The 106432-nt window shown below is 46.4% G+C and overlaps 5 protein-coding genes and 1 long non-coding RNA gene across 10 annotated transcripts; 3 read left to right on the forward strand and 3 right to left on the reverse strand.

The window, feature by feature from the left end:
- Positions 1 to 1868: 1868 nt before the first annotated feature.
- On the reverse strand, positions 1869 to 12544 carry LOC114601595 (kelch-like protein 31). 2 transcript variants are annotated; one of them, XM_028738887.2, is made up of 3 exons: positions 12402 to 12544; positions 4953 to 6159; positions 1869 to 2603 (listed from the first exon to the last, which is right to left on the reverse strand). In XM_028738887.2, exons 2-3 carry the CDS (start codon positions 6140 to 6142, stop codon positions 1871 to 1873), a joined length of 1923 nt encoding a protein of 640 aa, XP_028594720.2. In that variant the 5' UTR covers positions 6143 to 6159; positions 12402 to 12544; the 3' UTR covers positions 1869 to 1870. The 2 variants fall into 2 exon arrangements, with proteins under 2 accessions (XP_028594720.2, XP_077788082.1); XM_077931956.1 differs by lacking the exon at positions 12402 to 12544 and adding an exon at positions 7859 to 7934.
- Positions 12545 to 17031: 4487 nt separating this feature from the next.
- ELOA (elongin A) lies at positions 17032 to 43069 on the forward strand. The gene is made up of 11 exons (XM_028738886.2): positions 17032 to 17173; positions 23470 to 23526; positions 23967 to 24085; positions 26472 to 27678; positions 30136 to 30250; positions 31645 to 31800; positions 33513 to 33610; positions 36274 to 36454; positions 38311 to 38422; positions 39376 to 39533; positions 39787 to 43069. The coding sequence occupies exons 1-11, from the start codon at positions 17102 to 17104 to the stop codon at positions 39846 to 39848; spliced, it is 2337 nt and encodes a 778-aa protein (XP_028594719.2). The 5' UTR covers positions 17032 to 17101; the 3' UTR covers positions 39849 to 43069.
- Positions 43070 to 44041: 972 nt separating this feature from the next.
- On the forward strand, positions 44042 to 53601 carry PITHD1 (PITH domain containing 1). Its single transcript, XM_028738884.2, has 6 exons — positions 44042 to 44348; positions 46825 to 46868; positions 47436 to 47513; positions 49770 to 49874; positions 51250 to 51358; positions 52730 to 53601. The coding sequence occupies exons 1-6, from the start codon at positions 44151 to 44153 to the stop codon at positions 52829 to 52831; spliced, it is 636 nt and encodes a 211-aa protein (XP_028594717.1). The 5' UTR covers positions 44042 to 44150; the 3' UTR covers positions 52832 to 53601.
- Positions 53294 to 56676, reverse strand: LOC144328446 (uncharacterized). Its single transcript, XR_013393706.1, has 2 exons — positions 55463 to 56676; positions 53294 to 55232 (listed from the first exon to the last, which is right to left on the reverse strand). It is a non-coding gene; the product is annotated as an uncharacterized LOC144328446 (long non-coding RNA).
- On the forward strand, positions 56649 to 81656 carry LYPLA2 (lysophospholipase 2). 4 transcript variants are annotated; one of them, XM_077931957.1, is made up of 11 exons: positions 56721 to 56807; positions 61348 to 61489; positions 66455 to 66560; positions 70248 to 70279; positions 70968 to 71033; positions 73820 to 73867; positions 74716 to 74786; positions 76116 to 76189; positions 77200 to 77301; positions 77523 to 77699; positions 78620 to 81656. In XM_077931957.1, exons 3-11 carry the CDS (start codon positions 66483 to 66485, stop codon positions 78668 to 78670), a joined length of 699 nt encoding a protein of 232 aa, XP_077788083.1. In that variant the 5' UTR covers positions 56721 to 56807; positions 61348 to 61489; positions 66455 to 66482; the 3' UTR covers positions 78671 to 81656. The 4 variants fall into 4 exon arrangements, with proteins under 4 accessions (XP_028594714.1, XP_077788084.1, XP_077788083.1 ...); XM_028738881.2 differs by lacking the exon at positions 61348 to 61489 and having other exon boundaries at positions 56649 to 56807; XM_077931958.1 differs by lacking the exon at positions 61348 to 61489 and having other exon boundaries at positions 56719 to 56740.
- Positions 81657 to 86661: 5005 nt separating this feature from the next.
- On the reverse strand, positions 86662 to 104285 carry GALE (UDP-galactose-4-epimerase). Its single transcript, XM_028738879.2, has 11 exons — positions 104152 to 104285; positions 94657 to 94783; positions 93128 to 93243; positions 92042 to 92155; positions 91365 to 91541; positions 90660 to 90773; positions 90483 to 90549; positions 89509 to 89594; positions 88959 to 89036; positions 87599 to 87713; positions 86662 to 87046 (listed from the first exon to the last, which is right to left on the reverse strand). The coding sequence occupies exons 2-11, from the start codon at positions 94775 to 94777 to the stop codon at positions 86991 to 86993; spliced, it is 1044 nt and encodes a 347-aa protein (XP_028594712.2). The 5' UTR covers positions 94778 to 94783; positions 104152 to 104285; the 3' UTR covers positions 86662 to 86990.
- Between the last annotated feature and the right edge of the window lie 2147 nt (positions 104286 to 106432).

Below are 106432 nucleotides of genomic sequence, written 5' to 3' on the forward strand. Positions count from 1 at the left end.
GGTACCTTGGGTTAAGAACTTAATTTGTTCTGGAGGTCTGTTAACCTGAAACTGTTCTTAACCTGAAGCACCACTTTAGCTAATGGGGCCTCCCACTGCTGTGTGATTTCTGTTCTCATCCTGAAGCAAAGTTCTTAACGGAAGGTAATATTTCTGGGTTAGCGGAGTCTGTAACCTGAAGCGTCTGTAACCCAAGGTACCACTACCTCTTGGTCAAGGTGGGGACAGACAAAAGTGAGCTGGCATGGCAGATTTAATTTTTTTGTGGTAATTGAAGGGGCTGTAGCTGAGTGGTGGAGTACCTAACTAGGGACACAGAATGCCCAAGTTGAGTGGTGAACTCTCCAACTAAATGCATCACAGGGAAATGGCTCTGGATAGACCCCCCCTTTTTTTTTGCAGGACAAATGTTGGCACCAAAATTACACAGTGCAGGAATTTCCACCTATTAAAACCGGAAGTAGCAATGGGAGCTGATCCAGATAAGGACTGCCAAGGGGAGGGATGTTTTCCTTCCCGTTTCTATTGCTACCTGTAGAAATTTTAAAAAGAAATCCACATATTTCCTGTTGTTGCATCCTTACTTAGTAGATACTATTGGGTTAGATGGACCTGGTATAAAACAGCCTCATAATTGGCATGAGGCAGGCCTGTGTGAAAACAGGAAAATCTTGTGCCTTCCTCTGTAATGGTTGCACTTTTTCTTGGGAGGCTTATGCTGCCTTGTACAAAAGGCTGTCACCACAATTGTACAATCCCCTGTGTTTGATTCAGCTCAGTACAAACACTTCCAAGCACACGTGCCCGCTTTGCCCAGGGTGGTGGGGGAAAGTGCTGTCAACCACCCTGCAATTAACTCAGCTTCATTTGCCTCTCATAATTATTCTGTCCCCTAGCAACGTACTTCCTTGAGGCATGGCGTGAAAGAGAAATTATTAATGTAAAAGGTTTGATGAGAAACCCTTTTGTTCTTATGGGTGGTACTCTGGGGATGGGGAGGCTGTAAAACTGTAAGGGCCTGAATGGGCAGTGCCAAAGCTAGGTATGAGAGTGCAGGATTTGCAGCCTAAATCCCTTCCTTGAAAACTTCAAGAGTCATTGGTTAACAGAACACACTTTCAAAGTTCCACACCACATAGACGACACAACACAAATTTGTAAAGTGTACTTCAGATTTTTAATTTAGACCTCAGGGATCCTATATCTCAGTGACGCAGTTCATTCAAAGTAGGCCTTAAGGGTCACACCTTTCTTTTAAAAAACTGGTGGTGATATTTGGGGGTAGAAGCTGGGGGATGGGGAGTTATGTTTCAGTTCAAATGACGTCTTCAGGTTTCACTTGAGGGACCAGAAATTGTGCTTTAAAAGTGTTATGAAAGTAAAACCATGGGAAGGAGGTGCTGTATTCAGCCCTGTTACTTATTTTTCTGTGAGGTAAGCTATAGTACATGGGTAACTAATTGGTGGCCCTCCAGATGCTCTTGCACCCCATTAGCCCCAACAGTCAAGGATGGGGGTTGTCCAATAACACCTGGAGGGCTGCAGGTGAGCCTCCCCTGCTGCAGTAAGACAGGGCTCATTCTCTAAAGCAAGTTTGGGGGACCTTTGGCCTTGGAAGTGTTGCTGAACTACAATTCCCATCAGCCTCAGCAAGCATGGCCAGTGGCCAGGGATGATGAGGTTTGTATTTCTGCAACATTCAGAGGACCAAGAACTGCCCACACCTGCTCTACAGGTAAAATATTTATCTCCTGGAAGCTGGCAAAACCAAGGCTTAAATGAGATTTTTAAAGAAGTATTTCGATGTTCTTGTGAACCCCTTGATCATGCCAGCTGAGGCCAGTTCTGACTGTTTCCTCCATTCTCGCCCTTAAATGCTGACCGTTGCTGAGGCAGCTGAGCTGGCTCTGGAGCCCCTGGTGCTTGAGTGCGGAAGGGCGATGGTGCAGCAGGAGACCCCCACGGTGCCTTCGGAAAGTTCTCCTTCCTCTGTCCATTCGTTCAGGTCCGGATTGTAGGCGTGGATGCTCTTCTGATACTTTTTCCCACTCTCATTCCAACCACCGACAACCAAGATCTGCCCACCGAGGGTGGCCACCCCTGCCATGCTCAAGCCGGTGGGCAGAGGGGCCATGTGGCTCCACTGGTTCGTGGAAGGGTTGTAGCACTCCACAGGGATGACGTCCACCCTCTCCCCCCGGGGACCCAACTGGCTGCCGCCCAGGACGTAGGCGCGGTCTGCTAAGGTGGCAGCGCAGTGCCAGCCTCGGGGGCTGCTCAGCCATGCCCCGTCTCGCCATGAATCTGTGGCGGGGTCATAGCTGCAGACGGTACGGGAGTAGGCGTTGTTGACGTAGCCGCCCGTCACCAGGATCTTGCCATCGATGACCACGCTGGCATGGCAGCAGCGGGGCAAGTCCATGTTGGCTTTGGCATGCCAGGTGTTGGCCGAAGGGATGTAGCATTCAAGAGAGACTAGGGTCCCCTTGGCATTACGTCCCCCGATGGCATAGAGGTTCCCATTGAATGCGCTGAGGCTGAAGTGAGTTCTTCTGTGCGACATGCTGGCCAAGTGCAGCCAGGTGCCGAAACGAGGATCATACCTGCAGAGGGGAAGAGAGTTTGTCATTGTCGCCATTGTGATGGCTATGCTCTGTCTCCATAGTTGGAAGCAGTAATGCCCCTGAATACCAGCTGATGGGAACTGCAGGAGGAGAGAGTGCTCTTGTGCTTGGGGCCTGCTTGTGGGTTTCCCATGGGCATCTGCTTGGCCACTGTGAGAAGAGGATGCTGTATTTAATGGACCATTGGGCTGATCCAGCAGGCTCCACAGGTGTTGCTGTGTTGGCTTCTTATGTGTGGTTGAAGCAGGGGATCTGAGTTTGCCTAGTGAGGCTGTCAGGGTAACAGTTTGCGGTCCCACTCCTCAACTAGCAAACCTGAGACCAGTTAACTTATACATTTATACCTTATACCAGTTATACATTTTCTAAATACAGTCATACCTCGGGTTATAGACACTTCAGGTTGCGTACTGCGCCGAACCCGGAAGTACCAGATGGGTTACTTCTGGGTTTTGGCACACACGCATGCGCAGAAGACCAAATTGTGATCCACGTGTGTGCAGACGCGGCACCGGTTGTGAATGCTGCGGGTTGCGAACGTGCCTCCTGCACGGATCACATTCGCAACCTGAGCATCCACTGTGAATAAATGCAGCAGGGCCATAAGACCACTAAGCCCAGAGTCATAGAGAACATTCCTTTTTTCTAGGTGCCCCTGGGGGGAAAGACCTACTGACTCAAAACACATCTCAAGTTCTTCTGCCTGTTGTGCCCCTTAATTTTTTGGCTCAAACAGATGTCTATTATAATGTCTCTCTCACCCATGAAATAATGTTTTGTGACATGCCTTAGGCTTCTGTCCTCAATAAAAATCAGGGTTAGAAATAAGTACCTTCCCCTGTCCATAGGAACATAATATAAGAAGAGCCTGGCTGCTGAATCAGCCCAAATGCCCATCTAGCTCAGCAGCCTGTTCCCAGTGGCCAACCAGATGCCTATGGAGAAAGAGTGCACTAGCAACTCTCCCCACTTGTGATTCCCAGAAACTGGTCTTCAGAGGCATCTTCCCTCCAATACTGGCGGCAGCATGCAGCCCTAGCACCCAGGGATAGTCTTTTCTTCCACACACCTAGTCCATCTCACCATCCAAACCCTTCCAGCCTTGTTAGCTGTTTGCCCTGAAATTGACCTTTTCATAATAAGAATAAGAATAAGAATAATAATTTATTATTTGTACCCCGCCCATCTGGCTGGGTTTCCCCAGCCATTCTGGGCGGCTTCCAACAAAGATGAAAGATACACTAAAATGTCACATATTAAAAACTTCCCTGAACAGGGCTGCCTTCAGATGTCTTCTGAATGTCAGGTAGATGTTTATCGCTTTGACATCTGATGGGAGGGCGTTCCACAGGGCGGGTGCCACTACCGAGAAGGCCCTCTGCCTTGTTCCCTGTAACTTGGCCTCTCGCAGTGAGGGAACCACCAGAAGGCCCTCGGAGCTGGACTTCAGTGTCCGGGCAGAACGATGGGGGAGGAGACGCTCCTTCAGATATATTGGACCGAGGCCGTTTAGGGCTTTAAAGGTCAGCACCAACACTTTGAATTGTGCTCGGAAACGTACTGGGAGCCAATGTAGGTCTTTCAAGACCGGTGTTATATGGTTTCAGCAGTGAAACACGTCCCGCCCCCCAGCTTTAGAATGCCTTGACTCTTAAAGTATGTAAGACATCTACAGGACTGTCATTAAGAAGCCAACTTAAAATATGGCTTCTTACACAAGCATTTAGAGATCAATACTGATATTCAGATCTATCTGTCTACCTACCTATATGTGATTTTTATTTAGTGATGTTATTTTTAAATTGAGGTTCATTTTCTCTGCCCTGTGAGGCAGTTTATACATCGGGTGTGGAGAACCTCAGCCCCAGGGGCCACGTACAGCCCACTGGATCTCTACTTGGCCCGTGGGACGCTCCCCAGGCCACACCTCTCACCTGCCCCACTTCATTCTGTCTTTGGATTTTTTTTCTGGCTGGAATGTGTCTTTGAGCTTTGACAATGCCTCTTGCTTGCCTAGACAGAGGATAGAGAAGGCTGGGTGTACAGAAACTAGTCTACTGTACAAAGGTAAAATTCACATTTGTTGTTCTGCCTCCTTGTGCCTCTGGCAGGTGACCCCGGTATATCCAGGGCTGGGAAACTGCTGGCCTCTTCAGATGTTGCTGGACTACAGCTCCCAAAACCATTGTCCATGATGGCTGGGGATAATAGGAATTGGAGTTGGGCCATGGATACCCCAACATGGATTTAGAAGATTTCAGGCATGAGGAAGACCCCTGCTTGGGAACCCTATAGACAGTGTCAATCTAGGTGCAACCTCCCCATTACCTGCACAGGTTGTTAACTGCATGCTTTGCCTGGTTCCGGGCATCAGTTTGATCCTCTCCACCAGCCACATAGAGGAATCCATCCATCACCACAACACACTGGTTAAAACATTTGGTGGGCATCTCTGTTAGCTTATTCCAGTTTCCTTCTTGATCTCTGTAGCTTACATCTTTGCTAAGAGCTTTCTCGGCCGAGCACGGGCGGCCCCCAACCATGAGCAACACTTTACGGCTTCCTCGAATCTTGGTCCTTCTGGACTGGAGGTCATTTTGCTGATAAGGTAACAAGTGGTAATTCATAGCGTCTACCAGGAGCTTGTGGCATTCCGGGTTCTGCATCATGCATGGCACAGGCTGGATGTAGTTGATCAAGTCGTGAGCCGGGATCGTGCCAAATCGGACATTGTTCAGGAGGTCGGCGGCGTGTTTGATCCTCTTGGGATCAAACTCGATCCATTTCATGACGATCTGAAAGACCACCACCTCATTGGGGAACTGAAGGTTGTCATCCATCAGCAGCTCGTTGAGCTGATCAAAGGTGAGTTTCATGAACTGTTCAGTGTCGGAGAACTCCAGGAAGCATTCCCGGATGAACTTCCTTGCAGCATCCTTCGCCTGGCTGAGATTGTAGGTGTCTGCCAGGTTGGCGATGTACATCCAGTTTTCCACATTCATCTCCTGGATGAGGAAGTCGGTGCACATGTTGAGCAGAGCATACATCCTCAGGCGGCTGGCTATGGAAATGGTGCTCCCAATGGTGTACAGAGAAAGGTTCAGCTTTCCGGTGTAGGTGTAGGCAATGGCAGTAGCCAAGCCTAAGGAGGAGGCATCTTTGAGGTCCACCTGTTGAAGGTTTGGGTCTTTTTTCAGCAGGCTTCTGAAAAACTCACTGCAGGAAGACATGACCAACTTGTGAACGCTGAAGGATTTTGTTTTTGTGACGATAGTGAGGTCACAGAGGAAACGCTCCTGGTGCATGAGGCTCATCTCCTCCAGGACACTGGTTCCGTGGCTAGGATTTGTGACTTCTGTGGCAGTGCAGAGGAAGCCACCTGAACCATTTTCAAACAAACCGTCCAGTTGCTGATGATGGTCAATGTCAAGAGAAGAGTCCTCTACCATGGTGACATTCGTAGACGTCTCCGCCTTCGACGGCTTGCTCTTCTTTGGGGCTTTCTTCTTGGGTGCCATTGGAGCGGAAGCGTGGCCTGTAAGGTGTATTAAGGAGAACGCTGCTTTGTAAAGGAATAGCATAGGTGACATATATATTGGCCTCCTGCACAAAATGGATGGAGGAATTTGAAAGAGACAAGAGTGGGGAACCTGTGGCCCTCCAGATGTTGCTGAACTACAATTCCTATCAGCCCCAGGATGCATGGCCAATTGCCAGGGGAAATGGGAGCTGAAGTTCAGCAACATCTGGAGGGCTAAAGGTTCCTTATGCCTCTACTATCAACTGCAATTGCATTTAGATGTGGCCCTAATCTAGGAGCCAAATGCATTCTACCCCCCCCCCCCCCGTTTCTCTAAGGCCCTTGGGACTGTCTCGAGGCCACAACCCATTCTTAGCCACACCCTCTCTCCCCAGGCCACACCTCTCACATGCCCTACTTCATACTCTCCTTGGGTATTTTTGCCTAGCTGGAATTCATGGGCATAGCCGGGGGGCGGGCGGGGAGCTCCATGGGTGTAGCCAGCATTTTTGTTGGGGGGGCAGGCCTTTTCTTAAGGGGGGGCAGTACCTCAGTTTGCTATGTATTTTCATTGATTTAGGGGGGGCAGCTGCCCCCCATGGCTATGCCTATGGGGAGGTCCCCCCCAGATCAAATAAAACAATAGAACTACTTAACTTCCTGACTAATCACGTCAGTTCTGCCACCTCCCAACAAAAGTCCTCCCCCCCCCAAAAAAAAATCCTGGCTACGCCCATGCTGGAATTTCTTTGACTTCTGCGAATGCCTCTTACTTACTTGGATGGGGGCTAGAGGAGGGGTTTGTGGATGTATGGATAAACTAGCATATTTTACAAAGCTAAAATTAACATTTATTGCTCTGACCACTTTTGCCTCTGCCCATCCCCCCCAATGGTATTTTATTTGTTGCATTTATATCCCACCGTTCCCTCCAAGGATCTCAAGGTGACATACTTAGTCCTCCCCCCCCCCCTTTTATCCTCACAACAACCCTGTGAGGTCGGTTAGGCTGATAGGCAGTTTCTGACTCAGAGTCACCCAGGGGGCTTCAGGCCGAGGGAGATCAAAACCTGGTAGTCTGACACTCTAACCAAGTGACCCACCAGACTAGCTCTCACTGATTTGTGGCCCCCTGGAAAGTTGCCAGGAAGGGAACATGGTCTTTGGGCTGAACAGGCCGATCCCTGGATCAGACAATACTGAGCTGGTTGGACCAGTGGGTTGACTGGGCAGAAAGCAGCCTCCTGTGTTCCTGTAAAGTAAAGGTAAAGGGACCCCTGACCGTTAGGTCCTGTTGCGGACGACTCTGGGGTTGCGGCGCTCATCTCACTTTATTGGCCGAGGGAGCCTGCATACAGCTTCCGGTCATGTGACCAGCATGACTAAGCTGCTTCTGGCGAACCAGAGCAGCACACGGAAACGCCGTTTACCTTCCCGCCAGAGCGGTACCTATTTATCTACTTGCACTTTGATGTGCTTTCGAACTGCTAGGTTGGCAGGAACAGGGACTGAGCAAAGGGAGCCCACCCCGTCGCAGGGATTTGAACCGCCGACCTTCCAATTGGCAAGCCCTAGGGTCTGTGGTTTAACTCACAGCGCCACCCGTGTCCAGTATTATAATACTATAATAATACTGGGCCAGTATTATTACTGTCCTAGCACTGTTAATGGAAAAATCTGAGGGCTCCCTGGGACAAAAAACAAAGGCACCAACCAGGATTACTTGGAGCAAAACAGCAGCCTGTAGGCTTGGCCTTTATTGATCTGTTGCTACAGGGTGCTCCCCTCACCTGCAGGAGAGAGGAGAGACCCAGAAAAATGGCGTGCAAGGCCTTATAAAGACTTTTGAAATTGCCACCCCCAGAAACATCATACATACATCACAGAAGGGGTGTGACCTAAGACCACCCCTCAGATACATCACACCTACATCACAGAAAAGGCGGTCCAAAATAGAAATTTTAATATTGTTTTTCTCCTGTTCTTGTTTATCTCCTGTCTGGCAGGTTACTTGATTGGATTTCCTGGGTAGCCTGGCCAGTCTTTTGTAATGATAAATACTTAGTTCCTGGGCCAGGTCACAGGCTCACACCCTATTCAAACACAGACATACCCTTAAGACAGGATTTGTGAAGGAAAAGACAATGGGGAGGCTTTTCTATTTTGACCTTGCAGAGAAAAGATTTGGTCAGTTTAGGAATAAAAATGGTTCCAGGTTGGCCTTCCTGTGCTGATCTATGTATGTGCTTGGTTGGTACGCTTATGAACATTACCATATATCTAATAACATAAAATTCCTATCACAGCACAAAGCTGGCAGGGTGGGCCTGAGGCTTTAAAATAGTAGCTTGGCCCAGGTCAATCAAGGGAGCTCATAGCTGTGGTGTGATTTGAACCAGGGAGTTGCTCCCTTACTGCCCAAACTTCCAGTTACTTAGCTACTCCAGCTCTGTACAGTTCTTTTTGCAGAAACCCATTGTGGGAGAATAGAATATACGATTTAGGCTGTTGCGTGTAAGTGAAAGCATAGGCTGTGTCTCTGGGCAAGACAGGCATCTTCCACAACACAGAGAAAAGGTTGGTCTACCCTCCTGTAATAATTCCTTCCATCAAGGCCTGCCACGTGTGGACTTCATGACTTGGGACATGCTGCATGACTGCATTTGATATCTGAACTGAGCGTGCATACAGATTCTCACCCTCCACAGGCAGGACGGCTTATTGCTAATGTTTCTCAGCTGTTTCTGTCCACCTTCCCTTCCCTCCGCTGGGGGGGGGGGGGGGAGGGAAGGAGATCTGAGCTCCTGGGTGACAAACCTGTTTGTTACAGGCCAGAAATAGCCGAAGTGCCTCTCTGTCTTGCATCTCTCAGAGCTGGACATAAAGATCAAATTTCTGGAGGGTTAAGCAATTGGCAATTCTTAGAACAGGATGGGGAGGAAGCAAAGTCCTAGGCTAGGGTTGCCAACTTTTTTACCAGCCTTTGTAGCTGTGCCTTTAATAGGAACTTAATCTGCGGACATTTGTAAGCGTTAAGGATCTAGATGGAGTAGCACACCCTCTGAAAGATCAGGCTTTCAGTCTGACAGTGTTTCTGGACCCAGCCCTGCTGCTGGAGGGCAGGTTGTTGCTGTGGCCACAGAGTGTGCTTTGTGCATTTGTGACTAAGGTGCTAGCTGTGACCCTTCTTGCAGAAGGCAGATTGAGCCACAATTACACATGCTTTGATTACATGTAGGTTGGACCACTGCAACATCCTCTGCTGACTCTGAAAACTGTTGGACAACTATACTCTGCTACTGCCACAGACTCCTTATTGACAGACTCTGTATCTACTTAGTAAAGGTAAAGGTGGCCCTCAGTGTATTTTTTGAAGCCCAGTTCTAAGTACACAGCTTGGGTCTGTGAAGGACTCTTCCCCTTGCTCCCTCCGCAGGACTCTGCTCACCAGTGAAGACTTTCTGAAGAGGCTTTTCTCTGCATCTTACCACCATCTGATGTGCAATTGGAGAGTACACAGAACGGGCTCTGGAAATTCTTCCCTACCTCTTTCCTCCCAGTCTTTAGGAAAATGTCCCAAGCAGACTTATTTAGACATGCTTTCCATGCTGTCTGTTTCCCAAGGTTGCATTTATGATGCTACTGGTTCCCCCTTCCCCACACACTTTTCCTAGTGGGGTTGCTTGTTCCTAAATTGATTTTATTGTTTTGTGGTAGTTGTACTTCGGTCTGGGGACAAAAATGGTGTGCAAAATCTGTAAAGGCAATGCGAGTCCAAAACTGGGATGTGCTAGCGTGCCGCAAGCAGGATCTGAGACTGCAGTGCTAAGGCACTTTCCAGGGAGTAAGCCCCTTGAACTCAATAGGCTGTTTAAAAAAACCAAAACACTTCTGAGAAGATCCATCTACAATTGCACTGTAATGTGTGTTTTGAAAAATATATGGTACAACCTGATATGTACATAGGAAAGCCACCTTATACTGAATCAGACCATTGGTCCATCTAGCTCAACATTATCTATACTGACTGGCAGTGGCTCTCCACAGTTTCAGACAAGGGACACTCTCAGCCCTTGTCAGGGACTGAACCTGGGACCTTCTGCATTGAAAGCAGATGCTCTACCACTGAGCTACATCCCTTCCCCTTCTACTTAAAAGTAAATTGAGTTCAGTGGTATTTACTCCTAGGTAAGTGTGCCAAGGATTCCAGCTTGAGCCATTACATTGGATGCCTCCACTACTCTGTGTCCATTGAGCAGCAATTGGGAGGAATAGGGATGCACTTTTTCCTGACAGGGCCCTGCATTACAGGTGTACATCTGGCCGGTGATGTATAAAACACTGTGGACCAGGTGGTTCCTTGATCTGATCCAGCAGGACTGCTCTTATGTGCTTATATCATAGAACATTAATTACATTCATGGAGATGGTGCAATTGAGCCCTAAGGTATTAGCTATGGCAGCTGAAGAGAACCTCCCCATCTAGATATAGTCTACCTATTAATGAATAACAGCTGCCGGGGTGGGGGCAAATGACAGGTGAGGATTCTTGCTTCCATGTTTTGCTTGTCAGCATTTGTCTGGCCAGTGTAAGAAACTGGAATCTGACCTAGATGGACCCTTGCTCTGATCCAGCAGAGCTCTTATTAGTGTTCTAAAAGGGATCCATATTTTTAGTGGGAGTGAGTGAAGTGTGTGCCTCCAATATAAGCCAAAAAACAAGCTAGATAACAAAAAATTTTGAAACACTGTAATGCAATAACTATTAAAAACAGCAACAGCAGCATCAACTATGTGAAGTTCATTGTAGGCTTATCTATGGGGCTACTAGCTGACATACCATTCACTGCTGCACAAACCATATGGCTTGCCTAAGCATTTGCATGGAGATGGGTGCTGATTCCTGCCTTGGTGGAAATGCTTATATGAGCCATCATTCTCATTTCCCAGGGATTCCCCCTTTCCTTTCCAACTCTCTATTGAAGTTTCTAGCCAAAACAACAGCAAAGCCCAATTGAAAATGTCACTTTCTGAAAGCAAATGCACTTTTGAATTACACTGCAGAATACAGGCTTGGATCCAGACTAACCAAGTGGCACTTTGGTCTCATTTAAATCAATATGAAAAGTTTAAGTCAATGTGATTGGCTTGCAGACTTAAACTGCAATCCTGTGCCCCTTAAGTGGAGAATAAACCCGCTGAACTCAATGAGACTTACTTCTGAGTATAGGAACATGCCGTCAATCTGGATCCAGCACATCCAACTCAATTTGCCAGTGTAAATCCCTATCAATAGCAGAATTATGTGCAAAGTTACTACTTTGTTGACTAAATATCATATACACACAACACACAGTACAAAACCTATTGCACCACAATGTTTGGAATCTGGATCTTTATTCTGTTCATGTTTTAATAAAATAATAATTAGCATTTATCTCCTGCTTTGAGTTTTCAGAACACTGTAGGTACCCGTCTCAGGACATCCTCAACTGTTCTATATCTATATTCCTTCTCCCCCCACCTGCTGCCTTTTTGGACATTACCTTTGTTGACCATTTTTAAGCCGCACCGGCAGATTAGATCCGGGTTAGAATAATATGTTTTATGTGTTGCAGTCCTCCCTCCCTCTGCTTAGAATCCCTCACTCATGGCCACCAACATGTGTTAAATTTATAAAGCGAGAGTGCACACTCAGTATCTCTTAACAGTTAAGGCATAAGTAATCAGTGTCAGGTGATACTGAGCATGCTAAATGATACGTTTACTTAGAACATAAAGAAGTGTCTTGCTAGATCAGGCCAAAGACTACTGAGTCTAGCATTCTTTGCAAGAATCCTAAGAACCAGAAATTGTCCATTACGAGACCTTCCCCTCCAATCTATTTTTTTCTGCCCACCTCTAGCTTAGCTAAAATACTGCTATGGCCATTCTGGGTCATATTTACTTTTTTGGAGTGATGACTTTGTGTCGATAAATAGCCTGAGTTTGTATTTTGTTCCCCCACCCTGAAATCTTGAAAAATTGTAGGTTTTAGGCAACGGAAATCTAAGCCTTCTCCTGTTGTTTTTTCCACATTCCAGTCACTCACACAGCTAATGTTTCTTTCTCTTAAGAAGGACTCGCTTTGTTCCATCTGCACCCAACTTTTTAAGAGCTCAAGTGATCCATAAACTACTCTGCAAATATTAAAGTAGAAATGGGCAAGCTGGTTGGTTCAGGACAGACAGACAGACAGAAGGGCCTTTGCTCCCTACCTTCAAGAGGCTGATCCAGTGGAGGGTATAGCAACCAATGCCTGTACGCTGCACAAGCTAAGAGGCACTCGGGAACCCAGGCAGACGTCCAAAATGTAGCAGCTACCCTGTCCCTCCTCCTCCTTTCCCAATTCAGCCTGGCCAGCTGACGACCCTTATCAACTCACCAGTTGCATCCAGCTTGATGGGAGTGACGCACTACTGCCATACAAGTATGTGGTTAAAAAAAAAAAAGACATGGGTCTCCAAATGAATGTTTGGGCTCCAAGTGGGTCTGAGGTTGAAGACTATTGCATTCAGTGGTCTTAGGCAAGCCACCATTCTCTGTCTTAGCTGCTATTTGTTATGTGGGGGTGATGATTATTATAATTAAAATAATAAATAATAATAATAGATGGATGCCAACCAATAACAACTGACTTATCACCTTTGCTGTGCACACACTAAAGGTAAAGGTAAGGGACTCCTTAAAGCACATAGAAGGTACCCCTGCCCGTACGGGCCAGTCTTGCCAGACTCTAGGGTTGTGCGCTCATCTCACTCTATAGGGCAGGAGCCAGCGCTGTCCGCAGACACTTCTCACGTGGCCAGCGTGAGAAGCTGCATCTGGCGAGCCAGCGCAGCACACGGAACGTCGTTTACCTTCCCGCTGGTAAGCGGTCCCTATTTATCTACTTGCACCCGAAGGTGCTTTCGAACTGCTAGGTTGGCAGGCGCTGGGACCGAATGACGGGAGCGCACCCCGCCGCGGGGATTCAAACCGCCGACCTTTCGATCGGCAAGTCCTAGGTGCTGAGGCTTTAACCCACAGCGCCACCCGCGTCCCTAGTTTAAAGCACATAGCTCCCCCCCCCCAAAAATACTAGGAACTGCAGTTTACCTCTCACAGAACTACAATTCCCAGCACCCCTTAACAAACTACACTTCCCAGGATTCTTTGGAGAAAGTCATGTGGGGTGTGTACATAGCCTTGGTCTGTTGGAAGGATTGATTATGCATGCTTGAACTACATATTCAGCAAAATGACGTGGTGGGAAGAATTCTGGTGCCAGACTTTGGGGAGCCCTTGGCACTGTGCTGCTGCTGCCCTTGAGTACACACATCCACTTAGCAGGGAAGAACGGCCACATGCCTTGGGCAGGTGGGCTGAGTGCTGTTGTACTCATGTCCAGTTTGCAGGCTTTCCACAGACAGTGGGTCAGCCATTGTGAAAACAGGATGCTGGAGTAGTTGAGCCTTTGGCCTGATCCTGCAGGTTCATCTTATGTTCTTAGGCAGCAGTGGCACCGCACATCATCATCTCTTTAAAAAGCAAGAGGCTCATCCTGGGAAAAGAAATAGAGGGCCCTGCTTCTCATAATTTTATCATGAACAAAGTGTCCCACTGGATCAGACCACAGATTCATCACCACATCTTGTGATGGTGAGGTCTGTAAATTAATTTTGCATCATATGAAGAAGTAAGAGGTAAAATCAGGGATAAGGAACCTACCTATAGCCCTCCATATGTTTCAGATTTGTCTGTCTTATAAGGTAAAAAGATAAAGGACCCCTAGACGGTTAAGATGACACCCAGCTCTACCTCTCCTTTACATCAGAACCAGTGAAGGCGGTGAAGGTCCTGTGTGAGTGCCTGGAGGCGGTTGGAGGATGGATGGCGGCTAACAGATTGAGGTTGAATCCTGACAAGACAGAAGTACTGTTTTGGGGGGACAGGGAGCGGGTTGGTGTGGGAGATTCCCTGGTCTTGAATGGGGTAACTGTGCCCCTGAAGGACCAGGTGCACAGCCTGGGAGTCATTTTGGACTCACAGCTGTCCATGGAGGCGCAGGTTAACTCTGTGTCCAGGGCAGCTGTCTACCAGCTCCACCTGGTACGCAGGCTAAGACCCTACCTGCCCGCGAACTGTCTCGCCAGAGTGGTGCATGCTCTAGTTATCTCACGCTTGGACTACTGCAACGCGCTCTACGTGGGGCTACCTTTGAAGGTGACCCGGAAACTGCAATTAATCCAGAATGCGGCAGCTAGACTGGTGACTGGGAGTGGCCGCCGGGACCACATAACACTGGTTCTGAGAGATCTGCTTTGGCTCCCAGTACGTTTCCGAGCACGATTCAAAGTGTTGGTGCTGACCTTTAAAGCCCTAAACGGCCTCGGTCCTGTATACCTGAAGGAGCGTCTCCACCCCCATCGTTCAGCCGGACACTGAGATCCAGCGCCGAGGGCCTTCTGGCGGTTCCCTCATTGCGAGAAGTGAGGCTACAGGGAACCAGACAGAGGGCCTTCTTGGTAGTGGCGCCCGCCCTGTGGAACGCCCTCCCATCAGATGTCAAAAAGATAAATAATTACCTGACATTCAGAAGACATCTTAAGGCAGCCCTGTTCAGGGAAGTTTTTAATATGTAACGCTGTACTGTTTTTAACACTGATTTGGAGCTGCCCAGAGTGGCTGGGGAAACTCAGCCAGATGGGCGGGGTATAAATAATAAATTATTATTATTATAATTATAAGTCCAGTCAAAGGCGACTGGGGTTGCGGTGCTCATTTCACGTTCAGGCTGAGGGAGCCGGCGTTGGACCACAGACAGTTTTCCGGGTCATGTGGCCAGCATGACTAAACCACTTCTGGTACAACAGAACACCGTGATGGAAACCAGAGTGCACGAAAATGCCATTTACCTTCCCGCCTCAGTGGTACCTATTTACAGTATCTACTTGCACTGGCGTGCTTTTGAACTGCTAGGTTGGCAGGAGCTGGGACAGAGCAACGGGAGCTCACTCCAACATGGGGATTCGAACCGCCAACCTTTCGACCAGCAAGCTCAAGAGGCTCAGTGGTTTAGACCACAGCGGCACCTGTGTCCCTAACCTGGTTGGGGTTGATGGAGGGTATTAGGTTGGGGAAAGCTGAAATAAGAGGCAAATCAAGAATGAGGAACCTGTGGCTCTCCCATTATTGGATTCTCCCACCATCAGCCATAGCATACCCTCCAACATTTCTCCAATGAAAATAAGGACACCCCATTTGGGCCATTCCATAATGACAATTTTACTACTTATACCCCACATATCTTACTGGTTTGCCCCAGCACTCTGGACAGCTTCTAACATATAATAATAATAATAACAATAATAATAATAATAATAATAATAATAATAATAATAATAAAACATTAAACATTAAGAAAACTTCCCTATAAAGGATTGCCTTCAGACAGCTTGGGGGTTGGATAACTCCATACCCTCCAACATTTCTCCAGTGAAAATTGGGACATCCTAAGGAAAATCAGGACATTCTGGGATCAAATCAGAAACCGGGATGGCTTCTGTAAATCAGGGACATTCCTGGAAAATAGGGACACTTTGAAGATGACTGACAAGAGTTGGAAGGCCACACATTTCCCCATGCCAAGGATAAGCACTGTTGTTTAAAGAGGAGTAACCAGTCTTGCTCTTTCCTTACAGTGGTACCTCTGGTTACCAACTTAATTTGTTCCAGAGGTCTGTTCTTAAGCTGAAACTGTTCTTATCCTGAGGCGCACTTTCGCTAATGGGGCCTTTTGCTGTGCGCGCGCCAGCGCACAATTTCTGTTCGCATCCTGGGGCAAAGTTCACAACCATGATCAGCTACTTCCGGGTTAGCAGAGCTCGTAACCTGAAGCGTTCGTAACCAGAAGTGTTCATAGCCAGAGGTACCACTGTACTTAAATTCCAGTTTTGGGGTTTGTTGATGCAGACACAGGACCAGCAGTTGATCTGGTTGGGAACTATCCAGGGCTCAGCAGAAGGACTGATCACTGGCCTAGCCCAGCTATGCTGCAGTTTATTGCTGTTTGTGTTGGGGGCCTGGCTGGCTACTTTAGGGGTGGGTGGTAGATCCACTTTTGAATAGGAAATGAGGTCGTCTACTGCTATGCAGTGGAAAAAAAGAGTATGTGTGAGAGTAGGGGTCTGGGTAGGGCCCCATTGGCAGCACTAGGCTGAGAGCTCCCTGAATGGTTCTGGCCCTGCAGAGACAGTTTTGTTTGCTCCTGATGCTTTGGGAGAGGGATCCCCAAGAAGGGATTAGGATGGAGAAAAGGCTGATGTGCAACAAATTCTCAGTTGATAACAGATGGAGATTCCTGGAAGCATTTCCCACAAATTGCAGTGGAAAAAAGACTTTTAAAACAAAACACCACCCCATTAAAAGTATCTTTTATAGTAATTTCCTTATTTGAGCTATTTATCCTGGCGTGTTCATACTATGTGAAAAGGCACGAAAAACCTCAGCGACCGACTCCAGGCTTAGAACATATGAGGAGAGTAGGTTCTTGCCAGCACGCAAGATGGCGGCTGCACCTCAGCAAGGAAACTTCTTGCCCTTCTCCAAGATGAGAGGGTTCCAACCCGTTATCCTTTCAGCTGTTTTTCGAGCTTCGCCCTGATCCGAGATGGCGATTTTTGTCCCTCTCTACCTTTCTCGGTTTCGAAGCAACTTGCCAGCTTCTAAGATGGCGGAGCCGACCTATGGAAGAGAACGGCTTACTGGCCCTTCTTTTGACCACCGTCTTCTTTTTTTGCCCGGAGCAAACATGGCGGCGCGAAAAAAAAGGAAGCGAGGGAGTAAAGGTTCGGAAGGAGGGAAGCCCCGAGTCCTCCTGGGTAGACGGTGAAGCAGCAGCCACTTCCGCCGAGGAGAGGCCTCGCCAGCAGTAAAAATGGCGGAGTCGGTGCTAGAAGTTGTAGGGAAGCTGCAGTCGCGGCTCACGGGCAGTTCGGAGCCCAAGAAGGTAAAGGACCCCCTGAAGGGGAGGGCGAAGCAAAGGTGGCGGGTGGGTCCTCTGGTAGCCGAGTGGTTTGGGGAACTCTGGCTAACTGGATGGACAAAGAGGGGGCCCCGCTTGTAAGGGCCACACAGCAAAGGAGACGAGAACTGGGGAGGGGTCCTTGAGAAGGAGGTGGGGGGCGACTCGGAGGAGGTCGGTGGGATGTGGCGGGGTGGCTCCCTAGTATGGATCCAGGTGATCTGGAGTCAGGGATCCCACCCCCTACTCAAATTATGAATTTGGGGCAGGCTTGGACTTTTTCACACCGGGAAGATGGAAAGACCAGGAGATCCAACGTCTCTTTTTCCGAAGTGGGGTGGCAGTCAGCAGAGCTCCGTTTCCAAGGGCATGTACCTTAACGTGTCTTAAGTTATTCTACGCCTTCCCCCCCTCCCCGCGCCGCCCCACAACACTCTGGTTGAACTCTGAACCGGGGTGGTTGCAATGAGGGCTCCGATCTCAAGCCCCCTTTTCAGTGTGTTCCCTGAACCCCCTTTTCAGTGTGTGCTGATGAATGGTGTGCGGGTTGTCGCTGTGGACCTATGAAAGGGTCGATCTGTCAAATAAAATCATCATATGTGCAGTGTAAAGAAGGAAGCTGGGAGGTTGTTGGGTTTACCCCCACATCGAGCGGGTTGCTGGAGATATCTGAAGCAAGGCAGTCCTCAAAATTTTATAAATCCCTCTGCACAAATGTGGAATCATAACCACCCTTTGATTTTGTAGTTGCAACTACTTTAGGTGTGCTGACCAAAAAGTAGAATATATCCTTATTAATTTTAAACAGTGCTTTTTTCTGGGGGGACTCAGGGGGACGCATATCCCTAAACATTTTGTGAATCTAAGTTTGGCTTCATTGAGGGGCAGTATTTGAATATGAGTAGGAAAACGAGAGTATCCCTAAACATTTTTAAAGAAAAAAGCACTGATTTTAACCATCATGTTTACATGCATCCCCAAAATGGTTAAAGTGTGCAAAGTGGCAACTAAGCTAAGTGATTTTCATTATGTGCTGATTGGGGATGTAAAGTGTGGGGGGGGGGGCAGGCATGGGATATGGTGAGTGGCTCTGAATAATTTAGAGGAAAGGGCTGGATTTCTTTTTCCTGGACTCATAAAAGAGGGTTATTCTGGCAAATCAATATAACTTTGGTGTCTGCTGAATACCTCATCATGTCTTTGCATTGAACTGATTTAAAATAAGGTTACGGAAGAGATCAGATGCATTGCACTCCATGTACTGGAGCACATTAAGTGCTAGAGGGAAGGCACCATATCTCTGGTGCACAGCATCAAACCATGAAGTGAAATCAACTTTGTATCTAGAAGTGCTTCCTGTATTTTATGGGTTTTAGGTTTGCTCAGCAACGTGAGTTGCATTTTTACCTAGAAATTCCTTAAAATCAGATGGCCCTGCTCCTTGGGAATTCTGGGAATTACAGTACTATAGGCTTGGGGTTTCAAACCAGGTCAAAAATGCTTGTTGATTTATATGTAAAATGTTATTTTTTAAAAAGTGCCTGGTTCTTGCAACAATTTATAAAAAAGAAATTCATAGGTGTGAAAAGGAGAGTTCCAAAACCCCCCAGCATAATTCTTATTAATCTGCATGTCCACAAGTATGCTTTTTGTATCATCTGCTCTGTGTATTTGTGAGAGGGGGTGGGAAATGGCATGCACAGCTAGAATCTGGTGTCTGCCCTATAAAATATTGGCTTCTGCTTAAATAAAAATGTGAAGGTCCTAGACCTACTCATTAGGGGGTGGGTGCCGACCGTCCAAAATGGCAACTTATCATAGTGTACCTGTTACCATGTGAGACATCAGGGTGGTCTGTAATATCCAGGCAAATGATAAGAAGTGTGTGCCCTTTCCTGTTTTGTTGACTTTCTGAATGGATGCAGATGTTTGGCCAAGGTCTTGTCATACAGGCAACTAGTTGTGCCATATGGCAGCATGTGTACTGTGATAGCTGATACCACTTGGTAAAAGGACCGTCTGTGTTCACCCTTCATCCTGAAAAATTCTGTGAGCTTTGTCCAGGGCAAAGTCCAGAAACCAGTAATATAAGCTTCTTGGGAAGAAGCTTGGAAAAGCAAAATCAAATAATTTTGCTGCTTTTAGCAAAAACTTGATTTTATTCTTGCAACAGTTTTTCTAGTTAGAGTCTTCATAAATCATCAAGGTGAGAGGACTGCAGTTTAGAAAAAAAGGGACTTACATACTCATGTAGACCAGTGTTGAACAATCTCGGGTCTCCAGACATTACAACTCTCGTCATCCCTGGCTAGCTTAGTCAATGGGCAGGAATGATGGGAGCTTTAGTACAATATCTTGGGACCCAAGTTTGAAGAACACTGTGCTGAACTACATGGTCCTGAGGCTCCCAGGTGGGGATTTTATTGAAATAATTTCTTCTTTGCCTTTTAGCTAATAAGGCTTCCAGAGCAGTTAGAAAAATCAGTAGTAAGTGGTTCACTGCCCTCAGGCTTATGACACATGAGGAAAAAGGGACAGGAGGGCACTCTTTCTCCTTCCTCTCAAATGCTAACACCTCAAGCAGACCCTTGCCTCTCCTCCCCCTGCCCCATGAGGCTTTATGTCTGTTGTCCAGGAGATAGGGATTTTGCATGTTTTATAAAACCCAGGGAAGTGGAAGTGTTGTTGGAATAGAACTCACACCAGCCCTTAGTTGGTGATCAGGGCTGATGGGAGTTGTAGTCCAAAAACATCTGGAAGGCCACCCGTGCTATAAATCCTCTTTTCTATTGCCCTTTTGTTGTTCTGTCATCTGTATCAAATTCCCATCCATACTTTATTCTCGTCCTCTTCTTTTTAAGTAAGCTGTTTGTATGCATTTATTCACTCTACCAGATTTTGTGTAACAGAAACTCTAATTTTGGGCTTAGCATGTATGATTACACAGTTTGTAGTTTTATTTTTGCTTCCAGACAATTTTCAAAGATGTTGATTTCTCTTTTGGGCGAAAGGCTGAAGTGGCAAGGTGGCAAAAAGGACTGAAGACCCCGGAGATGGGTGTTCTTTGGCCAGTCAGGGCTTGTGGGTGCACTGTGGTCAGGGGGAAGGAAACTGGGGTCGGAGGATGGCCCTGTTCCACCTCTGTGTCTGATCCTTTATGAAGCATTTTCTATTTGTTTCCTTACATGTCCCCCCCTTTTTTTCTGTTTTGGAGCCATGCTGTTAGCTGCAGGTCTAAATGCTAGACACCAGACTGACACCAGACATGCTTGACCTGCTGCAGAACACATGCAGCCCTGGCTGCAAATAAAAGTCTGAAAGGAGTTTGATCTCTAACTGAAATTTTGCCATTGAGCTGCTAATCCAGGGTTGGGCAAGTGCATTTGTGTGCGTGGATGGCTCAGAAAATGTTGCTCAGTGGTCTGAGTTGCAGAAGTTCTTTACGGCTTGTGAAACATTTTGCCTGACTCTGGTCTTTTGCTTCCAGACTGGTTTCTGGAAAAGGTAGTGCTCTGGCTTTAGCCAAGGGGCTGTACAGGGGAAGATAGGAACTTGACATATGAAGTCAGACCATTGGTCCATCTAGCTTAGTGTCATCCATACCTATTGGCAGGTGCTCTATGGTTTCAGGCAGGGAGTCTCTCCCCCTTCTACCTGGAGATACTGGGGAATGTTCTGTGTGCAAAGCGGATGCTCTGCCGCTGAGCCACGGCCCTTCCCTTAAACAAAGATAGCGTGCACTAGTGGCAACACCAGTGTTTTCTTTTTTGCTTTGTTAGTTTGGTCTACTTTCTGAAGAGAGGCAGAGGGAGAGAGGTTGAGCAGCTGCAGGAGAGAAAAGGAGCAGATATCTGGCCGCACCGAGAGTAAATAATTTGGCACGGCACATTTTAACTCGTGCAGCTCTTCTTTGGACCATCTATAAACAAAACTGCAATAAAAGAACAAATGACAAGACAATTGGATGGGCTTCCTTTGTAGTTTAGATCCATTTAGTAAGTGAGTTTGTACAATTATCCTGTTAAAATATCTTCGGATTGTAACCAGTGTTGGTCCGACTTGGAGTAGATCCATTGCAAGTAGATCCTTTTGTTTTTAGACTTGGCAGATGGGAAGGAGGTGGGCAGAATTTTTCTCAAACAGTTGTGTAAAACAGGAAATTTGGATAGATGCTGCTTTCTCACCCACAAAAAGGCACTCTGCACTTGGAAGAATTCCCTCTGCTCCACAATTGTTATAAATACAGGAGCCTTGCCTTTGGGGATGGGCTGTAGCTTAGAAGCAGAGCATCTGCCTTGTCTGTAGGACACCCCAGGTTCAATCTCTGCCCCCCAGCAGCCTTAGCTGGGCAAAAATAGCCTGGCTTCAGTTATCCATTCTATGGTAACCTTCAGGTTAGACTACTGCATGGGATTGCCTTCAAAGATTGCATGGAAATTATTAGTGGTTGGTGGGGCATAAATAGAATATATTTGTGGCATTGTATACAGTGTTAGTCTTCCTCAGAGTAGCCCGTTGAGGTTACTGACCTTACTAGGCATCACAGTTTGAGTCATAGAATCATAGAAGTGTAGAGTTAGGAGGGACACCAAGAGTCATCTAGCTTAACCCGCTGCAATGCAGGAGCCACAGCAAAAGCATCCATGATAGATAGTGCTTGATTCGAGATGGTGCAGCCCTCAGTAGGTCTCTTATTTATTTATTTAATTTCCATCTCACCCTTGCTCCCAAAGGAGCCCATGGTGGCAAACAACAAAGCTGCAAAACAACACACGTAAAGATAAGTAAAAAAAGAAACAACCCGTCAGAGACTCCATCAGCAATGCATACTGTCCTTGAGGTTGGCCCAGAAGCTGCAGCTGGTGCAGAAATTGGCAAGTTGACTATCACCACCATGTTTCACTGCTGCTGAAAGAATTGCTCTGGCTGCCAATTTGCCAGCAAGCTTAAGTTCAAGGTACTAGTGTGCAAAGCCCTGTACAGCTTGGGACCAGGGTGCCTAAAAAATAGTCTCGCCCCTTCTACACCCAACCAATCACTGGGTTCTGCAGGAGAGGGCCTCCTGTGGATACTGTCTTATTAGGAGGTCCATTGAGCATGATAGAATTCCTTCCAATACATACTAAGACAGGCACTGACTATGTTGACTTTTTGGCGCCTACTGAAGACATTCTTCTTTCAACAACTCTTTTAAGTGGAGATCTTTATCCCAGCCTATGACCACATTGGAACTGTTTTTATATGCGGATTTAAAAAAAAAAGTTCTATACATATGGAACTGGTCCCCCCCCTTTTTTTGTTTTACAGCTGTAACTCTTTTATTTGATTTTTATTTGTATTAATTTATTGTTGCTACCTTTCCTGGCACCTTGTGGTAGAAGGTGGATTTAATAAATAAATAAGAGCATAGAAAAACATTATTTTTTTTAAAGTTGCCTGTTCTCGTGGCTAATAATTTCAAGGCTGCCAAGACCAGTATCTTTCAGCCACCAGATGCCTGCTTAAACAGGAATGCGCTAAAACTTTTCCTGAAACTTAATAATGCGGGGAGATGGGCATGCCTCACCAGGGAGGGCGTTCCACAAATTGGAGAACCACCACCGAAAAGGCCCTGTCACGAGTCAGTGGCAACCTGGCAGCATCTAATGGTGATACTGCCACCAAGGTCACAACTGCCAATCATCAGCTCTGAGATGGTTTATATTGTGGGAAGGTGCTCTTTTAGGTACCTGGGTCCTCAGCCAGTTAGGGCTTTTTATGCTAGCATAGACATCTTGAATTGGGCCAGGCAGCTCTTGGGCAGGCCGTGCAGTGCATTTGGGACCAGTGGCACATGGTCCTTCCCACTAGCTTAGCTGCTATATTTTGCACTAGCTGCAGCATCCGGACCACCGAAGCAGGTCTAGGGTTGGCAACTCCTTGACTCTGCCAGCTTCTGGTCCTGGCCATGCTGCCTTTGCAGACAAGCCACAGCAGTGGAGGGTTAAAGTCAGAGTGGCACCTGCCTTATGAGATGCTAGGAAGCTTCCAGTAATTCAAACGAGAGGAGAGCTGCAATGGGGCTGCCTTTGGCTGCATCTTCAGGATTCCTTGGTCTGCATTGTTTGCCCACAAAAGGTGTGAGTATTCTTGTTCAGCAGGACTTAATTTCCCTCTGTGTAGCTGCCATCATAGAAGCTGGATGGATTTGCTTTCTTGTGCCCTTCCTGCTTTGCTGCTGCAAAACAGAACTCCCCTTGATTGGCGGACGCATCACTCCCTTTTTGTTTTTGTCTCTGCAGCTGATGAAGAGTTTGAAGCGGCTTTCAGAGTTGCCTATTACGGTTGATATCCTTCTGGTAAGACCTCTTTTGATAACACCACTTCTTATTCCCAGATATGCAGTGCATCACTGAGGGTATGCACCACCTTTAGGATGAAACAGGTGGAAGCCAAAATGAGCTCCGGTGGCTTTTTGTCTGACCCTTTAGCATCAAGGATTATCACAATATTTCAGTAATTTCTCCCAAATTGAGAACCAAGCAAAGGATTCTTTCATATTTTATTTTTAGTGTTTTGTTTTTTTTTGGTTGTGTTTTGATGTTTTTAATTTAACTGTTTTGGGCTCCCTTTTGAGAGTGAAAGGTGGGGTAAAAATAAACGAGCTTTATTTTATGTACTTGGGGGGACTGGACATGTTACCCCCCAGGATGAGACTGGATATACACAGACCTAAAAGAAATACACATTGGCATTCAATGATGGTCAAAACTTGAGGTTTTCTGTATCCCTTCTGCAGGAGACTGGAGTGGGGAAAACTGTGAACGCTTTACGGAAACACGAACAGGTTGGAGAGTTTGCCAAGAATTTGGTGGCAAGGTGGAAAAAGCTAGTGCCAGTCCCACAGGAAGTGGAACGGTAAGCCAGACTTATCCCCTAATTCTGTTTTATACCAGATGACATCTGGGGACTTGTAATTCATCAGCTGAAGTCATTTCATGCCTCAGAATAATTTGAAAGATTCCCACGTTTCTTGCATTGATTGTGGCTGACCAGGTAGGGACCAAGTAAGTAAGCCCAAAGCAGTGTGGGATAGAGTCCAGGAATCCCTGCTGTTTTGGGGTACTTGGTGGTACAGCACATTCTTGGGGTGTAGAGTTTCCTGGCTCTCTCAATCTCTGGCATCTCCAGGTAGCACTGGGAAAGGACCTTCTCTATTGGAAACCCTGGAGAGGTGCTAACTTTGGGTTATAGCCAATGTTAGTCCTACTCAAAGTAGACTCATAGAAATTAATAGGCATGACTAACTTAGGTTTATTAATTTCCATGGGTCTACTGCTTGAATATCACCCATTCTGTGTAGTGACAATATGAACTTGGTACAAGGCAGCTTCCTTTGTTCCATAGCACAGGGGATTCTGGTTCAACTCTGATCTGCTTTGTAAGCATTAGGAAGGTTAGAAGGGGCCTGTTGGATTAGGCCACTCTAGCACAGCATCCTGTTTTTGCGGTGGCCAATCAGATGCCTATGGGAAGACTGCAAGAAGAACCCTTCGACTTTCCAGCAATGTCAGAAGCATACTGCCTTCAATACTGGAGGGTTGTGCATAGCGACCGACAGCTTTATCCTCAATGAATTTGTCTGAATGCTTTTTAAAACCATTCAAGTTGGCCCCCACTACATCTTATGGTGGTGAATTCCATACTTTTAACTTTGTGCTGTGTGAAGAAGTACTTCCTTTTGCCTGTCCTGACTCTTCCAACGTTCGGCTCCTCTGCATGGCCCTGGGTTCTAGAACCGGGAGACTGGGAGAGAGAAATGTCTCTCTGTCCATTTCCCCAACATCATGAATAGTTTGTCCACTCTGGTGTTTCTCTCCCTTTTGATCGTTCATAGAACTCCTTGCAGGCATTGTAGTTAAACATACATGCCACTCTTACAGGAAAGCTTTGGTTTGTTTTAGAGAACTTCAGTGCAAATACGCTTTTAGTTGGAAGGCAAGCTATAATATATTTTTTAATGGATGCCTTCCCTCAGAAGAACAACCCTCCCGTTACTAGTATTTCTGCAGGAATTGGTGATCTGGGCATGTCTCCTGATTAGAAGGACACAGTGGGTTGTATCTCCCCACCAGGAATGCTTGAATGGTCCAATTGTACCCATTCTAGAGGCAGGCAGCAGAATTGTCCACCTTTAAGTGATGCTGCATAGCAGGAAGTGAGGCTAGCTATATGAGACGTACCCAGAGGGATAGTAGGCATCTTCCTCAGAGGCCATGTAATCTGTTGAATCTGCATTGTGTGCAGTCAAATAATCTGTTGTTCCCAGTCTAGATTTGGGTCACAGCAGGAATAGCCCACCTCCAGGAGAGACTGGCTGAGAGTTGGCACGGGCACTTTCATGTAGAGATAGCAGCAGGAAACTTCTTCCATGTGATGGCCCCTTTGGGCTCCTTGGAGTCTTTAATTACTATTTTTATTTTTATCGTGGCTTGTTGACCGCTTTCTCCTAGCAGTAAGAATTACTGGCCTAGCTGCTGCTGCTGCTGGACAAAGAACAGGCATTGGGAACTGCTGGAAACAAAGGCAAAGTTGACTGACCTCCCCTCCCTTATGCTCAAGGAGGGCAGTGACTAAGTGTGTGAGAGTGAGACTGTAACTGTAACTCAGACCCCAGAGAGTTGCACCATCTGTGTTGCCTTTTCCTGTGCATTGTATGTGATCATGGAACCTGGGTGCCAATTTTTTTGGCTCTTTTGAATGATGACTGTAGAACACCAGTTTAAGCAAACATGTTCACTTGCATTTTGTCTTCTTCTGCATTATCTCAAATGACATAGTCTGTACTTGGACTGTTGGCATGTGAGAAAGTAAATAAGGGACTGTCAAGGTGAAGAAAGAGATACGTTGTGCTTCTTGAGTGCAGGGGTATTTCATAGACACATGTGGAAATGTGCAAGCTCCACCTTCAGCCATAAGGACTAGAAACTTGGCCTCAAAAAATATCCAGCATTCTGCCTATTGTAGAACTGGAATGGGGAGCCTCTGGCATTCCCAATGCTGTTAGACTGCAACTCCCATCACCCTTGGCTATGTTGGCTGGGGCTGATGGGAGTCATACTTTAGCAGTGCTTGGAGGGCTGGAGGTTCCCCACCCTTGTTGCAGAGGCACTGAAGTCAACAGTCTTGGCTGGATTCTTTTTCTACCTCAGTAAAGAGAGGGAGGCCAACCTCAGAAGTAACTGGATGCTTCAATGTCAGGTTTTTCTGATCTACTACTTCTTTCCTTTTCTATTTTGCAAAGGCCTAACCTCGAACCTGTAGAGCGCAGCTATGACCGAAGCATCTCTAGGAAACGGCAAAGGGAACCTTCCCCCAAAGAGGATGAAGAGGTTGACCAGGACTACACAGAGGCGTACCAGCCTTCCTGCAGCCAGTCGTATGAGCCAGACAATGGGGCAAAAAAGCCCAAGAGATATTATGAGCCCGAAAAAGCCCATGAGACGTTGAGCTATGGTGTTCCAGAGGACAGGACGTGGGGCAGAGAGTCCCCGGCTCTCTCCTCCGACCAGGAATGCTCTGACTATGAACATGTGGCCTCGCCTGAGCCTAGTGATAGCCCTCAGGACCTGTACATGGACCTCTGTAGAGCTGAGGACCAGGAAAGGGAGCAGAAGTCCCTTAATCGGAAGTCCAATAAGGGTCATGGCTTTCAGGACAGGCAAGAGGGAAGCCAGAGTAGGAGCTTCAGTGACTCCCAGGAGAAAGCCGGCTTGGGTCGGAGCAAAGAGCACAAGTCTTCTCACAAGGAGAAGCTGCGGCTGGAGGCCAAGGGGGAGGAGAAAGGGCCTGCTTTTAGCCCAGAGAGGCTGCTAAAGGCTTCCTCCAAAGAGCCCCTGCGAGACTCTTCTATGGTGGGGGGCAGCAAGGAGAGGCTGAAGGCCTTGGACGGCACCAAGCGAGAGAAGAAGAGGGAAGGCGGCAGCAGTAGCAAGAAGGAGAAGCCACACGTGGACTTGGAGGAAACGCTGGACAACCACTTGAGGAAGCAAAAGCACCAGGACTCTGAGAGAGTCAAGCCAGAGAAGGTGAAGCTGGGCAGCCTGGAGGCCTTGCCTGGAGATCGGGAGAAGCGCAAGCCGGAGGGCGATCCCTCCAAGAGCAAGGAGAAGAAGGCTTCGGGCAGCTCCAAGAACTTGGAGGGCAAAGCCAGGGCCTCCGAGTCAAACAAGAGACCAGCCAACTTCTCTCCTCCAAACGATGGGGAGGGAGACGCAGAGGATGAGTACGAGAAGCCAAAGATGTCCTTTGAGTCCTACCTGAGTTATGACCAGCCGCAGAAGAAGAAGAAGAAGAACGTGGTGAAGCCCACGGCTCCCATCCCGGAAAAAGACAAAGGGCACGGCAAGCAAAACGGTTCCAAGTCCAGCACCAAGAGCTCTGACACGAGCAGGAAGACACACAAGCAGGCCAGCGAGAAGAAGCAGTCGGGGGCTTCCAAAGCGAAAAAGGTGAGTGCAATGTTTTGGGGGTACATTGCACCTTCTCCCCTTGAGGGATCACTTGCTCATAAGTGCCTTTTCCAATAAGGAAAGGGGAGATGGCAGGTAGAGAGCATCCAGAAAGGCAGCAAAGAGGTGGATCTGCCTCATGGCATGGCAGCTCTGGAGGAAGTTCTCTGGGATGCAAGGGAACTGGAGTAGCATTCTAGGGTGCTGCTGTTCATTTCAACGAGACTTGTGCAGAGACAGTCTCCCAAGGGATTACATACACCCTGACCTTATTAATGAGGAGGAGAGGGGAGACCATTTATCTTGGGGTGGTTCTGCATGTGCTCCATCTGTTTGTGAAATATGGTCTCTCTTATCTTTGTGGTCTAGCGCCTTCTGGGGAGCCCAGGACCTCCATACAGACCCAGGCTTGCACCCCAGAGAGGTCACCGGTGCTGCAAATGCAGCAAAAACAATGTGGGAGGAAGCAGTGCAGTGCAATTACATCTTGAACATTTGCACACTTATCAGAGGCTGTACTTTACTTTATTCTTGATGTTTTACTAAAAGGTGTAGCTCACCTCTTTTTATTTCTATTTAGCTGTGGGAGCGGCCTCAGCTCAGTGGCAGAGTTTCTGCCTTGAACCCAGAAGGTCCCAGATTCAATTCTCAGCACCTCTAAGTAGGGCAGAGAAGGACTCTTGCCTGGGACCCTGGATAGTTGCTGCCAGTCATTGTAGACAATGCCAAGCTAGATAGGCCCATGGTCATTGGTCTGACTCAGTATAAAGCAGCTCCCCAAGTTCCCTATGTCTTCTTGGTGACTCCAGCCTCTGATAAACTTACTAAGAAGCAACTGTTGGAGATTTGATTTCTCCTTTGCAGCATAATTGCAAGTGGTGCAGGGCTTGTGACACCTCTGCTCCTCAATGCCTCAGGGCATCTTGCTCTCTGTTTTGCTCCTGTGAGTTCTGAACTCCCCAAATTCTGAATTAATGAGAAAGAACTCCTCTCTGCTTGGTACCTGATCTAGCTTCAGCACACTGAGGGGCAAGCTAGCTTTAGTAAATCAGAAGGAGGATAGAACTTCTTCATGGAACAGTTCTATGAGAATAAGGAAGACTATCCATGGAATTGGGATCTGCCTTGTCTTCACCCCAGACTTATTCACATGTAATGATGATCCATGGTTAGTGGATAATTGCATGTATGGGGAAGCTTTGGCCCTCCAGATGTTGCTGAATTACAATTCTCAGCAGCCCCAGCAAACATAGCCAATGGCAAGGATGATGAGAGTTGTGGTCCAACAACATCTGGAAGGCCACAGATTCCCCGGCCCGGCCTGCACAGTGCCACCTCCCTCACCCTGAAAATGGCTCATCAACATTGTGTAAAGCTTGCTTAACTTCTGTATTCTTGGGGCCACTATATTCTTCAGGCACTAATCCTCAGAGACCAGAGCAAGCCAACCTGTTGGGCAATGAAATAAAATTGACACTGCCTAACGGTGACAGGTTCAGGTGTATGGAGTGCATGAACTGGCATGGCATGAGGTCATGGGGGCTGGGCAGAGCGCTGCCAAATAAAAATGCCTCCCGTGAGATCCCCTTGAGTGGCAGCACTGGCAGGGAAATACATGTCTGGGTAGGACTTGCTGCATCTTTCCTTTGAAGAAAATTTCAAACAACATTTTACTGAACTTTTATTTTAAAATGCATGCTGCACTGATGCCAATCTCTGTTGCTGGTTTTATTCCGTGTTAGATTTTCTTTTCATACTGTATTTTATGTTTATAATTTTTACTTGTAAACCACCCAGAGGACTGTAGTCATTAGCTGGTATATAAATATTGGAAATAAACAAGCAACTCCCTTTGGCCTCAACTTGAACTGAAAAGAAGACTAAGTGCATGTGATTGTATTTGCTCTCATTTCTAGTGGCGGAAGGGAGGTGATCATAGGTCACTGGTAGTGAATGTGCTTTGCATGCTGGGAATCCCTGGTTCAGTTCCTGGCATCTCCAGTTTAATGGATCGAGTAGTAGGTGATGTAAAGAAAAATACCCCTTATGTCTGAGACTCTGAAGAGCTGCTGATAGGTTAGTATAGACCAAGGGTGGGGAGCCCCAGGGCCAAATCTGGCCGTGGAACCCTCCCTCAGGCCCCAGGCCACACCCTTTACAGGCTGCTGCCAGTCAGTGTAGACAATACTGAGCTAAATGGACCAGTGGTCTGATTCAGTATGGTTGCTTCTATTTGGAGGGCAGAGAGAACTGCCTTTAGGCAACCAGGCAGACAAGTGTTTGTACTCTCCCCACTCCTGCCCACCAGCCATCTTCCTTCAGGACATCTATGGGCCACAAATGACTATGTGTGAGAAGAAAGGCTAGTAAATATTATAGCGGATTAGCAACACTTTCATGAACTTTATTTTGCAGAGCTGCCTTAACTTAAACACTTTATTTTCTCCTCTATTCCAGATGATTATTGACGTGGTGCCAACGCTTCCTGACATCCCCTTGCCCCCAATCCAGGCCAACTACCGCCCTCTTCCTACAATTGAATCGATGCCCCTTCCCCAGCCAAAAAGGAAAGGTAACTTCTGAGCTAAGAACAGGATGGAATCTGCTTGAGAAAATCCTTTCTAAGACTAGTGGGACAGTTCCATTCTTTTAAAACCATCAACAGCGAAACCCCTATTAGAATGTAAAAAGCAGGTGCTGAAAATATCCAATACAGAGATTATTGGAGGAATCTTACCTTCCAAAGGCTCTTGGAATAGAAATGCCCCATAGCTCTTCCCCCAAGGCCTCTAAAGAGCTCAGCATGCAGTCCTCCTGGGGAAGGAGGTTTCACACCTGGGTGCCACTGCTGGAAAGGCACTGCCCTGAGTCACTCTCAAAGGGTGTAGAGAACGGTGTCATGTGAAGATCTTAATGTACAGCAGAGGTGGAGAATGTGTGGCACTCCAGATATTGGATTCCCAGCTCCCATAAACCTTGAACGTTGGCCATGCTGGCTGGGGGTGATGAAGGTTGAGGTCTCACAGCATCTGGAGTGCCACACGTTCCCTACCCTTGATATATTAGGGAAAGGTGCACTCAAGTACCTTGGACCTTAGCCCTCCAATATGCCTGCTGGATTGAGAAATAGACGGACTCAAAATTTAAGTAATCAGGATCTTGTGGAAAAGGTATGCCCCTCTGAACATGCTTGGAGATCAATTCTTGACCTCTGTTTGGCTTTGAAATGCAGACATGGGTTTCACTTCATTGATCCGTGATTCGGTTCATGTGAGGCTTATTTCCACTTCTGTCAATATTTTGCCGTGCAGCATGCTCCTTGTTTTCTGTGTTGCTTTTGGATGCCTGGTATAGAGAACCATCATTCAAAAGCTCTTTGCTTCTCAGTCATGTTAGTCATTATGATATTAGTGGAAGAAGGGCTGGAGCTCGGTGGTAGAGAATCTGCTTTGCATGCAGAAGGTTCTAGATTCAATCTGTGGCATCTTCAGGTAGGGCTTGGAAAAGGCTCTTTTCTGAAATGCTGAAGAGGCACTGCCAATCTAGCACTGAGCTAGATCGGCCAGTGGTTTGTCTAGGTATGAGGCAGCTTTGTATGTTCTTAATACCAACCCCCTGAAATGCAGTCTACTGACATCTAGAACACCACTGGTTTCCCATCCCTGTAATAAATCATGGTGATTGCTATGTGGAATCTCCCAGGTTCACCAGCATACCTGAGTTCCTGATTCAGGAGTTGTCAACTTCCCAGTTGTCAGCTTCCCAACTTTTGGGCCCAGGGCTAGAGAAGGAGTGGTATCTAAGGCGGATCATTGACCTGCTGCAATGAGACAGCAGGTCTTCTTGGGAAGGACTCAGCAAGCCATCTGAGCTTTGCGTTGTATTTACCTAATCTCTGTACTGGATCCTGAGAACTGACAGTGACTTGTTTCTTTGCTTTTATCTCATTTTCCTCCTGTCCCTCAGTACTGTCCTCACCCACAGAGGAAGATGAGGCTGGCTTCACAGGACGCAGGCTGAATTCCAAGATGCAGGTGTACTCAGGCTCAAAGACTGCCTACCTCCCAAAGATGATGTCTCTGTATGAGCAGTGCATCAGGGTACTCAGCAATAATATTGACTGTGAGTATTTGCCAGCTGGGCTCCTTTAACATAAAGGGGTGGGTTTTGCAGGAAGGAGTTTGGGGCCTCTGGATGGCTGAAGAAAACTGCCATTTCTGGTTCCCCATGTTGACTGAGTAGTATTTCTAGTGGGGGAGGGGAGGGCTGCTTAGGCCTTCTCCACAGCTCCTCACCCTTGACTTCCTTCTGCCCCACCTTAATGCAACCATGTTTATTTCCTGGCTCAAATGCTGGAGACCCTCTGTCAGGGTAGGCAATATATACAGCATATATATTTCATTTATTTATCCCAGCTTTCCTGTAAGGAGCTCAATGTAGTGTGCATGGCAACTCCCCCCCTTTATCCTCACAACAACCTTGTGAGGCAGGTTAGGCTGAGAGTAAGTGACTGGCCTGAGGTCACCCAGTGAGCTTCATGGACAAGTGGGGATATGAACCCTGGTCTCCCAGATCTGTTCTGACTCAAACTAAAGCAGTTTCCTGTGCTCCTATTGGCTTGCAGTAGCAGCCACTCTAAATTGTCAATGCCAGGCCTATGTGTCTTTCACTAGAGACATGCAAGGCTACAGGAACGTCCTTATTTGTATTCATAGAATCATGACCAACAGCAACTTTCACTTTATTTATTGGAAGTTCTCTCTGCCTGTTGCTCTGGCTCCCCCCCCCCTCTAATTCAAGATCCTCCTGCTCATTCAGCGATGGGGAACTTGTGGTCCTTCAGATGTTGATGGACTACAATTCCCATCATCCTTGATGCTAGTTGGGAATTGGAGTTGATGACAACACCTGGAGGCCTGTTGGTTCCCCATCCCTGTGCTAAATAGTGGTTTGAAATAGAAGTAGGACGTCTCTCCATGACCTTTTTTTGTTCACTTTCTTTGTTATCCTCCTGCTTTGCCTTCCTCAAACCCTTATATGGTCTATCAAAGCCCCAGTGGGAGAATATTCACACCCCACTCCTGGTAAACACTCCTGATGTGTGTGCCCCTCTACGCCAGTTTCAAGCACCCCTTTCTACATATTTGTCCGTTGCCACCAATGGGCTCTGTGACTGGTTAAGTACAAAGCAGTCTAGGTCTTGCTTCTGCTTACTGCCCCCTCCCCAGCTGGGTAATGGCCTGCAGGGAACATTTGTTATGATCTATTTCTGCCTTTAGGGACGCGGGTGGCGCTGTGGGTAAAAGCCTCAGCGCCTAGGGCTTGCCAATCGAAAGGTCGGCGGTTCGAATCCCCGCGGCGGGGTGCGCTCCCGTTGCTCAGTCCCAGCGCCTGCCAACCTAGCAGTTTGAAAGCACCCCTAAGTGCAAGTAGATAAATAGGTACCGCTTTATAGCGGGAAGGTAAACGGCGTTTCCGTGTGCGGCTCTGGCTCGCCAGAGCAGCGATGTCACGTTGGCCACGTGACCCGGAAGTGTCTCCGGACAGCGCTGGCCCCCGGCCTCTTGAGTGAGATGGGCGCACAACCCTAGAGTCTGTCAAGACTGGCCCGTACGGGCAGGGGTACCTTTACCTTTATTTCTGCCTTTGCCAGCCCTTCAGATGTTTTGGAATACAGCTCCCAGCCAGCACAATAGCTGTGGCATTCTGACACCTCCCTGAGTTTCAGAAGGTGCTACAGTGGCCTGTGCTCTACAGCGAGTCAAATCAGTTGGGTCGTTGACTGCTCTTGGGTGCGTTTTCATAGATCTGATGGGTCGCCTTCTCTCTTACAGCAATCTATGAAGTAGGCGGTGTCCCTTTCTCTGTGCTGGAGCCTGTCTTGGAGAGATGCACCCCGGAGCAACTGTACCGCATTGAAGACTGCAATCACGTGAGTGTTATGAGATGGCGTGGGAGAGTCGGGGGCAAGAAGTGTTTGCATCTGTTGCTGCTGCTGTTCCATCACCGGCTGCGATTAGTGTGTGTTAGTGGAGGCTGGTCCATTAGGGGAAGTGTCACGCTGCCCCGTCAGCCTCTGCCTGCCCTCATCCAGCCCCCACTTGCTTATCTTCTTACTTGCAACCAGTCTAGGGTAGCACTAGCTGTCGGCTTCCTTCTCCGTAGCCTCAGTGTTGCCCTTATAGAGCTCAGCAGGGAGGGAGATGGAGACAAAACAAGAATCACTTGGCTCTGGCTTCACCTACTGTTGTTCTCCCTGCCTTCTGCCCTATTGGTCCCAATGGGCACTAGCTTCCACTTCCTTATTCAGCCGTGCCCCCAGCTGCCAGTGCTTTACTGCCTTCTGCAGTAATGAAAGGCAGCCCCATTTACTTACATTGGGGGCACAAAAGGGTGACTTGAACCTGCCCCTGGTTATCCCATGCATTAGGAAATGCTCCTTCCTCTCTGTGTAGTTTTGCACCCTGGATTCTGTTTCCTGGGATCTGCAACAAATTTTTGCAGCACAGAATGTTCCTGTTCAGGTGCCGGCCAGTAAGTCATGTCCATCTGTAGGATATTCCTTTCTCCTTCAGCCAAACTTGCAGAGTTAGCATTCCATGCCACAGAGCATGCTCAATTCTCACTGGTCATTTTTATGAGGGGGTTCCATCCCTCCCCACCAATATTAGTATATACTAATATTAGTATGATGAGTTCTTCCTTTTATCTGGGTCTTTCTTCCAGTGAGCTCAGGCCAATGTAAGTGGCTCACTTCTCTCCCCCCTACCATTTTGACCTCACAACAATCCAGTGAGGTAGGTTAGACTGATGATCACTCAGTGAGGGATTTAAACCCAGGTCTTCCCAGTCCCCTTCTGACACTCCCCAGCCTTCCCCAACCTGCTGTACTCCAGAAGACTTGGACTTCCAACTCCATCAGTTCTAGCCAGCACAGCTAATGGTCAGGGATTTTTGGAGTTTTAGTCTGGTAACATGTGGGTTACCAGGTTGAAGAAGGCTGCTCACAGCGTTCTTTGCATGGGTTCCCAGCCACCCTCTCAGGAAAGGCAGCCTTGGAGCTGAGAAGGGAGAGCAAATCCTTTCCCATGGGGTAAGGGGGAGAGGAAGTTGGGTCTCCCTCCTTTAGTATCAACGTGCTCCATGGTCAAGATTGATAGGGCAGCTGTTGTATCTTATCTATAAAATGCTTACTCATCTGAAGCTCCCACAGGAAAGCTGACAAAACAAAAACTCTCTTAATTGCAGTTAGCCACAGTCTTGTCTGCTGCTTTTCCAACATGCAAAAATAGTTTGGTTTAAAAGAGTTTAAAAAGGCAAAACTAAGTTTAAAACTAAATTTAAAGGCTTAAAAAACTACTGAGCTATAAATCTAGCTGCCGTTCCTGTCCTCAACTAGAGCCAGAAGGCTGCTCTTAATCATTATGTTGTGTTTGCTCAACATTGGACAAAGTGGTGTCCTAGTTGGACAGGATGCAACTGATTTCACCTGTATGAAAATTATCTGACTTACTCCAAAGACACACCTTCCCTTGCTTTACCAACCTTACTAAGGGTGTAAATCATTAACTACTTAACATTTATGTACAGTATTGAATACAATGAGCCTGATTGCTTTTCAGGAAAAGGATCAGTTGAACTACATCTTTGTTGAATAGTAACATTTTAGTTCAGAACTCATAGCTTTAAAGTTGGGGGACGCTGGCCAGCATTTCTGGCACCGAGATCAAATTCTGATGTGAAACTTGAAGTTCTAGCTGTTTAGGCTTCCTAATTCAGATTTTGAATTACAAAATCGATCAGCCTCTTGGGTTTTTTTCTTTGTTGATGGCTTAAAAAAAAGGCAGCACAGATTTATCAGCGTGCATGTGTGTTTCCTCCTTAAGGCAGCAAGCACTTTGTTCAACGTCATACCAGTTGTGTTTTGATGAGAAACCTTAATACAGCTTTCCCCAATCTGGTGCCCTCCAGAAGTTTTGGAGTGCCACTACCATCATCCCTGACTGCTTGCAGTGCTGGATGGGGCTGGTAGAAATTGCAACCCAAAGCATCAGGAAGGCATTAGTTTGGGGTGGGCTGCTTTCATAGTACTTGTGGATTTTGCTACCTTCCCACAAGGCAGAATCTCTTAGAGCTCAGCTGGATTAGGGTTCCCTAGACTGCGATGGAGCGGATGCTGCGTTTTTCATTGAGAGTCGTGCTCAGTAGAGGCAATTAGGTCTTGGTTAGAGCAGCGCAGGTTGGTCAGCAGCTGTTGCTGCTCTAAATGAGCCTCGGGGGTATAAACAGAGGTGAAAAAAGAGAGAGGTGTCACATGTTTTTGGAGAGCGAAAAAACACACTCAAGAGCCCTTCAATTTATGCTCCGAGGGGGAATGAAATGCAGCCTCCCCAGACAACCAGGAGGCAGGTGGTACAAGTGGTCTCTCAAGAGCAGTGCAGAGAGCTCTGCCTTTAAGAAGCCTGCCTTTAGAAAAGCAGTTCCAAGTGGATGTGTAGAGAATTAATTTAATTCCCCGCGGTGTTTGCCCAATGTTTTACCTTCTGTCTTTCCCATTTGTTGGGCTCAAGCCTTTTCTCTGCTCATGGCTTGCAGGTTTTAATCGAGGACACAGATCAGTTGTGGCACAATCACTGCCTTCGTGACTTCAAGAAGGAGAAGCCAGAGGAGTTCGAGTCGTGGCGGGAGATGTACTTGCGCCTGCACGATGCCCGTGAGCAGCGGCTGCTGATGTTGACCAAAAACATCCAGTCGGCTCATGCCAATAAACCCAAAGGTAGAATGTGAAAGCCTGGGATTTGAGGGGGAAATGCTAGCCATTTGCTTATGAAACTGAAAGGAAGTGTGGATGAGAACGGCCAACTTTTTTAATAATAATAATAATAATAATAATAATAGTCCTGCTCTTTTGACTTCAGCAGTAGCCTAGGTGGACAGAAATTTAGCATCAAGCCTGGAAACAATGAGAAGGAAAATCTGCTTTATTTACTTTCATTTGTAAATAGTTCCCTGTGAAACATATTTAAATGATTTAGCAATTTTAAAAAGTCAACTAGTAAAACCTATATAAAATCATTTCATAGATAAAAAAAATATGATTTAAACAATTTCATATATAAACACAATTTTGAATCCAGTACAGGTACACACTGGGGTAAAAATCTCCACATAAAAGGTTTGTTTAAAAAGGAAAGTATTCAGTATGTGCTGAAAAGAGAGTCGGCACCAGTCTGATGTGTAATGTAGGGTTGCTATATTTCAAAAAGTGAAAATCCAGGCACAGATTTTTTTTACAAAATATCAAAAAATAATGAAGTTATTTTTAAGGAAATTTGCCAAAACCTACACTTCCGACACGGGTTGTCATATGTCCACATTTTCCAGGACATTTAAGCGATTTCTGCCTAGGCACTGTTTACGAGGAAATTCCAGACGTATGGCAGCCCTAATGGGATCTTCACTTATATAACTTCCTTGTGCCTTTGTTAAAGGCATAAGAACAAGGACAAACAAGATATGACCATTTTAGAAGTATTTTTGCGTCTTGAGTCAGAGCTCCTTCAGAGGCATTGCTGTCCATGATAACATGAGTTATCTGAAGGCTTTGGCTCCATTCTAGGAAATGAGAATCTGTCCTGTAGCCCTTTCATAGGTGACTCTCCAAGGTTATTAACTAAAGGTGAAGTGCTCTGGCTCTCTCTTGTATCTTTTTAAAACCAAGAAGCTTCTAATGGAATGGAGTGAAATGTTATTGCCTGCTTACATCTACAAATCAAGGAATGACTACAATAGCCAGCAGAAATGTTGGCAGCACTACCTTGTTCTACAGAGTAGGGTTGCTGCACTCCGTCTGGGATTGGGGCCCCTGTTCCTTTAATCCAGGGGTCTGCAACCTGTGGCCCATGGGGGTCGTTTAACCGGCCCATGAGCCGCCCCCGAACCGAGCTGCTTGCTCGGCGAGTCCCCACGCGCTGCACTAAACCAGCACAGCACGGCGCAGGGGCTTGCTTCCGTGGCGCTGGAAATCACGTCTGCAGACGCAGATGCTGGAACTTGCGAGTGTGCGCGCTCATGTGATCCAGCCCACAGACGGATCTCCACTGGAGTGAATCGGCCCAGGCAAGGTAAACCTTGCCGACCCCTGCTTTAATCTGCCTTCTTTGGAAGGCCGATTTCCAAAGAAATAACTTTTTCCTATCTCCAGTGTTTTAGTGATTGGGGGGAGGAAACTTTGACTGCTGAATATTTCCCAGAGTTGGTTCTTTTAAAGAGGCCGTAGCCATGTCCTAGATGTTAGGTGCCCTCTGTCCTAAAAGACTGTGAATCTAATCATGCATGCTTGAGTTGCTCTTGGTAGTTAGCCGTGAGATGGCTTGTATGTGTATTGCATGTTGTCAGAGGGAAGATGCTATCACTGGGATCATTCTGGAATTCCATGCAGGAAAAGGTGCAGCAGGAGGAAGCTTTCATCAGAGAGGATGCAAGCCACCTGCTTGATGTTGGGAGAAAGCCTTCCCCTGCTCCATGAACGGCTTGAGGCCATGAGCAAGGAGAGGGGGGTGGATATATGGGGTTTCCTTGCAAAGCGCTTTTTGTTTAACCCAATCCTTCTCCATTTGCTCACCCTTTTAGGCAGAGTAGCCAAGATGGCTTTCGTCAATTCAGTGGCCAAGCCGCCCCGGGATGTGCTGAGACGGCAAGCAAAATTTGGGACTGGAGGAGCTGCAGTCCCAGAGAAAATCAAGTGAGTCTGAAACCACATAGTCACTCTTTTTTTGTAATATTGAGGAGGAGAGGACCTGGGGGTGTTAATTTGGTGATCTAATCTGATTCCCGATTTGCACTTTATCAACCAGTGGGTTTCTGGCAGCTCACTTTGACACATTCCAGCATTTTCCCTATACAGTCCAATAAAGTTACAATTCCACATTCGCTGAGATGCCGTTGTGGTTCTCCTTAGCATCTTACTGGGTATGGCGTTGTCTTTTAACCGCATTCTGGGTTCTGATTGCCAAAGAATCACAAGTGGGAAGTGTTGCTGTTGCCCTCAGGTCCTGTTTTAGGGCTTTGGGTTGGCCACTGTGCAAACAGAATGCTGGGCAAGATGACTGCTACTCCCGGATCCAGCAGGGATTCAGGCAAAGTTCCAAGCAGCTTACAAGATGCGTACATTTCATTCCTCTCCTCCATTTTGGCCCATTGTGGCTGTTCTGGTGTTTGCAGAAGCTGATGATTCCTTGAGCCCAGCAGGGCCCAGACCTTGAGCCTAGCAGGGCCCAGAGCAAGCGTCCGTGAGGCTGAAGTGTACAGTTTTGATTGTTTTTTGGTCTGGCAGTTGCTTTCACATAGCAAGTATGATGGCTGGGGCTGAAAGGAGTTGTGTTACAAAACATCTGGGGGGTACTAGGTTGGAGAAGATTGCTCAAGATGGTTCAGATTTAGCAGTGGTGCTATAATATCTTCTCTTCCATTCATTGTTAGTCTGGCGTTGTTTTTTTAATCCTTGCAACCTCCCTGTGAGGGATGTTAGGCTGAGAAAAAGAGAGCTTCCACTCTCCCTGGTTCTAAATTGACACCCTCTCGTCTACATTCTTCCAGCTTAAACTCAGAGTGATTGAAATTGCCTCACTTATTCCAGTGGCAGTGTGATTTCTTGGGTGCACACAGAGCAATCTTGTGTCTTTTCTCTCTGTCTAGGATCAAACCAGTGTACTTCACGCCAGCTAAAAGCAGCACCGTTCACACAGAAGAGGAACAGTCCTACGATGGACCCAGCACTAGCAGCGGCCACTCGGGGCCATCCCTGGGCAGTGCCTCCTCTGCTGGCTATGACTCCAGGAAGCCTCCTGTGAAGAGTAAGTAAGGCCAATGTGGGAATGCAGCTTTCTCTAGGGGTTATGCTCTGCTTGAACTCGTAGCTGTTGGTATACATTGTAATACAGCCTGGGAACAATGCTGGAGCTGTAGGGCATCTTGATTTAAAGGGCTAGAATCATCATTTTGGGGCAGCTGTATTCCACAGGCACTAACTGGAATCCGATCAAGCACATTCTTGCACGAGATGGTCTCAACTTTCCTTTTCTCTCTGTCTTTATTGTGTTGTTTCAGAGATTGCACCTATGATGGCGAAGACGATTAAAGAGTTCAAAAACCGATTTTCTCGGAGATAAAGACACCCATGCCTGAGCGAGAAGGGAATTATTCTCCTCCTCTTTTGATGGAAGCAGTGCTTAATGGGAAAACAGGGAGGGGTTGGGGTGGCTAAGAATCCCCCCAAGCCCAATTTTAAGACCAACAGCACAGTATTGTTCAAAGCAGCCCTCCAGTTCCTTCCTCTGCTCCTACAACCTGGTCTGTTCACCCAGCGTTTTTTAAAATGTGAAGTCTTGGCACTTGCTGAGATAAGAAGGTCCACAAACTGTTGCTCTTCCTTCAGTCTCTTTCTCTGAACTCCAGAATGGAAAGGAATACCTTCTTCCTCTACCTACAGTGTTCTTTTCTCAGTCCCAATATGTATGGATCTTGATCTCTCCTAGCATCCAGTTTGGAGAGTTCTTTTTTGCTGGTACTGTTACGAACAAAGGCCTTTACTTGTGACTGTGGCAGCCACTGCTGCTTCTCAAACCCCATTTGGAATCCCAGAGCCCTAGATCCACCCCATGGTTTTGCCAGCCCTCTATCAAATCATCCCTGGTGCAGCACATTCTTATCCCCTCAATTCTTAAATCCCCATTTTCCCTCTTATCCCTAAAACTCTCATGCCAGATATGTGTTGATTAGGCCTTTCTACATATGGACACAAAACTGTCCCTGCCCCCTGCCATTTCTCCCTTCTCTTCATTTGGCAAAAAACACATGATAAAGCTCTTCCACTTCTTCCTCTTCCTTTTAAACTCATAGGAAAAACAGCACAGGATCTGAGAGGAGGAGCCTCAGGAGGGGAGAGAAAATGGCAGGTTGCAGAAATCTAAATTTAAAGCAGTCTGATGAATTGGAGACTGATCTCTGCTTTTGAAAGCCAAATTTATTTTAAAAAGTGAATAGTGATGTTTAAGGTTTTGTGTCCCTGCTCCTAACACCTCTCTTGGTGGGTTTGGGGGTGTTGTTGTTGTTCTAATACCCACTTCCAGTTTTTGGTCAGACTGTTTTCTGACTTTTTAAAAAAATGATGACAACAACTGGCACTTTAATCAGTTCCCTGCAAGGAACTTTGGGAGAGATGCATGGAGTAGCTTTACAGCCTGTCTTCGTTTTCACATTGAGCTTCTAGATGGGAAGATGATGAAACTTCTTTCGCCCAAGAATCTTGGACGGCACCTAATCTTAGAAGGAGCTCCAGGGCAAAAGATGCAGGTGTTTTGTCTACCTTGAAGCGGCAGCTTGTGCAACTGAGTAGAATCTGGACCTGCATTTTCCCCATGCAAGAGGCCAAGGGAGAAAATCCACTGGGAGTTACATCTTTCTTGTCTGTCTGAGGAGTTTGAGGCAGCTGTACTTTTGGGGGCCTGCTTTTTCAGCAGCTGAAGGGAGCACAGGCTTTAACTATTATTTATGCTGATGGTGATGGGGGTTGTTGGTTGGGCAGGTCTGAATCAGTTTTGGGAGACTTGACGGTGTGTTTTTCTGGTTGCCAAGGCTGCATGAAGTTCGGCTAGGGGGTGTATGAAGGAGCCTAGCCCTTTCCTGATCACGTGAAAGTGGAAGATGGGAATCTCTTTCTTCAGTGGTTTTTCAGCCTCGCTCTTGTAAACTCAGGCCTTGCAAAGATGTTCCACAGTTTGACTGACACTCGGTGGTGTTAACCGAATTGCAGCAGCTGAAGAAGCCCTGCTACCTTTACAAAACCCTGCTGCTAATTTCTCAATGCTTGGGGCTCGATGGGACCTATGAAGTGTGTGCCATGCAAGGTTTGAAAACCTTGATGTTCTCTCTGTTCAAGCTGAAAAAAACACCCCAATGTCCCTCGAAGTTCCAGTTTTATACACGTGCACACATACACACACACACATGAAAATTTTAATGATGATGGTGTTCGAAAACGGGACTCTTGGTCTCTCTCATGCTGTTTGGAGCTGATTAAAGTTCCGCGGAAGCTTTAATGACATCGTGTAGCATTTCAAGGTGTGTTGTGATGTTGAAAAAAAGAAAAGAAAATCATGCTCCTTTTTGCTTTTTGCTGTACTTCATTTTGCTGTATTAATTTAGTTTATTATATAGATAAATCTTCTGCCAACTGTTGTACTTAATGTATTTTCTCCTTGTAATAATTGGGATCGGTGGTATGGATGGGGGGGGGGGGATTGAAGAATTATCAATCACTGAGGAAAGAGCATTTGACCCTGGAAAATAGCCCTTCTGTTAGCCACAAAGAGTAAAGGAAACATGGGTGATTTCCCTGTTCTTACTAACCAAGGAAGCATCTGAGGAATTGTGTATTTGAAATGGTCAGCTGGCTGTAGCCCCTCCCACCTTGCAGTGTGTGATATCATTAGTCTGCAGCAGCCCTGGTGTAGGAGAAAGCTCCATAGTGTACAGCACACAATAAGTTATGGCAGGGGGGCGGTGACTGTGGCAGCCACTGGACCGGAATGATGTGATATCAGGCTTGCTTGACTGAAAAATGGGCAGTTGGGTGGGCTAGTTCTCAGAGATCAGGGTTTGCCCCTTAATTTCTGGTTGTTGCTATTGCCATCTTGTTGGTAGAGATGAGTGTCTAGATGATACTTGCTGCTGCTATCAGCTATGCCATCGGGTGTATCCCACCACTGAAACTGAGCCATCGAGTATATTCCACCCTTTGTGTCTAATCTGAGACTTCAGCTGTCTTATCAGTATTACGGACTAGTTAGGTGGCATTGTCTGATGAAAGTTGCAGTGCAAATACTGTGACGTCTAGCTCAGTGATACTGGAACAAATTTTCTCAAATAGGAAAAGCGGACCCAATGAAGAATGAACTAGCACATTGTCACACCCCTCTATTTTACAGGTGGGCTTTTTCCCCAGCCAGATGCTAGATCAGTTGGCTTAAAAAGCATTTTTTTAAGCTTTTCAGTGCCTGGGTGATACACAAACAATCTCATGCAGAGTAAAATGACTCCAATTCTGATTCTTCTTTGGGCTTCCCACACATTTTAAAATGGGTACAATTTTCAGAGCTATTCTACATGCAAAGGAATTGAATGAAAGTGCCCTTCCTCCCATTTCTTCCTTTTTTTTGCATACTACAAGGAAAAGGTAATGCTGAATTGCATTTGTCTTTTGTTTCCCACAGCTGTAAATAACAGTTTTCTATTTTACTTTTTTGTGGTAACTATATGGAGATGAATATTTTAACTAGATAAGTTATATGAAAGGAAGAAAATTGTGTCTCAATAAAAGCCAAACACTGGACATTTGTGTCTGTCTGTTCTGCGTTGTTTGTTGAGGTGTATGCTTTGCTTGCTGGGACTTGGGAGTCCAACAACATGTGGAAGGCCACAGATCACCCATGCTTGCCACAAGGCAATAATTTCCAAACGTGTCCACAGGGCCATTGTAAATGCCATGAAAGTATGGCGGGTGGACTACTAAGAATAAATGAAATAATTCAAGGATTCTGTGAGTTCAAGATCACAACCTGCATATGTGTCTTGGTTGTGGCATGTGGCAATTCTATTGTGTCTACATGTAAAGCAGAGCTTTCCAAACGGTGTCCACATTAGTGTGTCGTACGAACACTCCTCACTCCTCGAACACTCCTCACTCCTCGCAGAGCTGGAAAGGGATTAATTTAACCTCTGGTTTGCTAGTAAAACTGAATTGCTGTGTTGTGAAATGATGGATGTCTAAAAAGTGTCACCAACATGAAAAGTTTGGAAAGCTCTGGTATAAAGAGTGTGACTTAGTTTCAGGAGACACTGTCTATGACCAAGTAATGGCACATGAATGTCTCTTACACCTCAGTTGCTTACTGACACTTGATATTTGTACGTTTAAGACTCATATTGCTGTTGGGGTTGTAAGATGTTTTGAACTGTTTTTTTATATTGTGTTTTAATGTTGTAACTTGCCCTGGGAGCTTGGGATGAAGAGTGCGTAACTAATAACAATAACATTAATGATAAATGCTCTGGTGGTTAGGGCGTGGTGCTGATCATGCCAAGGTCGCAGGTTCGATCCCCACACGGGCTACCATCATATTTCTTCATTGCAAGGGGTTGGACTAGATTAGTTCAGTTTGTGCGGGGACACTCTATACTTTTTCTAGCTCTATTACAAAACGGGCACCGTGTTTCAAGAGATGCGGAAGGAACCAAGGGAGGCCGGCCTCATCTCTCACAGGGCCGGGAGATGCCTTTGAAGGCGGCAGTGCGCATGCTCTGCCATTGTTGACATCCGGGTTCTTTCCCTCTGCTCAGTGCGTGTGGCTGCGTGTTTGCTGCTATCGCTGCGGGGAACGGGGCGTGCGGGGGGCGTCGCCACGCGCTCGGCCATGTCTCACGGGCACAGTCACGGCGGGGGCAGCTGTTGCCATAGCGGCGACCACGAAGAGCCTCCCGAGCGGCGCGGCCAGGCCTGGGGCCTTTACCTGCGCATCGACCGCGAGCGCCTGGAGTGCCTGAACGAGCGGAGGGAAGGCAGCGGGGCTCTTGTCTTCCGCGCCTGGGAAGACCGCGGGGACCGCCAGAAGGTCTGCCCTCCTTTTTTTGTCTCGCCTCGCGGAGCTGTTGTGGGGAGGAGGAGCTTGTGGACGTTTCGGTGCTGCTGAGCTGCAATTCCTACCAGGCCTCGCCATGGGCTGTGCCAGGGAGTTGTAGCTCGACAACACCTGGAGGGCGTTGGTGCAATGCACCAGCACAGGTTGCAACACTAGACCCCGTGTTGCTGAAGTACAACTCCTGACATCCCTGCATGGGAGCATCCAGGATTTATTTTTGGGGGAGGGGCAGGCTTTAGGTTAGGGGGTCAGAATCGAGTTGTCTTCGACGCAATTGTTCAGTTAGTTAATATTTATTTACTTGATGGGGGACACCTGCTCCTCCCCCTGGCTGTACCCATGCATCCCTATCATTGGCCATCTGGCTGAGTCTGATGAGAGTTGGAGTCCAGCAACATCTGGAGGGCCACAGGGCTCCCCATATCTGGCGTAGATATCGACCCAGCGAAGGTGCTGGTTACGGGGAGGGGCAGAGGGAGGGTCAAGGGTGTGTGTCAAATGCCCAGGCACTCACCCGCCCATTCATTGTTATTGGATGCATGTGGTAACTGCGCAGAAAGGTATTTTTCCACGTACGAATTATAACTCAGTTATGAAGTGGAAACTTTTAAAAAACCCTAAGCATTTTCCAGAGAGGTAACGGTGTTTATTCTGTTGCCGTAGAAACAAGGCTTATCTATTTAAGATATTTGTAAGCTGCCTCTTAGGTAAGCTATCTGAAGGTGGCTTCTTAACAGTATAAATTGAAAACCGGCATGCTTAGAAAACAAAAACTAGAGTTTTACCCGGAAAACCTATCAGGGAAAGTTGCAGCACTCAGGACGAACAGGCGAGTGTGAGGTGACATGATAGAAATTTATAAAATTATGCATCTCATTCAGGAAGTGGATAGGGCGGAAAACCATTTTCTTCCCTCAAAGCATTAGAACTCATGGACACCGAGTGAAGTTGAATGTTGGAAGATTCAGGACAAATAAAGTACTTTTTCATGCAACACATAGTTAATCTCCAGAACTCGCTCCCACAGGAGGTGGTGATGGCCACCAACTTGGATGGCTTTAAAAGAGGATGGGACAAATTTATGGAGATAAGGCTATCAGTAGCTACTAGCCATGATGGCTATGCTCTGCCTCCATGGTGATGCTTCTGTATACCAGTTTCTGGAAACTGCAGGAAGGGAGAGTGCTTTTGTTCTCGGGTCCTACTTGTGGGTTTCCCACAGGCATCTGGTTCTCGACTGTGAGAACAGGATGCTGGACTACATGGGTTATGGGCCTGATCCAGCAGCTCTTCTTATGAGGGTTCACAAATTTAATATGGCAAATAAGATTGACGGGAGTCTGCATGCTTACTATGAAAGTTAACTCCATCAATATAAATATAAATTACTTCAGAAGGCATACAGTATATTTAGGATGGGAACAGTAATGTGAAGCATGATGCTATTTTCCCATTAGAACTTGAACATATGAGACAAAGGGTTGAGGATGTCCAGTGTACTTTTCAGGTCAGAGAGAGATAAGACAGCCCTACTTTTAGAAGCAAAAACTTACTGGTTTCCAGTACTGTCTGTCAATGTACGTAATACATTGACTGTGAAGGGACAGGTCTTGTTACACCACCTGGTCCAGTCAGTTTGTGTATTGACTGGAAAGGGTCAGAGAGGTGGCTGTGCCATCTGGCACTATTGCTTATGTCTCCTGATAGATTCCCAGTGCACACTATGTTATAGGACTGTTTTATAGGTAGTTAAGTTGTACTTGCCTGTATTGGATTTAAAGTGCAAAGAGGTTTGAAAGAAGACAGACTTAGATTTGTATGTGTTTGCCTAGATGTCCAGAATTCTGTGCCTAGAAAATTACTGCATTCTGCAACTGAGATGAATTAAGGCAAATTATATATTTTCTGTCTGTGCACTTAAAATTCAGGTTTTGAAGTCACATAGAATTATCTGGGCAAGAATGGTATGGGCATAGAGAACAGGGTTAGACTGACAGCAGGTGTAGTCTGTGAGTCACAGTGCATTAGTTCTGGGAGGCATAAGAGATGGCCTCATCCCCAGGCTTCGAAATAGCCACCTGCTTGGGGTGGATCATTATTGCCTCCAGGAAATCCAAGAGGGTGGTCTTGCAGAGTGGAAGCAGATTCCTCCTCAATTTTTCAAATAGAAAATGAATAAGTAGCATAACTTTGTGTAGGTTGCTGAAATGTGCGGGCTGATGTAACATATGTGCATTTATTTGCAAGGCTTTCTTTCAGTTTATGTTGCTACTGCCCGGCTTACATGCATCCAGACTTTTCTTCTTAGCTGTGATGGCTAGGAACTTGTTCTTTAAAAATTACAACTTAAAAGTAGCCTCTGGTGTTCTCAAGGTGCCATGCAGGACAACATTTTTATTCACTGGATATAAATTTCCTTATATTAAATGGAGTTTTATGTTTCTTCTAGTTTGTAGAAAGCGATGATGATGAAGAGCTTTTGTTTAATATTCCGTAAGTACCTATTTTGCATGAGTGCATGATTTATTGACATTCACGTCTCTCCATGTTCAGTGCTGTTTTTTCCTCACTCTTGAAATGTAACTTGAAATGCAGAGCATCTGGTTGGCAGTCAAGCTGTAAGAGGTAATTTTGGAAGATGGCTACTATAATTTTATTTTTGTTTCTACCTGATTTTCAGGAAAGACTGGCTTTCAAAGCAGGTTGCAATTAAAAATCCACAAAAAGAGTGATATGTTAGGGATATGTGAAGTGTTTATGGCACTCTCCAGCAGCTGATGCCATAATAGACATTTCAGAGGGGGGTGCAGAAGGAGCTGTGGGTAGACTGGGTGGCAGTATGACTGGTGGTAAAGATGGCAACCCACAGCAGCAGTCTTTCCAATGTTCTGAAGAGTCATCGGACAATGTTGAAGGTGTGACATTTTTACTGCAAGATTTTAATCATATGAGTACAGATTTTGTTACACTTTAGTACACCACCTAGGAATCTTCTGGGTTGTTAAAAAATGCTTTAAATCTACTGTACTTGGAAAACTAGCAATCTGTCTCTTGTTGCAGTTTTACCGGCAATGTGAAACTAAAAGGGATAATTGTGATGGGAGACAATGATGACACACACCCATCAGAAATGAGACTGTAAGTGGGGCTGAAGGCGAAATATTTTGTGGAGGAACTGTTGTGCTGTGCAAATGCCTAATCCTACCAAGACAATAACTGAGTGGTTATTCTTATTTTTTTTTTGCTTTAGCTCTTCTATTATTCTAGTCAATACTGGCCACTGTGTAGCTTGCAGTAAACGGTTAAGTTCAGTAAATTTGAAATTGCCCATGCCCAAATTCTGTGCCCGAAGAACTGTCTTTCTTTACTCTCATAACTTCCAGGTCATCATATAGCAGTGACAGCAGAAGCTACAATTGGCAGAATTTGTCAAGATCTGGCTTCTATACTAATACGTGCTCCTCCCTTGCTTTCCTGCCACTGCTGAATGGTCCCTGTGCCCCAGTCCTACGTAGGAGAAAGTAGGAGAGTGCCTCCCATTCTTCAGCTCCTTCTTTCCTCAGGTGTCTGCTTTGTCCCATTTCCTTCTAACCATCTTGCCACTTGGCTAGCCTTCCTTCCACTCCCACCTCACCTTGGTAGTACATAGTGTACTTAATGTTTCCCTCTTCGCACCTTTGTCGCCTCTGAACAAAATACAGGATGCTAGTTCTTAGGTGGAGCCCATAAAAATAGGGCCATACAAATAAAAGCTTATGATATGACCTGTGGTACCCCCTAGAAATCATACATAGATCCCTCACATTCATCAGGAAGAGTGCATGTTTTAACACTCCTGTGTACAACTGTGAAGACTGAAACTGTAGAATCATGAGAGACGTCTTTAGTATTGCAGTGGGATATTGTTGCTTTGGCTGTGTGCTTTAGGCAAATTGGCATTTGGCTTTGCTGTCATGGCATTTGCAGGTTGGTGCCCTTAGCAGTTGGGTGCAGGAGCTTCGCAAGTAGCTTGCCATTCTGTCATCTGTGGTGGTTTGAGGGCAGAGTCGCAAAGGAACAGGAAGTTGGTGAATTGGGGATGTGGCTGAAGATTCATAAATTGCTAACATTTATTAAATCAGTATTTCCCCTAGGTAGCAATGTTGGTACTACTGATCTACCAGCCCAGTTACTCAGAGATCCATGAGTTGTAGTTCCTTTCTTTTTCAATAGGAGGAGCAGTTTCCTTTTCTAAGCAGTACATTAGGGCTGTACTGTAGTCTTCAACTATTTCAGACCTGGGACTCACCTTCAACTCAATATGCATTTGGGGACGTATCTCTTATTTTTTTTTTTACTACATACAGGTAACTCACATCTATGCTAATTTTAATTACACTATCATAGCTTTGTGTGGGTTGGTAAGGGAAATGATTAAGTAAATGGAGAGCGGAGGAAACCCACTCTCCATTTATTTATTCCCCCCACCTGTGCAAAGCTGCATTTGTGGGCTTACCATGCTTTGGGTAAGCAGTGCAAGGGCCCTGGAAGCATCCCAGAGCCCTTGCACCTCCTTCCCAGAGCCAGATAAGTGAGGCACTGGGCTTTGGGAATGAGGCATGAGGGCTCTGGCAGGGTCCTAGAGTCCTCCCACCTCCTTCCCAAAGGTGGGCAAGTAGTGCTGGAGCTTGCAGGGGGGCTGACTCTGGGGGTTCATGACTTAATTTATTTTTGTGTATATGCATAGCCCTGATATAAGATGAAAGTTACCTGTACTTTCAGGGTAGTATTTCAGCTGTTGTGACCTACCTTAGATCTGTCTGTGACCCAGCAGTGGATCCCAACCCACCAGTGGAGGACCAGTGGAATGGAGCAGGGTATCCATTGTAGTGCCCTCCAGATGTTGACAAACTACAGTTTCCATCATGCCTGATTTTTGGCCATGCTGGTTGTGGCTAATGGGAGTTGTAGCTCAAAAACATATGCAGCTCCAAAACACAATATTAGGCTGCCTTTGCAATAGATAGACTTAAAGCATGTCAATCAATCAATCTTTATTACCGTCCAGAGACCCAACAAATCATTACAAATACACAGTTCATACTTAGAGCATGTCTTAAGCCAGCCTTCTCCAACCTGGTTCCTTCCTGGTGGTGGTGGGTTACAGATCTTGCCCCCCTGACCTTTGGCCATGGTGCATGGGAATGATGGCCATAGCAGTCCCAAACAGTTGGAGGGCACCAGGATGTGAAAAATAACTTGTTTTTGTCTTCTGATTTCTCCGTTTGTGTGGTGCTCCTAGCAGTTGGGCTATGTTTCGCAGTACAAAGCCAAATTACTACAGTGGTTGGGATATGTAAGCAAACTTTGAATTTGTGCAGGATGACCTTTGCTGTTGTCTTGTATTTATTTCAGCTTTAAGAACATTCCTCACATGTCTTTTGGTGATACCGCCAGAGAACCAGATCAGATGTTCAGCCTGAATCGTGACGTTACTGGAGAACTGGAATATCCTACAAAGTGAGTCATTGCTCAACTCTCACAGGGGATGTGCAGAACTCCCTTGTTTTGAAACTGGAAACAAATATTCAACCTGTGCCTCAACACCATCTCTCTTATAGTTCTCCATGTACCAGATGTCAGGACCTTCTCTTTTGAACTATAATCTGTCGTGTTCTTGAGCATAAGGAGCCATGGCAGTTAAATTGGTTAATATTTCTACTGTGCAGACATGCTTGGTGTAAGAAACGGAACATAAAGAGAAGGGCAACTGTTTTATTTCCAGACTGATTCTTAATTATATTTTATTTTCTGGTATAGCTCACAAACAGCATTTTTGCCACTGCTGTCAAAAATGTGGTATGGTGCTTAATTGCTGCTCCTGAAGCGTATGTGTTGGGTGGGAACTAAGCACCACAGCTGGATACATGCAAATTAATAAAGAAGTCAAAGAAGGGAAGTTAACGATACCTAGACTGTAGAGAAGCTTTTTCCTTACCCAGCTTCTTCTTGAGCTTTCTTCTGCAATTGAGGATTAGAGAGTCTTTTGTGACTGGAGAAGACTTGAAATGTAGCAAAAGCTATCCATCATGGGGCTTTGGCCTCCTGTTTGTGTGACACCCATTAACTGTCATCATTTTCTCCCATTTCCTTTTGTGATATTATAATTAGTTATTATTGATGTGATGTTTTGCCATTACAACAGAACAAAGGTGATACGTATTATTTTCTGGAACAAAAAACCACAGGAAATTTAAGGGTGAGGAAAGTTGCAGCCCTGGTTTTGAAGTAATTCAATTTCTGAATTAACTTCCCAAGGTGACATAATCCCCCATGTGCCCCAGAAGAGGAAAGGCAGGAAGAAGAATATAGTAGGTTGGTTGTGTTGCTGAACAGACAAAACTGGAATTTCAGAGAGTTGGAAGCCTTCTAAACGGGGCGGGGGGTACTATGACGCATAAATAGGCACAACGGTCTCTAAATGTGATCGGTAGTGTAGTCACTGAAAAATCCCAACGATCAAGAAGTGAATTGAGTGGCTTTAAGGGGCAGAATCTGATAGAGGAGTATTTCAGTAAGGGATCAGGCATTGGTAGGTCTCTCCCAGAAAAGAAAGATAGCACCAGTGACAAGTGTGCCCTGATTGGTTTGCTGAAACAGCCAAAAATGCTCTAACTGCTGCTGCAATCCAGGAAGTTAAGGTGACCCCTTTCTCCCTTCAGGCTTTGCCAGTTCCTGAGCTTGTGTCTCAGTCTGGAGTTGGTAGAGACAGTGACCCCAAAAAACTGTTTTTCTATCCCTATGTGATTATTACTCCAGAGACCAGAATGCAATCTCTTGCGTGTGTGTAATGAGAATTGTATATTCAGAATACCAAATTTCTTTTTTGTTTCAGAATTGCTCGCTTCTCAAATGTTTATCATCTGTCCATCCACATCTCCAAGAACTTTGGTGCTGAGACAACGAAGATCTTTTACATAGGCCTGAGGGGAGAATGGACAGAAGTAAGGAGCCAAGATGACAAATGGAAAAAGTGTGCAGTTATGAGGAAAGAGGGCCATGCAGAGCTTCTTAAATTTGTATAAATTATCAATAGAGATAGAAAAACAAGACAGCCCTAGCCCACGTGCTTCTAGATCAGTACACAATAAAAAAGGAAAAAGAGATGTGGGGTGGGGGGCAGGGAAGGGAAGGGAAGGGAAGGGAAGCAAACAAAGATAGATCTTGTGCCAGCAGGAAGGCCACCAAGGATACTGTTACTTATTTATAAAATTTCTATACCGTCCTTCATCACTGGAGAGTTTATAATAGCAGGATACAAGTCAAATTACATACAATTCTGTATGTAATTCTGTCTGGGCAGAGGCTCCAGGGTGGGTGCAAAATCAATGTGACAACCTTGGATTTTGTATATTTGAATGACTTCTAGCTGTTGTCTGCTGTTGTTAGTGGCTAGTGGAAAAGAGCATATGAAAGTCTGTGCTTAAGGTACATCCATAGTAAAACATTAACAAGGTTTAAATGCAACTATTGCATTCTAGTAGGTGCCCACCACTTATGGTTCTTAGTGCTATTTGCTGTGGTAATGATGAGTATGACGTATACCCAAGCCATGCAGATGAGTCCACAAAAGCTGCTATCCCGTTGAGCTTGCTTGACTTCCTGAAGGTTACTTGTTACTTTTAGCACGTTGTATAAGGGAGCCACCCTTCTGTTAAAAAAAGAAGAAGAAGAAGCTTTCCTGCCTTGTCACATCTTGATGCATCTTATGTCTCACAGATGACTCAATGAGTGGCTGTTTGCAGAGATGCCACTTTTATATACTTGCCACTTGATTGCTACAAATCTGGCCCCAGGCTCTCTGTGCAGGATGTGTTTCAGTTATGTGGAAGATCTGTCCTAGGATCTAAAGCAGAGATTCCTTAGATGGGCAGCTTGTCTTCAATCCCACCTCTGGGTTGCTCCAAATTAGGGTATGATTGTAAACAAAGCAGTTGTAGCTGTTTTGCTGGTTTTCCCTAGCGCAGAGCTCTGCCAGGTTAAAGCAGCCACTGACTTGTCTTGACAATCCTGCCATTTTTCACTGCACACAGCATACCTGAATGATGATAAGGCATGCTAGACTTTGAGGGGACAAGACATGAAAAGAGTCATCACTGCATCCCCAAAGGGGTAGGTTAGCATCATCTTAAAACTCATCAAAGCATGCACAGGTCACTCAAGGAATCTTTGCGTAGTGAGTATTCTAGGGAAAACGTATGGTGGAAGAGAAGGTCCTGCTAAATGGAAATTGTATCAAAGGACTGCTCTGGCTTTCGCCAATTCTCAACTTTACTGCGTTGCATCTTAGCAAGTCTTTTGTCTTTCCTGTACAGCCTCATCAACATGAAGTGACCATCTGCAACTATGAAGCAGCAGCGAACCCAGCTGACCACAAAATTGATCAGTTCACACCGGAGACGCACTTCATTTCCTAAGTGGTTTGTGCACCACCAGACTGCTGTGGAGGCTTGGAAGACTGTCAAACACTTGAGGCTATAAGGAGCATTGTAGTGTTCATTCTTTTGTGGGTGTGGGTGTGGCTGCTTTGGTAAAGCAGGGCACTAAATGCTGGCAATTAGGTACCAATTATTATACCATTGCTAAGGACAATCATGGCTTGAGATCTTACAAATATTGAAGGAGTAGGTTTTGGAAATATTGGCCTTTGCCTGCCTGTAACACGGTTGTCTCAACTATGTTGTATCTGTCAGGGCAGAAGTTGTTTTTTTCAGTCAGTGATCTTCCTGTTCAGTTGCTGCTTCTGCTGGCAATACATAAAGGTGTGAGGCTGGTGGAAGACTTGGTCTGGGAGTGTTGTATCATCTGAGATTCTGTTCTGCCTCTTGAATGTACTTTATACAGGGGGATAAGTTATTGGTGTTCTATTTTTTTTTTAAAATATTTTTTATTGAGTTTCTTTTCTTAGGGTCATAGACACAAGATCGAAGCAAGAAAATACTAGAAACAAAAACAAAGAAAAATGATAAAAAGATTATTACAATCCAACTTTCAACAGTTTTTCCAATATTCCAAATGGACTTCCCCACATCCTCACGACTCTGCGTTCTTTGCAATAAAAGTTTCAGCAATTTGTTACCTTGTTTCTTAACTTACTGTATCTTTCAGTTATTATGTTTCTAATTCACAATATTATATCCCAACTTTGTACATTTAAAGTTAACATAATAAAATTGTTTCATATTTACCACCTCTTTTTTCTTGTCTTAATTTTCAGTTTACCTAATCAAGTTGCTAAAAGCAAAAATTTCCTAATCGTGCGTATTTCTTAACATTCGTACAACTTATAATGTTTTTGCAAATAGTCCTTAAATTTTTTCCAGTCCTCTTCCATTGTTTCCTCCCCCAAATCTCGGATTCTGCCAGTCATTTCAGCCAAAGTTATTGGTGTTCTAGATGAGCTCTTGGCTAATTTCAAAAGTTAATGTGACTTGTACATGGCAGTATTCATTTGGTTGTGCTCCAGAGAGTGCACCAAAGTACTGCATGCTTCTCCATGAATATCATCCAGTAAGCTGCTTGCCAAAATGCAACAGTTTCAACTGTGCATCTAAAACCTGAAGAGGGGTGTCTCTCTCCTGGGCTTAACTTTCTAACCAATGTGGCTTAATTTTTTCTAATAAACATGGCAAAGAACGTGTATGTCCCTTGCTTATATCATTTTTTATTTTTTTTACTCTCCAAGCAGGAAATCTGCCCTTAGTGCCTGACACAATTGACTGGTACAAAATAAATGTGGAGGAGTACAAAGAGCACAAGAAGAGCCCTGCTGGATCAGATTAAAGGCCTGGCTAGTCCAGTTTTTGGTTCTCACAGTGGCCAACCAGATGCCTCTCGGAAGTCCACAGGCAGGGCAATGGGGAAATAAAATAGTACGGAAGGGTGAGATTTATGGCCCGCTGTCAGCATTAGAGTTTTGTTGACAACAGTAGATTTTTAAAAAATCTTTCCCCCCTGCAATGCAGGAATCTCAGCTAAAGCATCCATGACAGATGGCCATCCAACCTCTGCTTTAAAACCTCCCTATCATCACAACATTTATATTCCACCTTTCTTTCAAGGAGCTCGAGGTGGTGTATGTGGTTTTCCCTCTCTCCAGGAGGCTAGGCCAAGAGAAAATGTGTAGTTCAAGATCAGTGATCTTCATGGATGATTGGGAATTTGAACCCTGATCTCCTTAGTCCTAGTCCAACATGCTAGTAGCCAGTTCTTAACTAAGGCTCAGCCTTAAACCCTTATAACAGATTATTCTCCATTGAACAGCAGGACTAAAGAGCACAATCCTGTGCATGTTTCCTGGCAAATGTCACTTTACATGTGCCAAAGTAATAAACCCTTTGTTGCCGCTGGGTATAAACAACAGCCAATCCAGTTTCCTGTACATTTTCAAAATATGTGTGCATTCAATGTCCACTTTATAGGCTAAAGATGTCAGCCCTTTTCCTGTTACACCTTAACATTTGATGAAGGGAGGGAAGAGGAGTATTTGTTTCATTGGTAGTGGTGGTTGTGAGCAAGTCCATTTGTTGGCATCCGTCTCAAGACAATGGAATGTGCCTCTGAGAGTAAAGTCAGACCATGGGACGCAAGCCTGCGCAGTGTGTATGAAGGTCCCAGGATGCCAAGACAACAAGAACTCGCTTTTGGTCTCACTGATGTGGTCCAATGGAAAGCAGAGCAGTACGTTTGGCACCAGCTTGGCTGCAGGAGATGCTGGAAGGGAAGGACGTGTACAAGGCACTATCCTGCCACCTTAGGGACTCCACTCGTGATTTGTGTAGGGTTTACTCCTTAGCCTTTTCTTCTCCCGAAGATATGCTGCAAGGTAACAGAGGTTTAGGATCAGTGTTTTCCTTCTAGATGGGCTACCTTCCCAGGTTAATGAACCCCATCTACCCCTCACTTTCCTCTACTGCGCACGTAGAAACTGTCTTATTGTCCGTTGGACCCACTTTTGACCTCATCCGCTCAATCCACTGTAGCCTGTCTTCACATGCAGAGGAAGTCCCTAACTCAACAAGGGTTTGAGACCCATGGGCTACCCTCACCTGGTTTAGCCAGTCAGTGGAAGCAGTTCCCAGGGTGCGGCCACTGTTGCATGCTGACAGCTTCTAGCAGCTATGAGAGCTAAGTGCAGGGTGGGGACCAAAGGTGGACAAACTACCCACCACCCACTACCAATTAGCCTTTTTCATCTCAGCACATAAATGAAAATAAGTAATCTTGTTACTGTTGAACAATTGTGTCAGAAGTCCTTGCCGATTCCCCATCCCCTCTCCTCTTCTTCCTAAATGTTTAAACCAATTCATAAACCAAGAACTTATAAATTGACCACTAATAATGAAACACGTTGTAGATATTTTTCCACGTTTATTATGCTATTTTTGTGATATACAAATGACATGAGAAAACTTGGCATACTTGTTTGTATAACATTATTCTTGTTTATAAAACCCAATTAAAAGAAGTAGTCATTGCCGATCTACGGTTGCACCAGCAGATCCTAATCTATCTTTCGTGGGCATACCCATTGCGAATAGGTGTGGGATGTTAAATTCACAGGAAAGGATCGCCCTCTAACCTGGTATGCTCAGTATGGTCACCTGGTCAGACTTTCAAAATCAAGTCAGGCAAAATTTATCCTGCTAACTCGATACAGTTAGCAGGCACGTGCTACCATTAAGTACAGTATGTGTGACGTTATTATGACTAACGGCTGATACCAAGAGCGCAAAAATAATTAGCAACGCCAACGCTGCTGTTCACCATAATAATTATGAATTGGCCATGGCATCAAATGCTATAATCCCCATTACCAAGACCCACCCAAAAAAAGAGCTGCTATTTCAAATATAGTGGTACCTCGGGTTAAGTACTTAATTCGTTCCGGAGGTCCGTTCTTAACCTGAAACTGTTCTTAATCTGAAGCACCACTTTAGCTAATGGGGCCTCCTGCTGCTGCTGCGCCGCTGGAGCGCGATTTCTGTTCTCATCCTGAAGCAAAGTTCTTAACCCGAGGTACTATTTCTGGGTTAGCAGAGTCTGTAACCTGAAGCGTATGTAACCCGAGGTACCACTGTAATAACAGCAAAAAGCCATATGAAAATACTGAGCCATTTAATTTATGACACCGGCACGAAGAACCCCGCGGGTCGTTACTTCAGCCAACCAAGATGGCCGCGCCCCTCGAGGCTCCTCTTCCGGACTCAGTTCTTTCCAGCGGGATAGAGCGGCGCGCGACACTTCCGGCGGGGCCGAGGCTTGGGCGGACCCGCCCACCTCGCGCGCGCTGGCGGCGGCGGCGGCGGAAGTTCCGGAGCCGTCTGGTGAGCTCGAGAACTGACTGAATCCTCTTCAGTTGGAAGCCGGGTAGAAAGAGACAAGAGGAAGGAGGTGAGCGGGAGGGGGGGAGGGGAGCAATTAGAACCGGGGCCGTCCTCGAGGGGAGGGTCTCTTCGCCAAGGGGGCTTCTGTATGGGGAGAGGAGGAGGGTGGGCCGGTGTCTGCGTGAGCGGCGGGCTGTTGGTAGAAGTGGGGGGGGGGCGCGCGAAGGGGCCCAGGTCTGTGAGGTAAAGGGTTGGGGGAGGGCGCGGAGGGGGCGTGGGCTGGAGGGAGGCAGAGGGTGGGGCGGGCTGGAGGGAGGGTGTGGCCAGGAGGTGATACTCGCGAGGAGGGAAGGGGAGCTGAGAAAGTGGAAGAGGCTTTGAGGTACTGGATTTTTTGGGGGGGTGTCCAGGGGTTGCAGATGGGAAGAGGTCAGTGATGGAGGGTTAGGAGCACGAGGAGGTGCTAACATGGCCCAGATGCAATGGAAGAGATGAGAGAAAAATATGCACCTGCCAGGACTCCTTGTCATTCTGAGAGTTGTGTGTGTGTTTTTTTAAAGGTGTCCTGGCAGGTGCATATTTTTTCTCATCTCTTCCCAGTTTACATTTACATTTTCCTTTGATGTACAGGAGCTGCCCACCCTTCTCTTCCTTGGCATGGGCTCATCCTAAGAGGACAGGGGATGAGGAGGGGGAATGAGTGTGGGCAGGAAGAGGCAAGCAGTCGTGGGTAGAATGTGTGTGTGCAGATGAATGGGGGGGGGGAGGAATCTGGGTGGGACGCTAATAAGAATAAGGATAAGAACCAAAGCTGTGCCAAATCATAGGAGAGAAGTTAATTGCATGCTGCAGTATCTCATGCAAACTGTATTTTTATTGTGAGCAGTGACCTGAGTACCTTTAACTGCTTACAACCTTGCAAATAATAGATGATATTCACTCAGTTTCTATCTTCTACCTTATTCCGAGAACAAAAGTGGACAACACATTCATTATTAAAAGCATATATTGTCTTTTTTCCATTGCATAATAATGTCCAAAGTGAATTTTATCATAATAAAACAGTATGAAATAATAATAAACTAAGCAGCATAAAAACATAACGTTGATAACTAAAATAATATGATTCACCTGAACTCAAAGGCTTGTTGAAACAAAATAGCCATTACTACAATGTTGTATTGTGTAATAACTGTAGATTACATTGGAACTTTTGCCATCACACATCAATAGAAAATGGGTGTCTCTCATGGACTGGGTTCTTTAATATTTAAAGCGGGAGAGAGACATACATTCGTTAAGAAGGAATAATAACTTCGTTAGTTGTAAGTTGACCACAAGTTTGAATGTCTTAAACCTTAGTTAACCTACAGACTGATCTAACCATGTTTCCTTGGCATTCCAAGATTGCCTAAGATTGCAGTCAGCATGCCAGAAGTTTTAATTTGACACAAAAACTCAGTTTGTGAAAAACACATCGGAGTGATTTGTAAGTTAATTGATTCAGCAAGGCCAGAGTTTCCTGAGCAAGTTATAATGGAATCAAGCTGATGAGTTGTGGTTTTGGCTGAAGATGCACAGCACAGTGTTCTTCATTACAGTACACACAAGTCACATTGCTAGATCTGACTAGGAGCCCACTAATCATGCTGTCTTCAGCCAACTAAATGCTTCAAGATAGAACATGAAAGCAAGAGCCTTATCCTTTTGCCTTTCCAATTATCTGGTGCTCAGTTATACTCTCTTTAAACATGGAGGCTTTGCTGAACTTTTGTGGCTAAAAGTTTCTGTTAATCTTATCCTTCCATGCGTTTGTCTGATCCTTTTTAAAAACCATCTCAGTTGGCTATCAATCACTACTTCTGGCAGTAGCAAATCCTATCAGTTTATTTCATGTTGTGTTAAGTACTCAGGTCCATTTGCAAAGGTTGAAAGCACCACAGCAATAAATAGAATGTGTGGGAAAGGTTTGAAGGGAAGAGGATTTATTCTTAATACGTATAGTCCCTTTCCCCATACATCTCAGGCATGTAAAATGCTCCACATTGTAGCATGGAGGTTTGATAAACCATTTCCAGCTTGTTGGGCTATGTGTCCTATAAGAAATGAAGTATCTTTTTTACTATAGCATAGGAATTGATATCAGGGAAAGAACAACATATTTGTGTGAAATAGTGCTTAAAGAGTTGGCTTCTCTTTCCAAGCAACCATCTACTTATGACATCCTGTTCAGGAGGCACTAGGGAGAGACTTCTTTGAACCAGTAAACAACAATTACAAGTAGTTGTTAGGTCTTCTAGAAAAAAATCCAGAAGCAGTGTCATACCACCTTTATTAGGGCCACCTCAAACACTACCAAGTAGTGAGCAACCTTTCAAATTGTTTGAAACTCACTCTTTTGTAGTGTTTTAGTTGGTCCTAATAAAAGTTTTATGCTACTGTTGCTTTTGGACTCACTCATGTCATGTATTTTGGGAGCATGTTGGGACTGATTTTGTTAGCAATGTACTTCGCTCTGAGAGTGCTGTTATTACTGAACAAGCATTATTATTAATATTGCATGACTTCTCTTTGTTACTAGAGAATGAGCAGAGAACACAAATGAAATTCCATTTGCCATTTGAATAGCTTGTTTCTCTTGCCCCATCACTCAGATAAGGACAAGGAATGTTCATTTCCCCCAATCCATTCTCCTAAAGAAGTGCTGGTCATAAGAGCATAGAATTGTCTTGCAGAAAGTCTCTTTCGTCCGGCTTTCTTTTCCAGCTGTGGCTAGCCAGATGCCTCTAAATGAAAATCATGAGCAGGGTATGATGAGAGCCATCCCCTGTTGTTTGTCCACAGCAGCTGATATTCTGTAGTATGCTACCTCTGAACATGGATATTCCAACTGTTCCAGGGTTATTGGCCAGTAGCTTTATCCTCCTGAGAATATCCCTTTTGAGACAGAGCAACTGGTAACCTAGTATTCTAATAGTAGGTGCACCACAGTTTTCTATATATGTAATGGCTGTTTTATTTTCAGTCTCTTTCCTTGGGATTCTTCTATCCTGTCTGAAAATTGCTTTATCTTCTACTGCTACCTCATTGTTTCCCACAGCTCCATATAATTTATGAATAGGTGAAATAACGCCATTCTCAATTCAGAACTGAGGGAGTTTAGTTTGCTTCCCACCACTGTGAAAACTGACAATTTATTTCTAATGTCTGTTTCCTGTTTTTTAACCAGAATGCTAAGGTTTTTTTTCTTAGCAGCCCTTGATAAAAAGTTTTGTCAAAAGCTTTTGAGATGTTGTTGTATTCTTGAATTTTCTGAAATCTTTTGACAAAATTATATGTCTGGCAGGTCTCATGTTTAATGCTCAAGGAATTTTCAAAAAAATGGCTAGAACTATCCTTGAAAAAGCTGTGCTGAATCTTCCTCAGCTGATTCTTCCTCTCTATATGTTCAACAATTCTAGCCCTTAATAAGGTTTTCTATCAGTAGCAGGGACAGCAGTTAGCCTAATTAATCTGTAGTCCCTTAAAAATAAATGGTGTTACGCTGGCTGTGTTCCAATAAGGAAGCTGATTTCCATGATGCTGTAAGTGTGTGCTAAGTGGTGAGTTCTCTTAAATTCAAGCAAAATTGTCATTGTTCTTGAAAACTACCTAGCTTATTCAGATTTAGCATGGTTTAGCATGAGGTTCTGTAAAATGTTTTCCCCTCTCCTCAGTCCTTATATTTGACAGACTTTCACATCTGTTCCTCAACTAGGAATGGATGGGCCCTACATGCAGGTATGCTTTCCTTTTTTAAAAAAAGGAGGCAAGCCTAAGTAATGTATTGTGTAAAATGGGGGGGGGGGGATTAGATTACAGTACCAGTGTTAATTTCAAGGTGAGTACCTTGTATAGAGGTGAAAATGTATGCAAGGTACTAAGATGCCAGTGTCTGATTCTAATTTTTAAATGCACAGATGACCAGGTTTACTATCTGACACATTTCTTTTACACTCCTTCATATAAATAAGGCCATGGCATGCATTTGGGGGAGGAAGGGATTATGATTTCTTAACAGTTAGGGATTGTATTTCTCATGGCTTTTTTCACATGAGCCAGGGTGCCTTGAATGAGGGAATCCTGCTATTTTCTGCACCAACCTTTTCAACATCTTGTGCTCAGAGATCATATATACTAGGGATAGGAAATCTGTGACACTCTAGGTGTTACTGGAGTTAAACAACCTATGCTATGTGCATAGCAATTTAAATATTTTGGTCACCGCCCAACATAGAATTAGGCACCTTTAAGTTCTTTGCTTTTTGGTGGATTTATGTACACATGGTCCTTGCACAGGTTTGTGGCCCTGATCTTTGCCTTTATGGAATTCTAACCTTGAATACTGTACTGTGTAGTCACTTTTTTTGGTAGGCTTTAAAATGATGGTATGGAATAAACAAGCTTGGTATGTCCTCATCTCACTCAATTTGTGGGCAGGTTACAGGACTTCCGGGGAGAGGAATGGCGGTTTGGCTGCCTCTCTGTTAGCTCCTGCTTACAGAAGATAATTACGGTATGTAGTAATTGATAATAGACAGATAGTCTGACTATTAATCATTATGCAGATAAGGGTGATCTGGGAGTTGACCTCAAATGCTTTGATAGAGACTGTTTTTATATGCCTGGTGGCTTGGACGGGAGTTATAACGAGCTGGGAAACTGACGAGTTGCCATCGTGCCCAAACTCCACGTAATCAATTTTCACAGGTAAGAAAGACCCACACCCTCTCTTTTTAAAACACTTCTGGGACAAGGAAAACTGTAACAAAAATTCCCTCCATCAGCTGGTGAAAATCTACAATCTGAAAATCTGTAAGTAACACCTTCCGTCATTAAGGAAAACAGAAAGGAAAACGGATTGTTGTCTAAGGCAGAGTGTCTGCGGCAGAGCAAAATTTCAGATTTATGGTTGACAATAATGATTAAATGGACAAGGGGAACCTCTGTGTGAAAAATCTTTAACCCTTTTTCTCTTTTCCTACCACTAAACAACTGAAAAAACTGAAAGTAAAGTGGCCATTGCCAGCTGTGGGTTAGAAGTTAATATGAGATGAGACACGTTGCAGCTGTAATTTTAAGGTGGAAATATTAAGCTAGACTGAGTTCTAATAATATCCAGAACATCAAAAGCGTCCATTATGGTAAAGGCACTTTTGGATCTTCCAGTGACTGTTGGTGTAGTTCAACAGTTGATGACTGAATAATTTCAAATGATCGGATCAGAGATTAATGGAGAAAATGGAGAAGGGGAATACTCAGAGGCTTCAGACTAAATTGATGAAAAGTTGGGAGGACTGGATCATGAAATAGTTAAGCAGATGGTGATGCTGAAGTGGAAATGACTTCCATTCCTTGATTTGGATGAGAAGGAGAAAATAAAAGTGAGGTTACAGGGAACCCGACAGAGGGCCTTCTCGGTAGTGGCGCCCTTCAGATGTGAAGGAAATAAGCGGCTATCTTAAGTTTTCAATATTTAATGCTGTATTGTTTTTAACACTTGATTGGAAGCTGCCCAGAGTGGCTGGGGAAACTCAGCCAGATGGGCGAAGTATAAATTATTATTATTATTCAAAATTATCTGGATATGGTATTGATGAAGTTGAGGGGCGAAAAAAACTTTGAGAAAACTTCAGTCCTAGCCTTGCTTCAGTTCTAGTAGAGAGAAAGTATTCTGCATACAGTCTGAAGTGAATTAAGAAAATTATGCTGCTAAAGTTATGGTATTCTCTGTGGAAAAAGACTGGAAAAAATGAAAATGGGCATGGGCAGAAGAATTTACTATCACTCAATATGGAGTAATGGTGATGGGAATTAATGGGGGTAATGGCAAAAGAAAAAATATGGTTGACATTTATCAATAGCAATAACAATTAGAGAACCAATCTTGGAGTTTTCATGAGAAAAAGAGGCACCTTTGACAAAAAAGAAATATTGTTTAACAGAAAGTGGAGAAGATGGATGTTAGCGTGGACTGAATGTTTGAAATAATCCTTTTTCCCTTTTTTATGTAACCTGCGGGTGAAAAATCAGAAGTTTTCTTTTTGTATCTTTCTCTAATGTTTCTTCTTTTGTCTCCCCCACCCTTCTCTCTTCTTATTGTTCCTTTCTCTTTTTGTTTCTCTCTTTTGTTTTTCTTCTTTCTTTGGAGTCTTATGTCTGGGGCCTTTATTAAGGTCCAGAGATTGTATACTTATGGGAGTGGTAGATGGTGGATGGAGAACCCTGGGTGAGAGATAGGGAAATGTCTGTCTCCCAGGGTGCTTAGTTGTCCTCTGTGGGTGGTAAGGGCTAAGAAGAGAGAACTCTGTAGTCTAAATACTTGATTTGTATTTTTTGTAGAAGCTATTTTATTGTATTTTGTATTATTATTATTATTATTATTATTATTATTATTATTATTATTATTGTTGTTGTTGTTGTTGTTATTAATTTCCTTCAAGGAAAAAATTGTGGGCAGGTTACTGTTCAAGCATTCATGTGCAGAATGCAGTGGATCAGTCTGTGTCTGGACTCTTGGCAAATGGCCTTATCTGAACCATTCAACTTGATTGCAGGAATAGCTCAAGATGGCATTTTCAGTGGGGAGGTAAAAAACTGATGGACCTATGAAAGATCAGCTTCATCCAGATAAGAAATAAGGTGCAGGAAATATAGCAATGCGAAGAAGACTTGCTTCCTATGTATTGTTGATATCTAGCTTGGTGAGGATGCTCAGGACTTGAATCAGGGTGTGAATGATTTGAGGGTCATCTGGTCCACCTTTCTCTCTCATCCTCCCTTCACAAAGATAACTGTGGACCCCTCTCCATACCGCCCTGTCCACACCACACTGTGACATAATCAAATAACAGTTGTTTGATGAGGGGGGGAAACAAGCAGAGCTAGCTGCTTCATGTTATTCAAGCAACTGGTACCCTATTGCAATAGAGATGGAAGACCGCTTGAGCTGGACCTCTAAAGATTCTGTGCTTTAATAGCCAAAATCCTTCAAGTGGGATACATTTATTGTTGTTGTTGTTGTTGTTGTTGTTGTTGTTGTTATTTGAATTTATATCCCTCCCAGGGTGGCAAACAGATCTACAGTTTAAAAAACAAAACCCTTCTAAAACAGTTAAAACCTTCTAAGAGCAGTTACAGTTTAAGCATTCTAAAAGTTACAGTTAAAACCATTCATTCATTCCAGTGATCTCAGGGTTGCCAAGAGCAGTGTTCATGCCACCAAATGCCTGGGTAAACAAGGAATGTTCTAGTATTCCTCCTGAAAATTAATAATGATGGAGACAGATGTACCTCACTAGGGAGAGCATTCCACAAACAGGGGACCACCACTAAATATGTCCTGCCATGGGCCAGTGTCTGCTGAGCTGCCATTGGGTGGGTGGGTGGGTATGGGTGTTTGGTGTTGTTGATGGGGAACATCTCTGTTGTTTGTGTTAATTTCAGGAAAGCAAGGGATGGGCTCACAACAAAGACAAGGGAGCATGGGCTAAGAAACTGGAGTGTGGCTGATAAGTGCAGTAATTAGTGATTGTCCTGACCTTTTGGAATTCTCATTCCAGCTTCCTTCCTAATCTTTTTTGGGCAAGTTTCTTTGCATAGCTACAGTCACAGGAGGCTAGAAACTTGGTGTTTATTTTAAATAGAAGATCAGATTCTGGATTGTATTCTTAGCCTCTGCTCTAAGCTTTTGTGGGTAACCATAGCATTCAACTTGCTGTTGCTTTTGGCTGTAACACTGATGTGGGCTTTTAGGTGATCTGGTGGCAATTGAGTTATACAGTGGTACCTCGGGTTAAGTACTTAATTCGTTCCGGAGGTCCATTCTTAACCTGAAACTGTTCATAACCTGAAGCACCACTTTAGCTAATGGGGCCTCCTGCTGCTGCTGCGCTGCCGGAGCACGATTTCTGTTCTCATCCTGAAGCAAAGTTGTTAACCTGAAGCACTATTTCTGGGTTAGTGGAGTCTGTAACCTGAAGTGTATGTAACCTAAAGCTTATGTAACCTGAGGTACCACTGTAGTATGATGATTTGCACTGCGTGATTAGGTTAATAATAGGCTTCCAGATGTACTGGCAGTGTGGCAATGGCTTGATACCTTCCTTGCTTTTGTGGTCATAGTTACACCCAAGTGGGCAGCCATCGGGCATAGCTCTTGTTTTTCATGGTTTTGGCTGCATCAGTACATCTCCAGTAGCAGCCGAGGCAGCACAGACTCTTGAATCTTTATGCCCCTGCACTGTTATCAGTGGTTATATAAATAGCCTTGTCCTTTACTGGTGGCATTGAAGTAACAAAAACTACTTTTAAACCTTCAGCTTTTTGGTTGCAGGAGGGGTTTGCTGGGATGAGAAATCCCAGGCTTAATATCAGGGTCTTTATGCTGCAGTTTTGTAAAAGCCACTGACTCCCACTCTCTCCTTAAGCTGTGCCTCCCAAGGCCTTTGGCAGGATGTTACAGGGAACCCTTATCAAACCATATCACTGAATATAACAGATAAGCAGCATTTGAAAAACAAGTCTTGGTTGCTTTGAAAACCCTCAGAGTTGGGAAATACAGAGTGGGAGCTCAGCTACCATGTGGTAGCCAATTCTTAGCCTGTTCGAAATGTGTTCACACACACATATACATATTATTTTGTGCCTACGGTATATTCCTCTAGTTGCATCCTGGTTTTGAATTTTGCCTTTTATGAATGTAGCACTTCTTATTCTTATATTTCTACATTAAACGGGTTCATACTTAATTTGTGGAAAAGTACCTTGTGATTAAATACTAGGGGACAAACCCTCATGGTTGTTTCAGTATAGGATAGGATTTTGTTGACTAGATAATCTGTTACAGACCTCAACTCTATAATTCATTGACGTGGGTCTCCTAGAGGACAACTATAAAAGGGTACAGAAATGTTTTCAGAGGTATTAATAATCTGAATCCTCGCATGTGTCCTTCAGAGGAATGTTTGTAGGTCACATTTCAGGCAGCTCTTTGTGTTTCACATTTTATATTAAATAATGGTCTAAAGAAGAGATCCATGGCCTGAGATAGGTTGGAGTTTAAAGTATTCAAGGCTTTTAAACGTTGTGTATGTTAGTCTTTTTGCACCTGGCCTGTATGCAACCTTCTTTTTGTTAGTTCATATCTACCGGAAACTTCCCCAGATGAACTTTTTAAGCAAATGTAAAGTCTCCTTGGAAACCAGACTGGATTTTTGCTTTGCCTAGAGATGGAATATTCTCTTTGCCACTGTCAACTGCTGGAACTAGCTGATCCAGGTTTTCCAGGTGGATATTCCACCTTGAGAGCTAGTTGTTTGTGGCTTTTGGTCTTGGGTGCTGGTCTGAAGCCCAAGGTTTCTGGGTTGCAACCTTTGCTCTGAAAATCTTGGTTTTCATTTTTAATCCAGGAGCAAGCTTCTAGCTCTTATGTAAGACAGGGAAAGAGATGAAACCTGATGGGCTTCAGAATGAGAACTTGTACATCATGCACACATTTGAAGAGAGGCTTTCACACCCCTTTTGATTCTGTACCCTGCCTGGTTATAAAAGTGACCTAGCTCTTCGCATAGTTGTAAGGTCCAACAAGATTAAGCATTGCAGAGCGGCTCTTAAATTAAAAGTGCTATGCATATAATAAATGTGTATGTGTTTCTCTATCTCTGTGTCTTTCAGGCGTGAGCTGTGAAACCTCTATTGGTGTATGTGCGGTAACAACATGTCTGTCCCCCTCCTCGCCGATGCCGTGACCATTTCAGGGGCAGAGCGGGAGACTGCAGCGGTAAGGGCTTTCTCTGTCTCTCTCCTTGGCTTGCCATCTGTCGGGATCCAGAAAGATTAGGGGAATTAACTGGATTTCTTTCCTCCACCCCCCTCCTCTTGGTTGCTGCTAATGTCAAGGGGCTGCCCTCCCTTTAACTCAGAAGCTGTTTGAGAGAAAGGGGTGGTGGGGGTGGTGGCAGAGGAATTGTGCAGAGAGAAACTTTGGTGAGGGGAGGGTTGCGGGAAGAGATCAGCATGATTTCGTTCCTTTCCAGTAAACAGCACAATGTTGTTTGTGTAGGACCTGCGCAAAACACCACCGCTGCCTCTGGCAGGTAATTAGCCCAGCTGTATCAAATTGTGTTGGCCTCGACGCTACTACTCTTGCACTAACAAGGAAATAATAGCCAATGCTTGCTTTCTACCACCCCCTTAATGCAAATGGGGGGCTGCTGTGGTCAACCATCATGGCCAGGCGCTTCTGCAGAAATGACACTGACACCCACCAGGCTCCCGAGCTCCTATAATCCTCGCCCTTGTTGCTGGCTCTGCCTGCATTTGCACCATCAGATGTACCTTGCAGTTTTATTTCCTGCCTATCTGTGTGAACCATGCCCTCCCCTTCACAAAGATCTAAATTCTGCAAGGAGAACACATTACATAAATCAAACACATTTTGCCTAGATCAGCTTATTTGTATATAATTCTTTTTCCGTATTTGGTCTCCTCAGTGCTGTGAGAGTAGAGAGATGAGTGGTCTCCAGGGGCTTGGCTGTGAGTGATCAGGAGGCAAGGAGACACCGGGAGTGCTCCCTTCTGACCACTGGCTAGTTCTGCCAACCCCCAGAACACTTTTTTTTTTAAAAAAAGTTTGTTTTCTGCATTCCTGAGGACTAGTAACTGAGCTTTTCCGAACATATGTGCCCAACAGACAAAAGATGCTAAATTTTGCCACATTCTGGCCAACAGAAATTATTGCATTCTGGAATTCAGCAAATATTACTTTGTAAAGCCCATCTTCTTGTTCTATTAAGCAAATGACTCTTGATTAATTTGCAGGTGTAATTGTGGCTCTGTTTCCTTTTTAAAGGGCAGAGAGAAAGGTTGATGGGATATGAAGATTTGGAGTAGGGTGTTAAATGTTTCAGAACTGTGGGAAGGAGTGAGATTAAATTCTCAAAGAGCCAACTCCCCTTTGCACCCAAGTTCCGTGGGGTGGGGTGGGGGGTTAAATCTGTGAAACAACCCTCGGATTGTCAAGAACTCTGTGGGATTGAGAGTTTCGTTGTAATGTCTGCTGATTGAGATGGGGTAGGCAGAGGTGTTTGTAGAATTTGTAGCCGTTTTGGTGAGGGTTAGACATAAGAGAGAAGAATGGATGTTTTAAATGAAAGATGGAACTAGGACAGTAATAGGTTTTCTGGCATAACCATTTGGAACCACAGGAAGGGAAAGGAAACTGTACAATTTCCTCTCCCAAAGACCACAGTGATAATGGCTAGGAACTTCCTCTTCCGCTAGAAATGAAAGCCATGTTTTTCAGAGCTCATAAGCAGCCAAACCATATATCAAGATCTGCAACAGAAGCAAAGCTTTACAAGTCTCTAGCTTTCCATTGGGTAAATCCTGTGAAGACATTCACGAGAAGTTAGTTTGCACTAACCTCTCTGCGAGGGTCTCTGGTGGTCTGACACATGAGGAGTGGATGTGAATACTCAGGTGTAAATATTCGGAGTATGCCTCCTCAGTTAACTTGGCTTGTGAACAGTCTTGGCTTGTGAACAGAGATTGAAGCTGCTCAGGAGACATGACTGAGGTAACTGATGGTGCGAACAGGCCTGTCTGCCCGCAAGTGGATCTGTCACTGCCAAAATACTGCTGGGTTTAGCAGTGTGGTAACCTGCTGCAGAGATGTAGCCATGGAGCTGGTTGATGGAAGCTTTTTAACCCTCTCACCTGGACTGGAATTGCTAACTTCCCTGACCTTTCTAATGAACAACTCTGTTTTTCTTCAAGAAGGCTGGAACTTGTGGTTGCCAACAGAAATGGGGAAGCAAAGCACACCCAGCTCTGCTAGGGGGTGTTTGGTTTCCTCTATCTGGGCTGCTGGTCAAGAATAACATTGATAACAGAGGGGTGCAAGAAGCTGTGCACCAGCATTTCTGTGTGAATTTTCGAAAGGCCAGATTCCGTTGCATGGAGAGCCTGCCTTTTAAATAGGACCTTTAGATCACTGTGATTCTCAGTGCTAAGATAAATAGCCCTGTTCTTCAGCAAGAAATGCTGAATTCTTAAACCTGTATAATTTTTTGCAAATTTGTGCAATATTTCTTTATTATACATAATTTACTGCACAACTTCTACTGTTTCCATTCTCAGCAAATAAATATACCGTATTTTTCCATGTACAAGACTAGGTCCCCCCCCAAATGTCAAAAATTAGGGGGCATCTTATATACAGATAAATCTCTTCCCACCCCCCATTTTCTTAAATATGCGTCCCAAAAATAGGGGGCTTCTTATACATGACGGCATCTTACAGATGGAAAAATACGGTATTATGCAGAGGGGGCAGAGGAGTTATGCAAGGCTCAGAAGCCTCAACCACTAGAAACCAGACTGGGTCACCTCTATGGTTTTTGAGACTTTGCCGATCATACCCACTTGGCCTCAAAGCCATAAAGGCTAGAAACATCATCTTTGTGAAAATGGAGATTCTCAGGAAACCAGATATTGTGATCCTGCGAAAGCTTCTCCTTTCTTTGAGGTGAAATATTAAATGCTTGAAATAGGCAAGGTTTAGGAGAGGAGGTGGTAGCAGCCTGTCGGATTAATTCACAGAAAGCAGTAACCTTGACCCAGAAGTTATTGGGGGTGGGGCATATTTTTTAAACAACATTTATATAATGGTTACTCAAACAAAAGACTTCTAAGTGGTTTACAAACAATCTATAATATTCCTTTAAAACTACCAGCAAAAGCAAACATTTAAAAAGTTACATCAAAAAGTTCAAAATACAAAAGAAGATAAGTAAATTTAAAAACACAAATTGCAACTACATGCCTGAGTAGGCTTGAAGAAATGAACAAATTTTTAGCAGGCACTGAAAGTATTACAGTAGGTGCCTTCTACTGTAAGTGGGCAGGGAAGTCCAAAGTTCTGCCACACTAAAGGATGGATTTCTCACAAGTGTGGAATGCATGTTTTGTGGCATTTGTAGAGTGCTGGTTCTGGAGATCTAAGCAGTCAAGTGGGCATGTATGGGGTGAGCTTATCACAGTGCCTAGGTTTAGGAATCCTAGATGATGGTTTAGGAATCCTAGGTTCCTAGATTCCTAGGTTTAGGAATGCTAGATGATGGGCCTCTCTGCATGGCTCAGCTTACGTCTTGTGTTTGCCTCTGTCTTCCAGGTGCAGATGTGTACATGATGTGTTAGCAGTCCCTTTTCAGTGACCTGGGGTGTGGTTGAGGCATCTTCTCTTATTACAGCTGGGGCACACACATGGTGATGTGTAGGCTCTTCGTTCCCAGCCTCTCCTCCTCCCTTTAGGTTGGGTCCTTCCTGCTTTTCCCCTTTAGCATAATTCACTGCTGCACTTTTTTTTGGCAACTAATTGGTCTCACAGGATGCTCCTGATGTGCTTTGGTAGCACTTTTGCACTTGTTGTGCTGCCTAATGTGTTATTTTCTGCTTGATTTCACAGGTCATTTTTTTACATGGGCTTGGAGACACAGGGTGAGTGTTTGGGTTGTGTTAGTAACTGAGGCAAGAAGGGAAGGGGGAAACCTTCTTTGTTCCAGCAGCCTGGACCCAAAAGAGCTCCTGTTTCTAGTTGGGAAATGTTGAATGTTAATATTCTAGCCAGCGGCAGGATTGGAATGAGGAGATGTTGGGACAAAAGCAATAATTTATCAATCCAGAACACATTTTCACATAGGAAAATGCCTTCTACCAAATCAGATTATTGGTTTATCTAGCTCAGTATGTCTACACAAGCCTCCAACCTGGTGCCTTCCAAAAACCTTGGACTGCTGCTCCCATCAGCCCATTCCAGCATGGCCATTGGTCAGGGATGATGGACATTATAGTCCAAGACATCTGAAAGGCACCAGGCTGGGGAATGCTGGTCTGCGTGGACTGACTGCTGAGCTCTCCTGGTGGGATTCTGCACCAGGTGGAGGAGGCCTTACCGACTTTACTGGATTGCAGTTACTCATACAGGGTATTTAAATTTACTTGAGTCTTTATGCATAAATGCTTCTTACCACAGTTGGCAGCTATGAAAATGTCCCACCATAGCTTTCCAGTAGAATGGCTTTTGGCGGGGGAGACAGGCAGTGGAAAATGCTTGCTTCTCCATTTTAGTTTGTCTGCTGTGCAGTGCAAGTTCTGATCTATGTTCTTTCTGCCTTCCCTACTTCAGGCACAGCTGGGCTGAGGCCCTGTCCTCCATCCGGCTTCCTTATGTGAAATACATCTGCCCTCACGCGTAAGTGTTGCCTCTGCCCTGGGTTACAATTAAGGCTCGCATATGTTTCAGGAAACAGGCCTCTGCTTGGGGTGTGTGTTCCCCTTATCAGTCTGGTTTCCCTTACAAACTCAGAAAATACACTCACCATCCCCAGCCTAGTGCCCTTCAGTCATTCTGGACTGCAGCTCCCATTAGCCCCAGCCAGCACAATCTCATCATCCCTCACCAATGGCCATGGTAACTGGGCTAATGGGAACCAAAGTCCAACAATGGGGAGGAGGTGCGGAACACAGGTTCCCTTAAGGCCTGTGTGTGGTTTTAATCCTAGCTAAACTGGAAACATTCTCTTCACCCATGGAATCTAGTTTGCAGGCATTCTGACAGCTTTGCTCTCATGTAATTTGGTACCTTGTAGGTTGAGAGGCAGGATAAGGTTGTTGCCTTACGGCATTTTTGTGAGCTTCTCTGGGCTTCTGGTTGGTTACTGTAGGGAGCAGCGTGCTAGAGTAGGTAGCCCTTTGATCTGATCCAGCAGAGCTCCTCTTATGTGCATCATTGCACCAGTGCCAGAGACTTCGCTTCCTTAAGCACAATACAATATATATTCCATTAGTGGAATTGGGCTGTGATGTTTTTCCTGCCTGCGTCCACTTTTCCCTTTTTAAAATAGAAATATATGTATGTGCTAAGGCAGAATCTCAGCTGCATCCCAGTTCTCTTTCTTTTTGGATCAAGCCAGCTCTGGCTGTCTCAAAGTGAGAATAGCACTTAACCTATAGCTTTTTAGGGACTATGGCTTAAGTTTTTGCTGCCCGCTTAAGATTCTGCCCTTGCAAAAAAACACACACAAAAAAACCCATCCCCACCAATCATTGTGTTATCCCTGATATTCTAATCTTTTTCAATCAATTTTTTTGAAGATTTTAAAGTGTAAAATACTACAATTGCACGAACATCACAACAAAAAACAATAATTTGGTGTTTATGGTAAAACAGCCATATTAAATATTACAGATTGAGGTTAGTACATTAATATCATAGTGGTGACCCAATCTGAAAAATAGACATCAACATGATGTTGACTTTTGACCAAACCAGGTTGAACACCTGGAGGTCAGTTAGTGCAAACTTCTTGACCGACCAACATTAACAGAAGCCACCATTTCTCCACGAGGATGTCAGCCTTAATCATCTGATATTCCAATCTGAGGAACATAAGATGATCCTGCTGGATCAAGCCAATGATGCATCTGATCCAGCATCCTGTTCTCACAATGGCCAAACTGTTGTCTCTGGGGAGCCTGCAAGCGCTCTTCCCTCCTGCACTTTCCAGCAACTGGTACTCAAAAACATTACTGCCTCTATGACAGTGGCTGGAAGGAGCTCAGTAGAGCTTGCTAGCCAACCCAGCACTCTGCCTGAACTCCCTAAGCTCCAGCTCCCTATAACATGCATGGATTATCCAGTGCCAGCCATTCAGGGTATTCTACACCACACAGCAGAGGTGCTTATTTCAAAAAGCCTTCAGTAAATTAGCCCAAGATCTTTGAGGCACAAAGCACACTGCCTCTTCACCTCAGCCCTTAGCACGAGTTTGCTTGCTTTGGACAAACATAGTATCTGCCAAGCACATACTAAGAGGGGCTCACAAATAATTTTGCCCTTGTTACAAAACTTGAGAGTCTGTTTGACCTGGTTTTCCCTTCACCAAGTCCCCACCCCCAGCAGCTCCCAGGTGGAACATGGACAGATAATCATACCCCACAACTGGACCATCGTGCCCCCCCCTTACACTGGGAAATCTTTAGGTTTGCCACAAACAGCATGTTGACAAGCAAGGTGGGGATGCATCAGCTGGGGTGGGGCTAAAGTGGTGGGTCTGGGTGCCATACAAGATGATAAACAGGCATCAGTTTCCCTTCCTAGGCACCTCTTTGAACCTGGACTTGCAGTGGTAATGGCAGGATGAGTAAAATAGGCTCCAAAAGAGCTGATGTTTGCCTTCACCTACATTCTTTCTGTCAAAACACTGGGAAGAGCCACGCAGTTCTGCCTTCAGCCTGCAATATCTCCCCCCACCCCCACCCCGCTTACCTTGCAAAGCAGCCGTGTCTGTTTTTGCGACGCCACCTGGGTCAGATTTAAGACAAAATGGAGCGACTTGCAGACTGCTCCTACTTTAGTCCGGCTCTTTTGTTGGTAGCAACAGGCAGACACGCCAAGCCCTGTGCCCACTGTGGTGAGTGCAGGCTCGTGAGCCTTTCAGCCCAAAGGAGATAGCTGCTGCTTCCTCAGCAACTCTAGCCAAAGCACCTAGCTCATGCTCAAGTCAGTCCCCAAATGTCCAGGTCCCAGGGTGGGCTGCTTGGCAACCACACCAAACGCTGCCTGATCCAGGAGGGACTGTGTGTATTTCTTAGAAAGGAAGTAAGAGCAAGCAGAGCAGGCTGTGTGTGTGTGCGCATATGTAAGGATCTTTGTCACCTGCTTCTTTGCAAAGCTAACCCTACCTGGGCAGACCCTGAGGTTGGGTACTTGGGGGAAAACAGCTAGCAGTTCTGTAGCTGGAACTCAGTTGCGTTTATCTCATACCTTTTGGAGTCACATTGTACAAGTTGAGGATTTGATAGAATGTGCAGCCTTTGCAGGTTTTTGCAAACTCCGCTATGTCTGGATGAGTTGAGGTTTCTTAGGTTTGTGAGGAGCCTCATGTCCTGTTGTCTCTTGCTACTGGAGCATAATTGCCTGCTTCTCTCTCTCTCTTTCTTTCTCTCTCCCCCCCCCACCCTCTCATATGCTTGCAGGCCTAGGATCCCTGTCACCCTCAACATGAAGATGGTCATGCCATCCTGGTTAGTATAAAACAATGTTAATTTAATTGCTGACAGATAAGCGACGTGCACCGGCCTGCTGCCTCCCAGGCACTTCTTTTTCTGGCCTACATGACATCATAAGGAAATATGGCAGCCGAAACTGGGCTTGTGGCAGTCACCAGGAGTGATGGGGAATGATACAGATGAGAGGCTGATGGGAGGGGGGAAATTAAAGGCAGCAGCTGTGTGCAAAGGTTTAGTGGACCTGAGGAAGCTGGCCGATGCTTTTTGGCTAGGGCAGGTTGGTGCATGATTTGCAGGGGGCACACCATGACTACTCCTATAAGGCTGGGGTTCAAACATTGTAGAGGATGAAGAGTGCGTCTTTAAATAAGACATTTGGGCCATGAGGTCGAGGGGTACTGCCTACCAGGTAACTTGCCTTGCCTAGGGTTCTCATCCACAGCCCTTTAACAGTCTTTTAAGAAATGTATATTGTTTCAACACCCACAGGTTTCACTTCTAGATTTTTCTACAAACTTTTCCTGTGTCTCTGGTTACTTTTCTGGGCAATGGGCATTAATGTATATTCACAATACAGCAGGGGAGCATAGGCAGGCTTGCTGCCTTTTAAGACCTGGTGGAAAGAAGGTCTCTGAATTGGTGCATGTCTGCAGCCAGCAGATAGTCTGTCGGGTAGAAACCTCTCCAGCTTCCCAGCAGAGTCCTCCCTTAATCACTTTAATTCTTTCATACAGAAGATTTTGGAATGGCACAGCCAAGCTGCCAGGACACTATATAGTCATATAATGTGCTTGCTTAGCCAGCCTCATGTAGGCTGCTGGTGGACCAGAGAACAGGGGCTAACTTGCATTTTTTTCTTCCAGGTTTGATTTGATGGGCCTGAGTCCTGATGCACCTGAAGATGAAACTGGAATTAAAAAAGCTGCTGAGAACCGTAAGAAAAGTTTGCCCAGGGGTAGTGTTAAAGCTGGTCTACATTTCTCCAAATTGTAACTGACAACATTTGAAAGCCAGAGAGAAAGAGAGAGACTTGGGTTCTGTCATAAAGAGCCTCTGCCCTTTTTTACATTCCCTGTTCAAAAAGGCCCACTTCCTAATTCTTGCAAAAAGTAAAGTGAGTGAAGCGGTTTGGGATGTTTACATTCTGAATGCATGGAAGGCTCATTTTAAAACACTTCCTCCTAGTGCAAATGTAAGAGAGGCATCCTGTAGACAATGTTTTGCATATCTTAAGCCATTCTCCACTCCCACACCATATTTATCCCTTCTCCAAGAAGATTTTACCCCTGCCTGCCCTTTCCAATTTTAACTAGTTTTGTGTTGCAGGTGCAGTGGTTGCAAGCCATAGTTCCTATCCGAAACAAATGGAAACCATGGTTATGAGGAAAGCTGGTTGTAGTAACCATGGTTTGCATTGGTCTGTATAACAGATCCTTGGCTAGCAACATGGGAAATTACCTTACCTAGTCAGACCCTTGGCTGGGTGCTGCTAATGCTGATGGGCAGCTTTTTGACAAGGGTCTGTCCAGCCCTACCCAGATTCTGGGGATTGAATCTAGGATCTTCTGCATGCAAAGCAAATGCTCCACCACTGATTTGCAGCCATTCCCAAATTGTTGATGTTGGCAGGAGAAGAAGAGGAGATGAATCACTCCAGCAGGAAAGACCCAGAGAGTGGGAATGTGTGCTCTCAAGGCAGATTCCTGATTTGCAAATGTGTGGCATCTTAGCACTGTCTGCTTTTTTAAACATTTCAACACCAAAGAAGAGTGGTTTCTGGGTTTTAGCAATCTCACACCAACTCTCTCCAAAGCTGGTGTGACATAGTGGTGAAGGCTGTGAATTGTGAATTCACTGAAGAGGTCTTGGGCAAGCTTCAGATTCCAGAGAAACAGCCATGTTGGTCCACTGCAGCAAAACCAAGAGTCCTCTGGCATCTTAAAAGACTAGCATGTATTTTGTGGCATCACTTTTCATGAGGGAGAGCTGAGCCCAATGCAAATGTTGATTGTTCTATGCTCCCCCCCACACACACACTTTTCAAACTCTACTCCTTTTCCCTTGATCTCTGCCACCGGAGGCCTTGTCAGAAAGAACATCACACTCCTTTTAAAAACGTGACATTTTGAAGCAGAGGAAGCTTTGTGAAATAGATCTGTGCCAACAGACTTTTTGTAATTATTGTGCACCCAGCATATTTGGCACCTGAGATGCAAGGCCTATGATATTATGCCACCTTGAACTCTCTCCCTCTGCATTTCAGTTAAAGCGGTGATCGAACATGAGATAAAGAATGGGATCCCAGCCAACCGTATCATCCTGGGAGGCTTTTCACAGGTGACTGGTGTGTGTGTGGCAGGCTGCATCCTCAGGACGGCAAGCCGGCGTGTGGACGGCGGGGTTGGAAATGAGGAACAGGACATGAGCACTGGTGCTGGGGGAACATAGAGAACTAGCAGCTGCCACCTTGCTAATGGGGGGTGGGGAGCATGGGAGATGAGGTATAGCTTCCTCTGGAGCAGCAACTTGGATGTGTGCAGTTGTTCCAACAGTCCTGAAGTTAAGTGGTATCCTGAGTCATAATGCTTTCACTTTTTTCCATTCAAAACACATTTCTAACCCTTATTGTCATGGGAAACACATGCTTTGGGGCAATGTCTGGTAAAACCTTACAACCCAAGGATGGGTGTGGGGACAGAGTTAGACTTCTGGAGTGGAACTTCTGCCCTCCTAACTACTACAGTGGTACCTCGGGTTACAAACTCCACTAACCCAGAAGTAGTACCTTAGGTTGAGAACTTTGCCCCAGGATGAGAACGGAAATCGCGTGGTGGCAGTGGGAGGCCCCATTAGCGAAAGCGCACCTCAGATTAAGAATGGTTTCGGGTTAAGAATGGACCTCTGGAACGAATTAAGTTCATAACCCGAGGTACCACTGTACTTCCCTGTTTCCTTCTGGCAAGCTGAACATTGCATGCAAAAAAAGAGAGGGAAGCCTTTGAAATTTGTGTAGGTAGAATATAATCAAGTTGCAGAATTTGGTTCTATATTTTTGAAAGGTTTAGGTTGCACCAGGTCTGTTTTTCCCCTCAAGCAGTTAAGTGGGGCAGGAAGCATTGAGGGCTCTTCTCTAACGCTGTGCATTGGGAGTGTGGCCTCCACTGACCTGTGTGTCCCCCCCATACCATTCGTGCCATAAGAACCAGGAAATCTCCTACAAAGGGGTGGGGTGGGGAGGGCTGTTCACAGGGGTGGCAGTAGATGAGAGTTGTGTGCACCTTTGCATTGGTAGAGGGTCTTTTCTGGAGCAAGCTCTGACCTGCTTTCTAATCTTGGTTGCGCTTCAGGGTGGCGCGCTGTCCCTCTACACGGCGCTCACGTGCCCACACCAACTGGCTGGCATTGTGGCCCTCAGCTGCTGGCTCCCCCTGCACAAGACCTTTCCTCAGGTACTGCAGCCCCCTCTCCCCCTTGAATGTGTTGCTGTGGGCCCTGTGGGTTGGGCTTGGTGCATGCCAGGGTGGCTGCTCAACTGGGAAATGCCTGTCTGGTAGAGCAGTTCCTTCACAACTAGCTTGCCCAGGTACTGCATTTCCCAGAGTGCAATGGGTTGTTCACAGCTTGGTGTTCCTTCCTCTGCTGCTGTCCCCCCCCCCCCTTCCTCCTGCAGGCAGCAAATAACAGCATGAACAAAGACATCCCCATCCTACAGTGCCATGGGGAGATGGACCCCATGATCCCAGTCCGCTTTGGAGCCCTCACTGCCGAGAAACTGAAGGGCATTGTGACTCCAAGCAGGGTCCAGTTCAGAACCTACCCAGGAATGATGCACAGCTCCTGCCCTCAGGTTAGTTGGCAGCCGGTAAACCCATTTCCTAAGATGACTAACTAGTCTTAGTTGAGTGCCATATCTTGGTTGCAGCCAGGGTGCATGCCAGGATATTAGGGTTGAGATGCCCTTACTCTGGGAGTATCTGAGAAGGTCCTATGCCTGGTGCCTCGACCTTCAGAGGTTCGGTGGATGGCATCCAAAAGCAAAGCATCCTTTGAGGTACTCCTTGAAGTGCCTTCTGCCATGAGCCCTTATTATGGCTTGTATGCTCCAGTGTCCTAAGGCAGCTTTGCAGACCTGGTGGTCTGAGGCAGCCTCTTTTTGATCCCCACTTAATTATATCGTACTGCTGCAATCAGCTGTCTTGAACTGGATATGTATTTTTTTTTTAACCGATTAATTCAAAAGAGATAACAGTGTTAGTCTGGAGTACTAAAAATAGCAGGTGCCCTGTGGAAGCTTAAAGGTTGTGGCATCAGCTTTCATGGGCCAGACCCCCAAACTCCTGATAAAGCCAAGTGCCAGCATGACACTTTAATTGTGACTTTTGTTTAATCTCGACTTGCTTCAGTTGACTTTTGATTTTATATGAGCAGCGAAATAAATTGCTGTGAGCTGGCTTGGCAGCCGCCTCTTGTGGCAGCCAAAAGACTGCTTGAAGCTTGAAAATCAGTGTACATGTGTGGGCAGCAATTCATGTAGCATAACAAGGAAAGTGGCCAGTTCCACCCCACCCCCCCGGACTCTTGATAAGCTCAGTTCTCATTTCAGCTCTTGAATTTTTTTCTGTTTTATGACCCTCAGTTCAATGCAGAGAATCTTGTCACTCCCGGAAGGGAGCACATGAACTGTTTGAGGCTGTTATGTCTTTGAAAGGGAGGAGAATGAGCACACGCACAAACAAAAACCACTACTTCTCTTTTTACTCTGTGCAGGAGATGATGGCTGTGAAAGAATTCATTGAGAAGCTGCTGCCCAGGATTTAAACAAAGCTACTCGAGACTGTTGCAGGGAGAGGAGACAGAGTTCACCACCTGTGATCTTTAACCTTGACCTGCCCAGCTGCAAATGGGGAGCCACAGCAATCCACCTCCACGTCAGCCAGTTTCCTTTCTCTGGCCTTTCCCTTCCTCCTGCACCGCCCCCCTCCTGTGCATAGGGAGGGTTGCCCCTCTCTCTCCTGTACATGGAGTGAAGGTACGGAGCGGTTTTAAGGTACAGCTGAGAACCATGTGGCTGCCTCCTTGCAAATTTAGTATTTTTGGTCATCTGATTTCCGCCTTTCTTTGCTATCTCTTCCCCCTTCCCCAACCCCACACAAATGCTTGCTGTGGCAATGAACTGGGTGGTAGCCAAAGGCTTAAAACAAAGGTATTACGAGACTGTGTTCTGCGCTGTTACAGTATTTGCAGGGAGCATCTGCAAAGGTATCTGAGCTCCCTGATGGGTTTGCAACAATCCCACCCACAGTCCCTGTGCCCCCCCCCCCTTTCTGTGATGCAGAGCCTGAGCCTGTCCTGGTGGAACCACCTTAGAGGTGCAGGTAGGGTCAGGGCCCCCCTCTCGAGTTGCCAGTGCTTTTTGGGGGCAGGGGAGGCAGGTAAACTGCCCCACCCAGGCAATCATTCCATCCCTATTCTGCCATCCCATCCACTCTGCCAGGCGAAAGGAGGAAGGTCTGGCTGGCTGACGGGTTGCAGTACATCCTCCAAGCATGTCCTGGGGCTGCTCCTCCCCAGTCAGCCACATGCACCATTCAGTGTGCTAACAACTCCCAGCTTGGGCTGGAGATACCATCGGTTGGGGCGTTAATGTGGTGGAGGGGCCCCCACCTCACCAGGAATTGCTTCTAATGTATGTTCTTTTAAAAATTCCTTTGTTTGTTTCTTTCAAAGTCATCTCTGCTGTGGTCCCCTCCATTGGGTCTATCTTGTTTTGTACCTACACAGATAGGGTAGCGTTTGTCCAGAAGGTAGACACGCAGCAAGTTCTCTGCAGCCTTTTGGGCACCGCAGCTCTCAGAAGCACCACTCCTCCACTTCCTATCCAGTCTGTATCGAGTAGCTGCAAGCGGCCTTTTTGTCTATGGGGTGCAGTCTCCCTCTTATCACTCCCCACCCTGCTGGTCTTGTTAGTGGAATGGGCAAGCACGGTCCCCCTCTCTCCCTTCTAGCCCTGGTGGCTGGCGTATTTTTTGAGGCTCTCCCCTAAGTCTCTAGTCTGTTTTATTTCAGTAACTGTCCCCTTTCACCTCAAGCAGAAGGCTCTCATCCTCATTTCTGGCAGGGGGCTGTGCTGTTGAGCAGCCAAGGTTCTCTTACCATCACCCCTTCAGCATCCACACCCAAATTATCCACCGGCGTGGGCTGACACCAGCACTGACAGCCAGGGACAAGATGTCTCTTCAAGGAGCTTTCCTCTTCTTTTTGTGTGAAGGGCTAAATGTTGCCTCCCACATTGTCCTACTGTGTTGCTCTTTGTGAGGGATCTCTCTGCTCACTTCCTTCCCCTGGCTCTGTATGGTCCTCGGTGGTTGGTAGCAGCAACAGCAAGGGAGGGGCTTGGGGTCCCCCAAAGCTAGGACAGCCCTCCCTCTGCTACACTTCCCAGTGCTTTATACAGCTATGTGCAGCAAAGGGGGATCTCAGCATATCCATGTAGGAATACATGGCCTGCCCTTCTAGAGCTTGCATCACAATGGCAGCCCCAAACGAGATGTTGCTCCCCTTCCTGCTTTCAGTGCAAGGCTTCCTCCTCTGCCCTGAGCAGCCGCTGCTTCCCCCAAAATCTGCTTTTTGCCAGCCTTGGGGATCATTTGGCCAAGGCCAAACTTGGCTTCTCTAGAAGGCAAAGTGCCTTCACTGCCAAGCGGAACGCCTCCCACTTGGGGGACTTTCCTTTTTAGCAGCTGGCAACTTGCTGGGTCGTCCTCCAGGCCGCAGGGGCTTCCCAGATCTCACTGGAAATAGGGCCAGATTACATGGCTTGGTGCCGGAACAGCTCACATTCACAGAAACATCAGGAATGGTTGGAGAGATTTGTTTGTAATGGGCCGGAATATTCTGTATGGCCTCTTTTAATCACCAGAGAAGCAGAAAGCACTAATCCTTTCATAAACTAATCTGCATTAGACTCATTTTGAGTGACTGCTTAAATGGCAAAGCTGCCTCTTGCTTGCTCTGTGGAGGGTTTGAATCCTCCGATATTCTGCTTTGGGTTTGGACACTCTAGTGGTTGGGAGGACTGTGGCTGGTCTTGGACATGCAGCAGAATGAAGTGGTAGAATCCCAAGGTAGTAGAGGACTGTACAACTTCACAATTGCAAGGTGGGGTTTGTGTGCACTGTTCTTGAATGCTCCCTGACGTAAAACTCAAATCCCTGTAAGTAGCAACACATCAAACAGATCTGCTGGATTTCTACCTGCAGGGACCTTTGTGCGTGTTGTATGCTGCTTTTTTACGTAGGGGGTATTTAGGCATGTTATCCCACCACCACTTCAGCCTTCACAAGGAAGTGTTGTGGTGACAGTCCTTTTCCTTCTGCATTTTGCTCCATCTGCAGACCAGGCCTTGGCTTCCTTCTCTATAGTGAGCGTAGGCAAGCAGACATGAGGGGTGATGCTCCTCCTGTGCTTGTGGCTGCCTGGCTGCTGCTGCAGCTCTCTCCTCTTCTCTGCCCATTAATTGGATTGTTCTGTATAGGAGTTACACAGAGAAGTGCCCTGGACTCTGCTGCTGTTGCCACTGCCAATTTTGACTAGATCCTTCTCAAAGCAAATTGTCAAAGTGGCCTGCAAGTCTTGGGTGTCTCTGGAGGGACTGTGTTAAGAATATGGAAGCCAAAGCAAAACAGTGGCTTCTGTATGTTCCTGCACATGAATTAATTCTCTTCCCCAACCCCCCTTTCCCTTTTGTCTTCCCCATACATCATTTTTATTTTTGTGTTCCACTGAGATTAAACAAACACAACCATCTGTGCCTCACCTTGTTGTTTCTTCAGTGTAGTCAAGATGTGTCAGTTTCTCCTGCAGTCGTTAAGTGTTTAAAGCACTGTGTACGCCTCTTGGTTTAGATGAATAACAAGCCTGTGCAATAGCTCATAGGCCAGGGGCGGCTGGTATGTGACCCTCCAGATGTTGCTGAACTACATATCCCATCACCCCCAACCATTGGCCATGCTGGCTGGGGCTGATGGAAGTTGCAGTTCAGTAACATCTGGAGGGTTGCAGATTAGCTACCCGTGTTTATAGGTGACTTTCCTACACGATGAGCAGCAGGGGAAAGAGAAACTCACCTAAGGCCACCTGTGGGCTTCATTTGTGAACTAGCATTTGATCACAGATATTCCCAGTCCAGGCCCAAATACCTATTGCAACACTGGAATTCTACAAACTGCAAGTTACCATCTTTGATTTCTAGAGTGCAACATGTGACCCACAAGACAAACTCCCTAGAAAAGAATGGTTTTGTCTACTAAATTTTAAAAGGTTCTAGCCCTTATTGTGGCACAAAAAAGCCTCCCGAGGCTAACTGCTGAATGGCTCTGAATCCAAATACTGTATGTACAAAAGGGCTTTATGTAATAGAGAAGCAGAGTGGGTGGTTTGGGTAGGAGATACTATTCCCATGTAACACCCTCAGTTTGAAAGGGGTTTTTCTTAACTTCTCCTCCTCATTGAGTCAGGGCCAGCTCTACTGTTAGGCAGGTGTTGAAAAGGTAGGGAGCAGCAATGAAGTGTCGGCTAGCGCTGTGTGCTTGTGCCTTGTGATCCGCCTTGCACCCCCTCAGCTGGCCGCCTGTTTCACCAGTTGCAGTGGAGAATGCTGTTCCATCACCAGCACTGAAGTAAGGCTGAGATGCCACTCGGGGTGTGCATCTGTGTGCATGCATTATTTTGTCTTTCTGGCACTGGCAGCTAGATCTCTTAGGCTGGCCCTGAGGACAGTATTGTTTACTCTGCTTAACACTGGCTCTTCAAGATCTCTGTTCCTTGATAATTGTTTCAGCTGGAGATGTTTAGGGACTGAAATGGGAACATTACATGCAGAGCAGGAACTCCCACCTTAATCACACAGGAAAATGTAACCCAACCAAGGCAGCATTCTCATTGCAATAGATCTTGCTATCGCCAGGGTGTGTGTGGTAGGCATCTGTCTTAAGTGAGGACAAGGAAGTTCCTGTTGCCTACGTTTTGTCTCAACAAAGAGAGATGCCTTGTGCATCTTGAGGTGGCAGTCTAATCTTACTCTGCTATCTCAGAGTATGTTAGGCAAGGCCTTGTAAATACCTGGCTTTGGGGCAGGAAGCCTTAATCCACTTGTTCGCAAACAGTCCCATTGACGTCGGTGGGTGCTGTTTCACCACCAGGATGTGCTTGCATGTTACTGCTGGTGCTACAATAAAAGCTGGAAGTGAGCCTAGTAATTATTACTATGTGTTAATCATTTCGTGTATATTTTCCAATATCTAAAAATATATCAAAACACACCTTTTAAAAACCTCATCCCCCTTAGTCTCAAGCCACCAAATTTACACTGGCAAGATTTACATTTTTCTGGTACCTTCTGGGATGTGTTCCAGGCAGATGACCCTAAGAATAACATAGTTATCTATAATCATTCAATTGCATTTTCCCCAATGCCCTTCTCTATGTTTTTTTAGACCTCAGAAAAATCTGGCTCCTTTTAGAAGGATCAGTGCCGCCTCTGCTGCTACTTGGCCATGTTTCTGGTGGCGGTGGCTATCATTATGCTTCACTTACTCGGCACAATTTTAATAATGTGCCTATTTTTATTGAACTTCTAATTTGCCCTAAAATACTTCTGCCTACATTAAAAATTATATGCACATTCAGATGATGGTGCTCAAATAAAGAAGTGTTTCAGTACAGATTTTAGAGTTCTTTAAAAAGCTAGGCTGCTAAATGGCCATTCTTCAGGGCACTGTAACTCACTAGGGCAGAGGTTGCCAACACGCCACACACAGGTGCTAATGTGCCAGCCAGTATCGCCTACAGTGCCTGCAAAAGGTCTTGGTAAATATATATAACATAAGAGACTGTTTGATCTTCCTGTTCAAATTGTGTTTGCACTTGGCTTGGTTTCGCCTACGTTGAATATGCCCCTCCGTTGAATATGCCTACATTTTTTTGGCTGCCCAGGAGTGGACACCTACCATCTCAGCTGCTCTGAACAGGTAAATTAGGCTACCCCCCCAGCAGCCATTTTGACACTTCCTCAAAATATCAAATACGCCACACAGGCCCCAAAAGGTTGGCAACCCTTGCACTACGTTATGTTTCCCAATGTAGTTGGAATATAGCATGACACTACCCACCTCCCACCAAAATTGGGAAAAATCAGCTGTAATTCTACATGTAGCTTACAGTGGGAGCAATGAGCTTTAAATGAAGTTTTCAAACATTGGAAGATGGTAGCCTCAAATGGATTCTCCTCTTGTTCACTCCAATAGACAAGGCTATGCAGCTTCTAAGCCCCACAGAACACATTAAGAATTGCTTCTGAGTAGGCAGGCACAGGGTGATGCTTACAGTGGGGATAAAAAACTTCTAGCAACAGGCATGGGAGTTAAAGCTTCACCTGTGAACCGCTTGCCCACAAGCAGGGTGGATCATAGATTATTAGCAACACAGAGGTGCAAAATCTGGCCTTTTTTTAACTTCAAAAAATCAAGTATTTAGTCCTTTTTAAGATGGAAGGAACACAATGGCAACAATAGCACCGCAACAGAGACACACAAATAGATCAAAAGGGTAGAAAGAGTAATCTCTAGTTCTTTGATTTTGTAATCCAACATCTGGGGCTGCATCTCCCATTATCCCTGACTATTAACTATGCTTGCTGTGGATTATGTGAGCTGTGATACAAACAAGAGATAGGGAGCCATGGTTGAAGGACATTGCTCCAGTCAATCAGGTAGAGCTCTTTCCCTCAAAGCTTTCTGCCCTCAAGTTATACACTAATAAAACATTCCGTACTCGTGAAAGCTGCTATATACACAATTTCTTCTAAGTGCACAATCTGGCTTTCCACTGCAGGAGCTACACACAACTTTGCTACTGGAGTAATTTATCTGCAGCAGGATTTTGATTTGGCTGCGACAGAAACTGCTGTGTGAATTCGAGTTAGTTGTAACAGATAAAGGCAGACCAGAAAGGGGAACTTATTCCACCAAGCAAATCCTAGCTGATGCTCCATTTTTGCAACTGGTTTCTTTTCTTCTTTAATCCGTACACCACCAAAAAATTTCATAATGCTTCAGAGATTGCTACTTATAAACTTGTGGTGGATGATCACTAGAGAGGCCAAAATAATTGGTTCCAATTGGGGCAAGAAATGTGGCTGGTTTAGGAAAACATGTCCTGCCTCAGAATACATTAAAATATAGAAAGAGGAAGGCTGATCTCTGGTAGTAGGGATGGTACACTGATCATCAGGCATTGCAGGAGGGCAATTGCAAAGAAATCCAAGTGTGATGGTGAGCTGAGCTAGCTGGTGCAAGACTAGGCTTTTGAGTTTCCAGGCTGACCACAGCCTGTGTCTCTACTTGACCAAATAAATGAACGGATTTTTGCATCAACTGTCACAGTTACAATGAACACCAAAGAGGAGCTTAGGAAGTGCTCCCCTCCCCCCGGTTAGGGATCTGGCCCCTATGCTACACAGCCTAAGCTCAATGAACTAGTTTTACTGGAGTGGCCCATTCTGTGGCGCACCTGAAGTAAAACGTGAATGTGCTGTCCCCTGCCCTGCTCCACCACCATACACTGCCTGCCCCTCACTTCCACTGCCACCGGAACAGCCCGCTTCTCACCAAAACTCTGCAAGAAAGGGGCATTCTGTGAGTCCTTGGCACTCATCTTCACCCTAGGGGAAGAGGAATAGCAATATTGTGGCCAGCTCTGAATTTTACAGGACTCTCTGGATTCCGGTTTTTATGGGGCTACACAAGCGCAATTATGCTTAATGAGAGGTCAGCTATTTGCCTCATTATCTAGTGCAGTTCACACTGGGATTCCAAGTCCTTCCGCATCCACTGCAGCTACAGCCCTAAAACCAGCATTAATTATAGTTTGGGCTTGACCTTTACAGCAACCCTGTTTGCTTAGCCTCTGCCTGCTAGAAGATACTTCAAAAGGTTACTACATTCCTATTCAGCTGCAGTATTTGTCCCCTCCAAGTTTGCTTAGGAGCAGCCCCTTGCCCTGTTGAAGAGCAACAGTGCAAACCAGATTTCCCTATCCTGGTGGCATCCAGCTGTTGAGGACTATAACTCCATTCAGCTCCAGGCAGCACAGCCGATACTCGGGAATGATAGGAGTTGCTGTCCAAAGCTTTCTGGGGGGCACCCCTTGATCTAATCTGAAAAGCACATTTTCCCACAGTGGTAGACATGCCCTCGGAACTGACGCCCCTCTTTCTCCTCTCTTGATTTTCATCCGAGCCTCACGGCCTCAGTGACGCCTGGCAGTCTGTGGACCACCCTGCAAAGGGCCACTTGACCTAGCATGGCCTCAAAGCTGCACCAAACTATAAGCCTGAACGTTCACCTGCCAAAGAGTTGGTGTACTTCTCTCCTACTACTGCTTTGTCACATCAGTATTGGTGAACCTGCTGGACGGCTAACTCCCAGCACAGTCAGTGGTCCAGGATGATGATGAGCTGCAGTGCAGCCACATCCAAAGGGCCACAGGTTCCCCACCTCGGATTTACAGAAGGCATTACAATTTAGAAATGGGAACCCAGGGAGCAAACGACAAGGCTCCATGGACCTAGCTGTCGTTTTCCAACTACATTTTAACACTTGTACCTCCATGCAGCCTCTTCCCACAGCTCAGAACCTCATGGAGCAGCCTGCATCCATCAGGACATCTCAAGAACCTGGCAGCAGAGGGTGGACTCCTTAAAACCAAAGAAACCAAGTCTGTCCCCAGTGAGGGGAGCTTGACATCCTCCATGGGCTCCCATTGACACTTTTTATTTGTCAGTCTTCCCACTCAATGGGAGGGTCAGAGCTCCTTGCTCCCTGTTTGGTACCAACCTGGCTGGCAGAGAAGGTTCAGGGAGAAGGCACAAGAGAGTTAAAGAAATGGGTACAGCAAAAGGCCAAGATAATCTTCCCCTTCCTGAGTCTATTTGGTCTCTTACAAAAAGGGAGAAGAAGGTCAGGGGAAGGAACGAGCAGGAACCACCATCTTCCCTGAGTGAAACGCAAAACAGCCCTTGGAACTGTCCTTGGGTCATGGCAGCCACGCACTGGGGAGGACAGGCAACATCTTCCAGGCGCTAGTTCTTGCTGTAGCCAGTGGGGTTCTGTGACTGCCACCTCCACAAGTCCTCACCTGGAAAAGGGCAAGAGAATAACGGCAATGAGTTAAACTGGAATTCGCTACCACGCTGTGGGGGTGGGTGTCACTACGGAGAAGGTCCTTTCCTTGATTTGCAGAGAGATTAGACAAATCCGTGGAGGATAAAACTAAAAATGGCTACTGGTTGTGATAGCTATGGTCTACCTCCAGTGCCAGAGGCTGCATATAGCTCTGAATACCAGTCGTTGGGAATTGCAAAGGGGGAGAGATGTTGTTGCGCTCAAGTCCTGCTTGTGGGCTTCCCATTGAGGCACCTGGTGGGCTGCTGTGAGAGCAGGATGCTAGGCTAGCTGGGCTGAAGGCCTGACCCTGCAAGATTCTTTGCATGCAGATGTCAATGCAACACCCCACCCCATGAGACTCCAGGTGAACAGTGGCGAGTGAAGCAACTTGGTTGAAATGAGGAGGAGGGAATGGAAACCCATTTATTTCTCCAGCTTCCGCCCCTAGGAATAAAGAAGGGGGAGGCAAAGGCTGGCAGAAAAGGAGCAGGCAGATGGCCCTCTGTGGGGAGGCTCCACTTACACATTTTGTCCAGGCCAAAAACAGCTTTCCAGCCCAGCTCCCGTTCAGCTAGGGCAGGGTTGGCGTAACAGGAGGCGATGTCTCCTTCCCGACGTGCAACAATCTTGTAGTTTATCTAGAACAAAGACAGCAGCCTGTCATTAAGCAGAGGGAAACCGACCAGGGGCAGCAGCCAAGATGATAAGACACATTACTATTAGTAGTACTATAATTTTGATTTATTAGTCTCTCACTACAAAATAAAACCTTCTCAGACATAACAAATTAAGTGTCACAGGCAAAGAATGAAAATGAAAAAAATACGCATTACAGTGAAGCAAATCGCCAACAGCAATAAACAAAACGTTTATCATAAGCCATCAAATGCATGGGAGAAGAGAGTTGGAAGGATGTTAATGATGGTGCCAGGTGGACCTCACTAGGGAGAGCATTTTTTCATTTATTTAAAGGCAGTCATTGGTAAGCTGCTTAATATTCATTTATCTGCAACCTAATCACAATGGCATTCCTTCCAGAAGACTAAAGTGCTGGTTGACGTTCTCTACTCTAGTGTGAGGCTCCTAGACCAAAATGTTGGCTGGTCCCCTCAAAAGCACCCTGCATTCTGCATAGTAGGTGGGCTGGTCGTGCCACTGGCAGAGGGGAGCAATGTGCCTCTCTATAGTCCCACTATTAAAATTTAAAGGTACACATTCCAGCCCCAGTTTTATGCCAACTCTTTTTAAACAGGGCCGCAGATCAAAGAGGCCATGTTTGCCTCATATCAAAGGAGGCAGATTTTGGATCCCAAAATACTGAAAGCTACCTCAGGTATGGCAGGCATTTATTATTTTAGCACAGGCTAAATAGCCTATGAGCCCCTAAAGCAGGGGTGGGAACCTGTGGCAAGTCATTTGATTCCAATTGCCATCATCCCCAACATCATCTAGAAGGCCACAGGTTCTCCCCAGCCCTGCAGAAAAGTGGATGAAACCCACCAGCCATATATGGAGACCTGGCTTGATAGCCAACCTGATCTTGCTGTCATAACTAGCACTGCGAACAGAACAGCCTGGCAATGGTCTGGTAAGTGCTAAAATGTGTGGGGAGCCTCCAGTCCAGGAGCAAAATGCAGGACTTCTCCAGGCCACTCCCCTTCCTGGCCTTGCTCCACTCTCAAGTGCTTTTGCATTGCTGGAATGTGTCCTTGAACATCTGGAGGGCACCAGGTTGGGGAAGGCTGAACCAGACTCCTGCTTGGTGGTGGGCCCAGCGAGGGTTGGCCAATTGGCAATGCCTTCCTCTCTCTGGTCCCCTTTACCTAGACCCTAACAGGAGTTCAATCCCCCCTCCTGGAACCCAGGTTGTCCCGATACTCTACCTCTCTTCCCGACGCCTTCTCCATTGCCTTCACCATTTGCAGGACTGAGCAGCCGGTGCCGGTTCCAAGGTTGTATATCTGCAAAGATGCAACTCTTGTGACAAAGGCTTTGTCGACCTTATTGCCCTGTGCGGCTCTTTCCAGGTGCCTGTCCCGAGGAACTTACAAATATAAGAAAAACTGCACCACAAGGGAAGGGTCTATAGGAAGGAAATGCATTCACTTTTCAGGTACACATCCCTAGAGCTTAGTTTCTGTAGGTTGTGGGAAGTAACTAAGGGGCCATGCCAAAGTCTTCATGGAAAAAGCATTCTGTGAAACGGGAAGTATGCGTAGTAATATAGGGTGGTGGAACTTTATTGGCACAAAATTTTGAACACACCCCTTCCTAAACTGAGCCCGTCTCCTGAACAAATTAGGAGAAGTGGCTGGAGTCTGCAAGCAAGGATGCTCCCAAAATCCAGGTAACAGAGGCTCAGTTGACGTGGGCTCCAGCAGAACACAAATGGATGGAAGCAGTGCTTCTGACCAAGTCTATGCACTTCCCTACCTTGCAGCCACAGGTCTCCTTGAGCTTCTTCAAAGCCGCAATGTGGCCTTTGGCCAGGTCCACCACGTGGATGTAATCCCGGACGCCTGCAGAAGAAGGAGAAACCCATCAGCCAGCGCACTGGCCACCCCCTCTGGGTAGGCCCACATCTTACTTAGTTCAACCTTTGCCAACCTGGTAGCCTCCAGATGATCCCATCAGCCCAGCTAGCTGAGTCGCCACCAGGATGGCGAAGGCTGAACTGGTTTATCATCAGAAGGATAAATACAGACGCTATCCTGCTATGAAATGAAAGGAACAACCCAGGGAAGATTTTCCAAGCAGATCATGGATTTGCCAAGTTTGATTTTAAACAGGGCTTCCAAAAAAGAATTATGGGGATTCCGGTTTGCCAAGGGTGCTGGGAGCTGTTAGGAGACCCCCCTATTCCCCTCCCAGGGCTTCAATTCCCAGAGTTCGCTGGGAAGAGGGATTGTTAAACCACTCTGGGAATGAGACTCTCCCCAGGCCACACCCCTCACAGGCTATGGCTTGCAACCAGACTGCTTCCGCTTGGCTGGAAGGTGCTCTGCTTCTTGGTTGCCTGGATGGAAGACAGAGACGGGTGTTTCAAAACTAGCCTATTGTAAAGGTAAAGGGACCCCTTACCATTAGGTCCAGTCGTGGCCGACTCTGGGGTTGCGGCGCTCATCTCGCTTTATTGGCCAAGGGAGCCGGCATACAGCTTCCAGGTCATGTGGCAAGCATGACTAAGCCGCTTCTGGCGAACCAGAGCAGCGCACGGAAATGCTGTTTACCATACAAAAAGAGAAAACACCCCCGTGCCTATATGTGTCTATAAACCACTCGGGTTAGAGGCCCATAACCACTCTGGCTTCCACATCTCCAAACTTCCCAGTGCCCAGCGTATTTCAAGTAGATTTGGGGGTGGAGGCATCGTTCCTTTCAAGCTAGGGTGATTCCAAGCAACTCACCAGTCCCATCCACTGTATCATAGTCATCCCCAAATACACTCAGGTACTCTCGGCGCCCCACAGCCACCTGGAGTGAACAGAAGGAAGAAACGACAGGAAGGCACAGGAGTTAGCAGGAGAAAGTCGCTGTGCAAGAGGTGGAGCAGAGCAAACTCTCTCAGGGGGGGTCTTGCATACCTGAGCAACGTAGGGCATCAGGTTGTTTGGGGTGCCCTGGGGGTCCTCGCCAATCCTCCCCGACTCGTGGGCTCCAATGGGGTTGAAGTATCGCAGGAGAACCGCGTTCCAGTCCTGAGAGAAGCAGCACAAGAGATCGGATCAGAAAATACCGCCCAGGAGAGCTGTATGGAGGACTCTGGGACTTGCTTTCCAGTTCTGCCTTGCACAAGTCTGACTTTAGTATTTATAGTGGTATCAGAAAAAGTAACACGTCACTCAAAGGTACAAAGAGGTAAAGCCACTTCTGAGGATCTGGCCACTGTTTGGTGGCCATGGATCAATGATCCACTTAAATATTATATGCCCAGATACAATTCATTTATATGGAATTACTTGTAACCAATCTCTGGCTTATGTCAATTATATTTTAAATATATGTTTTTATATACTGAGACAGATAAATTGAGCTAAATGTATAGGTTTATGCTGGTATTATAAGGCCATGTGCTTGTGGATTCTTAATATATGCCTTTCTTTCCATTAGTTCCAGAAGTAATGAAATAAGTAATACGTATTGAAATTAATGCTATATGAGTTTTTGCAAAAATGACAATAAAGATTATTTTAGAAGAAAAAAAGAAAAAAACCCCAGAAAATACTGCTGAGGACAATTGTACCCCTGCGTTATAAGGGGGTTAGTAGTGTGGTATGTTGCTCACTCACCGGCTCTGCTTTGCACAAGTCTCGGATCATCTCCTCGATGAAATACTTGGATTTCCCATAAGGGTTTGTGCAGCCTCCCACAGGGTGGTTTTCGTCAAGGGGGAGGTAGGCTGGGTCGCCGTATACTGTGGCTGAGCTGCTGAACACAATGTTCTTGACCCCGTGCTCTTTCATGGCCTGCGGAGGAATGCAGACAACCTAAGCTCAGTGCTCTTCCTCCAGACGTCTCTGGATGTTGTTGGACTGCAACTTCCATCATCCCCGACCACTGAGATGGCTGAGGATTATGGGAGTCTGAGTATAACAAGAGTCGGGGAGCGAAGGTCGAAGGGCACTGAGCTAGCCAGGCTCCATTTCGCAGGGGTTCTGTTTGAAAGTGATTCCTCAAGAGCAGGAGGAAGCCCTGATGATGGGTGAACAGCACTTCCCCAGGCCAGGGCGGGCCAATGGATGGGACACAGCCAACCCCTGCCCAGCCTTCCTCCAGGCTAACATGGCGCCTTGAGTGACACTATGGAAAGCCTGTCGCACGTGATGCCGGAAGCACCTTTGGGCTGCTCTACAGGTGTCTGTGCCACACGCGAGATGGGCCTACTACAGTTGACATCCTCCCGCAAACCCAGACTTATAAAAGAAGCCTTACAAATCCTGGTGGAATAAGCCATGTTCCTGCTCACCTCCAGCAATCGGATGGTCCCAGTCAGGTTCACTTTGTAATATTCCAGCGGCATCTGGACAGACTCTCCCACAGCCTTGAGGCCTGCAAAATGCATCACGGCAGAGAAATTGTGCTGAGGGGAAACAGAAGGGGGAACTGTGTTAAGAATACTTCTGTGGAGGCTACAGTACGTTTTCTATTTATACGTGCCCATTTTAATAAAAAAAAATGTTCCCCTAATGAAAAGCCGGAAGAGGGCAAAAAACGCCTGTGGTGCTTTTTTTTTTATGAGAAACGCCATTTTGTGCACTGATTTCAAAGGGCTTTTGGCCCAAGCTTGCAAACACCCACCCACCAGAGCCAGATGTCCTGCATCTCTGGCAGGAGAGCCAGATGCCAGCCTGACACAACCCACAACAGGGCTGCGTGGCTCCTGAGTGGTGCAGGTGCCACTTCTGAGTTCTGGGATTGACAGGCGTCACTCGTGGCTCCCCAGCAAAGCCCAAGGAGGCACATCTGGCGCTTTTGCCACATATCTTTAGGCGCCAGGCGAAAACGTTTTTCTAGAAACAGGCCTTTGGCTAATTAACATCCCATGTGTTTGTGGGAAAGGGGGCTATTGGTTTCTTTTTGTTCGTGTTTTTACTATGTATTTACAAAATACAAAATTATCATGTTTCGAACCACCCTGTGATCCTTCAGGTGAATGGCGGTATACAAAATAAATAAATAAATAAATGGGCCAGAAATAAACACAGCAGGGGTGTTGGGGGAGCAGCATGGCAGTGACACAAAGATGCACGCACATTGGGAACAATAAAATCTCCCCAGAGGCAGAAAGGAATGCTGTGGGGAGGGAGGGGGGTGAGCAGACAGCAGAGGGAAGAGAGATGGAACCCCTTTCCTGCCAGCCCAAAGTGTAGTCCAAGACAGTGAAGACAGGAGATCTAGGGGACCACCACTGAGGAGGCCCTGATGCCACCCAGAGAGCAAAAAGTAAGCCAGAATAGTGCCCCCATTGGTAGGGCAGAGGGGGCGATGCTCTGACCCATCTCAATAGGTGTGATGGGGAAGGAAACATTAAGCTGTAGGATCAGGCCCTCACCTTCTTGAAGAGGTTGTGGAGACCTGCCTCATCGAGGACATCCAGTTCCTGGAATGGGATCTTCTTGCCCACGATCTCCTCCACCCGCTGAATACTCTCGGGGACCGTGCTGCCCCCTGGGGAGAAAGACTGTTTTTGACACCATGCCAGAGTGGACCCAATTCCCAAATCATTGCTGTCCTCTTCAATGAGGAAGACTTAGTGGTGCCTTTTGGGGGGCAGAAACACAGGGCCCCCCACTCAGCAGAGTAAACAGTTGGGGGACCCTCAAATACAGAACGGCTGGGTTAATGTTCACGTTGTGAGGTAAATACATGTTTCCATCTAAGGACTTAAATTATCCTAACAGCACTACTGAAAGGACTCACACATCCAGATCTTACGACCCCCTTCTTAGGATTGGAATAGGCAACTGGTGGTCCAGGAGCTTGCTCTGGCCCTCAGGGACTTTCCATCCACGTTCCAGCCTAGAGCAGGGGTGGGGAACCTGTGCCCCCCCCCCCCAATTGTTGGACTTCAACTCCTATCAGTCCCAGCCAGGATAGTCAATGGTTAAGGAATGGTGGTTGCTGTAGTCCAACAAACATCTGGAGGTTTCCCCTCCTTGTCCTAAAGAGTTAAATAAACCTCTGTTTTTGTGAATGGGTGAGTGCAGCCAATGTTGCTGCTCTTGATCCCTTCCACAGGTGGAGCAATAGTGGCCTGGTCAGATGACTGGCTGAGGTGCAGAAAAGCAAAATCCTACCACTGACCCAGTTGCTGTTCATGTGGGGAGGTTGGAAGAAAAAAGGAGAGCTTTTGTCTGTATCTCAAGTGAGTGAATGGGGAGGCCTAGGAAGAGGAAGGCCAAAGCCTGTGTTGCCACGCTGGGAAAGAGAGGGTTAAAGAGCCCTTTGCCTCTGCAAATCAGTGGGTGGAGCTAATGTTTCTGGCCTATGGGGCTTTGCTCAGTTATGAATCTCCCTTTGCTGAGTTGGACTATTGGAAGGGCCATAGCTCAGTGGTCGAGCATCTGTCTTGCATGCAGCAGGTCCCAGGTTCAATCCCCGGCATCTCCAGGTAGGATTCCTAGAGAGCTGCTGCCAGTCACTGTAGACAACCCTGAGCTAGATAGACCAATGGCCTGAGCTCAGCTGAAGGCAGCTTCCTGCATTCCTAGAGGTCCATCTAGTTCATCAGAGCTCAACCTCAGGTCCCCAGATGTTACTGAACTACAACTCCCATCATCCCCAGCCACCTTTGCCAATGGCAAGGGATAATGGGAGGTGCAGTCCCAACAGAATCAAAGGACCCACAGTTGAAGAAGTCTGGTCTTCATGAAATGGTAGCGGCTCTCCATGGTTTCAGGAGATGGGACTTCTCCATTCTTCTGGATACGCATCAGGTGTGATCTAGCAGGCCTCTTTTGCCAGGGATTGAACGTGGGACCTTCTACATCCAAAGCAGGTACCCTACCACTGAGCTATGGCCCTTCTCTAAACCCCCATCAAACCAGTTGCTGCCAGCCCTGGCCTTGGCTGCCTCCTTACCTCGGATGGCATTGTGGAAATTGTCAAGGACCACAGGGGTGTATCCGGCCTCAGCCAGTTCCAGAACGCAGTGGCTCCCGATGTAGCCGGCTCCGCCCGTCACAAGGATCTTTTCCGACATCGTCACCTGAAAGGGGACATGGAAGCTGTTTCAGAGAGGAGGGATGGGGGCCTTCATGGGAACCTCAGGGCTGCAGAAGCTTTCAGAGAGGACCTAGGAAGGATGTCGGTGCCCCCAACTGATATCTGCCTGGACGGCACAAGAGGTGAAAATCCAGCCTGAGTCAAGGCAGGTGTTGCACGGCATGAATGCACACAGGTTTCATATATCACGACTGCACTGGGGAAGTCGTGACATTCTTTTCAGGTCCAGAAGTCAGCAACCTGAGAGTTTTGGCTCATATTTAATAAGGGAACATAGCAAGTTTCTAGTCTTTAAGACTGCAACGGCAGACTTGGAAATCAGACAGTGCCTGGTGATGTTTCAGAAGGTGGGCTTCCAGTGGTGATAAGGTACTCAGGACACTAAAACTGCTCTAAGACAGTGCAGGGTTGTTGTGAAGAGAACCATGATGCCTTTGGGCGCCCTTTGCATGCTAAACAGAAATAGGGGAGTGTTATCTTCTCTGAAGATGTGACATTAACCCCACAGGATGAAACCCCCTCCAAGCCTGCCTCCTTCCTTCCCACAATTTCCCTCCACCTCAATACAATGTGGAGTAAACTGCAACATTTACTTCATCATCTATTTCCCACTCCTTTGTGTGATAGATGCCATACAGAACCAACACTGTTCTTAGCCAGGGACCAAAGAAACTTGCAGTTTGTGCGAGTGGCGAAAATGTAGTCATCTGGGAGAGGACAGGATCAACCACTGGGGGGGAGTTGGACTCTGACCAGGGCAATGAGTCACTTTGTTGAGATCCACCCTGCCCAAAGAGTGGGTTGCCAACACCACAGGGCAGCTGCCCAAAAGCACACCTCTGGGCATGTGAGCCTCCTCGCAGTCAACAGACACATGGGTCAGCCCCACCTTTCTGCCCACTGAAAGAGGTTTCTGTCCTTCTGCTCCCTGGAGAGAAAGGAGGGGCTGGAGCAGGAAGGGGTGGAGGGGTGTTTCATCCTCCCAAATGGACACATTTTTTTTCCAGAGAACAGACAAGCTTTTAGTCTTCTTGAGCTGGCAAAGTTCAGTGTCTTGCTTGGAATAGAAGTCCTCAGAGTAGCAGCTGAGAAGACTAAGCCAACTAGACAAACTGGGCTCACTCCAAAGGCCAACGGAAAGAATATCCAAATACACATACACAGAGAAAAGCATTCATGTTGGGGGAAAATCATCGCCGAGATGTGGCTGGGCTGTTAGCCTTGGACTAAGGTTCAAATTGAGCCTCAGGCATGCTCCTGAGCAGCTTGGGCCAGATTACCCCAGAGCCTCAGTTGTCTTCATCTGCAAAATGGGAACACATTGGGTCTCTGTCTATTTCTGGATCCAGCAAGAGCGCCCTGTCCTTAGCTTCAAAGCCCTTCTTGGCCTTGCCCCCTCCTCATCCCACGGCTCATAGTATTCAATAAACCCTTGTCCGTAATCTTCCCTCCTTCAGTTCCACCACCCTCAACCAACCAAACGTTTTCTCAAAGTACTCCATCCTTTCTCTCTCTCTGCTAGAAACTGCCTCCTACAATGCCAGCTTGATACCACCTCACCCCCTTCAAAACCCACCCCCATCTTTTCTGTGAAATATTTGGCACAACCCCACCCCAATATCCTACTGAAGCCACATGCAACTGAAAGAGATACATATTTTATCCCCATTTCCTCTCTTCCTCTGTTGCATCCGCTGCCCAGTGAGTCAAATTACAGATTGGAAATGCCATGGGGGCAATGACTTATACATTGTAAAGTGCTGATACCACTATGGAAAGGAACGATTAAAAACCAAACTAAAAACAAGGTGGGAACAAGGTCATGGAAGAGATGCAGAGCATGACAATCTGAAACCAGAAACATGCCTAATGCCCAGGCCAGCCTCCCTTAACCTCGTTCTCTCCAGATGTTTTAGGCTAGGCTGATGGAACCCAGAGCATCTGGAGGAGAGCACCTGGTTGAGAAAGGCTGGTTTACATACCCAGCAGAGGAAATAGGAAGGACCCAAGTGTACATCTGAGGCCCATTAACATAACTCTTACAAAGGCATCTGCCACAAAATCCCCACCACTTCCTGAAAGAGAAATAGGAACAGGCGTGAGGAAATGGCTGGCAAATGACTATGACTGTAGTTCAGCGGTCAAGCGCCTTCTTTGCATGCCAACAATCCCAGGTTCAATCCCCAGCATCTCCAAGTGGGACAGACCCCCATACAAAACCCTGCAGAGCCACTGCTAGTTGCAAGAAGCACCAGCTTCCTGTGTTCATATGCTCCTGTGATAATCTCAGCATATGAGCCTCTTCCAGGGCCTCAGGCCCACTTTCACACTGTAATAAAGCAGTTGTGTGGACTTTGGCGCTCCTGCAAGCACATTTGATCCAATATAGTATTTGGATAATTATTTTTACTATTTTAAATCGTGATTAGCCAAAACAGAAGCCCTGGTGATAGCCAGCAGCTATGATGCTTTCCCCCTGCCATTTCTCCTGGCTGAAGAGACCATCTGCTTAGCCCCTTCTGGGACTGCCCTGGCGTAACCTCACTTGCGCCTCCGCCCAAAACCATGTTTTCAATCCGTTTCTGCTTTATAATCTGCAACCTTTGCTGCAGGGTGATTAACGTTTAAGCTTTGATTGCCAGGACAGGCAAAGGATATACTGTGCTTCCGACAATCGTGCAGTTCCCAGCACCCTCCAACTTAGCCAACTTTTAAAAATATGTTGACAGGTTCTGCTCCTGCACCTTTAACAACAGCCTGAAAAGCACAAATGTAACAGAAAGCTTTTCCAATTTCTGTGTATCTTTATGTCTGGAAAAGCTACACTTGCTAGCTGTTGTTGTTGCTGTTGTTGTTGTTGTTGTTTGCAGGAGCAGGGAGGTAAAAATGTTGGTGGCTCAATTCCTAGATTGCTGCTTTTGCAGGGTTAAGAGAATTAAGCTCCATGCCAGTTCAATCTACTTTCTGGCCCCCATCGCAGGTATGTTGAAACACAGTCACACCCTGTGGGTGTGCAGAGTCAGTTACATGGCTGGGAGCCAACCTGCTTTAGAAAACAGGATATGGAGACACCAAAGTCACACAGTTCCTGGTCAGACATAAAAGGGGGAGTGGCATGATGGACTGGAACTCACCTGGGGAGGCCAGATACCTGCAAGTGGAAATAAAGCCTTAGGAGGAATGGCTGAGGGAGTTGCGTAAGTTTAGCCTGGAGAAGAGAAGGCCGAGAAGTGATGATACCATCTTCAAATATCTGAAGGACTCTCCTTCATTGGGGGTTTTTAAACAGATGTTGACTAGCCATCTTTCAGGGATTCTTTACCTGTAATTCCTGTATTGCAGGAGTCTGAACTTGGAGTCTCCCCCAACTCTACAATTCTATGATAATTAGACTCTCCTAAACAGTAATCATTAGAATAGTACAGTGGTACCTCGGGTTACAGACGCTTCAGGTTACAGACTCCACTAACCCAGAAATATTACCTCAGGTTAAGAACTTTGCTTCAGGATGAGAACAGAAATCGCGTGGTGGCAGCGGGAGGCCCCATTAGCTAAAGTGGTACCTCAGGTTAAGAACAGTTTCAGGTTAAGAACGGACCTCCAGAATGAATTAAGTTCTTAACCTGAGGTACCGCTGTACATGGATTCAGGCATGGACTTTTCATATTATTATTAATTAGATATATTGGTCACTTTTTTTACCACGGTAACTCAAAGCATCTTACGGTATATAAGCAAAGAAACACATACAGTAAAACCAACATAAAAGAAAAACATTTGAAGCAAAATCAAAAGGGCGATCCTATCAAGGAGACCACAGATAATTAACAGCCAAATGTTTTTCTAAGCTATGTCATGATGGTGCCAGGCAAGCATCCCTGGAGAGAGCATTCCACAAGCTGGGAGCCACCACAGAAAAGACCCGTTCCTGTGCTGCCACCCTCGGACATCTTGAGGAAGGAACACACGATTAAAGGCTTCAGATGACACTCACTGGGTCCAGGCTGGTTCAGAGGGGACTTTAGAAGATGGTAGGTATACAAGCTGTACTGTAGCTACACCAGCAGTGCCACACCAAGACCATCTGGCTCTGCTGGCACACCTTGAGTACACACAGCCCTCTCTTCCACAATTTGAGTGCAACTCTAACAGCCCAATGAATGAGGACAAGTTAAGGTGACTCAGTTATGTGAGAAGAACCACAGGCTGTCAACAACTGTAGGAGAAGCAGGAAGAAACCTGATTTGAGTCAGACCTTGTACAAACAACAGAAAGAGACACTGTGATGGGCAAGATGCAGAAATCCAGGTAGTAGATCAACTAGCAGGAAAACAAAAGCATGGATAATACAGACAGGTCTTTATTGGCATGTCTGTGAATTTTGACAGGTACAAATTGCTTTAAACCAGATTGTGGAGACATGTCTAGAAAATTTATTTATTCTTGTAATGACCAGAAAAATATTCTATCATATCATTAATTAACCCTGTACAGCTTCCATTTATTAACTGGCAAGAGCCAAAATTTATCCTAGGACTGTGAGTTACAAGGGTGCTCGTAGCTCACAGCATCTGCATCGCTGAAGGAGTGCTACATGAGGGAAGTTTGACCTTCATCACTCATGCTTTTTCCTTATTCTGAAATCTCCCCCTTCCAACCACTATTCATTCTGAAACCTGTATGCTGGAGGGGGCAGGGACAAAGATTTAGATCAAGGAAATAGCACCAGAGGGAAATTTCAACCACTTCCCTTATCTTCAAGGCAGCTATGCAGTGTTGGTAATTAGTTATTCAGAGAGACAAGCCATAGTTTGGCTTGACATGTTGTCTGAATCCAGGCTCATGGTTTAGCTCCCCCGGACTAACCATGAGCTGTAAACCATAGGTTCAAACAACCAGCCCTGTTCCAGATAACATGCTAAGTAAGGCAAACACTAGCTTGTCCCAGCACATCTACAGATTGACTGGCAGGGAGCAAAGTGAGCTCAGTCTCCTCTCCCACAGCCCATGCATTTGCGCTAAACCATGGCTTGGCTTAGCATGATGTGCAAAGTCTTTGTTGGCCATAGCATCACACCAACATGATGCAAGAATATGAAGATGAAGGGACGGAGCTATGCAGGTCCAACTTGCTCATTTCTCAGTGGCACTCACTCACCCAGTTCTGTATATGAAAGCTCAGTCTGGGATAAAGTTGAAAGTGCACCAAACCTTCCTGACAACAAAAGGGCAGGGGTGGGGAAACTGTTAGACTCCAGCTCCCATCATCCTTCACCTTTGGCCATGCGGGCTGAGGCTGATGGGAGTTGGAGTCCACCACATCTGGAGGGCCACAGGTTACAATGCCAAGTATGACTTCAATATGATATCTTTGATTTTTAATTTTATGGTCCAATTTCAAAGACAAGGGAAAAGTGAGTATAACATGAAACATAACCTGCACAGAACTTACGTTCCAAAACCCTCACACATATACTTTGTAAAAGAATGAAAGTTTACTACCCCCTTCTCTCCCCATCTCTCCCCCCCACCATATACTGTATACAGCATTAAAATTTTACATTGAATAAAAACGATCTGTAAAAAAAAAAAGACTTTATGATCTGAAAACATATTTGTGATCCAAGAAATTCTTTAATAAAAACAATTTTTAAAAAAGAACTTGCATTCCAAACAAAGCACACAGGTGTAGCCTCAGGGGGATAGGAAATGTTTTGCCACACACCTGAATATCACCCCAAACAGCCATCAAACCACAATATACTCCCAGCACAAGTCACGTGCAGCAAGGGGCTTAATCCCAAGTACATAAATTTTAATGAAAGAAAAGACATGAGAACCACATTGCTTCAACAACAACAGCATCCTCTAGTCCAGTGTTTCCCAACCTTTTTTGGGCAAAGGCACACTTGTTTCATGAAAAAAATCTCGAGGCACACCACCATTAGAAAATGTTAAAAAATTTAACTCTGTGCCTATATTGACTACCGTATTTTTCGCCCCATAGGATGCACCGCCCCATAAGACGCACCTAATTTTTTGGGGGGAGAATAAAGGAAAAAAAAATTTCCCCTCCCCAGGCACGGGGCAGGCGCGGGGGAAGCCCAAGCTTCCCCCGACCCCAGCCCCCAGAACAGCCTGATATCCGCAAGCCTAGGGAGCCACACTGGTCTCCCCAGGCTTGCGGAGAGGTGCGTGAAGCCCGGGGGCGCTCTTCAGCGCGCACCAGGCTCCGGGATGCAGGCAGCTCTGCGCTACCCTCCAGAGCCCCGTGCGGCTTCGCGCTGGGATCCGGGGGGTGGCACGGAGCTGCAAGAAGCCCTGGAGCGCAGGCAGCTCCGCGCCACCCTCCGGAGCCCCGCGCGGCTTCGCGCCAGGATCCAGAGGGTGGTGCAGAGCTGCAGGAAGCCCTGGAGCCCAGGTAGCTCCGCGCCACCCTCCGGAGCCCCGCGCGGCTTCGCGCCGGGATCGGGGGGTGGCGCAGAGCTGCAAGAAGCCCTGGAGCGCAGGCAGCTCCGCACCACCCTCCGCAGCCCCGCGCGGCTTCGCGCCGGGATCCGGGGGGTGGCGCGGAGCTGCAAGAAGCCCTGGAGCGCAGGCAGCTCCGTGCCACCCTCCGCAGCCCCGCACGGCTTCGAGCCGGGATCCGGGGGTGGCGCGGAGCTGCAAGAAGCCCTGGAGCGCGGGCAGCTCCGCGCCACCCTCCGCAGCCTCCTACGGAGGGCGCCCCGTGCTCCGCGCTGCTGGCTGCCGCCCGCAAGCCGTGCACGCGGGGGGGGGGGAGTTCCCCTGTGCGCGCAAGGCTTGCGGACAGCTGCGCGAAGAACGGGGCGTCCTCCGAAGGACGCCCCGCGCTCCAGGCTGCCGCCGCAAGCCTTGCGCGCCGGGGGGGGGGGAGTTCCCCCAGGCGCCCAAGGCTTGCGGACAGCTGTGCGAAGCACGGGGCGTCCTCCAAAGGGCGCCCCGCGCTCCGGGCTGCAGGCTGCCGCCCGCAAGCCTTGCGCGCCGGGGGGGGAGTTCCCCCAGGCGCCCAAGGCTTGCGGACAGCTGCGCGAAGCACGGGGCGTCCTCCAAAGGGCGCCCCGCGCTCCGCGCTGCAGGCTGCCGCCCGCAAGCCTTGCGCGCCGGGGGGGAGTTCCCCCAGGCGCCCAAGGCTTGCGGACAGCTGCGCGAAGCACGGGGCGTCCTCCAAAGGGCGCCCCGCGCTCCGCGCTGCAGGTTGCCGCCCCCCCGCCCCGCTTCGGAGCACCGGGAGAAGCGATCTCCCCGCAGCCCCTTGCTTCAAAAGAGGTCCGGGGGCAGCGCGAAGCGCTTCCCGCTGTCCCCGGACCTCTTTTGAAGCAAGGGGCGGTGGGGAGAAGCGATCTCGGGCGCCGCAGCGCACAGGCGCACTGCTCACTCCTCTTTCCGCGCAGGCGCCTTCTCTCGCTCTTTCGCCTCCTTTTCTTTCTCTCTCGATGGTCCGCCTACAAAGGAGCGAGGGAGGCGCCCGCCATGTTTGGATTTGCATCCAGCAGGAGATGCCGCCGCCGCCCCGCCTCTCCCGCCTCCCTCCCACGGCACACCAGGCAAGGTCTCACGGCACACTGGTGTGCCGCGGAACACCGGTTGGGAAACACTGCTCTAGTCTAACAAACCCTTTAGTAATCTGTTACAATGTATTAATATGCCAAACTCAAGAGTAACAGCTTGTATAGACACAACTTTGAGGACATCGTCCACACTCCAGATATTTCCATGCTGGCTGCTACTAGAAGGAAATTTTTCCTTTACAGAAACGTTCATCACTGCAGAGAAGCAAAATCTTCCTCTATATGTGATGCTAGGCGATCTGAAACCTACAGACAGAGATTATGCAATGGGGAAACTGCATCTCTGTGTAAAGAAAACATAGGGGTACACTGAACACACCTGGCTCCCTGCAACACACTGCTTTCTCCTACTACTGCCTATTCTAAAACATAGGTAGTTGCCTTCTGCAGAGTCAGACTACTGGTCTATCTAGTTTAGTATTTTTTACACTGACAGGCAACTACAGTGGTACCTCTTGTTACAGATGCTTCAGGTTACAGACTCCGCTAACCCAGAAATAGTACCTCGGGTTAAGAACTTTGCTTCAGGATGAGAACAGAAATTGTGTGGCAGCAGCAGGAGGCCCCATTAGCCAAAGTGGTGCTTCAGGTTAAGAACAGTTTCAGGTTAAGAACGGACCTCCAGAACAAATTAAGTCCTTAACCCGAGGTACCACTGTAACTGCCTTGCAGGGTTTCAAACAGGTATGCTTCCCAGGTCTACCTGGAAATGCTGAGCACTGAACTTTGGACCTTTTGCATGCACAACATGTGTGCCAGGCACTGAACCCTGCCCTTTCCCATAGCCAGCATTTAGCTGGTTATAACTTTAGAGGAAAAGCACAAAAGTTATTATGGCATAAGCTTCCACTGAGTAATTTGTTCGTCTTTTATTAGGTGCCACACCAGTCGGTTATAAATATAATGTTTTGTCCACAGTTTGAAGTGATCCTGACCAGCATGTGGAAGGAGCAGATTATCATGCCTTGCTTTGATTTTAACACACAGGTGTTTACTTGCATAGTACTAGAAGCAAGATGCCAGCCCTGCCTCCAGATATTTAATTTATAGAGATTCAGGAGAAAGCAAGAATGGGAATGCAGACTAACCTCTCCAAGCTCATAATTACCCCAAAAGCAAACAGGAAATGTAGGAATACGGAGAACTGCCTATACTGAGTCAAATCATTCGTGCTTCTTGTGTACCTGGACTAACAGTGGCTCTCCAGGGTTTCAGGCACAGGCCGGCCCCCAACCCTATCTGGAAATGCCAGGGATTGAACCTGACACCTTCTGGATGCAAAGCAGATGCTCCACCACTGAGTTATTGCCCTTAAGGTGGTTTACGACAGGTATCGGGAAGTAAATGGAGACAGCTGTATCGTTTCGCAGCAGGTGGACACATGATGGAAACGATCAGGTGAAGGCTGTCCTTTGCATGGAGGTACAGCAGGCCGGGAAAGGCTGCTCATTTGCTAATACTCCAGCCTGCTGTTAAAGGCACACGAGCAGAGCCATCAGGAAAAGGTGGCAACCTGATTGCACAGAGGCTACCCGGGCTGCCGACCTCCTATTAACCCCCCCAAAAAACCTCTCCCCCACCCCGCTTTTAGGATGAGCAGCATCCCTCGAACAGCATCGCATGTATTAAATCAAAACCTCAGTCAGTAGCATCTTCCTCCCTATGAGGTTTCAAATTGCCAAGGCCCTCCATTTCATTCACAAATATATAAAAATGCACACACGCTACCCGGTACCGCCTCCCAAACTCCCACACTCACCAGCAGCTCTGAAAGCGCCTCCAATTCAACAGGGGCGCATTCTTCGACGCGTCTCCTTTAAGAGCTCCTGGGTCCCCCTCCTCCGCTCTTCCCTCCTGGCCCCGCCCCGGCCCGTAGCGTGGCGACACGAAGCAGCTTCCCCATGGAAACGCGTCACTTTTCTCCCACCCCGTCCCCGCCCCCCGCTACGGGAAGAGGCAAGAGCCAAAAACAGCCAAGCCATCAGCCATTGGATATAGTCAAGTCGGCGCTGTCCTTCTCCCAGCCAGGCACCGGCTAGGCAGAGACCTGCTCAGCTCCAAGCTGCATTGTGATTGGCCTTGAGCACCTTCTCTGCTTGGCTTCCGAGGCAGCCTTCTCCAACAAGGGATCCCCAGATGCAGCTGGGCTACCCCATCATCCCTAACCAGCAGGGCCAGCGGTGAGGGATGCTGGGAGTTGTAGTCCAACATCTGGAGACCCAAGGCTGAGAAAGGATGCCCTAAGTGCACCTTGCCAACAAAGGTCCGTATAGTTAAAGCTATGGTTTTCCCAGTAGTGATGTATGGAAGTGAGAGCTGGACCATAAAGAAGGCTGATTGCCGAAGAATCAATGCTTTTGAATTATGGTGCTGGAGGAGACTCTTGAGAGTCCCATGGACTGCAAGAAGATCAAACCTATCCATTCTGAAGGAAATCAGCCCTGAGTGCTCACTGGAAGGACAGATCCTGAAGCTGAGGCTCCAATACTTTGGCCACCTCATGAGAAGAGAAGGCTCCCTGGAAAAGCCCCTGATGTTGGGAAAGATGGAGGGCACAAGGAGAAGGGGACGACAGAGGATGAGATGGTTGGACAGTGTTCTCGAAGCTACCAGCATGAGTTTGACCAAACTGAGGGAGGCAGTGGAAGACAGAAGCGCCTGGCGTGCTCTGGTCCATGGGGTCACGAAGAGTCGGACATGACTAAACGACTAGACAACAACAACAAAGTGCATAGTTGCTGTTGTTTTTCCTCTCTTTTCAAGAAGAATATCGAGGTGCAGAATAATAAACATGTCTTCCGTAATACAGATATGTGTCATTTTAGAATCAATTATTGCAAAGCTTGATGAATGCAATACATCAAGTAACAATAGAACAAATAACTATTGACTCCCGCACGACTCCTCCCCGCCCAACAGAATTCTTTTTGCTGTTGTTCATGAAAATAAGTTTATATTCAAAAAGTGGGAGAGACACCGTTACCTCTTCAGAAAATCACATCACAAGCATTACCTGATTTAAAAATTTATTTCACTGATTGGATGCGTTGTATCAGCGGCTGCTTCTTAGACCACACTGCTCCCTAGTGGCCGAATGTGTGAACTGATATCTACCTTCTTGTACTTAATTCTCGAAGTAGAGGGGTTGGGAACGCCTGGCCCCAGGGGCTGAATGGGGCCCTCAGACTCTACCCCAAGCCATACTCCACACTGGTCCTACTCCAGGCCCTCCTTGACTGCTTGTGCCTGGTTGGAATCTCATTTCCTTGACCTGTGATAATGCCTCTTGCTTGCCTGGATGGAGAAGGGTGTGTGAGTGTAAAAAGATTTGGCTTTTGCACAGCTGGGATGTAAGAAACAGTAAAGAATCACACCTGTTACCCCATTGCCCTTGACTTGCCCACAAATGGGATGTTCCACCCCCAGCAAGGTTGCCCACAAGGGAATGTGGTTCTCAGGCTTAATGCTTTTAACATATTATCATCAGGGTAAAAGAATCAGATGACAATATATTTAAAGAATGTAAGCCCACCCCTTAAAAAGCAGAGAATTCGCCTTGCCAACAAAGGTCCGTATAGTTAAAGCTATGGTTTTCCCAGTAGTGATGTATGGAAGTGAGAGCTGGACCATAAAGAAGGCTGATCGCCGAAGAATTGATGCTTTTGAATTATGGTGCTGGAGGAGAGTCTTGAGAGTCCCATGGACTGCAAGAAGATCAAATGTATCCATTCTTAAGGAAATCAGCCCTGAGTGCTCACTGGAAGGACAGATCGTAAAGCTGAGGCTCCGGTACTTTGGCCACCTCATGAGAAGAGAAGGCTCCCTGGAAAAGACCCTGATGTTGGGAAAGATGGAGGGCACAAGGAGAAGGGGACGACAGAGGATGAGATGGTTGGACAGTGTTCTCCAAGCTACCAGCATGAGTTTGACCAAACTGCGGGAGGCAGTGGAAGACAGGAGGGCCTGGCGTGCTCTTGGTCCATGGGGTTCACGAAGAGTCGGACACAACTAAACGACTAAACAACAACAACGGCTCGAAC

This window comes from Podarcis muralis, chromosome 7, assembly GCF_964188315.1.
Source record: "Podarcis muralis chromosome 7, rPodMur119.hap1.1, whole genome shotgun sequence".
Taxonomy (NCBI): domain Eukaryota; kingdom Metazoa; phylum Chordata; class Lepidosauria; order Squamata; family Lacertidae; genus Podarcis; species Podarcis muralis.

Bases quoted from the DNA above. Each gene is read 5' to 3' on its own strand.
- PITHD1 (XM_028738884.2), top strand. From the start codon at position 44,151: ATGTCTCACGGGCACAGTCACGGCGGGGGCAGCTGTTGCCATAGCGGC. The intron at 44,349-46,824 runs GTCTGCCCTCCT...TGTTTCTTCTAG, and splicing joins ACCGCGGGGACCGCCAGAAG to TTTGTAGAAAGCGATGATGA. The intron at 47,514-49,769 runs GTAAGTGGGGCT...TATTTATTTCAG, and splicing joins CACCCATCAGAAATGAGACT to CTTTAAGAACATTCCTCACA.
- LOC114601595 (XM_028738887.2), bottom strand. From the start codon at position 6,142: ATGGCACCCAAGAAGAAAGCCCCAAAGAAGAGCAAGCCGTCGAAGGCG. The intron at 2,604-4,952 runs GTAATGGGGAGG...TCCCCTCTGCAG, and splicing joins GCAGTTAACAACCTGTGCAG to GTATGATCCTCGTTTCGGCA.
- GALE (XM_028738879.2), bottom strand. From the start codon at position 94,777: ATGTCGGAAAAGATCCTTGTGACGGGCGGAGCCGGCTACATCGGGAGC. The intron at 90,550-90,659 runs GTATGCAAGACC...TGTTCACTCCAG, and splicing joins TGATGCCCTACGTTGCTCAG to GTGGCTGTGGGGCGCCGAGA. The intron at 89,595-90,482 runs GTGAGTTGCTTG...CTTCTTCTGCAG, and splicing joins TGATACAGTGGATGGGACTG to GCGTCCGGGATTACATCCAC.
- LYPLA2 (XM_028738881.2), top strand. From the start codon at position 66,483: ATGTGCGGTAACAACATGTCTGTCCCCCTCCTCGCCGATGCCGTGACC. The intron at 66,561-70,247 runs GTAAGGGCTTTC...TTGATTTCACAG, and splicing joins CAGAGCGGGAGACTGCAGCG to GTCATTTTTTTACATGGGCT. The intron at 77,302-77,522 runs GTACTGCAGCCC...TTCCTCCTGCAG, and splicing joins TGCACAAGACCTTTCCTCAG to GCAGCAAATAACAGCATGAA.
- ELOA (XM_028738886.2), top strand. From the start codon at position 17,102: ATGGCGGAGTCGGTGCTAGAAGTTGTAGGGAAGCTGCAGTCGCGGCTC. The intron at 17,174-23,469 runs GTAAAGGACCCC...TTGTCTCTGCAG, and splicing joins GCAGTTCGGAGCCCAAGAAG to CTGATGAAGAGTTTGAAGCG. The intron at 38,423-39,375 runs GTGAGTCTGAAA...CTCTCTGTCTAG, and splicing joins GCAGTCCCAGAGAAAATCAA to GATCAAACCAGTGTACTTCA.